Source organism: Giraffa tippelskirchi, chromosome 4 (assembly GCF_054371585.1).
Source record: "Giraffa tippelskirchi isolate mGirTip1 chromosome 4, T2T-mGirTip1v1.2.pri, whole genome shotgun sequence".
Lineage (NCBI taxonomy): Eukaryota > Metazoa > Chordata > Mammalia > Artiodactyla > Giraffidae > Giraffa > Giraffa tippelskirchi.
Genome location: NC_137278.1, coordinates 1,921,774 through 2,057,185, shown reverse-complemented (window position 1 = coordinate 2,057,185; position 135,412 = coordinate 1,921,774). Strand labels below are relative to the sequence as shown.

The 135,412-nt window shown below is 64.5% G+C and overlaps 2 protein-coding genes and 2 long non-coding RNA genes across 15 annotated transcripts; 2 read left to right on the top strand and 2 right to left on the bottom strand.

Moving 5' to 3' along the window:
- The first annotated feature begins 21,604 nt into the window (after positions 1–21,604).
- RXRA (retinoid X receptor alpha) lies at positions 21,605–113,714 on the top strand. Of its 11 annotated transcripts, none has more exons than XM_081483388.1 (11): positions 40,476–40,736; positions 64,459–64,583; positions 86,029–86,294; positions 92,348–92,498; positions 92,940–93,119; positions 100,157–100,326; positions 103,411–103,540; positions 105,009–105,141; positions 106,926–107,017; positions 108,594–108,699; positions 110,271–113,714. In XM_081483388.1, exons 3-11 carry the CDS (start codon positions 86,085–86,087, stop codon positions 110,416–110,418), a joined length of 1,320 nt encoding a protein of 439 aa, XP_081339514.1. In that variant the 5' UTR covers positions 40,476–40,736; positions 64,459–64,583; positions 86,029–86,084; the 3' UTR covers positions 110,419–113,714. The 11 variants fall into 11 exon arrangements, with proteins under 11 accessions (XP_081339510.1, XP_081339512.1, XP_081339517.1 ...); XM_081483389.1 differs by lacking the exon at positions 40,476–40,736 and adding an exon at positions 61,949–62,056; XM_081483384.1 differs by lacking the exons at positions 40,476–40,736; positions 64,459–64,583 and adding an exon at positions 21,605–21,803.
- LOC145544474 (uncharacterized) lies at positions 35,437–40,761 on the bottom strand. The gene is made up of 4 exons (XM_081587385.1): positions 40,615–40,761; positions 40,111–40,376; positions 39,538–39,683; positions 35,437–37,306 (listed from the first exon to the last, which is right to left on the bottom strand). Exons 1-4 carry the CDS (start codon positions 40,759–40,761, stop codon positions 36,525–36,527), a joined length of 1,341 nt encoding a protein of 446 aa, XP_081443511.1. The 3' UTR covers positions 35,437–36,524.
- Positions 113,715–123,333: 9,619 nt separating the features above from the next.
- Positions 123,334–125,872, bottom strand: LOC145503595 (uncharacterized). Of its 2 annotated transcripts, none has more exons than XR_014051582.1 (2): positions 125,695–125,872; positions 123,334–125,142 (listed from the first exon to the last, which is right to left on the bottom strand). It is a non-coding gene; the product is annotated as an uncharacterized LOC145503595 (long non-coding RNA). The 2 variants fall into 2 exon arrangements; XR_014051583.1 differs by having other exon boundaries at positions 123,334–125,137; positions 125,695–125,863.
- On the top strand, positions 124,976–126,179 carry LOC145503596 (uncharacterized). Its single transcript, XR_014051584.1, has 2 exons — positions 124,976–125,437; positions 125,958–126,179. It is a non-coding gene; the product is annotated as an uncharacterized LOC145503596 (long non-coding RNA).
- The last annotated feature ends 9,233 nt before the right edge of the window (positions 126,180–135,412 follow it).

Sequence of the window (135,412 nt, the reverse complement as noted above, 5' to 3'; positions counted from 1 at the left end):
TTCTTGGGCTCCAAAATCACTGCAGATGGTGACTGCAGCCATGAAATTAAAAGATGCTTGCTCCTTGGAAGAAAAGCTATGACCAACCTAGACGGCATATTAAAAATCGGAGACGTGACTTTTGCCAACAAGGTCTATCTAGTCAAGGCTATGGTTTTTCCATTGGTCATGTATGGATGTGAAAGTTGGACCATAGAGAAAGCTGAGTGCCAAAGAATTGATGCTTTTGAACTGTGGTGTTGGAGAAGACTCTTGAGAGTCCCTTGGACTGCAAGGAGATCCAACCAGTCCATCCTAGAGGAAATCAGTCCTGGATATTCATTAGAAGGACTGATGCTGAAACTGAAACTCCAGTACTTTGGCCCCCTGATTCAAAGAACTGACTCATTTGAAAAGACCCTGATGCTGGGAAAGATTGAAGGCAGGAGGAGAAGGGGATGACAGAGGATGAGATGGTTGGATGGCATCACTGACTCAATGGACATGAGTTTGGGTAAGCTCCAGGAGTTGGTGATGGACAGGGAGGCCTGGCGTGCTGCAGTCCATGGGGTCGCAAAGAGTTGGACACGACTGAGCGACTGAACTAAACTGATTCACAGAAAAAAAAAAAAAGACTCGTGGAAAATGCCAAAGTATTAATACTGATTATTTCTTCATGCTGGGATCATTGGTGTTTTAATTTTGTCTCTTACCCTTTAGCTTTCTACATTTTCCAGGCTTTCCCAAATGAATTAGTTTTTCATTTGTTTGTTTAGAAAGTGTTACGTTAATCACTCAGTCATGTCCGATTCTTTTGCAACCCCATGGACTGTAGCCCACCAGGCTCCCCTGTCCATGGAATCCTCCGGGTAAGAATACTGGAGTGGGTAGGCTGTTCCCTTCTCCTGGGGACCTTCCCAACCCAGGGATCGAACCCGGGTCTCCTGCACCGCAAGCAGATTCTTTACCATCTGAGTCACCAAGGAAACGACTTAAAATCGCACACCAAGAGGGACCAGTACAGACAGAAGTTGCGTGGGGCAGACTGCATCACGTGCCAGCATCTCACCCCTGTTGACGTGTGCACTGCACTCTGCAGTTTCCAGATGCCCCTCCCTGCATCATCCCTGGGGCGGCCCTGGGGGCTGTGGTCACAGCCGGCTCTGGCCCGTCTCTCTGTCAGCTATCTGTCCCCCGCTGACTGGTTCAGAACACGCCCCCCCCCCCCCCCCCGCCAGCCTGACGCCTTCCAAATGCTCTTCTTGTAAGCTCCGTTGCTCTGCAAGACAACACCGAGGTCTGCTCAAGACAAGGAAGTCACACCTCAGGGTCCTGAGTGCTGAGCTGAGCTGCCATTGGGGGGGAGCTGGTGGGACACTGGCGGAGCCGCAAGTCCCCAGGAAATGCACACTCACTGCGCACCTAAACCTTGGAAGATGGACGTCCCTGGTGGCACAGCGGTTAGGACTCTGCGCTTTCACTGCCGAGGGCGCCGGTTCTCTGGTCGGAAAGCTGAGATCCTGCAAGCCACATGGCGTGGCCTAAAAATCTCAAAAGACAAACCCCAAACCCCACAAAACAACAGCAACAAAAACCCCAACAGGTCACCGAGAGCCGAATCAAAATGAAGGAGCCGGGAGATGGATGGGCAGCAAAGGATGGCCCGAGATCCTGATAAGGTTAGGGTCAGCTAAGCCCGGTGATTGCAGTCGAGAGGGTTACAGGACGGAAGGAAAGGAAACGGGTTCTTAAGAGAAATCATGGGGCAACTGAAGGCGGCTCGATGCCAGGGGAGCGGCCGGGGGCTGAGGACGCTTGACCGTCACACCGGCAGGGTCTGCTCTCGAGGCCCTGGGCCCGGTTCTGGGTTTGCCTTCTTCAAGAGGCCTGCGATCTGTGCCTGCTTCCTGCCATGCAGATGGCAGGAAGCCTGTTTGAGACCCCGTGGAGGGTTCCCAGCTCATAGAGGGCAGAGGCGGCCCCTGGGCACCACCCCTCCGGCCCAGGGCTCACCCCTCTCTCCCTGTAGCAGGACTTGGGGAGTCTGGCCCGTTCTTTGGCCTCCCCGGCCCCCTCTTCCGGCTCCTTCAGCTAGAAACACGCTTCCTCTAAGACTTATCTTGCACCCCTTCCTTGGGAGCCCCCCAGAGTCCCCTGGGCGGATTAGGCCCAGGTGGTGCCCCACCCCCGGCCCACCACTCCCCTGCCCTTTCCTAACGCTCTCCCTGTTATCACCAGACCAGAACCCCCGCGGACAGGCTCTGCCCTGGTCACCCCTGTGTCCCCAGCACTGGGCTGGGTGCCCACTGCTCAGGAGATACTCAACACCTTCTTCCTAAGTAAACACCAGAGTCAAGGAAGGACTGGAAGCAGACCCTGGCCAATCCGTGTGGCCCTGACAGGCGCCTGGTGCAGGCCTCTGCAGCGCACACAGGGGTCCTGAGCGGGCAGTGTCCTTCCTGCCGGAGGGACCCTCAGCCCAGTCCTCCGGGCCCTTCTGTGCCGAGCGTCGTGGCCCGAGCGAGGCGTGGACTCTGCAGGAAGCCCGCGTCTTTCTCAGATCTGCCCCCAGCAGAGAGGGCTCCTCCTGCTCACCCAGCTGGCCCCTCTCGGCCCATTCGGGGATCTCCAGATAAAGCCCCCTCAAAGGCCGCCAGCCGCCGCAGGCTTGGCAGAGGGGTGCCGCTTCCCAGCGTCCCCCGCCGCCCCCGGCTCCTGGCTGTGGAGACCACGTCCCCCGGCACAGCCGAGCCCCGCGGCAGGTGGGCCTGCTTGTTTCCGTTGGCCCTGACATCGTCGGGAGCACCCTATTAAAAGTTGGACATGCATTTTCCTCCTGCCGATCTTTTTGCTTTTCATTTAGCAAACATTGATTCCCTCCTGCAGATGGAATAGAATGAAATCACACACGCCTCTTTGGGGCGATTCAGCTGTCAGAGCCGGAGGCGCTGGGTAGACGGTGGGGCTTCCCTTGTCACCTCATCCACGGTTGGCTTCGTGACCTCAGACAGTCGTTTAGCCTTTCCTGTCCACCAGCTCCTCCCCTCCGGCCCCACTGGCTGGAGAAGGAGCCCCTGGTGCCCCTGGCCTGCGGAGCAGGAGGCTTTATTCACCGGTCAGTGGGGCCTCCCGGAGAGGCTCCAAAGAAACCTTCTGTAAAAAAGCCAAGTTCAAGGTTGTGTCAACACCAAACACCATGAAGTGGCAATTATCCAATTAACTTGATTAGTGTAGACAGAACCGCCAATGTCTGCTCGGCATACCCACTTCCGCCCATTTCCTGAGCTTAGGCAGCTGCGGCAGAAGAGAGAGAATGTTGGGAGCAAGACACCGGGCCTCTCTGCACTCCGGCTGCCCTGACTCTAGTCTGGGGGTGACAGAGCTTCCCCCACAAGTCTGTGGTGAGGGCGTGTAGGCTGACCTTGGCGAGAGCTCTGGGTAGACGGGGGAGCTGGCTCTAAAGGCAGCGCGCGCGGGCGGGGGTAGTGCAGACCAACTTGCATCCTGGTGAGCTGCCTTTTCTTCACCCTCCACGACTTTAGGGGCTTGAAAAGTGTGTATTTTGTGGGGACTCCCTCCTGCCAGGGTCAGCGTGGGCAAGGTGCTCTGCGCCTGGCTGTCTCCATCTGTTGCACGGGAATTCTAACGGCCTAAGCCTTAGAGAGACATGAGCACAGGTTTGCAGAGTGATGGTGGTGTGATGGTGGTAAAGAGGAAGATGATGGTGATAGTGATGGTGGTAATCATGGTGACGACGGTGGCTGTGATGGTGGTGGTGGTGATAACGGCAAGTGTGGTGATGGTGATGGGGTAAAGAAGGTGATGACAGTGATAGCAGTCATGGTAAAGAAGATGATGGTGGTGGTGGTCATGGTGATGGTGGAATGGAGATGATAAAACACCATGCTTATGGGCTGACCACACAGCCAACCAAGGAAACATTCTTAACCACTTTCAAAGTAACCCCTCACCCACAGAAAGGTGGAATCAAACCCCCTTCTCTTGAATCGGGACCCTACAGCTTGCTTAACCAGGAGAGCGCTGGGGAAACGAGGCCATGTGACCTCCAAGTCTAGGCCAGATGACGTTTTGCAGCCCTCCCGCCCCGCAGACCTGTTAGGACACTCTGGGAGCCCTCAGCCACACGTAAGTCCAGTTACCCTGAGAGCACCGCACTGGGAAGGTGAAGTGGGTGACAGTCCTGGCTGAGCCCAGCTTTCCAGTCACGCAGGGAGGAGCCAGACTTGTGAATAAAGCCACGCAGACCAGCCTGGCTGTCAGATGACCACCACGTGACCCCGCCAGTGTTACATGGAGCAGGAGGGTTGCCCAGTTGAACCCCAAAGGGATTCCTGACCCACACAATCTTGAAATAGAACAAAGTAAATGTCACGAGCTACTCAATGTGGGGGCAGCATGTAAGGCAGCAGCAGCCATCTGGGACTGGCTGATTCTGGTTCTCAGCCACTGCCTGGATGAACATGTGTCTGCAGGCAGCTGCTCGGTTTGGCGCCACACATCTGAGTCCCTGCCGGGGCCTGGCCCTGCTACGGGGTCCACTTCAGACAAAGAACGGTCAGCTTTGCTCCAACTTCTCAACAAGGGGGAAGGCGGGTGTATTTTGAAGCTAGTGCTTACAGAGCTGTGAAAAGTCACAGACGGAAGGCCCTGGGTGGGCTGGAAAGAGCCTGGCACAGTGTGAGCCGAGAGCTCCCTGGTGTGGCTCCACCTGCGGCCCCAAGCCTGTCCACTCAAGGGCAGGACAGCCCTGAAGGCAAGATTGACTGGAGGGTGCCACCCAGGCAGCTCCCGGTGGGTCCCGTGCTGACCACGGCCTGGCACTTGCTCCCGCCAGGTCCTGTTTCTGGGGGACACACTGGGGGTCCTGGCCTGTTGACAGGCTGCCCTGAGGGAAAGAGGTGCAGGGAGCGGGGAGGGAGGGGGTAGGAGCTGCCAGAGAGTGGGCTGCCCCGGCCAGACCCCAGCCCGTCCCCAAGCTGGAGGGCAAGGGGTGCCAGCCTCCCTGTGTTCCGACTCTGGTTAGTTGTCAACTTCTATCAGAGACCTTAAAGAAATTTTGACTGGGATTGTGTCAAACCATCGCAGGGAAATATCTTATCCAATATTCTGCCTTACAATCCATGAACATGGTACATCCTTCTATTTATTTAGATCTTTATTTTCTCTCCTCAGCACTATTTTGTGATTTTTAATGTAGAAATCTTGGACAAATGTTGCTAGATTTATTCCTGAGCACTTTAATTTTTTGTGCTATCCTAAGCGGAATTTTTAAGACTTTGTTTTTCCATTATTTGCTGCTAACATGTGAGTATGATAGATTTTTTTATATTAACTTTGTATCCTATGACTTCACTAAATTCGTTTATTGGATCTCATGGTATTTTGTACATTCCTTGGCGTTTTCTACATAAATTATCATATCATCTGCATAGGCACAACTTTGCTTCCTTTCTGAGCTTCATGTCTTTTCTCTCTCTTATCTCGGCTTTTACAGCAACGTCTAGAACCACCAGTGCCGTGCTGAGCAGGAGTAGGAAGAGAACATCTTTGCTCCCAATGTTGGGGAAACAAGTCAGTTTTTCACTGCTGAAGGTGATGTTGACTGCAAGCGGTTTTTAGTAGATTCCCTCTATCGGTTGGAGGAAGTGTCCTATGATACCTAGTTTACTGAGAGTTTTTATAATGAATGAATAGTGAATTTTGTCAAGTGCTTTTTCTGAATTTTTTGAAATAATCATATTTTCTTTTGAAATAATATGATTTTCCTCCATTAGCCTGTTAATATCATGAATTCTATTGTTTTTCAAATGTTGAACCAACAACGTATTTCTGAGATAAGTCTCAGGGTTTGAGCTATTATCTCAATGAGGTAGTATCCCTTTTTAAATGTGGGTGGATTTAATTTGTTAACATTTTGATATTTTATTAAATCTTTGAAAAATATTTTTATTGAACATTTGATATAAGATTTGAATAATTGCTAGAATTCATCAATGAAACCATCTGGGCCTGGAGTTTTGGGGTTATTTCTGATAAATTGAATTTCTTTAGTAACTATAGAATTGATAAGATTTTCTGTTTCTTCTGTCAACTTTGGTATGTTGTCTTTTCTAAGAAATATGCCCATTTCACCTACACTGTCATATTTTTGGGTATCAAATTATATACACAGAATTCTCTTTTATCAATATTTGTGGGATCTGTAGTAATAACTCCCTTTTCATTCTGATACTGGTGATCTTTTTCAGTTCAGTTCAGTCACTCAGTCGTGTCCGACTCTTTGCGACCCTATGAACTGCAGCACGCCAGGCCTCCCTGTCTATCACCAAGTCCTGCAGTTTACCAAAACTCATGTCCATCGAGTTGGTGATGCCATCCAGCCATCTCATCCCCTGTTGTCCCCTTCTCCTCCCGCCTTCAGTCTTTCCCAGGATCAGGGTCTTTTCAAATGAGTCAACACTTCCCATGAGGTGGCCAAAGTATTGGAGTTTCAGCTTCAACATCAGTCCTTCCAATGAACACCCAGGACTGATTTCCTTTAGGATGGACTGGTTGGATCTCCTTGCGGTCCAAGTGACTCTCAGGAGTCTTCTCCAACACCACAGTTCAAAAGCATCAGTTCTTCGGCACTCAGCTTTCTTTATAGTACAACTTTCACATCCATACATGACTACTGGAACTAGACAGACCTTTGTTGGCAAAGTCATGTCTCTGCTTTTTAATATGCTATCTAGGTTGGTCATAACTTTCCTTCCAAGGAGTAAGCGTCTTTTAATTTCATGGCTGCAATCACCATCTGCAATGATTTCGGAACCCAAAAAATAAAGTCTGACACTGTTTCCACTGTTTCCCCATCTATTTCCCATGAAGTGATGGGACCAGTGCCATGATCTTAGTTTTCTGAATGTTGAGCTTTAAGCCAACTTTTTCACTCTCCTCTTTCACCTTCATCAAGAGGCTTTTTAGTTCTTCTTCGCTTTCTGTCATAAGGGTGGTGTCATCTGCATATCTGAGGTTATGGATATTTCTCCCGGCAGTCTTGATTCCAGCTTGTGCTTCTTCCAGCCCAGCGTTTCTCATGATGTACTCTGCATATAAGTTAAATAAGCAGGGTGACAATATACAGCCTTGACGTACTCCTTTTCCTATTTGGAACCAGTCTGTTGTTCCATGTCCAGTTCTAACTATTGTTTCCTGACCTGCATACAGGTTTCTCAAGAGGCAGGTCAGGTGGTCTGGTGTTCCCATCTCTTTCAGAATTTTCCAGTTTATTGTGATCCACACAGTCAAAGGCTTTGGCATAATCAATAAAGCAGAAATAGATGTTTTTCTGGAACGCTCTTGCTTTTTCGCTGATCCAGTGGATGTTGGCAATTTGATCTCTGGTTCCTCTGCCTTTTCTAAAACCAGCTTGAACATCTGGAAGTTCACAGTTCATGTATTGCTGAAGCCTGGCTTGGAGAATTTTGAGCATTACTTTACTAGTGTGTGAGATGAGTGCAATCGTGCGGTAGTTTGAGCATTCTTTGGCATTGCCTCTTTGGGACTGGAATGAAAACTGACCTTTTCCAGTCCTGTGGCCACTGCTGAGTGTTCCAAATTTGCTGGCATATTGAGTGCAACACTTTCACAGCATCATCTTTCAGGATTTGAAATAGCTCAACTGGAATTCCATCACCTCTACTAGCTTTGTTTGTAGTGATGCTTTCCAAGGCCCACTTGACTTCACATTCCAGGATGTCTGGCTCTAGGTGAGTGATCACACCATTGTGATTATCTGGGTTGTGAAGATCTTTTTTGTACAGTTCTTCTGTGTATTCTTGCCACCTCTTCTTAATATCTTCTGCTTCTGTTAGGTCCATACCATTTCTGTCCTTTATCATTCCCACCCTTGCATGAAATGTTCCCTTGGTATCTATAATTTTCTTGAGGAGATCTCTAGTCTTTCCCAATCTGTTGTTTTCCTCTATTTGTTTGCACTGATCGCTGAGGAAGGCTTTCTTATCTCTCCTTGCTATTCTTTGGAACTCTGCATTCAGATGGGAATATCTTTCCTTTTCTCCTTTGCTTTTCGCTTCTCTTCTTTTCACAGCTATTTCTAAGGCCTCCTCAGACAGCCATTTTGCTTTTTTACATTTCTTTTCCATGGGGATGGTCTTTTTAGTACTGGTTATTTTTGTGCTCTTTTTTCTTGATCATTCTAGGTAGGGGTTTGTCAGTTTGTTGATATTTTCAAAGACCCAGTTTTTGGCTTCGTCAGTTTTCTCTGTGCTTCATTTCTATTTTGTGATTTTCTGTTATTATCTTTCTTATATCCCTCATTCTACTTACTTTGGATTTAGTTTATCATCCTAAGGGGAAACCTTAGGTTACTGATTCTAGATCTTCCTTCTTTTCTAATATAATTATTTAAAGTCATGAATTCCTCTAAGAACTGCTTTAGTTGCATCCCATGAACTTTGATATGTGGGGTCACTGTTAGACAGCAGCTTTGTTCCCGATATTTGGAGAGAACAGGATGGATCCAGGAGTTAGACCGGTAATTTCATTTCTGGGCAAGAGGACAGAAATGGGTCCATGAGGCAGCAGACTCCTTGGCCTGTTGTGGAAAGGGCAGCGGGCCACCTGGACCCTCACGAGGGCTCCGCCGCCCTGCCCATCTCAGACTCACCGCTCTGCCTCTCCCAGCCATCCGCCTGCCTCTGCCGGGGCCGTCTGTCTGTCCCTGCTCTTGTGGTGACACCGCCTGCCTTGCGTTCCCTTGTGTCATCACTCCAGGTCCAGGTCAAACTGGCATCCATTCATCTCTCTGCACCTCCGTCTTCATGCTTGGCCCTCGTGGTTGCCAACAGTCCCTCCTTCCATGAACTTAGAAATCCGTCTCACTCCTTGTCTAGGCTGCGGGTCGCTGCTCGAAGCCTGGTAATCATGGCGACAGCCCAGCTTGCCATGCTCCCGTCTCCTCTCTGCCATCCCGGCAGAGACGGTTGCCCCATTAAGGATGGAAAGGAGGTTCAGGCATGCTGGGGCCTTGTCCAGGCTCCAGTCATGGGACTGATCTCGGGAGGTGCAGGAGATCCGGCCCAGGTCCCCCTGCTGCCCAGAGAGATGACGCAGCCCGGCCGGCTGCACGCGCTCCGGGCCGGCAGTGGTGCTGTGTCCTTGCGTTCCAGCCGGGAGTGCTGGCAGGGGTGGGGCTGGACCCCCTGCTTCAGCGGGGCCGCCTCCTCTTAAAAAGACCCCAGTGGAGAGGGCAGGCCAGCCAGATGGCGGAGGTGTTGCTCAGAAGTGTGGGCACACTGCTTACGGGAGAAGAGCCAGCTTCTTTCCCCAGCCGCGAGGATAGTTTGGGGAGTCTCTGGGAGTCTCCCTTCCTTCTTCCACAGTCAAGTTTTATTTATTTATTTTTAAAGCAGATGTATTCCCTGTTTGCTCTGTAAGTGCGCTCTGCCCATTCTTTGACCCTATGACCCCTCTGAGGGGGTAGGGTTGGTGCTCCTACTGGTTCCTGTTTTACAGCTGAGGAAACTGAGGCCCAGAGAACACAGTCAGAGCCCAGGTCTGTCAGTCCCCACGGGACATTGCGCAGGTCTTCCCGCCCCGCCCTGGAGTGTCCCCGGAGAACGCAGGCGACTGAGACCCTACGGTCACTCCTCTCGGGTTCCGTGAAGGAGGGGTGAAGCCATCAGCACCCTAAAGGGTGCTCCCCTGGGCCAGTCAAGGCTAGTGCAGCCTTGTTGGCCGTGCGGATGCTGACCCAGGACTGCTTGGCAGCCCCAGACAGACATCCTAGACTCCTCTGGAGGCAGTTCCAGTGGGTACCTTTCCTCATGGGACCCAGCAAACCCAGTGTCCATTAAAGGATCCACTAGAAAGAGACTCAGCTAATTAGCATCCTTCGGAGGCATCACGAGTCCAGTCACAGCAGGGACACTTAGCTTGTATCGTGCACCTACTACGGGCTGACACTCTGCATCTCTGACTCTTTCAAGGGCCTTCTAGGAAGGTTCTGGGGCCCTTACCTTAGTGAGGACGAAACAGGAACAGAGCAGTCCAGGTGCTGGGCCCCAAGGACGTGTGGGCTGTGAGAGCAGGGATCCAACCGCGGGCGGCTTCAAAGGCCCAGTTCTCTCTGAACACCCACCCCACAGGCTTCCAACAGCCGGGCAGAGGGCTGCCTGGCTCACAGGAGGGCTAGCTGTCTGTGCAGGGAGCTGGGCCCGCGGCGCCTGGTCAGAGAGGCCTGACATCCAGCTTAGCTCTGAGCTTGACTGGAAGATGCAGACGCACGGGGAGGTGCCCAGGGCTGGCAGTCTGGGTGGAGGGAGGGGAGTCAACACTAATTCGTCTTCAGATGGCCGAAGGGGGTAATCGCCGGAGTGACAGGGCTGAGAAATCCTGTTAGTCCTCCGCTCAGCTCCGCCTGTCACGCGGCGTCCAGACAAAGCCGCTCCTGGGGGCTGTGGGCATGATGAAGAGCTCACATTCAGGGAGGGCAGGCAGCAGGGACCCCAGAGGGGGGCTGATCCCTGAGGCTTGCTGGAGGGGGGCCGGGGGGAGGGCCGAGCCCCCGCAGCTCCAGGGCCTGCTGGAAGCGTCTGAGGGTCCAAGTCCTGGGAGCCGGCCTTGGGTGAGCCCCTCCCTTCTGCTGGGCCCCAGGGTCCCATGTGTAAAATTGCGGGAGGGGGAGAAGACCTCCCGGGGATCAGGGTGGTCTGGGGGCTTCCTGAATCCTGCCTGGAACATTTGACTTGCCAGACCTCTGGAAGGTGGTCGGGGCAGGGTGAGGCCACGGGCTGTCTTGCCACCAGGGCAGCGGGGGCCCTGCAGCTGGGCTGACCTGGGGTAGGATTGGGGGGAGGGGACCTGGGGTAGGTGGGGGGGGAGGGGACCTGGGGTAGGTGGGGGGGAGGGGACCTGGGGTGGGATGGGGGGAGGGGACCTGGGGTAGGTGGGGGTGGGAGTGTGCAATCTGCTCCACCAACCAGGTTGATCAGCTTCTCCCTCTTGGAATCGGGCTCCAGCTACAGACCAGCCTGGACCGCGGCTGGGCAGTGCCCCCGGGGAGCCGTGATGGAAAGCAAGTCACAGCTTCCTGACCTGGCTCCCCTGCAGAACAGGGCGCACCGCGGCGTTTGTCTCCGTGTGAGAATGAGTGTGCTCCTGGAGGAGCTCACAGTCAGGAGGGCGGCCCCCCAGGTCCAGAGCCCCCTCCCCGGGCTCCCACCCCCTCTGTCCACAGAGATGGGGGCCCTTTCAAACCCAGGCCACTCCGACTTGCTGGGGCAGAATCACTGCTCCCCACCAAGCATGCTGAGCCCCACCCACTAGCCCCTGTGGTTGCCCCACCCACCCACCCGACCTCCCCAACAGGAGGCTCTGCCCTCTCCTGTCTCCCCGGAACCGGCCCCACATCCAGGCCCCTCCAGACCCCGAGCCCTGACGCCCGGTCAGAGAGCCCGGGAGCCCCTACTGGCGCTCTGAGCCCTCAGCTGCGTTTCTCCCGGGGTTCCTGTCGCGTCCCCTCCCTGGTCTGAGTGTCTGGCCCACCTGAGTGTATGTTGCACCACGGTGCCACCTGCAGATGGAGGGAAGGGGGGCCTGGACCACCGGCTGTTCCCTTCCTCACTGCCAGTTCCCTTTGACTCTTGACCGCTGACTCCCGGGAGACACTGCTGAGCGAGGGTGGCGTTTGTGGGGTGCCGGGGCCCAGGGCCCCATCCTGCAGCTCAGGACGTCTTGGATGAAGCCAGCCGTTCAGCTGTGTTGGCAACAGACAGCCAGGAACAAAAGCCAAGGGGCTTCTGCGTCAGCCTCTGAAACCACTGAAACGGTCTCACTTGTCACTCTGTGGTCCAAATATTTTGCCCACTTAGACGCAGCCTTCTGTGCTTGTGAAATTAAGTGTGTTATTACTCTCACCTGGCCTGGTGACAAGGTGGGCGGGTCAGATGAATAACCTTGCAGCTGATCAGGCGAGTGGGAGCGTATCCTTATCGGCACAACATGGATGTGGCTGCTTCCGGCTGGGTGTGGGTGGAGGAGGGGCTGCCTGGGGTGTGGGGGAGCGGGGGGTCCCCCACAGTGAGGAGGGTGGGAGACAGGTGTGCTTAGAGAGGAGATGAGACCCCTGGCTTCCGGGGCTCAGGGGGCCGCACAGGGGTGTTCTGAGCTGGAGATGGGACCTGGCCCAGTGTCGCTGCAGCACCAGGAGTCAAGTTTCAGATGCATTCAGACAGGCTTTTGTTAACTCTATTTTTTTTTTCTTTCTGATTTTAAATGTGATAAAGGCTCATTATAGAAAAACAAAGAAAATTACAAAGGAGGGTGTGCAAGCTCCCAGCTCCCCACCAGCAGCAAACGGGGCGAGGGGTCTCTCTCCTGATTTTTCTGGACGCATTTGTAGTCAGAGTCTTCCCCCACTGCTAGCGTTTTGTTTCCAGCACGCCCATGGGTTCTGTCGAGGCCGATCCTGTATTATTTAAGAGACGATCGCCGGTGTCTGTCAAGGCTGCCCACCTTCTGAGTGGCCACGGGGCCTCCCCTTCCTCACTCCATCTCCTCTGAGTTTTGTTTCCTTAGGATGGAGCGCAGCCAGCTCCGCTCCGGGCACTGCAGAGGCACTGGCGGCCGGGGCATGCCCAGGGCAGGGCTCGGCATCACTCACCAGCGGGGTGCAGGAGGCAGGCTTATGTTACAGAGGAGGAAGCCGAGGCTGGGGAGAGGACGGCCAACTGGCACGGAGGATGAGCCGTCGGGGGCACACGAGTCTGAACCCCAGTGAGGGACATTGATCAGGCTATCAGGGTGACAGTGTCCCCAGGCAGCTAAAGTTTCTCTGAGCCCAGTGAGCTGAGAGGGCCAGCGGGCGGGCTGCTGCTTGCCAGGTACTCACGAGGCCAGCCCGGCCTGCTAGCTCCTGCAGATAGCCCGACACAGGCGCGGGCGGTGCTGCGTGGGGACCGCGGCTTCCCCAGGTGCCGTGACTCACCCTCTCTGCCCAGGGTGACGGCTGTGCGGCTGGTGAAGTGCGAGCTCACCTTTGCTGGTGTCCCTGGCAGCTCTGAGCAGCCCTGAGGGCCCGCTGGGAGGCCCTTCTGCCCTCCTGGATGAGCGCTTAAGTCCTGAGACGCAGGGGCCGAGCCAGCAGTGCATAGCTCGTGGGGACAGGCCCTCACCCAGCTCAGCTCCAAGGGCCCAGCTGTGGCCGACTCCCCAGCCGTGGGCACGGTGTTGGCAGACTTGGCTGAAACGGGCCTGTCCCCACCGAGAGGCCCAGTCCCCTGCAACAACAGAGACCTGCATAGCGACACTAGGACCATCTGGAAACGCCTGGCCACGAGGCTTAAACCAGGCAATGCTGGGACCTCGCCTGGCTGGAGCCCCTGGAGGGACCTGGGGTGTGAGATGGCCCAGGCGGTGACCCTGGGGGCTGGGCCAGGTGGGGCTTGATGACTGGATCTCCCAAGCGGTTTCCTCGCAGCTCGCCCAGGGCAGGTCCAGGGGGGCTCTGGGATGTGACCTCCTTCAGGCCGCCCTGGGCGCTGCAGGATCCGCCCTGTCTCTGCCCCCCGGTGGGGTACCCTCTTGACTCTGGGGTCTGTGACTCGGCAGAGTCGGCCGGCCTCTCAGGGGAAGGGGACTGAAGCAGGGCGCGGCCCCGCCCCCGTCTTGCCGCCCTGCCCTCCACAGCAAAGGCCTGAGAGGAAAGGGCCTTGCCGCTAAGCCCACACGCAGCCGCTGGACCCGGGCAGCTGTCCAGGCCGTGCAGGCGGCCCGTGACTGCCGGGTTTCCACCCCTTGTCCTGCGTCTCCTTCACCCCTGGGAAGGTGGGAACTCCACGCTCACATCCCAGGGGGAGGCGAGGGCAGCCCGCCGCATGCAGGGTCTGGGCACTCTGGGGGTGAGGTGGGGCGGTCCCAGACAAAGCAGAAACCCCTGTCCTGGGAACGTACTGGTGGAAGTCCCGGCAGTTCCCACATGTGGCCAGCACCGCCTGGAAGCGGGAGGCGGGGAAAGCGGCCAACAGGGGCCCACGAGGAGGTCCACGCCCGTGGCCGAGGAAAAACGCTATCTCCTCTGGCTCTTCCACAGTGCGTGGGGCTGGGACTCACCTTCCCGTCCTGCCTACGAGGGTGATGCTGCGCGTCCCGGGGAGGTGGGGTGCTGAGGCCGGGCCCCTGCGGCAGGTAAGTCTGAGCTCTCATCCTGGGCGCCCACCTTTCCAGGGCAGCCCCTTTTCTCCGGGCAGTTTTTTTTTCAGCTCTGAAGTGGCCCCTCTGGGGAGCGTGGACCCTCGTCAGTGGGAGAAACAAGAGCCGACAGTCATCATCAAGCTGAGGTCGGGGCTCCTTGGGGGGGCCTGGGGACTATCATCAACCTGAGGTCGGGGCTCCCTGGGGGGGCCTGGGGACTATCATCAAGCTGAGTTCGGGGCTCCCTGGGGGGGTCTGGGGACTATCATCAACCTGAGGTCGGGGCTCCCTGGGGGGGCCTGGGGACTATCATCAAGCTGAGGTCGGGGCTCCCTGGAGGGGCCTGGGGACTGGGGGCTGGTGGGCAGGGCCAGGAGGAAGGGAAGGTGGGGTGATGGAGGAGGGAGTTCAGACCCCTGGGGATTTTCTCAGGGCTGTCTCTGGGTTTTTCCCAAAGCAAACCCTGAAAGGCTTCCTCAGGGAACACACCTGACCCAGGGGCTGCAGACCCATTGAACTGATGGGCAAGCTGAGGCCCCGAAAGGGAAAGGGTGTTTTTCTAAGTACGAAAGTTCTGGGATGTAAATAGGGACGCTGAGAGCCCACCCCCAGGCTCGGGGAGGAACCCAGCCCCGTGAAAACACCACCATACTTCCTTCCTCGCCCCGCTCCTTGAGTATCTTGGTGTCCCACGTGGGGCAAGGGGAAGTTGGTAGCCCCACGCCCAGGTCCCCAGCCTCGACGGGCTCTTAGGCAGGTGGGAACATCCAGGAAACAGGCCTCCCAGAGGCACAGGGAGGGTGTGGGCTATTGATGGGGCAGAGGAGGCTCAGCCAGGCTTTGGGGCATGCGTGTCGGGAGCAGTCAGCCAGCTGCCCACAGGGGCCGCGGTGGGGCCGGGCCTTCGGTGGAATGTGGAGGGGCCGGTGTGGACAGCCGTCCAGAACTGCCGTCTGCCCGGGACCGGGCGGCTTTGTGGGCAGGGCTGGGTGCCGGCAGGAGGGAGATGACTCAGGGCAGGCAGGGAGGGCCTGGCCGGTTATCTTAGGAGTTTGGACTTTATCCCGAAGGTGATGGGGAGCAGGAAAGGGTTTTTAACCTGCCGGGCGGGGGGTGGCCACTTCCTCGGACCCCGAGCTGCAGCCAGGCCAGGCCCTCCTGGGATGGCTCTGGCCAAGGGCGGCAGAGCTGGGCAGCTGTGGCCCCGCTGGCGAGTGGTCTGGGAGTAAGTGGGGTGCGGGGCGGGGTTTCCTGGGACAGCTCCCCTGGACGCAAGCACGAGGAGCCCGAGGAGCCCCAGGCGAGCTCCGTCGCGGCACTCCCATCCCGCAGCACACTGCGACTCCCCTTCACGGCTGCCGTCAATAACCGCTCCCTTCTCCCGGCTGCTGCAGTGGCCACATATATAATATTTAAACCACATTGGTGGGTGACAGAGACGTACGGATATTTTTAATCCCAACAGGCTATTACGGTTCATATCATGTCTGTCAAATAAATATTATGAATCATTTCCCGTTATCTTTATGGGGGCAAGTTGACTACATCAGGGAGATTGCGCACGTCGGATCTGCCCTGCGTATTTATCCACCTCTTATGTATATGTATGTGTATAGAGGGAGATTTATGGAGCAATTGTCGATAATAAATGCTCTCGGTAAAACACATTATCTTCTTGCTCGGTGGGCGGCGTCTGGAGAGGGCATGAGGAAGAGGAGTCAGGGAGGGGCGTGCCATCTTCAGGGCCAGGCCAGGGACGGGGTCGGCAACCCAGGCTGTGCCTCTCGGCCTGAGCCCTTCTCTGCTCCCGGGATCTGTCAACACTGATTTCCCTGTTGATGTTCTCATTTCACGTAAAAATTAAAAAGTCTCTATGATGAGCTGGCTCTTTTCTTCCATCTTAAAGAAGAGACTGAGGTTCAGAGAGGGCCATGGGAGAGTCGGTGGCTGAGCCAGGCACAGCCTCCCCGCTCCTGGTACCTGCCCTAGCACCCAGGTTTCCATGTCTGCTGCCTGGCCCTTCTCTCCGCACCTGGTCTTAGCATCTGCACACCGGTGAGAAGCAGGGAGGTGGGGCAGTTCGCTGGAGGCCTGAGTGAGTGGTTGTCCCTGAGCAGGGGTGCAGCTCTGACCATCAACCCTTACTGTGAATCTGTTGGCCTTGGTGCTGGAGCCGCTGCGTGACCAGGGCCCAGTCACCCCTCCCCTGGGTTTTCATATCGCCTCCTGTGAAACGGGGAAGCAGGAATCTGTCTTTGGGGCTGGAGTTGGCAGACGGGGTGGCTGGCACTGTGTGGCCCCAGGAAACAGCAGCGTCCTCCTCTGCTGACTCAGGACTCTCCGGACCCCTGCGAGCTGCCCCTCACTACTCCTGGCCCCCTGCCCCGGCATCTGTGACTCCTTCCAAGTGGCCTTGGAGTTTGGAGGGACCATCTCTTTGGAGACCTCTGGAAGGATCCCGGGGCTTCCCGGGTGGCTCTAGCAGTAAAGAACCCGCCTGCCAATGCAGGAGATGTAGGAGACGCAGGTTTGATCCCCGGATCAGGAAGATCCCCCGGAGGAGGGCGCGGCAACACACTCCAGTCTTCTTGCCTGGAGAATCCCACGGACAGAGGAGCCTTGTGGGCTACGGTCCCTGGGGTTGCAGAGTTGGACATGACAGAAGTGACCTAGAACGGACGGATCCCGCCAGCCCTTGGCTGGAGCTGCCCCGAAACCCCCGTCTTTCTCCAAGAAGTTGGCCCTGTCCCCTTAGGCCTGTCTCACATGGACTGGTTTGGCCAAATTGCCTTTCAGCTCCCAGAGGTTTGGGACACGCTGGTCTGGCTGTGCAGGGCTGGCCGCTGCTGTTGACGTGAGCAGTCAACAGCCTGCAGGGCGACAGAGGCGTCACAGAAGGCGTCTCCTCCTCCACCGTGACACTCCACCCGGTCCGCTCGCTTCTCCCCGCTAAGCAGTACGGGCTGAGTGCAGACAGGCGGCTTTCCCGAGCTCCCGCACACGATGGAGAGACAGGGTGGGACTCGAACAGCTCTGTCCGCCTTGTTGGGTGAGCTCAGGTCCCCCTCTGCCCCTCTGGGCTTCCCCTCCACCTGCCAGCTTGAGTCAGCTGTCACCAGCAACAGAGAGGGTCGCCCCCAGAGGAGGTGAGAGTGCCCTCCAGGCTGGGGGATTTGAGAACAGGCTGGGGTGCCTGGGCCCCTGCTCTGTTTATGGGGGTCAGGGCCCCACCCGCTCTGTGAGATCCTGCTGGTCATCAGCCTGGGATTACACGGACCCTCCCTAGAGGGAAGGACCCGGAAGCAGCCAAGGTGCCCCAGGAACTGTCCGGAGCCGTCCACCCAGACGCCAGTCTCCGGGGCCCTGCCTGGCAGACAGCGGCCTTTAAAAATATTATTCACCAAGCGATTCCGGAGACTGTTTACAAGCCTGAGCTGAGACAGGCGCAGGGAATAGGCCAAAGTACCTTAAAAAGCATCCTTCAGGGAGAAAAAAAAAGAAAAAAAAAACCCAAACAAAAAACAAAACCCTCTCAGATCCCAGGTTGTAAATAGATGGATATTACTATAAAAATATTTTTGGCTGCAGAAGCACATGGCAGGAAGGCTGGGGGCGGTTTTTTCCATGGTTAGCTGGGACCTGGAGACTCCAAATGGGGCAGCCACCGTCCCGGGCGGGGCCCTGTGGGATCGTTTGCACCAGAGAGCCCCAGCTCGAGGGGGAGCGAGGAACAGAAATAACAGGCGGCAAGCACATTTTCCACCAAGGAGGCCGGGTGTTTGCCTCCCTCCGCAGCCTGCTCCCCTCCCCTCCCCAGCCAGCCAGCTCCTGCAGCACCGTTGCACCCCACCACCCCCGGCCCCCTGCCAAGGGCAAGGTGAGGCCGAGAGCAGCGTGGCACCTGTGGGCACCGGAGCCGGGCCTGAGACGTGCGCGCGCCACTGCCCCCGCGGCCTCCCGGGGGCTTGGCTGAGGCTGGGGCTTGGAGACACCGTCGGAGGTCTCTCCTGGGAAGAGAGGCTCCGAAGAACCCACGTGGAAGTTCGCCTGTGCCTGTCTCCCTGGGTCCAGGCGCCAAGAGTTCCAAACGGAGTCTCTGAGTTTTCTGGGGCAAGGGGCTGGGGGAGGACTGGGAAGCCCAGAGTGTCCACTGTCACAGGCAGGTGACTTCAGATGCTCCAACTCAGGCTTCGAGGCCTCTAGGACCAGCTTGCCTGTGAGTGCCCGGCGTGTTCCGACCTGCCTGCCAAGGCTGTTCCTTCAACAGGCTGGCTACCTCCCCGCCCCAGGAGAGAGCTTGTGCTGGTCCCTCTGCCTGGAAGTGCCCTCAGCCCTGTCTCAATCCGATGAAAACCTCCCTCCCTCAAACCTAGCCCAAGAAACAGTCGTGCCCAGAAGCTGCGGGCCCCTGGCCTGACACGTCCTGGCCCTTTGGTCACTGTCCTAACACTTCCGGTCTGTCCACCACTTCCCACCCTCTTGGGCGGGGGCTCCCAGAGGACCCACGTTATCATCTCATGATAATATCAATGACTGCAGTGGCAGGAACTCTCAGGACTGAGCTCCTCCTCCTGGGGCCAGACTCTCCCTCAGTTCAGTTCACTCGCTCAGTTGTGTCCAACTCTTTGAGACCGCAGCCCGCCAGGCCTCCCTGTCCATCACCAACTCCCAGAGCTTGCTCAAACTCATGTCCATTGAGTAGGTGATGCCATCCAACCATCTCATCCTCTGTTCATGGGGTTTTTAAGGCAAGAATACTGAAGCGGTTTGCCATTCCCTTCTCCAGTGGACCACATTTTGTTAGAATTCTCCACCATGACCTGTCCATCTTGGGTGGCCCTACATGGCATGGCTCATAGTTTCATTGAGTTAGGCAAAGCTGTGGTCCATGTGATCACATGACTCTTCCTGCCTCACCTCACTCAGTCTTCTCCATGACTCAGTGGCACAGGGTGGCCATGCCCACTCTGCAGACGAGGAGACTGAGGCACAGGGAAGGAGTGACATGCCCAAGTCACATGGCTGCTAAGAGAAAGAGCTGGGAGCCAGCCCGTGGCTGTTCACCTGGGCCCACACCTCTGCCTGAGCACACAGTCTGCCCCTTGGCAAGGGCTCAAGAGATGTTTGTTGAATGAATGACTGACCCATGGCAACGGACGCAGGGAGAGTTCACGTTTCTCTGGCACCCCACCCCCACTCAGCAGAGCATGGCTGGCTGTCCACACAGGACGTGGCAGTGCTGCCCCGCAGGGCACTAGGGGCCGGGGGCCTGTGCAGGCTCACACCCTCACTGGCCCAGAGGTTCCCAGGACAGGGCTGGGATTCAAACGCTGGCTTCACCCTCGCTGCAGAGTGACGGTGCTCCGGGGTGTCGTCTCTGCTGGCCTTGGCCGTCCTCCTCAGTCAGGTGGGCTAGCAGTGCCCACTGCCCGGGAGTTGTTGGGGGTGACCAGCCAAGCAGTGGGTGCCACGGTACTGGGTGGTCTCCTCCCCCGAGCGGCGAGGGCCTCTTCGTCTCCGGCGGCAGTGGCGAGGCCTGACGCAGGTCAGGAGGACAGGCTGGGAGGACGGAGTTCTGACGGGCCACTGATGGTGCACGCCGGGAAGGCTGTGCCAGGGGCACCAGAGACAGGCCCGAGAATGGGGGCTGGCACGCGGCATGCACCCCAGACGTGTCAGCACCCGTGCTCTCTCCTGCTCATCCTTTCCTGCATGCTTGCCCGCCCCCAGCCCTGGCGGGAGGAAACAAGCTTTAGAAGTGGGTGGCTGGCGGGGCGAAGGGGGGAGTGGGTTTGCTGGGATGACGGTGGTGAGGACCACTCTTACACCGGCCACGGCTGGAGGCAAGGGCAGATGGGCAGGGGTCTCAGGAGCCAGCAAAGGCCAGACTTTCTCAAGTAGGGGAGGAGGGCAGGCAGGGATCAGGCAGGAGCCAGGGGGACAGGGCAAGCCTGGGCCATGGCCTGTGGTTGTGCCGGGGGAGGGAGGGCTCCCCAACCAGCACTTACCCACCCCCCCAGCCCAGGATGCTCCCAGCGGCCCAAGGGCCTCACTCTGCGGCAGGACAGGTCTCAGTGGCCTGTGGGATCTAGCTCCTGGCTGTCCAGTGGGAGTAAGTCCTGTTGTGTGCCCATTCCACAGAGCGGAAAGTGAAGCCCAGAATGGGGGGTGGGTGGTGAGGCAGGCTGGAGGTCACACAGGTGGCAGTGGTGCCCCAGGCAGGAGGACCCCTCTCTTGTCCTGGGCTGTGTCTGTCTGTCCTTGAGCAGCCGGCCAGGCCCTCCCGTCAGCGCCCCGGCCCCGGGGCCACATGTGCGGCCCAGGTGAGGTGGGGAAGCGCCTCCGCGAGTAGACCTAGCAGGGCAGCAAGCCCGGGGTGCGGGCGGGGTCAGGAGGCCCAGGTCCACGCAGGTAACTCACGCAGGAGCCCCAACTCCAGCTGCCCCAGCTGTCAGGACGGCCGTCCATCCTTTCGCTTTTAAACAAACACGTCATGAATTTAAGTCAGGGCAGAGAACTGTCCAAGACGTAAAAATAGCCACCTGGCCACAGAGTCAGCACCCAGCTCGCCGCTCCTGGTCCCCAGCCTGGTGCTCCCAGAAGCCGGGCGCCCCCTCCGCCCTCCAGCCCCCCTTTCCGGGGGGTCCCCCCGCGGGCCGTCCGTGGAGGCGGGGCTGGGGGCGCCCGGAGTGTGGGAGTGGGGGCCGGATGGGGGCTCCAGAAAATGAACCCCCCCCACTAGACGCCGGAGCCGAGCCTGCGCCGCCCGGGGCCTCAGTTTCCCCGGGCGCCGGGCAGGGTCCGCGCGCCGCGCGGCCGGCCGCTTTGTGTGGCCGCCCAGACAATGGCCCGGCCGCTGTCCGCCTGCTCCGCCCGGTGGTTTTCTTTTGGGGGGGGCAGGCCGGGGAGGGAATTCTGCTCCCGCCCCGCCCGCGCCCCCCGCGCCCGCGCCGCCGCCCCCGAGCGACTCCCGGGAACCCCTGGCGGAGGAAAACTTGCAAGTTTGCACCGCGCTCGCTCGCCTGCAACTCGGCGGCGGGGCGGGCGGCGCGGGGGAGGGGGCGCGCTCCGGCGGCGGGAGGGGGGGCGCGGGGGGCGGTGGGGGGGCGGTGGGGGGGCGGAGAGGGGTGCGCTCCGGGCGGGCGGGGCTGGGCGCGCGCGCGGGGGGCGGGGGGCGCGCTCCGGACGGCGTGGGGGGGCCCGGAGGGGGTGCGCTCCGGGCGGGCGGGGGGCCGGCGGGGGGCGCGCTCAGGGCGGGCGGGGCTGGGCGCGCGCGCAGGCCGGGCGGGCGGGCGGCGGCGCTGCGCCGAGTCCGCGCCCGTCGCGGGCCCCCCGCCGCCCCCCCGCCGGCGCCGCCGCGGTCGGAGCGGGGCGCGGGCGCGCGCGGCGGGGGCGCGGGCGGGCGGGCGCGCGCGCGCGGCGGGGGCGCGCGGCACAAGTAGTTTACATTGTTGGGCGACTTTTGCAACAACTCGCCGCGCCGCGGCCTCCGCGCGCCGCCGCCGCCGCCGCCGCCGCCGGCTCCCGCCGCCCGGGCCCGGCCGGCCGCGCCGGGGGCCGCCGCGAGGTCGCCGCAGACATGGACACCAAACATTTCCTGCCGCTTGGTGAGTGATCGCGGGCGGCGGCGGGGCGCGTCCCCGGCGCGCGCGGGGGCCCCCGGCCGGCCCTGCCCGGCCCCGCGCCCCCCGGCCGGCCCGCGCGGAGTTGGGGCGCGGGGCCGGGAGCGGGTGGGCCGGGCAACTTTTCCCCGGGCCGGCCGGGCGCGGAGCGGGCGAGGGCGGCGGCAGCTCGCGGGCCGCGGCGGGCCGCCGACTTGGAGCGGGCAGCGGGCGCGCAGCGGGGCCGGAGGGGCGGCCGGTCGGCTAGACCGGGTAGGGTGGGACTCCCGGCCCCGCCCGGCGGCAGCTGGCGCCCCCCGCTCGGGCGCCCAGCTCCAGCGGGGCGGCGCAACTTGTGCGCTCCCAGCCTCCGGCCGCCCTGGCATCGGGACGGCCTCTGCGCCGCCGCCCGGGCTGCGGAGTCCAGCAGGCCGCCGGCCCTGGAACGCTCGGGACCCCTCCTCCCCCAGAGCCTCCCGGGCGTCAGTGGGCAGGGTCGCCGAAGGGCCTTAAGACCGGGACCATCAAACCCGGGGAGGCCCCCTTCCAGAAACGGGGACCCTCACTCCGGCGCATGCGAGTGTCCTCCTGGCGTTCTCTGGAGCTGGCCCTGCACTTGGGGTGGACACGCTGGAGGCACGGAGGGCCGGCGTTCCCGTCCGCCCGCTGCCATCGCGCCCAGTGGCTCCCTTGCCCTGGACCGCACTCCAGCTCCAGGTCTGGCCCCACAAAGGAGGAGGGGGCACGGCCAGGTGCCCCCAGCCCGCAGTCCTCCCGCGGGTTTGGGAACCAGTGAGAGGCAAGCAAGGGGGAGGGGGTGGGGAGACTTTATAAATGAGCCCGGGAAGGATATTAATTTGGCGGTGGGGCCGGCAGCCGGGCTGTCAGGCTGGGTGAAGGATTTGTGCTGAATGGAAATTAAAACAGCTGATTATGAATGAAACCCGCGGTCTGTTGCCGCTCCTGCCTGCCCACCCCCTTGCAGCCTGGGGTGCAGTTTGGCCACCCGGTTGGCCGCCAGAACGCAGCGCAGCTGCGGGGACATTTGTTGAGATGGGGAGGTGGAGGGGAGCCGCGTGGAGCCGGCCCTGCTTCCCGGATGGCTGGGTGAGGGTCTGAGCACTCCTGGCAGGCGCATAGAGGGACATGTGACAACGGTGACCGGGGTGGGCTTCCAAGTTCGTCAGGTCTAAGAAGACTCCTTCCGTGGTCTGCATGCTCCAGACCTCCGCAGGCTCCAGGCTGGGCGCTCTCCTTCCTCCGCAGAACCCCCAGGGCCGGCGCACACCTCCATTTTGCAGATGAGAAAAGTGGTTGAGACCACCCGCTACAAAGTGATGGTTTGGGGTTTGAAGCTCCAGCCCATGGTGGTGCCTGTGTGTACGGCTTGAAAGCCGAGTTGATTGTGACTCGCTGCTGCTGGGCCTGGCCAGGGGGGCCTTGTGTAGGCCAACAACCTCTCCTGTCGCCTGTTAAAGTCTTACACACTTGTGTACACACACACACACAGAAGCGCCCCCTGGAACGAGAATGCTCAACTCTGTCTCTGCTCTTCTCCCGGCCCCCCGATGAGGCAGGGCCCTGCCTGGGTGCGTGGAGCCGGGTGGGTCCCAGTCCCTGACGGGCTGGCAGTGTCCTAGGAGTGGGCCCGTGGAGGGTGTGCTGTGCTGGAGTCCCCACAGGGAGGAAAAGGTGTGTCCCAGGAACCTGGACGGGTGTCATGTTCCCCCCAGCCCTCCCGTCGCTGCAAGGAGGCTGTGGGGGGGCTTCTCTCTAACCCAGCCTGTGGCCTCCCAGGCAGCCCATGCCCCAGGCCTGAGCAGACAGTTCTGGACTCTGATTACACTTTATTTTTTTTCTAAGCTTGTGACCAGCTCTGAAGTCCAGTGGAGTTGAAGGTCCATTTAAGCGGCTACTTGCCTAAGCCCTTTTGTCAACACGGCCTAATCCCTCATGGGGGGTGAGTGTCGGTAGGCCCGGCTTGTCCAGGCGTGGCTGGCTGCCCAGGGCAGACCTGGAGCAGTTGAGCAGGCAGCATTGCCCCTTAACGGTTGTCTGTCCACTTTCGGGGCCTCGGGCAGAGGGCCTGGTTCTTCCAGCACCCACTGCCTGGGGCGTGGCAGGCCTGGGTCCTTGCTCTTACCTGCCCGGGAGTCTCCCAGCTGCTGAGCCTCCTCGTGAGGGCCCGGCAGGGACGAGCCCAGGGTACAGATCTGGGAGCCAAGGGACTTGTCCACAGCAGCCCCTGCTGCCCACGGCTGACCAGCGCCTGTGCCTGTTGAGAGAAGGCCTGCGCTGGCACCAGGCTGGACGGTGGGGCTGGAAGGCTGAGTGTGCGGTCTCGAGGTCTCAGACCCCGGACCCCTGGCTGCTTGTGGCCCATTTTCCTGGGGACAGGAGGGGGGGCAGTAGCAGAAAGGTAGGTCCACTGATCACCCTCCGGGCAGCTCTTGGGGACCTGGGAGAGCTTGGAGCCCGGGTGAGGGGCATCTGGTAACACCAGAGCCCTTGGGACCCAAAATAGAGCACATTCTCGGGCCTCCCGAAATAACAGGGTCACGTGACTCTGCGGAGGCCGGGCTTGGAGGCCGGCCTGCCGAGGCAGTCCCGTCTTGGCCCAGGCCCTGGGACTGTTGGGGCGTTTGTTTTGGTAAACTCTGGAGGGGGCTCTGTTTGTTGACGGGGGAAGTGTCGGGGTGAGAAAAACAGCCCTCAGATGGGCTTGGCCGTGGCCGTGGCCGTGGCCGTTGCCCTGCCGGCCTGGACTTGGATGCCTGTCCTCTGTGCCTGGGCCCAGTGCGTAGCCCTGACCCACTCTGCCTGGACGCGGTGGGACGTGCTGGGGACCCTCGGGAAGGGCCACGGGGGGCGGGCCAGGCGGCTCTGAGCTGGGGCTCGGCAGAGCTGAACGGGCAGCCGTGCGTGCACTGGGGTGGCCGCTGGGGGCCGGCTCCAGCTCTACCAGCTTTTCCAGCTGTGCCTGTCCTTCAGGGCCTGCGGGGAGCTGCGCCTCCGCCAGGAGGCCCTCCGCCTGCCCTCCCTGGCCTCGGCCCGCCCTCGTGTGGCTCTGGGGGCGGGTTTCCGTTGGCGGTCCTTGTCTGTCCTCCTGGGAGAGGAGGCCCCGGGGCTGGTTGTGGAATTACTGTGCATGTAGAATGGGGCGGGTGTGTGTGGCATCTGGCATCAGGAGGGGGCCCTCGGTGAGTTGGGGTGGAGCAGACTTAGGGGGTGGTGTGTGTGTGGGGGGTAAAGGCCCCAAAGGCCTACCCAGAGCCTGCGGAAGCCGCCTGCAGAGTTTCACCTTCTTGGCTCACCTGGGCTCTTTCCACGGTTGGCCTGTTTCCGCAGTGGGCGGTGGTCCTGAGCTCGGCGCATCCTGTAGGAGCAGAGGGCTCCTGGGCTTGACTTAGCCACTGTCCACAGGACAGGGAAGAGGCCCCTGAGCTGACCCAGGACAAGACCTGACCCTCCTTCCCTCTTCCCCCTGCTCCTAGTTTTGTCAGAGTTCACTGTAGCTGGCCCTGGTGGCCAGGGTCTTGAGGTGTCTGGTCTACTGCTCTGTTCCCGTGGGAGCCGGCTAACGGCAGGGTCAGGTATGGGCATGGGTCTGGACCCCCGAGGGCCCCGGGGGCTGGTGGGGCTGGTGTCCATCGGTGGATGCCCTTTGAGACCTTTGCCCTGGAGAGCACTGTGTGGGTCTGTATCGTGCGTGCTGTGGAAGGTCGGGGGGCAGGGTCGGCCCCCGCCCCTCTCCTCGCCTGCCCTGCTCGCGCTGGGACAGCTCCGTCCTCTTGTCCTTCTCCGCAGGCCCCTCTGTCCCTTGCTTCCCCCCACCTGCACTCCCTCTCGAGTGACCCGGTGTACCCCGGGGACCCTGGGGCTGCATCTTCCTGGGGGGCTCTGTCTTCTTGTGGGCTAGTGGCCAGGCCCCAGGGGATCGAGTCCTCCATCCTTGCCGCCTGTGTGTGTGCCCTGCCTGCTGGCCTATCGGAGCCTCAATTGTTCATCTCTAAAATGGATGCACGTGCCGGCCCTTCCTAGGTGCAGGGGAAGGCAGTCTATTGTGTCTCCCTGACGGCCTCCTTCAGAGGCAAGGCCTGTGGTCAGAGCCTCCCTGTGTCTGCTGTCTGGGTTAGCGGGGGGGCGTGGGGCCCGGGTGTCCATTGATAGACCAAAACAGGACCATGAAGCAGAGGCGTAACTACTTCTGTCACGGCTGTGTGGCAGACGCGGGAAAGAGGGCGGCCCCCACCCCGTCTTCTTGGAGTACCAACGCTGCGCCTGGTCTGGGCTCCCGCAGCCCGGCTGGGGGCCTGCTCCCTGGCCCCTGGAAGGGGGTGAGCGAGGCCTGGCTTGCATGCCCACCGAGCCTGGTGCGGGATGTTCGAGCAGTCGTGCCCCAGCGCCTCACAGACGGGGAAATTGCACCCTAGAGTTACAGAGCGATTGTCTAGCTCAGCAGTGGAATGAGCGTGAAATGGAGCAGAAAGCAGCTAAATAAAATTGGCCCGGGCCCACGCAGGGGAGAGTGGGGATGCACGCGCGCGCCCTGGCCCCGTGTGTGCGCTCCGGCCACCCGGCCCGCCCTCCGCTGGCTGTCTCGCGTCCCTCCTCCTACGTGTCTGCTCGTCCTGAGACCCGTGTCACCGAGCGAGCGGGGCGGGTGAGCCTGGTGCCTGCCCAGGGACCCCACATCCGTGGCCCCCGTCTGTCCCGTGTCTGAGTCTCTCCTACGACACGTCCAGGGCCCTGTGCTGCCCGACCGAGGAGGTGGCCCCATCCCCTGGGTGATGTCCTCACAGGGACGGGCCCGTGGAGCTGGGAGGCTGTTGGGCTGGGCTCACCTTGGGGCAGTTGTGCCTGCCTTTCCTCAGCTGCAGTCGGGCCCCGGGTCCTGCGATGGGCCCTGTCCTGCCTTCCTAAGAGCCTGTTAGGTGCCCTCGGGTGAGCGTTCTGTTCTGGGAGACCTGACAGGGGTTGAAGCTTCACTATCCTGGTTCTGTCCCGTTCGCCCTGGAAGGTCCTCCTCCAGGGTCGTCCCTGGCTGGGGGGCAGGGCCGAGGGTGGAGAACCACGGGTTGGGTCACAGCTAGAGGTGCAGCCTCAGGACCCCTGTGGCCTGGGGTCCCCAATGCTCAGCCCCCCAGGGCGGAGCTGGGAGGGCCCCGGGTGGGTGCTGTGGGGGGAACAGCCACACCTGGGCCCCAGGGCAGGGCGGGGCCTCGCTCTCCTCCGTGTTCCCCACCCCCAACACATGCACACACGTGCTCATGACTGCACGCCCCACACGTCCACGCACACAGGTGCACAGGCATGCACACACACGTGTGCGCAAACACGCACACACCCAGGCCTGGCCTTCCCAGCTGGTGTGAGCACAGTCCCCACGAGGTCTTCCTTAGGACTCGGGCCTGCGGGCTGGCTCCGGTCCTCTCAGTGCCTGGGAAGCACCTGCCAGGTGCTGGCCGGGCCCCGCTGCCCCACAGAGCTGGGCGTGAGCGGTGGGTGCGGCCAGGCTTCCTGCTGGAGCCGGTTCTGGCATGGACTCTGGCGGAGAGGCGGGCTTGCAACAGGTGTGGGGGAGGGCCCTGCGGAGCAGCATCAGCTGAGACTAGCGCCCAGAGGCCTGGCCCCTGGGCCTGTGTGGCCTGAGCTGGGAGAGGCACTACTGTGTGAGAGGCAGCTGGTTGACACTGGGCCGGGGAGGGGCCCCGGGGCCGTGGGGGTCGGAGTTAGGCCGCCAGCTCTGTGCAGAGGGTGAGCCGAAGGCAGGCGGGGGCTGGAGGGGGAGGGTCCTGGGTGGGCTTGGAGTCCGATGTGGCCGGTGCCCCTGTGAGTGGGCCCGAGCCAGGCCTCTGAGCCTGGCAGCCTGGGCCGGGGGTGGGGATCCCCCGTGGCTGCCTGGGGTCTCAAGCTGGGCCCCTGGGCTGGGGTTAGCTGTGCCTTCCTTGAGCACCGGGCCAGGAGAGGACCCAGCCCCCTCTTGTGGGCTTATTTGAGCTGCATGGTCTCTGGCCGGGCGCAGGGTGTGGGGCTGCTGTGACAGGTCCTCGTGGACATGGACGCTGCAGCTGTCCTGAGTCTGGATCCTCCGGCGCAGAAGGGAGGGGACAGAGAGGGGAGCGAGCTGGGCCTGGGCCAGCCGCGTGTAAATCCTGCAGCGGCCACGGATCCACCCCGCGGAGTTCAAAGCTGGCCCCGGGTGTGGCTGCTGGGCTGTAATGAGGTTACTGATTCAACCAGCTTCCTGGTGCTGCCGCCGGGACCCGAGGGAGGCCGGGAGCCCTGGGGAGGGATCTAAGTAGCCCGTAATTGACCAATTTAGCTTAAGTGTCCGAGCTGGCCCCGGGCAGAGGTCAGGTGGTGACAGCCCAGGTGGCCACAGTCGCTGTGCTCACGGGCCCCTGATGGACGGCTGCTCTCTGCCCAGCCCTCGGGAGTGGGCACCAGTTGGGCAGCTGGCCCCGAGCCCCCACCTGGGGGACCCTGTCCCAGTCTCCTCCTTGCCCGTCCCCGGGCCCGTGTCCTCCGGAAGCCGTGTGCTTTCCCTGGCCAGCTCCAGCCAGGCCGTCCCCAGTCACTCCCTTGCGTGGGTGTGTGCAGGACGCGGGGCGGCGGGCGCTCCGGACGGGGTGCTGGGCTTGGACGTGGGGTGACAGCGTGGCCTTGGAGAAACCGCGGAGGGCCGGCCGGGGAGCGCGCACGGCTCTGCGCCATCCAGGAAAGCGCCCGTGGTCGAGAGTGGGGTGGAGGTCACCCGCATCTGCTGTCGGTGGCAGCTCACCCCGCACCACGGAGGGCGCGCCCCGGGCCTCGTCCAGGGGCTGGTGGGCCTCTGTGGCCCCCGCTCTCCAGAAACTCCTGCCCTCGTGTCCAGAGCACCCACCTTGCCAGCCGTTTGGCCCTGAGAGGCCTGGCCGGGTGCTGGGGGCCCTGGGCAGCGGTGGTGACCTGGCTGAGCCGTCCCCCTCAAGTGGACAGGCCCTGAGGTCCACGTTTTGGGGACAGGGGTTTCAGTCTTGGGGAGCTTGAGGGACATGCCCAAGGTGGCCTGGCTGATGAGGGCCCAGAAGAAGGTTGACGCTGGGGTCTGAGTGGTGGTGGGCTCCCTTCCTGTAGACAGTGCCCACTGTGCACCCCCGTGGCCCAGCTTTGTCCGGAGCAGCTTTGGGGTGCCCTCAGCAGAGGCTGTCGCTTCCTGGAGACGTCTGTGTGATTGAGCTCTTGGGGGATCCCCTGAGCCCCTTGTGGTCGCCCCACCTGGGCGGTCAGGTGGTCACCTCTGTGGGTCAGGAGAGCCTGTGCCCCCCAGGGCTGCAGCCCAGGCCGGGTGGACAGTCCAGTTTGCTCTCTGGCCAGCTCGCTGCGTGTCCGGGCAGATCCCATCTCCCCTGCCGCGGTTTCCCTGGGGCCCTCTGGCTGTTGGAAGTGTCGGCCTCTTGCCCTTGGCCTCTTTCCCCTGAGCTGGGGGCGGCAGAGCTGGGGACCACTCCTCAGGGAATGGCCCTGTGTCCTCTCCCTGTTGAGGGGCAGACCCGGGGCTGTGGGAGCTGGGAAGTTCCCGGACGGTTGGTCCGGTGGGGCCGGCTGCCCACCTCTGGTTCTCACCTCGGGTGTTCTGGTGAGGCGGTTTGGGGGTGAACGGCGCGAGGAGGGGTCGTGAATGTTGCAGATGGAGGTTGGGCAGGGGCTCAGGTGCTGTCGTGCCAGCCACCCCCCGAGGCCAGTTCGTCCCGTTGCCGTGGGCCCTGACATCCCTGGGATTCTCCTTGGCTCCCCCCCGCCCCGGCGTGGCTCTCAGGCCTCTGCTCAGTACCGTGTGACCCTAACGCCCCTTCTCCTGCACGCAGCGCCGCTCACGCTGCTTTCTGGCTTTCTCGTGTTCGGAGCTGGTCGGTGAGAACAAGTGTCCGCTCTGAACGGGGAGGCCGTGTGTCCTTGGGCTGGCCAGTCACCTTTCTGGGTCTCAGTTGCCTCACCTCTCACTGCCTGGGGAAGTCAGGGAGGCTGCAAAGAGGAGGTGATGTTGTTAGACTTTAAGGGATAAACTAGAGTTTGCTGGGTGGGCGGTGGGTCAGGACGCACCCTGGGAGGTTTCAGAAGGATCCGACGGCACAGCCAGGCTCCTCCGCTGGCCTCTCGCTGGCAGGGTGGCCCGTCTGTGCTGGTAAGGCGCCAAGTGAGCATGGGGGTGTGGTCAGCTGCTCTAGGAATGATTAACCTTGGGAGGAGGGGAGGCCGGGAGTGGGCCTGGCTGGCACCTGGCGGCGCCCAGCCTGGCTGCAGGCGGCCCCTCTGGGCCCTTTCCCGCTGACCTGACGTCCCCTCTGCCTCCTGGGCCTGGGGCGTGCTGGTCTGGAACGTGACCGTGCTGGCTCCCCTTGTGAGCTTACAGCTCCGGCTCCCAGGGAAGGGGGTGGCCGGAGCTGGGCTCCTCGCCACGTGGAGCAGCTGGGGGTCCTTTCCTCCGTCGCCTGTCTGTCCCCCCATCCCCGGTCCATCGCTGAGGTGCCCCCGCCACTGGGCTTCGTGATGGCTCCTCACTCACCCCTCCTCGCCTGGATTGAGGAAAAAGAGCCCTGATTGGGGCCAGAGTCCACAGGAGGTGTTGGAGCCGCCCCGCCCCACCCCTGCTCCCGGACTTTCTGCCCAGGATCAAGGTCGGGGGTGGGGGGAGGGCAGGAGTGGGGGCCTTGGCGCTGAGTGCCAGACCGCTCTGGGCTCAGACGGAGGTGGGGTGGGCCACGACCTTCCAGGGTCCAGCTGGAGGGTCTCGGACACGGGGAGGGGAGCCAGGGCCTCCCCGCCTCCCTCGTCTGTGTTCCTGGACACAAGGTGGGTGCCCCCGACGGCCGGGGCCGGCTCAGAGCCCCTGGCCTGCCTGCCCCAGCCCTGCCGCGTGAACTTTGTGACTTGGAGCGCGTTCCTTCCTCCCCGTTTATCTCGGTTTCCTCATTCGTGAAATGGAAGGAAGGATGTTGGGCCACGTCGGAGGTGGAAGTACTGCTCCCCGCCGGGACTCTTGGCCGACACTGCCGGTCCGGCGGGCTCTTTCTCCCTGGGATGGGGGGACCCTGAGACCTCAGTGGGCTTGGCCGGAGGGCTCGTTTGCTGCTGAACGCAGAGCGGCAGGCGCCACTGCGGCCTCGGAAAGTGTCTGTGGGACGAGTTAGTGTTTTCTGAAGACACATCTCCCCGCTCCCTCCACTTGAGACTCAGAGTCGTCCTCACTGAATCCCCCTCTGGGGGTCCGTCCCGACTCCCAGGGGAGGGGAGTCCTGCCATGTGTCTGTCTACCCCAGGCCGATTCCTGGGCGTGGAGCAGCCCTCGAGGGAGCCTGAGGCCAGGGCCGGAGCGGTGTGTGTTCCCGTCCCCCCACGTCTGCTCTGCATGCTGCAGAGGCCGCCGCCTCCCGCTGCTGGACAGAACCCGGGTTTCCCTTGGACCCAGTGCCCGGATGCAGCGTGGGGGCCCTCAGCCTCAGGTGATGCCCTGTGTTGAGAGCTGGGTCCTTCCTCTGCAGCTGAGGCTGTCTTGTTGAAACCTGGCCAGTGGGGCAAGAGGCACAGAGCTAACCTCCCGCCCGCCCGCCGTCGTCCGTCCGTCCGTCCCTCCGTCCGTCTGACTGGCTGGCTGTTTGCAGACGCTCGGCTCCTGCTGGCTGCTGCCGTGGCAGGGTTGTGTGAGGCCCAGCCCCCGGGATGGTGAGTGGTGCTTGGGGTCAGAGGGACCGGGGTGGACCCCAGCACCATCATTAGTGTCACTGTAGACCAGAGTCTTACACGCCCCTCTGGACCTTCTCTGTAAAGTGGGGCTGATACAGCGTGGCAGGGTAGGTCACTCATGGTTGACAAGCGTGGTCACGCCTGCCTTTGCTGTCGGGGAGGGGGTGGTGTGAGTGTGGTGGTGGGAGGACTGCGGGAGGCAGAGGGGGCACAGGAGAAGAGTTACCGGTTTGCCCTGGTGTCAGTGGGTTGGGTTCTCTAAATTGGGTTGTGAAGGATGCATAGGAATTTGCCTGGGAGAAGTCAGTTTCTGCATCCTCAGATTTACGTGTTAGTTCTGCCTTACTAAGGTGTCTGAGGCCTCCCACCCAGAGGCTCTTGCATCTGCCGGTGTGGCTGGAGCTGAACCAGCGAGGGGGAAGGGTAGAAATGGAATCAGAGAGCCTAGAGAAGCCTCTGGAACTTTTGTCCCAGGGAGGTGGAGCCATTGGAGAGTCCTGGGCCAGGGAGGGTGGCGTCTGGCTTGTGTGTGAGGAGGGGCCGGCGGGCAGGGCAGGGGGCCTGGTAAACTAGGCAGAAGCTGTCCGGGGCTTTGGCCCTGAGTGTAAGAGGGCCTGGGGCTGTGCCTTTTACCCAGTAAGGAAGTCATAGCGGGGGCGGGTTTGGGGGCGTCAGGACTTCGGTGTGGGTGCAGCCTGGGACCTGGCCGCTGCTGCCTGGACGCAGGCAGCTGGGCGGTCTGGAGTACGCGCCGTGGGCCCAGCTCAGTTCCACCGGTGCAGATGGGCACCCAAGGGGACGGGCGATGCCGCAGGCCAGGTGCACCGCACAGCCTGGGGTGTCCAGGAGCGTCCAGGCCTCGCAGGCTTGAAGGGTGGGCAGGCAAGTCAGGCTCCCACGGGGCGTTTGGTGCCTGCCAACCTCTTCCCAGCTCTGTGGCTTGGGGTGCGGGCCTCCTCTGCCCAGGCGTGGTCTGGGTGCAGGACCACGGGCAGTTCTGGTTCTTGGTTGACCGGCTCCCAGTCCAGGTACTGCCCTTCCGACCCTGGCTGGCCCCCTTCCCGCCCACAGTCCCAGGGTCACGGGGCAAGGTCACACCTTCCAGGTCCTCACCGGCTGTGGTCCTTGGGAGAGAGGCCAGCTACCGCGTGTGCCTCCCTGGCGTGTCTCCCTGTTGCCCTGCCCGCAGCTCACTGCTGCGAGTTACCTGCTTGTGGACAGTCCCCGTGTCTCCCTATTGGGCAGCGGGGCACTCTCGCGGCCGGCTGATGGAGGGGGAGGGAATGGCTCTCGCACCCACGCTGGTCCTGGAAGGGGCTGATAAGCTACGGAGTCGTTATCACGGGGGCAGCCAGGGACCCCCAGGCCCCTGGGCCCGGACAGGTGCCAGGCAGATCGTGGCCTTGAGGGAGCGAGTGTGCCTCGTAGGGAGACCCTCCGGGGCTCTGGAGGTGGCCTGCCCTGGGCCTCCCTCCCCTGCTGACCCTCGGCCCTCCTGGTGCAGGCCCCGCACACACATCTGTGCGCCCACGTACCCCCTCCCCCGGTCTCTGAGATGATGCTGTCGCTGCCGTCGTGTCCCAGCCGTCTGGACGCCCTGCTCCGAGCTTGCTGGCCCTTGGCCCACGTGCCCGTGTTGGGCGGGTCCCTTGGACTCGGCCCTCAGGACCTAGAGGCCAGGGGGCCCAGGGTCTGCCCTGTCATCCTTGGTTGCCACTCGTGGGACCCCCGCCTCGCGTGCTTCGGCCGGCTCAGAGGGTCTGTGAGCCAGAGGCTGCTGGACAGAAAGGCCAGGACTGCGAGTGGGGTGTGTTTGGGCCCCCCTGTCCTCAGGGACCCCCATCCTGCCCAGACCCTCCTTGGGGACTTGGAGCCAGGACCCCGTGGGGGCGCAGAGGCGGGGTAGGGTCACCCCTGTGGCCGGGTTCCGGGGCCAGAGTGCCCATGTGAGCCTCTGTGTGCCTGAGTGGGTTGCGTGTGCCCCCACGGGCACATCCCGGCTGGAGGTGGACCCACAGTCCTTGCAGACCCTAAGGGCTGGGAGCCCGGCTGAGCGGCAGGCGTGGGCAGCGCCGGGGGTGTGTGTGGCGAGACGGGCCGGTCCGAGGGGCAGGGGGCCCGAGAGACGAGCACGCTGTGCAGGATACTGGGGTTTCCCCCAAGGGCTGGGGGGCGGGGGGGCCCCGACGGGGAGGACTGGGGGGTGGGGGGGCCGGGGGCAGACGTATGCTGGAGGAAGACCGCGGGCTGCTGTGCGGAGGGGGGTCTGGAGCCAGCAGGTCCTGGGTCAGACCGTTGATGATGTCACCCCCTGTCTCCCCGGCCAGTCCCCTGGAGCTCCCCCTGGTTCCAGGCCTGGGGGAAGGGCAGATGAATGTGAGACCCAGGGGTGGGGGTGGAAGGGGCCCCAGGAGGGACGAGGACGCTCTGAAAAGGCCCCCAGTGGGTGGGGGCTCCTCCGTGGCCCCTGTCCCGCTGCCCCGGGCCCACGCTGTGGCAACCGCACTCACGGTCGGCAGCGCTCATGCGCCCTTTCAGTGGGCGCCCTGGGCAGGCTCAGATGATCGATAGGCATTGGCCCAGCAAGGGAGGGCCTCCCTGGATGAGGTGGGTGGCAGAGGGTCCCTGCCCTGCCAGAGTTGGGGGGCGGTGAGATGAGGGGGCCCCAGCCCCCCTCTCGTGCCCTCTGGCTGGGCTGTCTTCTCTTCCGAGGGATCCCGCACCCTGGAAGAACGGGCCGGCCTCGAAGCCAGGGTCAGTCATGCACACTTTAGTGCGAATGAGCCTGACGCTAACCCTGCAGGTGCCCGCAGGGAAGGAGGGGACGGAAGGCCTCCTCACATCGTGTGCACGAGGACACAGGTCTGAGCCGCTCGGAGAGCCAGGCCGGCTCCCTCACAGTGGTCTGGTGCCCTCAGGTCCTGACCACCCGCCGTGGACAGAGTGTTCTGCTGATGGTGAGAGTCTCAGGTGGAGGAGACCTGGCCGAGGGAGGTGGTGGGCCGGAGCCACGGGCAGGGCGGGGGTCAGCCTCTGAGGCCCACAGGGCCTCAGCCCCTCTCCCAGGGTAACTCGGCCGGTCAGCGGCAGAGCTGAGATCTGAACCTGGCTCTCGGGACCCCCTCGAGCCATTCCTGCCCAGGGCGCACAGCTGGCCTCCTGGGGTGGCTGGAGGTTGGGTGGGGGGAGAAATTCCTCGTCTGGGAGGGGCCCAGCATGGAGCCCGCCCTGCTGGGCCCGGAGATGCCTTGTTTCCTACACAAACAACCACGGCCGGCTGGAGCAATTTTATTTTTATTTCCTATTTTTACTTCCCCGTTGGCTCTTTTTAGCAACTCTGGGTTAGATAGGCCCCCGCCCTCCAGTCTCCACCCGGCTTCCTGGCGCAGTCCTGGGGCCACGGGGAAGCCAACTGTGTGTGTGCGAGACCCGGGTTCAGCTGCGTGGCTTGCACACGCTGGTGGCGGGGAGCTCTCTTCCTGTCCCCGGGGGCCCGTTGTGCGGAGTGGGCGGTGGCCATGTGCGTCCCCAGCTCACAAGCCCGTGTCTTGACGCCCTGCCCTGGTTCTCTGCTGGAAGTTGAGGTTGAGGGTGGCCCTGACGGAGGAGGAAGGGTGATCAGTGTGGGCGTGTCTGCTGGGCGGAGTGGGCTGGGGACACGCAGGTGAACCGTGTGTCTGCCTCCGTCCTGGCTGGGCCGCGTGCGCCGAGGGCAGGCCTGGACTTGGCCCCCTTCAGACCGCATCTGCTGGGCCCAGGCCCGAGCCACTGAGGGAGCAGCCTGCTGAGCGGTGGCGGGGGAGGCGTTGGAGGGTCTGGGCAGCCGTGATCTTTCTGCGATGGTGTGGGGGACGTGGGAACCCCGGGTTGGGGGGCTTACCGCCCAGCCTGGGGCGAGGGGACCTTCACCTGCCTGCGTGGGTGCAGCTGGGCCTTGTGCTGGCATCTGGCATTCGGTGGTGGGTCCTGGCCTCCCGGGTCAGGACTGGGTGGGCCTGGGGCTCAGGTGGAGAGCCGGTGGGCTGCAGTCCAGCAGCTGGCCTGGTGCCGGCCTGTGCCCAGCCTCCTGCAACCCCTGTCTGAGGGTGCGGGCGAGCTCGGAGGCCCAGCAGACGCTTGAGGCCTCTCGGATTGCGGGTGTGGGGCTGCCAGTCCCGAGTGTTCTGCAGACCAGGAGACTGAGGTGCCCGGGGTGGGCACCCTGCATCGTGCTCTATGCCTCAGGCCTTCCGTGTGGAGGGGAGGGCGGGACAGGCTAGGGTGGCAGGGTTTATCCAGAGCTCACTGTGGGACTAGCAGGGGGCCGTGGGGTCGGAACAAAAGGCCTGTGTGGTCCTGCCATTGGGGAGTTGCTGGCCAGGACATGGACACAGAGGCACGTCCATCTCACCAGCCCTCCAGTGTCCACATCGGAGATGGACCAGCAAGTCTGGGCGAGACCCCGGTGTGCTGCGGGCGCCTGAGGACGCAGGGCGGAGTGGTCAGGAAGGGCTGTGAGTGGGGATTGTCGCAGGACACTTAGGGCTAGCCCTGTCCCGCCCCACGCCCGCTGCTCCATCTGTTGGCAGTAACTCAGGTGCCAAGCAGCTGGTTGAGCCTGGGTTCGGTTGTGCTGAGCCCACTCGTGCCCGGGACCTTCTGCCACTCCAGAGGTGCTGGGTGGGCTTCCCCGGCAGGCTTGGGCAGCAGTGCCCAGCTGGTAGGTCTGGGATTCTAACCCCGAGGGGCCTGTGGAGGGTCCCCAGGGAGGAACCGGCCTGGCCTCGTTCCTGGCCCGTTGTGCGCTGGCTGGCTCAGCTGGCCTCCGTGGTGGCTGTGGTCTTGCACGAGGTAGCCTCCCCTCCAGGCTGAAGGATGTGGCTGGCCCCGTCCAGGAGGTGCCCGCTGCTGCTGGCACGTGGGTGCCGAGACCGTGGGGCGTCCCTTCATCAGAGGCCAGAAAACCGGATCCTGTGGCCGAGGCGGGTGGGGGACACCTCCTCCTTGGGGATGACGGGATTTCTACGCATCCTGCCCTGCAGAGGCGGTGTGGGGAGAGGGCATCTGGCTGGTGGGCTGCCTTGTCATTGCTGGGAGGAGGGGCTCCTCCTGGGAGCCTGGGGAGCCACGTACAGGCTGGGTGGCCCTGCGGGACAGCCCTCCTGAGCCTGGTCTGGGTGCCCACTTGGCCCTTTGCATCTGGGTGACCTGGGGCAGCCTGTCCCTCTGAGCCTGGGCCTTGTCCTCTGTGGAGGAGCGGGTGACACTTCCGGGGTGGTCGTGGGGGTGGACCTTCAGTTCTTTCCCGGGAGCAGGGCAGAGTGGGAGCTGGGGGCCGCTCTGACCCTTGGAGTCTTGGTCTGCAGGTTGGGGAGCAGAGTCCTCACTGTGGTGCCCGGGGGCCTGTGGAGGCCCGCCCCTCAGTGCCTGCAGCAGCCAGCAGCGGGCCGGGCTGTAAGGGGGAGATGTGGGAATTCGCCCCCCTGGGAGGGAAGTTTCCCCGGAAGGGGTGGTTCCAGACTCTTCTTGGGCCCAGGAATCCCACAGGACAGGAAGGGAGCCCCCTTGCCAGGTGCCGCCTTGATGCCGACTTGGTGGGGGGCGCTGAGTGCCTTGTCCGGTCCACACTGGCCTTTCCCCTTCGCGGGCTGGGCGGGAGCGTGTGTTCAGGTGGGTGGCTCCCCGGTGGGCGGGCTTGGGGGACCAGCGCACCCGCCCTGACCCCCAGCGAGCATGGCCCCAGGCCGTGGAATGGTGTGATTCTGGGTGCTTCTCTTCCTTCAAGCAAAGAGGATCTTTCGAAACTGTGGGAAAGAGCATTTCCTCCCCAAACGCGGGTGGTGGTGGGGGGTGGACTTGGTCAGCAGATGTGACGTCCCTGGCGCCCTCTCGCCCTTCTGTACTCCCGCCCGTTGACACTCACGGGCTCGTTGCCAGCCCTCGTGGTCCCCCCACCAGAGAGGGGTGGGTGGGTGGTCAGGCCTGCTCAGGTCTGCCCCCGAGAACAGGCAGGCTCCCCCCAGCAGAGCGGAGCCCCGAGGGGTCCCTGCTGGGCCGTGTGCACTGTGCGTCTGCACCTCTGAGCCTTCGCTCTCGCCGTTCCCGCTCCCGGGCGGGCCTGCCCGCCCTCCGCCAGTTCTTCGTCCCTGCAGCCTGATTCCCGCGGCCCCCCCACCTCGAAACCGTTCTCAGACCCGAGCCCGCATCTGCTCCGTGCCCCAGGAGGGGGTCTGGCCAGCCAGGCATCCATCCGGCCTGTCCTGCCCCAGGCCTGGGTGTCTCCAGCCCCAGGTGGGTCCCTTCCTGTGCTGAGGGCGGAGAGGATGCTGTGGTCCCGTGGAGGGGGTGCTGGTCGTGCGGCCCGGCCGGGCTGGGCCGGGCCTGGGGGCGGGAGCTGGGCTTCAGCGAGCTCGCTTCCTGCCCACGCTGCTGGAAGGGGCTGTGATTTGCCCCCCCCCACCCCGCCCCGGCCTGATCTCCTGACTCAGCAGCCACAGAGTAGGGGGGAGACCGGATTTCTTGACAAAAAAACCCCAGCCCGGGGCACCCATGGCCCAGATTTCTTCTGCGAAGGTGGGAAGTCGAGCTTTGGGTTCCTGTCTGGGTTCCCAGCAGGAGGATGGGGTGGGGCCGACTCTGGGCCCTGGAGCCACGCGCTGCCCCCCTCCCTGCCCGGCCGGACGGCCCTTCCCCTGGGCACCACCCTCTCTGGTTCCCCAGTGCCCACAGGATGTGGTTCTCGCTGCCGCCTGGCCCGGCTCTCCTGTGACCCCCCCGCCCCGTGTCCCTTGGTCTTCAGGAGCCACGCCTGCCCCGTTCTCTGGGTCCTGCCCACCTTCCCACTCCGTCAGGTGTCTGCGTGTATGCATCCTCCTCCAGGAAGCCCCCCTGGGTTAGGTCCCCCCCCACAGCCGTGGTGCCAGTTTCCCATCCCCTGGAAGGAGTGACGGGCGTGGCCTCGGAGCCCCCCTCAGCATCAGTGCTGGCCGATGGTCAGACGGCGAGTGCGGGGTCGGGGCCACCTCCTGGGGCCCTGGGCCGAGCGGAGGGCTGGTGTCTAGTGTTCACGGAGCCTGTTGCTTCGGCTGCTTGAATGGGAGGGCCCTTTGCCTGGTGGAGTGTTCGGGGGCCCCTCTGCCTCGAAAATGGGGGGGTGGCCCCGGGGGCCATCGTGAGCGCCCAGTCTCAGGGCCTCAGGCAGCGTCTCCTTGCCTGTGGGGGGGACAGCCACTCCCCCTGGGGTGTCTCAGAGCCGATGTCGGCACGACCTGAGCGTGTGCCCAGGGAAGTGGCCAAGTCTGCAGATGGGGACTTCGTGTCCCCTGGGCCAGCAGCGGTGGGGCACCTGGTGGGCTCAGGGCCCTTCCTGCCCAGCCCTGGGGCCAGAATGGACGGAACTCTTTGGGGGGTTGGCTCCTGGGGTTGGGCAGCCACAGTCCTGGCCTCAGCGGCCTCCAGCAGCAGGGGCGTGGCCACGGGCTTGGGTGTGGCGGGGACCATCTCTGTCGCGCTGACATTGCGTTCCGGGCCTGGCCCTTCCTGGAGGTCTTAATCCAGAGTCCAATAACAGCCCTGGTGTCCCCCACCTCGGTGTCCCCCCACCCCGATGGTGCCACCAGCAGCCGCCTGCTTGGCCCCTTGAGGTGTTTGAGAAGCATCAGCTGGGAGGGGCTCTGCCCCCAGGGAGGGGGGCAGACGGGAACAGCTGACGAGTGCCAGGCCGGGAAGTAGAGAGGCATTGGAGGCTCGCTCCCAGCCCCGTTCATCCGTGACTAAATCTGGGTCACCTCCCGGCGCAGAGGCGGGCTGGCCGCCATACTGCTGCACCTGCTTGGGGGTTGGCGCCTGGACGCCCCTTCCTATGGGAAGCCCTCCTAGATGCCCCCCCTCTTGGGAGGGCCCCCTCCTCACCCACGGCCCTTGCCTTGTACGTCTGGCATGTCCCCCCCCCCGCCGCTGCCCGCCGCCGCCTGCGGCATAGGGACCCTGTGGGCATGGCTCACGAGGCTGATGCCTGCTTGCAGTGCTCACTCACCTGTCCCGGAACGCTGGACTGGGTCGTGCTGTTGTCCTGCGGTACCCCCCACACCGCGCCGTGGTGCTCGGGGTGAAGCCGCAGCCCCAGACCTGGCACGTGCCTGTGCTCCCGCGGGACCAGCCTTCCCGCTCTGCTTCCTGTTGCTAGAATGTTCGAGCGCGTACTGTGCCTGCCCTGAAACCTCCCTCCCTGATGGCCCTGCAGCCGCCTTGCGGCCCCTCCCCGCCCCGCGTGGGGTTCACCCCTGCGGACCCTGGCGGGCGCTGTGGCCCCAGCTCCCCCCACCGTCACCCTCGGCCCCCCGAGTCTGCCCTTCCTTCTGAGGCTCTGCGTCCATGGGGGTCCCAGTGGCTGTGGGCACCCACTGCCCCCCCGCAGGTCTTCACACAGGGAGTGCAGGAGGATCGTGGCTGGGGGCGGGGGTGGGCTGCCCCGGGCCGAGCCCCACTTCTGGGGGCTGCCACGCCCCTCCACGTCCTCCCCTGGGTGACCTTGGGGAGCTGGGGTGGCGGGAGCTCTCGGGGCCTCCTGTGTGGGCACGGGGTGGGTGGGGAGAAAGCTGGGCCTCACCGAGACCCCGGGTCACAGGAGGAGAGGACCTGGGCCTGGGGGAGGTGCTCTGCCTGACTCAGTGCCGGGGGGCGGAGGAGACGCCGCCCGTTGGCTGCACTGGCCGGAACCAGGGGCCCCGCAAGATGACCTTGGCTGTCAGGGAGGCCCTGTGCTTGGGGAGGACCCCTGTGGGCTGGGGGTGGGACCGGGGCCGGCCCCGGGAAGCCACGGGCAGGTGGAGCTGGGGTGGGGGCCAGGGTGTGCCCCCGGGACGGACTGCGCCGCTGCAGGGTGGCAAAGAGTTAAGGGCCGAGGGAAGTAATAATGTTTCTAATTTTCCCGTGTGATTTAATAAAAATGTAAATCGCCGGGCAGAGGACGCCTCGGCCGGCTGTGGTGTTTGTTGACCGAGGTGAACCGTGGGCTCGGGGTGGCCGGCCTGCCTTTGTCTGCACCCCCCGAGCAGAGCCTGGTGCCTCTGCCCTGATGGACAGGCACTGGGGGGCGGGGGGCGGCCCTCACGGTGTCGGGGTGTCCACCGAATGCGGGGCCCCCGGGGGAGCTGCTCGGAGCTGGGCTCCCCTCTGACTGCCCCACCTCCACGTCCAGAGGAGTGTCCTGCGGTGACGATGGCTGTGTCCTGGGTAAGCTGGGTAACGCTGGAGACATGCTGTAGGACGAGACGGGCGGCCAGGTGGCGCTGGGGGGGGCTCAGGGCAGCCCGTCCAGGGGCCCTGGGGTGGGGGCCAGGCCGGCCTGGGTTGACAGCGGTGCGGTGGGCGGGGGGGCAGAGGCGGGGGGCAGCTGTGGGAAGCCCTGCCGCTGGAGAGACGGGGCCCAGGGTCGGGGGGGTCCCGAGCCCCGCTTAGGGGTGGGGGCACGGCGGGGCTCGGCTGCGGTTAGAGCCATATCCCACAGGCCAGGACTGGGGGTGCTGGGAATCGGGTGCCCGCTGGGAATTGGGGTGCACTCTGGGAATCGGGGTGCACTCTGGGAATTGGGGGTCTCTGGGAATTGGGGTACCTGTGAGGTGTCGGTCTGAGAGGGGGTGCTGTTTGTGGGGTTGTGGTTGGGCGGAGGCTGGAGTCCTGGGCGGTCGGTTGGGCCGCACAGGGTCGCCTGGAGGCAGGAGGACCTGGGGACGCCCACGCTCGGGCCCGGGACGGAGCCTGGGAACCTGGGGCCTGCGGTCAGAGCATGGGGCATCCTCGGCGCGGCGTTCGGTCAGCACGACCCCGGAGCTCGAGAGGCCTCACTGCTGTCAGTGGGTCAGCCCGGCGCACTGGCTGATCCCCGGGGACCGCTGACCCCGTCTTGGCTGTGAGCCTGCCTTCCTGGGAGGGGGGGCCGCTCCTGCACGTCTAGACCCCCGCCCTGTCCCGAGGTCCATCCCTGGGAGGCGTCCTGCTGGGCCTGGATGCTTGACGGCCAGGGTGGGGGGCAGCCAGGACCTGGGTGGGGAGAGCAGAATCCCGAGAGTGGCCCCAAAACACCGGCCGACCCCTGACCTCGGGAACCTCAGCCCGGCTTCTCCCGGACTCCGGCTCCGGCAGCGTCTGGGGGAGCCGCCGCGTTGTGCCAGTGGGCAGAGCGGCTCCGGGCAGGGGGCCAGCATGTCGGCTGAGACCCAGTTCTGTCACGAGCAGTGCAGACAGTGCCCACGCTGAAGAGGGGGCTGACGTGTGGGTTCACGTTGGCCTTGGGCTCACAGCGGGGATGGGGGTCCGTTGAGCCCTGCCCCAGCCCAGGAGGGCCCGTGTGGAGGCTCTCCCGGGAGAGGGGCCTGGCTGGACCTGGGGCTGTCCCCCCTGCCGATGCTGCTGTGCCTGGACACCTGGGCAGGGTGGCTCTGGGCAGGGAGCGACCCTGCCTGGGGGAGGGCTCAGTGGGCTTGGGGCGGGGGTGCACGCCCGGTGGAGGAAGAGTGGGCGGACAGGGACTCGTGGCCTTCTGGGGGTGCTGGGGAGGGGGCTGTGCCGCTCTCCCACCCAGGAGGAGGGCGCTGAGGCTGGCTCAGGTGGGGGAGCGGGCGGGGACTCACACCAGCATCCTGCCCTGCAGGACCCCCACCGCCCTCCCCGGGCACATGCCTCTGTCCAGGGTATGCGCGGGCTCGGGGTCAGGAGGGGTGGGTGTCCAGATGGCCGGGCAGGCGCGCCTGCCCAGCGATACCAGGAGATGCTGTGCTGATCGTGGGCTGTGATTAAACGACCTGTCCGGGCTGGCTGGGCAGCTGGTCAGTGTCAGCTCGCACGGCAGGAAGTGTGGACGCTGCCCGCTGCGGCGGGGGTGGGGTGAGGGGGTGGATGGCGTGGGGAGAGCACGGGGCCCTGGGAGCCTCGGGGCGGGCACTGCTGGGTGGAGGTCAGACACGCTGCTGGGGTTAGAGACCCCCGCCCGGCCCCACCTGCCCACCCTGGGGTGCGGGGTCAGACACGCCGCTGGGGTCAGAGACGACCGTCCTGGGGTGCGGGGTCAGACACGCCGCTGGGGTCAGAGACGCCCGTCCTGGGGTGCGGGGTCAGACACGCCGCTGCCCCACCTGCCCGCCCTGGCCCTGGTCCCTGGCCCCTCCAAGCCTCAGTCCCCTCGTCTGTGGAGGCGGCTGCCCGTCCTGCTCTCGTGGCTGGTAGGTGGCCGGGGCCTCGGGGGGTCCTGCGCCTTGGAGGCCGATGTTTCCGTGCAGGGTCTTCCTTCTTGGAGGGCCCAGTGGGCACGCGGCCGACGGATGCTCCCAGACCTGCAGCTAGGGTCGCCGTGTGGGCGCCTGGCCGGCTGCGTGGGGGCCTCGTTCACTGTCCCTCCCACCCCAGGCGGCGGCTCATCCCAGATGCTTTCCTCCTGGGTCAGGAGGCAGGCAGGAGTGAGGTGGGCCAGGCTCCTCGCCTGCCCCACGGCACACGGGGCCGCGTTGCAGCGGGGCTGAGGGTCCCGGGTCCCCTCTGTCCTCATCTGTGTTCTCAGCTGGCCTTTCCCTGCTCCTCTGTTGGGGGGCAGACGCCCCGGGAGGGCCACCAGGGCCTCTCTGCCTCAGTGTCCCCGCCTGTAAAACGGGGGCAGCCGACACAGCGGTCAGGAGAAGTGTCTGCACCGTGAGGTCTGCTGAGCAGATGCTGGTGGCAGAGGCCAGTCCTCTGTGCCTCCCTTAGGAAGCAGTGGCTCCTGGGGGCGGGCCGGCCGCGGAGGTCCAGACAAGGCAGGACCGGAAACAGGAGGCCGGGCAAACTGCTGGTGGCCTTGGGTCCCTCGCTCGCCTCCGGGGGCTCACCCTCTGTTGGGGTCTGTGGGCCCAGGGCCGGATGCCGGGCAGGGAGACGCGCGTGGCCCAGGCGATGAGACGGTGCTGGCTCTGGGCGGGCAGGTGGCCAGCCCCCCCGCCCTGACCACGTGGCCCCAAACTCGGTGTCCTCCCAGCGCGAGAGCCCCTGGTGTGGCAGGGATCCAAAGTCCCGGGAAACGTGATCCCCTCCCTGGCCTGTGAATATTTCATCAGTGGATTAAAAATTGAAGCTGAACCATCGTCCCCCACCCTGGGAGGGTGGAGGAGGGGCGCTGGCTCTGTTTCAGGACCATTTGAATCTTTTTCTCGATAATGGAGCCTTGTCAATTAGAAAGTGACATTGCTGTTTAAAATGCCGTTGTGCAGCCCTCTTTAGTTAAGGCCGAGACGTAATAACCAATCTGCTGCCGTGAATGAATTTTTAACCATCCGAACGAGGGTTGGCCGGTGCCCAGCGGGGTTTGTCAGGGTGGGTGTGCCGGGGGGCCTCGGAGATTCCTGGGGGCTGTGGCGCTGGCCGGGCGGGGGGCATCTGGCGTGTGTTGGTGGTGGGGTGTGTGTGTTTGGCTTGTGTTGGTGGGGGATATGTGTGTTTGGTGCGTGTTGGTGGGGTGTGTGTCTGGTGAATGTTGATGGGGGTGTGTGTCTGGCGTGTGTTGGGGTGTGTGTCTGGCGTGTGTTGGTAGGGGAATGTGTGTTTGGTGTGTGTTTGTGGGGGGTGTGTGTGTCTAGTGTGTGTTGGGGTGTATGCCTGGTGTGTGTTGGTGGGGTGTGTGTGTGTCTAGCGTGTGTTGGGGGGGCTGTGTCTGGCGTGTGTTGGTGGGATGTGTGTGTGTCTAGCGTGTGTTGGGGTGTGTGCCTGGCGTGTGTTGGTGGGGTGTGTGTGCCTGGCGTGTGTTGGGGGGGCTGTGTCTGGCGTGTGTTGGTGGGATGTGTGTGTGTCTAGCATGTGTTGGGGTGTATGCCTGGCGTGTGTTGGTGGGGTGTGTGTGTCTGGTGTGTGTTGGTGGGGTGTGTGTGCCTGGCGTGTGTTGGTGGGGTGTGTGTGCCTGGCGTGTGTTGGTGGGGTGTGTGTGCCTGGCGTGTGTTGGGGGGGCTGTGTCTGGCGTGTGTTGGTGGGGTGTGTGTGTCTGGTGTGTGTTGGTGGGGTGTGTGTGCCTGGCGTGTGTTGGTGGGGTGTGTGTGTGTCTAGCGCGTGTTGGGGTGTATGTCTGGTGTGTGTTGGTGGGGTGTGTGTGTGTCTAGCGTGTGTTGGGGTGTATGCCTGGCGTGTGTTGGTGGGGTGTGTGTGCCTGGCGTGTGTTGGTGGGGTGTGTGTGCCTGGTGTGTGTTGGGGGGGCTGTGTCTGGCGTGTGTTGGTGGGGTGTGTGTGTGTCTGGCGTGTGTTGGTGGGGTGTGTGTGCCTGGTGTGTGTTGGGGGGGCTGTGTCTGGCGTGTGTTGGTGGGATGTGTGTGTGTCTAGCGTGTGTTGGGGTGTGTGCCTGGCGTGTGTTGGTGGGGTGTGTGTGCCTGGCGTGTGTTGGGGGGGCTGTGTCTGGCGTGTGTTGGTGGGGTGTGTGTGTGTCTGGCGTGTGTTGGGGATGTATGTCTGGTGTGTGTTGGTTGGGGCTGTGTGTCTAGCGTGTGTTGGGGTGTGTGCCTGGCGTGTGTTGGGGGGCTGTGTCTGGCGTGTGTTGGGGGGGTGTGTGTCTGGCGTGTGTTGGTTGGGGGTGTGTGCCTGGCGTGTGTTGGTGGGGGGTGTCTGTGTCTGGCGTGTGTTGGGGTGTGTGCCTGGTGTGTGTTGGTGGGGGGTGTGTGTCTGTGTGTCTGGCGTGTGCTGGCGGGGTTGGCCTGGCCTGTGTGTGGGGCTGGGAGGTGCAGACTTTGGCCTCCGTGTGTTTGCGGGTCAGGATGGGTGAGCCCGGGGCTGAGGACAGGAGGCCTGACATGGGGGGCGAGGGGGAGCCCTGGTGGTCCCGAGGCTCCCCTGAGTGATGCTGAGGGGCTTGAGGGCAGCGGGGGACAGCTCTGGGCTCCAGGGCCGCCTGGCTTGGGCCTGCCCAGGTGTGTGCTGGGTGCTTGGCGAGCTGGGGTCGGTGAGCCCCCAGGCCTCCTGGGCCGTCGGGGAGCCTGGCCGTGGGTAGACAGTGCTGCTCCGGGTGGGCAGGGCTGGGCTGCGGGGTCCAGCCAGGCCTGGTGTCGCTCGCCGGGACCCTCAGGTCTGCAGGGCTGCGTTGGGGCCCGCGGGTGTGTCTCGGGCCCCAGGTTGGGAGCAGGGGTCCCATCCAGGCCCGCGGATGGCGGCCCGGCGCTGGGCAGCGCTGTCCGTCTCCTCCCCGCCATGCCTGCCCAGCAGCGGGCAGAGGTGGCCGCCCGCCAGGAGCAGACCATGTGGGGCGGCGCGTCTGGACCACCCAGCCTCCAGCCTCCCTCCGCCGGGCCTCCGTGTTTTCCTTTGGCGGGGCTGGCACTGATCCCTGGCTGCTGGCGGGCTCTGGGCGCCGCGTGCCCTGGCCGCGTCCGGCAGCTCCTGCCCGGCTCAGCAGCGGTTTTCCCGGCGAGGCAGAGTTGGGGTGCTGGTGTCGTGGGGTCGACCGAGGGGCTGAGGGCAGGGCCGGCTCAGGGTGGCTCCCCGTCGGTCCTCAGCCTCCCCTGCATGCCGTGGGGGGTAGACAGGGCCCTCACGTCGGGCACAGTCCTCCTGGAGAGCAGGGTGCCCGCTGTCTTGGGGGATGTCCCTGGGTGGGTGGGCTTCATGGGCTGGGGGAGGAAGCAGGCTGCACCTGGAGTTTTGGGGCCCCAGGAAGCGAGCTTAGCTGGGGAGGAGCTGTGTTTATTTTCTTAGATGATTTAAAGGCCACTGGAATGGTGCTAGTGAATGTCCCCACAAGGTGGAATTTCTGACGGCCTTGGGTGTGGGAGGCTTGGGCCGGGTGGACCGAGCTGGAGGGGGCCCTGGCGGCCTGGGCCGCTTGTGTGTGTGTGCGCGCCTCTGGGCACGCACGGGGGCGTCAGGCTGGCGTCCGTTCACGTGGCTGCCTGGGGCACTGTCCGCCCTCAGGAAACCTTTCCCTGCGCGTGAAAGGGCTCTGACGGCTGGCGGGGAGCGTGCTCCGTTTGCTTCTTGGGAACTGTGTGCCCCAGTGCGTCTGTTTACCGGTCCTCCCGAAGGTGTGGGCTGCACACAGCCCGCCTCCTCCAGGCCAGACGGTCGTCTGCCCTGTCCTCCTCGCCCCTCCCCAGGGCAGGAGGGTTGTGGTGCCCTCCGTCCGGCAGTGATGCCTGGCCTCAGGCAGGGAAGGGCCTTTTCTCCCGGAAGCCTCCTGGGGCCTTCGAAGGGCGGTTGGTGTCCAGGTCTGGGTGAGCCGAGCCGTCTGTGACGTGGGCTTCCTGACATCTCCTTGGCGGTGCTGGCAGGACTCTGGCAGCGCCAGACACCGCTCCAAGCCCCTCCCGGGGCGCCCTGAGAAAGCCGTACCTGCAGCAGGCGACGGTCCCGAGGGGCCGCAGGGGGGCGGAGGTCTCGAGGCCCCACAGCAGGGACTCGGGCCTGGCCCTGCCCGCAGGCCCCCCTGGTCGGCCGGCCGTGGCTGCCTGGGGCCTCGGGAAGCTGCGGCCGTGGGGGGCAAGGGGGTCGTGGGGTGGAGGCGCGTGCCCGGCCATTCCGACCCGGGCTCTGCCGTTGTCCGCAGCTAGCGGAACTGAGCTCTGTCCCCAGGAGCTGAGTGACAAGGCCATGTCCCTTGTCACTGTAACTTCTGCAGAATTTGCAGCCAGATGCTGCCGCGGGTTGCTCTGCGTCTGCCCTCCTGAGCTGTCGGCCTGGCATGAGAAGGCCTGTGGGCTCGGTGAAGTGCGGGGCTGAGTTAGCTGTAGCTCTGACCCAGTTAAGGCGTTCCCCCCCAGCTGCCCGCCTTTCAAAGAGGGGAGCTTTCAGAACCGCGATGTCCGGACCACAGCCCAGACCAAGGAAGTCGGCAGTCTTGGAGCCGGGCTCCCGAGCAGCCCCGGGTGACGCTGACGTGCAGCTGGGCCAGGAGCTCCTGGTGCCCTTCCTGTAGCTGTGTGTGTGTGAGTGTGCGTACATGCGCGTGCGTGCGCATCTGTGTGCATGCGCGTGCATGTGCGCGTGCGTGTGTGTGTGGCGGGGGCGGGTGTGTGTGGTTCCCAGGAGATCTGAATCTTTGAGAGCTCTGCTGTTGCTGAAAGGCTCAGATCTGGGTCAGGCCACGCCCCGCACCCGGGGCCCTCCACACTCCTCAGGCGATGCTTATCTGAGTCCCTGATCTTGGCTCCTGTCGCCCAGGTCTGTGCACTCTGACTCCCCTGCCAGCGCCCGTGGGCCTTTCCATGCCAGCGGTGGGCATGGGCCTGCGGGACTGGGGCCACTAGGATGTGTCCGCTGGGAGTTGGGGGGCCTGCCCCAGCGCTGCAGGGTGTCAGACCAGGGGGACTCCCGGGGCTGGCTCCCCTGCCCTCAGGGAGCTCAAGAGCTGGGTCTCTGTTCCAAAAGTGCAGGGACCTGTGATTGCAGGAGGGGTCTGCGTCCTCTCTCAGCCTCAGGTTCAGGGTGGCTGGGGCCGCGCTTCCTGCAGGCAGGGCTCCCCCCACACACACACACTGTGCCTGGCTCCCCCCTGCCTGTCTCTGTCCTGGGGCTCGTCCTCACCTGGGGAACTGCAGGCCCAGGTCCCTGGGGGGCTATGGGTCCCCAGGGTCAGTGGGAGCAGTGGCTGGTGGGCTAGGCCAGGCGGGAGCTGGGAACCCTGTCAGCCGAATGGCAGACGATGGAGGCGAGTCGGACCCTTGCTGGGGGTCAGGGAGATGTCGGGCACCCACCACCTGTTTCCTGAGTTGGCCTTGGGAGGCGGGGAAGGTAAGGGGCTCTCGCGGTCAGCCGGCCACGGGCCCTGCTGCTTTTCAGCTTAGGTTTTGATCGCCGGCTTGTTGGGGCTTCACCTCTCTGGTGGGGTGGTGGGGGGAGGCCCCGAGTTCAGGGGCCAGCAGGGTCCGAGAGAGAAGGGACGGGGTGGTGGCTGCCCAGGGGGGTTTGCACAGGGTCCTCCGTGGCCAGGGCGAGTGCCCCGAGGTCGGGGAGACCTGGACCCCTGCCCACCGCCCAGGTGGGGGTGGTACCGCCTCCGCCCTCACCCTGTTCCCCAGCCTGAAGGGTGGCGGGTTCTTGCAACACAGCGGAGGCAGGTAGGGGCCTGGCCCGTTGTGCAACCTGCAGCTGTGCAGGGAATTCCTCCCGGCACCCTGCCTCTGCTCTGCTCTGGAGTCTGCATTTTTTGGAAAGCTTTGCGGGGATCTCGTCCCAGGGGGGCAGAGGCTGGGAGGGGTGGGCTGCTCCCAGGTGTCAGATAAGCCCTTGGGGGGCGTTGACCACAGTTAGGTTGGAGAGGGGGGCCGGTCTGGGATGGCCGCCGGGCTTTGATGTCCCTGAAGAGGGGCGTCATGTGTCCGCGGGGAGCCAGAGCGGGGTCTCCCAGAGCTCTCACTGGCTCAGGCCACGTCTCCCTTCCCCGCTGACAGGAAGCATAGACCCTCCTGGCTTTTGCCCCTTCCCTTGCCTCCCCCGGAGGGCCGGGGGCCTTCTCAGGAGGTGGCCTGCCTTCACCCAGCTTCTCCACCCCGGCTCTGTGGGGCTGGGCTTGTCCCGAGCTGAGGGTGGTGTCAGGCCTCTGTGGGTCACCCCACTCGGGAGCGGGGGGCCTGTGGGCGAGTTCCTTACCCCCCCCCCCAGCCCCTTGGTTCTCTGAGCGGCAGGGATCGGACAGACCTGCCTGGGGTCAGCCTGGCTCACGTGGGAAGACCTAGCGTGTGGCAGCAGGGCCTAGGGTCCCTGGACCCGGCCTTGGGCTGGACTCGCGGTGCTGGGCATAAGAAAGCTCCCTGAAAGTCGGTCCAAGGGGAGGCGAGGGTGCCGGGCACACAGCCCCGCCAAGGAGGGCGGGCCCTGTGCACAGTGGGGGCCTGGGGGGCGGGGTTGGGGCCTCCCTGCCCCCAAGTGAAGGCCCTGAGTGCCCGGCGCAGGGGCGCACGCTCCTGTTCCCTGGTTCTTGAACCAGACACCGTGGGGCTTCGGGCGGGAAGGGTGGAGTCTATCAGGGTCCTGCTGGGGCGTGGTTACAGCTTGGCTGGCCGCACCTGTGCCCACGCGGCTGGGAAAGGCCTCCCCTCGCGGGGCCCCCACTCGGCCCTGCCCTGCTGGAGGGCGTCTCCCGGGGCCCCTCACCTGCCTCCCTCCCCGCCCTGCAGGCGGCCCGAAACTCAGGCCTGAGCCTCGTGCAGGGCACCCCAGGAAGCCCCAGGGAGGGTTGGGGAGCGGAGAGGGTGCAGCAGGGGCAGAAACAAGACACAACAAAGGAAAGCAAAAGTCTGCCCCCAGCCCCCAGCCCGCACCCCCACGCCTCCTTATCTGGTCCCCGGGCCTGCCTGTTGCAATCACTCGCTCGGGGCTGGGTTGAGAAATGCGATGGAGAGATAGTCGTCTGTCCGGGGCGGTCAGACGGGTTTGGATCCTGCCCCCGCTGGAGGGCCTGCTCCCCCACAAGGAGAAACTGGCCTGCACCCTTCCGCCTGTGCCCCGGCCCTGTTCCGGGAAGAGGGGGTGTCTGGGTGCTGCGGGGGGAGCCTGCACAGGGAGGACCTCCCCTCCGCCCTCGTCTCGCAGCTGTGTGACGTCAGGACCCCCCCAGCCTCAGTCTCCTCCTCGGCCCCTGAGGTGGACCTGGGAGAGGGGGCGGTCTGTGTGCAGGGGTCGTGCAAGCCCCGGGTGGCGTCAGCCAGGCCCTACGAGCCCGGGGTGCTGCGGGGGACGCAGCCCTGAGCAGAGTGGAGGGAAGGAGTGCTCCTCCCCAGCAGAAGTCAGGTTTCTGTTGGCTGGGACCTTCCGGGAGGCAGACCTGTGCCAGAAATAAGCAGTGAGGGCCATGCTTGGGGCGGAGCGCGTGTTCCTAGAAAATGGAGCGAAACTGTGCTTTCTCTGTACAACGATCAGTTTTGCCCCTGCAGCCTGTGAGCTGTGTTATCAGAGGACGAGACCGTGGGGCTGCTAGGGGCAGGGAGTGGTCAGTGGGAGCCCGGGGCGGCACAGACATCCACAATACCGGGGAACATGGGGAGGCGGGTTGGGGTGGGTGGTCTGGAGTGTGGGGGGCATGGAATCCTTTGGGCGCGTGACGGGAGGGAGGTGTGACCCCCACGTGTGTTTGCGTGGACAGACCCTGGTCACCTGCCCACCCAAGGGTCGTGTCCTTCGGAGGGGTCCCCGTGGGAGGCCGTGTGTCACTTATAAGACCGCCGCGTTCTGTCCGGCCCAGCCTGCGTGTCCTCGCCTGTGAGTGTCCTGGCCTGCTGGGCAATGGGCCGGACAGGAGGCTCATCATGCTGTCAGCGGCTGCTTTCAGGCAGGAAGTCGGTGAGGGCTCAGGGTTAGTTTGGGGCGAGGGGCAGGACGTGGGCAGCTGCTGTCCAGGGTGAAAAGGCCTCCATCAGCCTGGGCTGGGGTGGAGCTTGGGGGAAGCCTTCCTGGAGGAGGCAGCAACCTGCAGGTCTAGATAAAGGAGTGGGTGGGGGCCGGGGGACAGCAGGCGCAGAGGCCAAGAGACGAAAGAGGAGTTCTGGGTTCTTGTGGGGAGGTCAGACTTGAGGGCACAGGGGGGGTGTCATGGCGGACCCCAGAGGGGCCTGCATGGAGTCTGGACGCGAGCCCCTGGGCGCCCTGGCTGTGCCATATGCAGGAGTCGGCGAGGTCCAGTGGCAGAGAATTTTGCAGGACCCGGCCTTTTAGGCGCTGTTTGCTGCTGTTGCACTGAGTCTCCCTGTCCCGCCATCCGCAGGTTGGGGCGGGGGGCGGCTGGGGCTGGGGTCTCTGCGAGGCCGCGGGCTGGCCTTGGGTGTGTCAGCACATCTGAGCTTGGTGTTCGTGTGAGTGTGCTGTGCACGTGGGCAGAGGACCAGGAGCCCCACTGCCGTGGGCTCAGGAGGTGGCCCCAGGATCCTTTGGAGCCCAGGAAGCCACCAGGGAAGAAGGGGTGCAGGGGGAGCCCCCAGGGGGCCACGCCGGGATGGCCGGGCGGCTCGCGCTGCAGCAGGTGGAGGCGTGGGTTCAGAGGGCGTGTGAGCACCCCCTGGTCAAGGAGAGGGTCCAGGTGAGGCCAGGAGGACGCAGGGTCAGCAGCAGAGACTGGGGCAGGGTGCCCCTGTCTGTCCTCGGAACAGGAAGGGAGGCCACGGCGTTGCTGTTGGGGCCGGGCTGGGGGTCCCCCGCCCTCCTGAGCGAGGGCGTCTTGGAACCGGACTTGGAAGCCTCCGTTCCCATTGTGCCCCTGCGGAAACTGAGGCCCGGAGGTGGTTGCCCGAGGCCGTTCAGAGCCCGGGAGCACTGCGGGCCCGGCAGCTTGGGTGGTCTCCCGTGTTGGGGTGCCCGTGGGCTTCGTGTTGGGAGGGCACTTCGTGCGCGGTGCCCACCAGCCAGCAGCTGATGGGCCGTGCGGGGCGGCTGCCTCCCCGGGCGCCCTTCTCCTCGGGCTTCACTCCCCCTCATCCCTGTTGGCTCCCTGGTGCTCCTGCCTGGCACCCACTCACCTGGCCCCGCCTCGCACACTCCTGGCCCCCGGCCCCCCGGCCCCGAGCCCCCCGGCCCCGTGGAAAATGACTTCCGTAAGTCTGCATCCTCATTCTCCTCCCGGCTCCACGCCTTCTCGGGGGACACAGTGCAGCTGTGTCTGGAGGGTGCCAGGCTGGGGAGGGTGGTCCCCTTCCCTGGCCCTCCCATCCCCATCAGTGGGCCTGGGTTTGAGTTTTCCTGAGGACTGGTTAAGACAGACCCCTCGCTCTCTCTGCTGTAAATAAATAATAGTGATAAACCCAGTCAGCATTTGTGACCGGAATCCCACGGAGGGGCAGGTACCTGTGGCTGGGGGCTGGACCAGCCGCGGCGGAGCCCTCGTGGGGGCCGGCGGCGGGCGGCCCCTCCTCTATGTCCAGCCGTCCAAACACACGGTCGAGGCTCGGGAGCTCCTTCGCCTGCCCTGGGGACCCCAGCCCACCTCCTGTCTGTTTCCCTCGTGGGCTGTCTCTGGCTGGTTGTCTTGCCAGGCAGGGCAGCCTGGGGGCTCTGGTGGGCCTGGCCTGCAAAGGGAAGGGGCTCACACACTGAGAAGCCTTGTTGCCCCACCAGGGGAGAGAGTGGAAGGTCTGGGGACCCTGGGATCCCAGGCTGGAGAGGGGCGAGGAGCCAGACCCGGCGGTGGAGCTGGGTGGGGGCGGGCGCCTGGCGGGGCCGTGTGCTGTGTCCTTCAGCCCCACCGTCTGGGCTGGTGTTACCATGGCTGCTTCGGAGCCCCCGGCTCTGACCCAAAGCCCCTTTGCTTTCGTGGTCCTGCCTGGGGGTGGTCCAGGGTTCCTGGGCTGGGCTGAGAGCCACTCGCTGCCTTCAGTGGCCTTGCCCAGGCCGTGGGGCGCGGGGTCGGCATCCGGGACGCTGCCTGAGCCAGTGACAGGCTGCAGACTCCCTGTCGTCGGGCCGGGGCGGAGTTGGCAGGAAGCAGCTGTTCCTTCCCCTCCCTGCCCGCAGTCATGGGACCGCGCTGTGACCGTGAGCCCGGCTCTGCCCTGTGGCCTTGCAGAAGTCCTAAGTTCAAGTCTGCATCCTTGCATCTGCTTCCTTCCCCAGAGGCCTGGCTGTGGGGACCGTGTGGGTGCAGCACCTGCCCCAGGCCCCCGGTCTGAGCCACTCTCAAGCCCACTGAGGGGTCTCTCTCGGCCCTGCAGACAGAGGCTCTCCAGCCACGGGGCTGCCTTGTCTGGGGGGCAGCCTGGGATCTGGGACCGCTCAGGGCGGGGGGAGTTCTGGCCAGCACCTCCTGGAAGGAAGAGCCCCATCCAAGGCCTGGGGATCCTGGGTGTGGGGGGCTGCCCCCCGGCCTGGCCAAGACCTGGGACCTCGGCCTGGGGGGACGGTGGTCACGTGGCACTGAGGTGGGCGCTGACTGCGCTGGGGGACGGGGTCCCGGGCTGGGAGTCTGGCCCGTCTCCAGGGGCTGTCAGAGCCCCAGGTGAGCCCCACGTTGGCCCTGGTCTGGGGCTGGGGAGACTCCTTGGTTGGGGGGGAGGTCTGGGAAGGCCTGCCTCCCTGCAGGCCTGCCGTGGCTGGTGTCTCTTGTCTGGGTTCTGCTGGGATTTTATCTGATGGGAGCCAGTGGCCTTGCGGTGCTGGACTTGACTTTCCCACATGCCTTGCGATCTGACTCATCAGGGTAACGTAGTGACCGTGTTGCTAATTCGTTCGACTAATTACTTCTGGAGCTTTCTCTGGGCCTGGCACCTGGTCTCGGAGCCAAGAGGGAACTTGGAGAGCTCAGTGACATGGCCTAGGAAAACGCAGGCCTCCCTCGAGGCGGGGTGGCTGCCCCCAGGCCCGTGACCCAGCTGGGCTGCAGGCCTCTGTGTGCTGAGGCCTGTTTCAGGGCCTGGCCCATGGCATCCGGCCCTGTGGTCCCTCCCCACATGGCCATCCACCGCCCCTCACTCTCCCCAGCCCGAGTCCGTCCCGGCGGGGCTGGGACAGCCGTGGCCACGGGGATGAAATGCTTCTAGCACACGCGATTCACTGGGAGCTTGGGAGCCCGCCGGGTCATGCGTCCGTCTTTCGGCGATGAGCTTTTAGTGCTGTAACTTGCGTCCCGCCCGGCATGCTCTGGTCCTTAGGGTTGCAAAGAGCTGGACGTGACTGAGCGACTGAGTTACTGAGCAAGTGCCTGATGGATCTGGTTAAAATCTGGGGGACGGCGGAGGTTCCTGGTTTGGGAGCAGACCTGTGGGCTCTCAGGGTTGATCCACCATCTGCCCACATGGCCAGGTGGAGATGGAAGGTTCCAGAACGAGCTTCCAGCCCGAGTGCCTTGGGCTTCCTCCTGGTCTGACCTGTGCAGGGGCCTCCCTGCCTCCCCGGCCCTGCCCGGCTGGGCTTGAGAGGGTGGCTGTGGAGCTGGCTGTGTCCTCACGGTGCGCCCAGCACCAGCTGGAGCTGGCCTCCGAGGGTACGCTGAGTGAGAGCCACCTTTTGTCCTTGGGGTGGCTGGTGGGGGGGGCCTGCACCAGCCCGGGTAGTGGGCTGAGCCTGGGGTCACATGAGTCATCCCCGAGCAGGAGAGATGGGAGGTCCCTAGGGGTGAGCCTCGGGGTCTGTGTTGAGCCTCTTGTCTCTGACATGGCTGTGGCTGGCTCCTGGGTTCCGAGCGGGAGGTGGGGGGGGTCTTCTCCTCCGCCAGCAGCCCTGCCCCCCGCTGCAGCCTGGCTCTCCCACACCGTGTTCGGGGGTCCCGAGGTGTCCATGTCTGGGAGCTGTCTTTAGAGGAGGAGGGGCGGCTGCAGAGCTGGCACCCCACCCCTTTCCCCATGGCAGGTTGGGGATGGATGGTCACCCCCGGGGGTGCTGGGCGCTTGTTTCCTGCAGGGCTCTCTGCAGATGGGGAGCCGGCTGGGGTCCTCGCGTCTGGTGAGGGATGCTCTGTGAGCGGTGGCTATGGGTGGACGGGCAGCAGGACCTCGCTGCCCCCTGTCCCTGAATAGCCTGGGGGCAGCAGGGCGACCTCAGAGGGGCCCCTCCTCCGGGAGACGGGTGGTGGGCCCAGCAGAGTCCGGCTTCGTCTGCCCACCCTCCTCCCCGCCGGAGGGGAGAGGTGGAAGGTGTCCACTTAGGCGACCTGCCAGTTTCACAGCTCACTGGTTTCCCATCTGGGCGCCGGCCCCAGGGGGCCTGGGCTGGGCCCCGCGGCCACTGTGCTGGGTGCTTGTCGCAGGCTCCTCGCTCCTCACCCTGTGGGGGCGCCTGTGTCCACGGTCTGGCTTCTGTGACTTGCTGCCACTGTGTCCAGGAAGACGCGGACGGTGCACGTGGACAGAGGGTCGTGTAGCGAGGCTGTGATGAGCGCATCTCTGGGAGCCCATGTCCTGGGCCGCGCCAGGCATGGTTCCGCTTGGCTGGGGGCATTCCCTGGTGGCTCAGCAGAAAGGAACCCGCCTACAACGCAGGAGGCGCGGGTTCGATCCCTGGTTTAGGAAGACACCCTGGAGAGGGGAATGGCAACCCGCCCCAGTGTTCTTGCCCTGAAGTCCCTTGGACAGAGGAGCCTGGCGGGCTGCAGTCCACAGGGCCGCAGAGTTGGCACAACCACGCGACTGGACAACAACGACGCCCAGCTAACTCGGCGGCAGCCCTTCGGCACAGCTCTCGGAGGCGTGAGGACGCTGGGTCCTCGGGGGCCCCTGGCCGCCTGGGCCGGGGCCACGCCCACTTCCAGCAGATGCGGGGGAGGGCAGTGCCCCGGCTTGCGGGCAGACGCAGGTGGTGTGAGTTTTGGGTAAACACAGTTATGCCTTAGTGGAAACTTCAGGCGGTGACGCTCTGTAACTTCCACTTACTTTAGCAGTTTAGGGGGAAAAGCTTTTCCTGAGAACCTGGCAGCCTGAGAGGAGGACGGCACATCCCCGGAAAGCGGGCAGGTGGCGAGGCGGGGGTGCTTGCCGCGTGCACCCCGGCCGCACCGGGTCTTCTCCGCCTCCTGCTTTTCTAGATTCTTCTACTGGGATGACATGACGGGTTTTTCTCCCTAAATCTCGAGCTGGGCTGGGTTTCCGAGGCCCACAGTGTCTTGTCCACTCGTCCCAGACCCGGGCGCGGACGCTGTGGCGCAGGAACCCGTGTGTCCTGGCGGGGCGGGAGGTCGGTGGGCGGCTCACCACCCCGGCTTTTGGACATTGTAGACGAGGCTCTCCGATTCCTTCCCCACCTTCCGCCCCTGCTCTTACGCAGGAGGAGGCTGAGACTGGAGAGGGCTCTGCCTGTCCGCGGTCACCCTGTTGGGGGCGGGCCGCCCTCAGCATCGGGAGGCACTTCCCGCTGTAAAGGCTGTGAGCATCGGGTGGGCCGTGTAGCCGGAGTCGGGGTGCAGAGAGGTAGGAGGCAGGGTGGCCCCGATGACCGAGCCAGCTGCACTCAGGCCTCGGGAAAGCCCCCCACCGCGCGTGTCATCTTCCAGCATCCTTTCCGGGACCCCCGGCTGTAAAGATGGGGCGGGGCACCTGGGCAGGTGACGGGCACGCGGGTCCCCGGCCCTGGGTGCGCTCAGGGCGTGGGCCGACCCTGTCGCTGAGGACGGGCTTTGGCCGGTGTGTTGACCCCAGGGTGAGGCCTGGCCTCCTGGCCTCTGCGGGCTTCACGCTGGCTCTGTGTGGACGGTGGGCGCTGTGCTGAGTGTGGCTGGGCCCTCTGCCCCTTGCCGGGGACTCTGCCGTGGGGGACACAGTGGTGGCTTTGCTGTACCTGTGGACGCGGGCCCTGCCATCCCTCAGAGGGCCTGGGGCGGGGCAGGTGGACAAGTTTCACACCTGCCCTTGGTGCTTCCTGGGTGGGGGCTCCGAGGGGCTGGCGGGGTCTGGGGAGGGGTCAGCAGGCTCCGTGGATGGAAGGGAAGGTGCTTAGGGGGGAACTCGCCGCTCCGTTCACAGGTCCCCCACCCATCCTGCCTGGGTCAGGCCCAAGCTGGAGGAGGCATCCCATGCCGGGGGTGGGTGGGGGGCTTGTCTGGTGGGGGAGGTGCACACAAACGCCCAGGCTTGATGAAGCTGGACCCTCTGCTTGAGCCTGAGGGGTGGCCTGGAGGTGGCGGGTCAGGGGTCAGAGGTCAGGTGAGCGACCCCTAGGAGCGTGGTTCCGTCTTGGCCTGAGTCTTAATGTCTGGGGTTTTGTCCGATCCGTCTGGTGCCTGCTTCCAGCACCCCTTCCTCTCTGGCGGGGGCAGCGGGCTGGCACTGGGTCAGCGTCTCTCGGGCCGGGCCTCGGGGACCGTGTGGTGCCCGGTCTCACAGGGAGACTGAGGCTGTGAGGTGCCAGGCCCCAGGGGGAGGTGGCCAGGGAGGGTCCATGGTCCTGGGGGGGGCTCTGGGTGGTCCGCCTGGGTGGTCCCCGGCGCACACCCGCGTGCACAGGGCGGGTGCTGCTCTCCTCTGCACGGCTGGCCGCCCCCCGGGTGCAGGGGCTTGGCTGGGGTGCAGAAATCCGCGTTATCTCAGGCTTCCTCAGCAGGCTGCCCCCGCCCCGGCCCATCTGGAACTCGTTACCCCTGGTGTCAGCAGCAGAGCAGCCCCTGCAGCAGGCTCCCGGGACGGGGATGCGGACCCTCCTCCAGCCTGAGCCCCCTCGGGCAGCACGAGGCCTGGGGCCTGCCTGGGGCCAGCATGGCAGGGCCCATTGTGGGGGGCCGTCGGGTCTCCACCGCAGGTGGGCTGGGCAGGGCTGGTCTTCCTGCTCCGGAATCAGCACCTGGAGATGCAGTCTTGGGGTCTGGAGAGCAGGGGCTCCCTGCGTGGATGCGGGGGTGCCTGAGGCTAGAGTGGAGTGTTGCTCGCCCAGCCCCGGACCAAGGGCTGCCCCTGCCTCGGGGCCCCGGAGGGGTGGCTGGATGGTGGTCTCGGGCGTCCGTGGTGGAGGGCTCAGAGCAGCCGGGGAGCCAGCTGCGTGTGGGCCACCAGGGAGCCGGGTGTGGTGGGCTTCCCCCGGCGGGCCTTCCCGGTGTGCCCTGGACTGCTGAGTTTGCCCAAGGGCAGTCTCCCAGGCCTCGGGTGCCCGCCTGCGTGGTGGGCCCGTGGGAGCCCGTGTGCCGCCTCTGACACCCCCTCGCACCTCCTCTCCCTCACCGGGTGTCACCCGGGGACTAGGCTCCCAGGCCCCGCGGGCCCTTCATGCTGACCCTGCAGGAGCTGCTGATTAAGCTAATGGTGCTCAAGCTCCCCAACATCACCCGCCCCGCTGGAGATACTCGGCGCAGAGCCTCCCCGCCGGCTCACTGTCTTCTGTCGGGCACCAGCCTGGCTTGCTCTCGCTGCGGAGGTGTCAGCGTGTGCGCTGGGCTCCAGGCCCGGGCCGCCTGAGCGCGGCTGCAGCAGGGGTGGACCGGGGTCTCCGCTGCCCTCGCGGGACTCTTCCTGCCGGCTGAAGGGCGGTGGGAGGGGCTTCGCTGGCCTGAGTCCCAGATTTGCGGTTGGAGGAAGCGGAGGCCTTCAGCCTGGGAGCAGCAGCCGTCTCTCACCTGGCTCTCAGTCCTGCGGTTAGGGAGGCTCCTTCCCCCTCGTCACTTCCAGCAGACGGTCAGCGGGGGGCTCGACAGAGGCATGACCAGGCTCCCAGAGGAGGCGAGGCCCCTTTGGGCACGGGGGGCACAGCTGTCCCTCTGTCCCAGGGCTCTGATGGGTTTGCCCACAAGGGCCAGGGGCTTCCCCCCTGAGGCCAGTCAGCCCCTGCCTGGGGGACCGCCCGGTACCAGGGTGCGGTAGACGTGCACCTCTCGGCCTCAGGGCCTGGCGGCAGAAGGTGTGGAGGGCTGGCTGTCTTACTGAATGAAACCATCCTATGGGCAGTGCACCCGTGTGGGCGCCTGACACACCTTGGTCTCTGGGGCCCCGTCGCCCTGGGAGGTCCCCACTCCCGCTGCCGAGCACCCCCTTACCCCTTGGGGGCTGCAGAGGTTTGGGGGCCCTGGGCCTGGCTCCGAAGTCCAGCCAGGGGCGGCTGAGTGACGTCGGGAAGTCCCGTCCCCTCTTGCGCTGGGCGGGCCCGGTCTCCTGCAGCCTCGCGGTTCAGAGTTGGGAAGGGAGACGGGGGCTAGGTGCGAGGCCCCCTCCTCCGAGCGCGAGGCCCATTTAACCTGGAGGCCTGCCCCTGCCTCTTAGAACAGTTGTGCATGCACACAGGCCTGTGCAGACAGCCATGTCTGCCCGTGCGGTGAGCGCAGTGTCCGCAGCGCTGCGTACTGCCAAGGATGGTGCATCTCTCGTCCCTCTCGGCTTCCGGATCCTGCTGGGCCTGAAGACCCAGCGGGGCGCTTGGTGGGGCTCCCGGGCACCTGGGGATGGCATCCCGGTCACCTCGCCTGGGGACAGGGAGGACAGACCTGACTGTCCCCGAGGGAACGTCTGCAGGGGCTTCCGAGGGCACGTGGGGTGATGTCCCTCCTCCGCGGGCCCTGGGCGAGCCTCGGGCCTGAGTGAGGCCTGGCCAGCCCTGCGCTCCTCGGCAGGAGAGCCCTCTGGCTGCTGTTCCCGCTGCTCGGGGTGTGGGGCCTCCTCTGGGCCTTGCCCGCCACCGCGTCCAGACCGGGCGTCCCTTGATTACTGTCCTCATTTCTGTGTGGGTTCGCGCTCCATCCCCCCAGTGGGTGCTCTGCCCTGACCCCCGATCTAGAACAGCACCCCGTGTTGAGAAGGCGCCTGGGCCCCTTCTGATGAGGGGCGCAGCGTTTGAAATTCTGTGTCCCTGTGGGTGCCACTGGCCACATTGAGCCTTTCAGGATTTCAGAGCCGCCATCCTTCCTTCCTGGTTGCCCCTGAGAGCCGGCTGGGCATCGTGCTGGCCACTGGTGGGGGCAGCTGGGTAGACATGCTGGCCCGCGGAGCACCCCTTGTGGCGAGTCTGCAGGGCGGGCGGAGTTGAGGCCCCGGAGGGCGTGCTGTGCAGACGGAGCCTGGCCGCTGCAAGGCCGCGTGTGCTGAGAGGCGATGCTGCCCGGGGGCACTGCCAGGCCGGGTGGCTGGGTGAGGGTGCAGTCACTGTGGGGGAAGCGCTGCCGTGTCCCCCCCTAAGTGGTCCTGGATGTGTCCCGAGGGCCCAGGGCGAGGCCGTGCCAGGCCTGCACCGTGCGTGGCTGTACTGGGACCCTTGGTCCCTGGTGCTGGGGGCCGGGCAGGCTCCTGGGGTCTGCAGGGGCTGGAGCCGTGGGCACATGGGCAGAGTGCCCACTCAGCCCTGGGGACACAGGGCACAGGGAGAGGGATTTCCCCCCGAGGCTGACCCCCACCCCAGGTCACAGCCTCCCCTCCCGCTGGCCCAGCGGGGACGGCCGGGCCTGGAGCCCGAGTGGGGTCCCTGCCGCCCTGCTCCTTCGGGTGAGGCCTTGGGCGGGTCCCTCGCCCTCGCTGGAAACTCCTCTGAGGTGGGCTCAGCGGGTCCCTTCTGGGCAGCAGGGGTGCCTTTGGGTGGCAGCTGCTGTCCTGGGCTTCTCTCATTTTCCCTGGACGTTCAGCCAAGGGACGTGGGCCGCACGCAGGCTAGGCTGTTCCCCTTGCTGACTGTGAGGCCTGAGTGGACCAGGCCGCGTCCTCCTGACCTGGCTCTGTGCCCCGGGACTGGTGGGGGGCCCCGGCCCCAGGGCATGCTCACTCTCTGGGACGGAGCACCGGGTGAGCGCCGGGTCCCTCGTGGCTGCACGAAGCTCGGGGCGGAGCAGGCCTGCGGGGGCCTGTGGCGGCCCAGGGCCGGGGCGGCGGCCTCTGCACCTTCCCGATGATGGCCCAGCCTGATGGCCCAGCCGGTCCATGCGCCCCGAGGACGAGCAGGCTGAGGCCCTCCCGGGAGCCGCTGCGTGTCGAAACCAGCCACTGACGTGGCCGCAGTGTCGAAAGAAGTGCCTGCGGGTTTCCCAACATCCTGCCGCCGTCACAGGACCGTATGTCAGGAGCCGGGTTCCAGGCCCAGCCGCGGCCTTTCTCTTGAGGTGCCCAGCTCCCCGTTCCCTCGCCAGGGAGACCAGGAGAGACCGCCGCTCCCCCATGTCCACCCAGGGCAGGGCAGAGGCCATGATCTCAGGGCCGGGGGACTTTAATCTGAGCCCTCGTCATCCTGGTAACCTGCCTGTTTTATGGAAGTCAGGTGGCGTTGGAGTGGATGGCAGGATTCGAACCCAGGCCTCGAGTCTGCGCTGAGGCTGTGGGCTGGGCAGGAGGTGGGGGCAGGGGCAGGGAGGAGCGGGCATCTGCCTGCCTGGGAGACACACGCCCGTCTGGTGGCAGAGGGTGGTGGCCAAGGGCCCAAGCCCCCGTGTCCCCCGAGAGACTGCCCCGGGTGGGGCCGTGGGCCCTTTACTGAGCCGCGCACCTCCAGGAGCGGGTGGGAGGGGGAGCCTTAGGTTGGGCCAGGTGGCCCCCCTCTTTCTTCTGCTGCCCTCGGGCCTGAGTCCTGGGCTGCCCTGTGTGGGGCAGACAGCGACCACGAGGGCCGCAGATTCATTGACCACCCGCTGTGCGGCAGGCAGTCCACTTCCGGGAGTCCGACCTCCCCGGGTGGGCTTTCTTACGCTCACTGCTCACGGAGAAAGCTGGGGCCCAGAGAGGCCAAGTGACCTGCTGGGGGTCACACAGCATTGGGCAGGGAGCTGGTGTCCAGGCTGCCCAATTTTTCTAGGATTCTGCTGGGTCCATCTAGGAGGAGATGGTACAGTGGGGAAGTCCACCCCCAGCCCAGCAGTGTGTCCCGGCCCTGCCGTGCTGAGCTGAGCAGCCTCGGGCGCACAGCCCAGGCTCTCGGATCCCCCGAGGGGACCCTGCAGGCTCTGGGTGAAGGGGAGGAGGAGAGGGTCTCGGGCCCGCCTTCCTGGCCGGGTGCCACTGCAGACCCCAGCCCTGTCCCCCCGCGGGGTGGGGCCTGGGGCTCTGGGAACCTGTGGTCAGGCCTCGCCCCGGCTGTGGTGTCGGCCTGTCGCAGGCCAGCAGGGGAGGGGCCCTGGAGACAAGTCTCTTTCGGATGAGGAAGTGGACGCTCAGAGAGGGTGAGGGCCCGAGCTTGGGCCACACAGCGAGGTGGGTGCTGAGCCAGGGGCCTGTGGAGAAGGGTCATCAGGAGACCCATGCCCGAGACCTTTCCTGGTAAGGTGGGAGTTTCAGAGGTGGGGGTGGAGAGGACCCTGTGGGCTCCGGCCCATGGCACTCAGCGCTTTCCCTGGGGCTGGGAGTGACAGTGACAGAGGCGTGGTGACCCCCCAGAGGGTGCCTGTTACCCAGTGCCTGCTGTGTCCCAGGAAGTGTGGTTGACGCCTACTCCACGCACCAGCACCGCGCTCAGCTCGGTGCATCTGTGTCCTGAGACAGCCCTGTCCAGACGGATCATTAGTCCATTTTGCAGATGAGAACGTTGGAGCCCAGAGTGACCGCGTGGTTTGCTGCGGCTTTTGGTTAGGAGGTGGGGTGGACTTGGCCCCTGGCTGCGTACCTCCTGGCACCAGGGGTCTGCTGTGTGAATCTGTAGCCCTCCCCAGGACTCTGACTGGGCTGGTGGTCCTCACGGTGGGTGTGCATGCAGGTCTGTCCCGTCCTCCCAGCTGTGCGTGGGGAGTCAGGGCTTGGTTTGGGTCGTGGGGTGGGAGTCTACTGTAATTTATAGCTGGAGGGAGGCAGGTGGTGCCTCCCACAGGAAGCCCTCCTTGATGCCTGTGCCCAGACAGTGCCCTCCCTCCCGCCACGTCACTGACCGACTAGGCCCTTTGGGCTCCGGGAGAGGCCTCTGACTGCGGCCTGGCTGTCCCTGGCAGGGCCTGTTCCCAGCACAGTGGAGGCTGTGAGGGGTAGGCCACCCACTTGGGAGGGCTCTGTGATACATACCCAGAGGGGGCCTTTCTGAGGACGAGGACGCTTAGACCCAGCGGGGTTGGGCCAGCTGTGAGTCGAGCAGTCAGGACTCAAGCCCAGGTCAGCAGGTTGCCTGCACACCTGCGCTCACCTCATCACCTGCGGGGTTGGCTGAGGACAGGCCAGCCTCGTGGTCATGGCCTCCTGGACACTTTCTTCTTATGTGACGTCTCTTTGCAGAAGAGAAAATGAAGGCTCAGAGAGGTCGTTCAGCCTGCTTGGGGTTGCACAGCTTGTTAGTACCTTATGGTCTCTTTGAAAGTTGGTCCTTACTCAGCTGGTTCTTAAGGACTACGGTGAATCCCACAGCCTGTATCAGCCTATTCCTAGCTTTCGCATCCCCACTCTGCTTATCCATTTAGTCTTTATCTGTGCCTGCTGTATGGCAGGGTAAGGCCCGGGCCCCAGGGCTGCCTGATGAGCCAGCCGGTTGTGGCACCTACCCGTGGACCTCCCAGACTTTGGCAGCCTCAGGCATGTGGGCTGGGGGCACCCTGTGGTGCGGTGAGTGCCCTGTTGAGGGTGTGTCGTAGAAGGCATACCTACCCCCCGACTGGGAGAAATCAGGAGGGCTTCCTGGAGGTGGTTTTTATTTAAACTGGTTGGAGCGAGCCGAGAGAGGTGCAGGGGAAGTTTCAGGCCCAGGGAACAGCAGGTCCTCGAGGCGAGAGAGCTGATGTGTTCCTGGAAATGACCTGGTTCCCACGCCTGGGGGTAGACTCAGATTGGGGCGGGCCAGGGCGCCCTGTGGGCTGGCAAGGAGCAGGACGAGAGATGGGTGCTGGGCGCCGGAAGAGAGTCCTTCTCCCGGATCACGGTGGTAGCCAGGGCTCGCCTGGCTCAGTCCTGATCTGGGAGGTGGCAGACTTCTTAAAGGGAGGCTGAGGGGTCCCCAGGCTCCCCAGGTGGCTCGGCAGTGAGGAATCCGCCTGCCAGTGCAGGGGCCCCAGGGATCTTGGGTTCAGTCCCTGGGTCAGGAAAATCCCCTGAAGGGAATGGCAACCCCCTGCAGTGTTCTTGCCTGGGAAATCCCACAGAGGAGCCTGGTGGGCTGCAGTCCATGGGGTCACGAAAGAGTCGGACACGACTGAGCGACCGAGCCTGAGTGTGGGGGTCCGCGGGTGGGACTCGGCCCTCTTGGAGCTCGGGGTTAGGGTGCTGGGGCGGGCTGACTCGAGGCGGCTGGGGGCCCGAGTGTGGGGGTCTGCGGGTGGGACTCGGCCCTCTTGGAGCTCAGGGTTAGGGTGCTGGGGCGGGCTGACTCGAGGTGGCTGGGGGCCCTTCAGGCAGGCCTTGGCCCAGAGGAAAGCCCGGTTCATCTCGGGGTCAGCCCGGGGACCGCCGGACGGGCTGGCGTTAGGGCTTGGGCCTGAGCGAGGCGGGTTGGCCTTCTCCTCTTTCAGCTCAGGACACAGCGGGACGGCAAGTGGGTGCGGGGCTGGGCAGGGAAGCCCCCTGCCCTCCCGGGCACCTTTAGCCCATGTGCGAGAGCCTCTGAAGGGCTCTGGGGCCGGTGGGGTTCTGAGAAAACAGAATCTGCGTTTGGCTTGGAGAGCGCTTTCGGTGGGAGAGTTTGTGCGTGTGCCTGATGAAGGGAACTGCTGAGACTCTGTAAAGCACCCCCACCCTCGGCCCCACCACAGAGAGAACAACATCTAGCTGCCCTGCAGCGCTGTTACCAAAGCCAAACGGAGAGCCGAAGCCAGCCACCGAGTCCCGCCGCCCAAGGTTAGCACGCTGGCCGCCTTTGCCCTGCGCCTGCAGACAGGTAACGGCTTATCTTGGCGTTTATTATTTTCTAAGTGAAAACGGAATACAGATTTTCAACGTCTATTGGAGTTAAGGCCTCTGGTGACGAGGAGGAGGAGGAGACCTTTGGTGGGGGCTGCCCTCCCACAACCGGTGGAGGAGACAGTAGTTTCTAGGAGATTCTGGACCCAGAACCCAGGGTTCTGCACCAGGCACAGCACCCTCCCCCCCTGACCAGCTGTGCCGACTGCCCTGAGGGCATTGCTGGGGGTCGGGGGGCGTTCAGGGGCTTCTGGGCCCCCAGTAGGGCGTGTGTCGGGGGTGTGTGAACATGCCTTGACGTGTGTGTGTGCGCTGACGCCCATCTCCATGTCTCCATCCCGTGGGACGGAGGATCCAACCTTCGCCCCTTGACCGTCCCCCTGCTGACCAGCTCCGCTCGCCTCCCTCACCCCCGTGCCTTGTTCCCGGGCAGCATCGGGCCCCCGTTTCCCCTGCGCTGACCAGTGGGTGGCCGCAGGCAGGTTGAACTTGGTGTCCAAGCCTTGCTTCCCCTTCTGTAAGAAGATAGTGATGCCTGTAGGGTTTCTGAACACGTGGGATGAGCCGCGTGTCCCGAAGTACACAGGGTAGGCTCCCGGGCACGGGGTGCTCAGGAAACACCGTCTGTGCCCCTGCCTAGTTGGCATTTACGGGTGGGCCGTGGGGGCCAGACAGCCGGGGGTCCCGGGCTCCCTGTGCTTGAGGCCAATGAGAGGTTTGGGCGCTGAGGACCCAGGGGGGCCTGGTGGGGGTGGGTGCAGGACGCATGCACCTCCCTGAGGCTGGCTGCTGGGTGGACAGCCATGTGGATCTCTGAGTTCAGGGCGGTTTGTGTGTCCTCGCCTCACACCCCCTGTCCACCCCAGGAAGGCTCTCTGCTGCTGTTCCTAAGCTGAACCGTGAGGTCCTGGTGGCGGCCCCGTGGCCCCTGGCCTGGGATGAGCCCTGTGAGCGGCAGGGGCCCGCCCTGACTTGACCTGGTTCAGGACAGAAGCCCAGGCTGCTGCTTCTGAGCTGTGGGACCAGGGAGTCCTGCCCCGTTCCTTGGGGCCCCGGGCAGGGTCAGCACTCAACTCTCCGCTGACCTGGGAGGTCAGTCACTGGGTCTCTGATGGGCTAACTGGCTGCTCTCCGTGTGATCCCCAGCGCGGGGGTCACGGCCTGTCCTGGAGACGCCTGGCCAGTGAGCAGGTGAAAACGGGGGTAGCCTAGCCCCACCGGTGGAGGCCCAGAGCGGGGCCGGGTCCCTGGTCAAGCCCCTCTGCGGAGCAGGGAGGCCCCGCTTGGAGCTTGCCCCAAGCTCCGGCTCCCGTGTGCTCTCAGTGAGACGCACGCATCGCCCTTGTTCAGGGGCCCAGAGTGAGAGCTCACTGAGCTGTGGGTGTGCAGGCGTGAGGAGCACCCCGTCCTCCGGAGATTTAAAATGCTCACCCCGGAGTCTGAGCCCTTCCTTTTTCCACTCCTCTGCGTGCGTGTCTTCAGGTTCACGGGGCCCGCTTCCCAGGGCCCCCCTATCCCAGCCCCTTGGTGGGGGTGGCGTGTTGGGGGGGTGCCATGTGCCTGGGCTGCCTCGGGGCTGCGGGGGCCCGGCCACCCGGGGCTTGAGGCCTGCGTTCCTCCCGCACGCCGCCCCCGCCCCGTAGCACGCGGCCCTCCCCCCACCCTACACGTGGCCTTGCAGCCACTGGGTGCTGAGCAGGCCTTACACCAACGGCGGGTTCGGAGCCGCTGGCAGGAAGCTGGCAGCTGCCACGCCTTCTGGGCGAGGCAGGGAGGGGCCGAGGGTGTGGGCAAGTGAGGCCCTCAGCTTGGGGGGCGGGCCCCCTGTGGCTGCTTCAGGGGTGCCTTCTGCACGGGCAGGGCCTGGGGTCGCACCGGGGAAGCCAGGCCACCCAGAGCTTGGCTGTGTGTGTAGGTGTCCTAGCCCCCAAGCAGTTTCTCTCTTGCCTGCTGAGGGGCTGCCCACTCCTGTCTCCAGAAGGTGGAGGATGGAGAAGAGGTGGCCCCCCCGGGGGACCCTGGCCGGGGGCACCGTGGCCGAGAGGGAGGGGTGACCGTGGTCAGGAGGGACCGTGGTCCAGGGGACCGTGGTCGGGGGGACTGTGGTTGGGAGGGAGGAGTGACCGTGGTCGGGAGGGACTGTGGTCCGGGGGCCCGTGGTCAGGGGGACTGTGGTTGGGAGGGAGGGGTGACCGTGGTCAGGAGGGACCGTGGCCGGGGGGACTGTGGTCGGGGGGACTGTGGTCGGGGGGACTGTGGTTGGGAGAGGGGTGACCATGGTCAGGACGGACCGTGGCCAGGGGGACCGTGGCCTGGGGGAGGACCATGGCTTGTGCTGGGACCGTGGCCTGGGGGTGGACTTTGGCCTGAGGGGACTGTGGCCGGGGGGACTGTGGCCTTGGGGGACCGTGGCCTTGAGGGACCGTGAGGGGACCGTGGCTGGGGGGACTGTGGCCAGGGGGTGACCATGGCCTGGGGGAGGACCGTGGCTTGTGCTGGGACTGTGGCCTGGTGGGGGACCATGGCGGGGGTGACCGTGGCCGGGGGGAGGACACACGAGGAGCCTTCCGGGGTAGGCAGTCTGTGCCCGCCAGACCGGGGCAGGTGGGCGGCATGGCTCTCCCTGTCTCCCCCGCGGGCTCAGCCGTGGTTCCTGGGGCCCGTGCAGAGCTGGGCTGCACCCAGAGGTGAGGTGCTCCGATCCCTCGTGCTCGCCCCGCTCTGCTCGGGGGGGAGGCCTGGAGCTGGCTTTGCTGAGGGAGGCGGGTTCCCGGCACACCCAGGGCTCTGGACCCCAGAGGGGCTGCAGCCTGACCGTGCATCCGTCAGCCCGCAGGTGTCCGTCCGGGCCCCGGCCATGCCACCCGGGGAGCTTGCTTGGGCCGAGTGCAGGGTGAGAGCCAGGCCTCCCCTGCCTGTGACCTTGTTTTGTTCCCTTGAGTCAGGTTGTCCAGCACCATCCTGTGCCCGGAAGTGGGTCTGCCTCTGCTGTGGGGTGGGGGCAGCCACGCCCCTCGCCTTCCCTCTGGCGGGGTCCGTGCTGACATCGCCCGTCCAGCCGTCGGTCAGCGAACGCGGGCACTGCCGGCCGCTGTCCCGCTGACGGCTCTAGGACTGGGTCCCGGGCCTCCCGCCCACCCCGCGCAGCAGGGCCCACTTCACATTGTCCCGTGGGCCTGCGAGTCCTGGCCACCGGGCCCTCCCTGATCCCTATGTCTCAGTGTCCCCTTCAGACCCCGTCCTGCTCACCTGCACTGCCGGGCCCTTGGCCTCCTGCTCTGCAGGAGTGCTGACCCTGGCCTGGGGGCCAGAGGGGCAAAGGCCACCTCGAGGTGGGCGCCCGGCCTGGTGGGCTCCTGAGGGGGTGTGGGGGTGCGGCAGGGGAGCCTGAGGGGGCCCTGCTGGGGTGATGGATGGATGGTGGGTGGGTATGGCCCTTCTGTGTCGGAGGCCTGCTCTGGCCCTGGCGGCTGCTGTGTGGCTGCTCCTCAGAGGCGTTTGCTGCGCTCCCCTGACGATTGGCAGGGCCTTGGCTCCCGTCTGTCACGGCCCCTTCTTGGCCCCTCTGGTTTCTGGGAGGTTACAGGACAGCCCTGACGGGTGTCTGAGACCCCGGGCCCAGCCTCAACAGAAGGAAGGCCCCAGCTCAGCAGCCCCTATGGATATGAGAGTTGGACCACAAAGAAGGCTGAGCGCCGAAGAATTGACGCTTTTGAGCTGCTGTTGGAGAAGACTCTTGAGAGTCCCTTGGTCAGCAAGGAGAGCAACCCAGTCCATCCTAAAGGAAATTAGTCCTGAATATTTATTGGAAGGACTGATGCTGAAGCTGAAACTCCAATACTTCGGCCACCTGACGCGAAGAGCAGACTCATTGGAAAAGACCCTGATGCTGGAAAAGATTGAAGGCAGGAGGAGAAGGGGACGACAGAGGGTGAGATGGTTGGATGGCATCACCGACTTGATGGGCAAGTTTGAGCAAGCCCTGGGAGATGGTGAAGGGCAGGGAGGCCTGGCATGCTGTAGTCCAAAGAGTCGGACGCGACTGAGCGACTGAACTGAAGCCCATCCTTGGGGTGGGCTTCCCCGAGTGGCACCTGCCAGAGCCTGAGATCTGTGGCCGTAGGGGCCCCTTGGCCTGCCCGGCCTCCGGGGTGACGCTTGGCCTCACGGAGGGAGGGCAGTGGTCTGGGCCTGGATTTGCAGGGCTCAGCGCCCTCCCTGGTCGGTCGGCACGCTGGCGTCGGGGCTGCTGACGTGGGGCGGGCAGGAGTGCAGCTCCCAGGCCCTTCCCTGAACCGCTCCCCTGGGCCCGTGGGGTCTCTGGGATCAGAGCTTGAGCGCGGCCTTCCTGGGCCCTCCTGGGGCACCCTTGTGGCCCAGAGCCCGGCCGGCCCCGCCCCCAGTTCCCAGGCCCACCCGCTGGCCTGCGGCATCAAGTCCGGACAGGTGTGTGTGTTCAGGGCGGCCGCCCGCGGGGGGGCCGGAGGCGGCGTGCCGGCCCCGTGAGTCACCCCGAGCCTGGGCGCGGGGGCGGCGGGGGCCGGGCTGCGGGCTGGCGTGACGGGGCACGCTGCTGGCCAGGCCTGGGAACTGGCCGCGGCCCTGGGGCGGTGGGGGGCTGGGGGCTGCATGTGGCCTCCCCGAGGAGCCGGGACAGGCCCAGGCCTGGGCGTGGGGTCTCCAAGTGCCTGGGGGGGTGGCGCTCTCCTGCCTGCCCTTGGGGGTGGGGGGCTCAGACCTGAGCTGGCATCCACAGGGCTGGGACCCTGTCCTGAATTCTCTGCACTGTCTAGCAGGTGTGAGGAGGGCTTCCAGGAGGGGGTGTCCCTGGTAGGAAGATGCGAGGGGAATAAATGACTGTGTCTACTCCGAGGGGCCTGTGTGGGGCAGGGTAGGTCTGTGAGAGGGAGGTGGGGCTGGGCTTGCTGGCCGTGACGGATGGAGACCTGTGGCGAATCTTTTCCAAAATAACTGTCAGCAGAGGGCTGGGGGCCCTGGTCAGGGCTGTGGGGGGTGGATCCCCTGTGGACCAGCCCCTGACTTCCTGGGTGTCCTGGGGTGCTTCCTGGGTGAGGGGACAGGAACTTGATCAAGTACTCCTGGGGGGTGGGGGGCACTGCAGGTGGAGGGACCCAGCCCCAGTGTGCCCGCCGCCGGGTGTGGCAGCTGGGCGTCCTCTGCCCCTGCCCCCCACCCCTGGCCCCCAGACTGGCCCCGGGGGGCCTTGGTCTCTGCGCTGCACCCCCGCGTGCCCTGCCCCCCCGCCAGGATGTGAACGAGAGGGAGGGGCCGCGGGCTGGGCCCGGGGCAGCGGGGGGGCTCCTGTGGCCCTGGTGGGGCCTCCTCCGCCCACCCCAGCCCTTGCCTGCTGTTCTCACCACTGGCCGTGCGGGGAGGAAGGAAGCTGAGGGTTGGGTGGTGTGTGTGTGTGTGTGTGTTTGTTTTTGCCTGGGCTCTGGGGGCCCTGGGTAGGGCCCGGCCTCCGACCGCCAGCGCCTTGACTGGCAAGGTGAGAGGCCTGGGAGAGGCAAGGGGCTGCAGTGGGGCTGGGAGGCCTCCTGGAGGCTGGGAGGTGGGCACCGAGGCAGGACGGCTCGGTGGAGCTGTGGGAGCGAGAGGCTGCCCCTGGGGTGAGCCCTGCACCACCGTCCTCACTGTTGCTGGACCAGCCGGGCGGCCCAGAAGTGAGGTCTGGACCGAGCCTCTGTGCTTGGAAGGAGCAGTAGGTCTCTGGGGGCGAGGGGACGGACATTTCAGGTCCCCTGCCAAGCCCCTCCAGCTACACCTGGGGGGATACCGAGGCCGTGCGGGGGGCAGCCTGGGGTTAGGGGCTGGGGGCCTGTGACCTGTGGCTTTCTCTGCTCTCTGTGGGGCAGACACTCGCGCCGTGGCCGGCCTAGGCTACCGATGTGACGCTGCTGAGCGCTGCTGGGGAAGAGATGTGAGCACCGTGGGCTGGTCCCGGCTGGTTCAGCCCCCGCAGGTCGGCTCCCCAGGGCCCCTCCTTTTCTGCCCACCCAGAGGTGCTGAAGCTCGGGGTTGTGCTCAGCCCTGGCACACTCTGGGTGCCTTTGGCCGGGCCTGCCCACGGACAGGGCCTGGTTGCTGGGACTCTGAAGGGGCAGGAGGCCCCTGGCAGTGCCCTACTTGGACTTGCAGGCCAAGGGGACCCACAGATGTGGCTTGTGTGTGCGCACGGAGGTGAGGTGGCCAGAGTTGAGCCCTCTGAACACCCAGTCCTGCGAGAGGCCCCCCTGAGTTGTCACTGCACAGGTGGGTCACGTGTCCAGGGTGCGTCACCCCCGAGGCCACCCAGCCAGCTGGGGCAGGGCTCCACTTGCTTTGAGGGTGCAGAGGGTGGATGGACCACGCTGGGGCAGGACAGGAGGAGGCACTGTCCACGGGGAGCTGATGCTGGGGGCCTGGGGCTGAGGGAGCGTGGCAGGGTGGAGCCAGCTGCCAGCCAGGTGGGTGCCCTGGGTCCAGCACTGCTGCTGGTGGGAGTGAGTCTGCAGTGACTCCGAGAGGCGGCCCCGCCTGCCACCTGTGGGGCTGAGTGCGAGCGGGCCTAGGGGTGGTGGCTAGAGGTAGCGTTCACGTGATGAGGCTTGTTGGCTGCAAACGAACTGAGTCAGTGGGGCGAGGGCCCTGGGGACCTCACGGGTGCCTCCCGGCCCTGTCCTGGGAGCCCAGGACCCCGGCAGCCCGGCCAGGCCCTCAGGCAGCTGGGGAGGAGCCGGGGGTCACGGTTGACCACCAGCTGCAGCTGAGTTGGCCTGGCCTCCCCCTCTGACTGGGCCGGGCTGGGGTCCTCCCCGTGGGCAGGCAGGCAGGCCCCTGCCACACCCCCGTCCATCGGGCAAGCTTAGCCAGCCCACTCCCGGGCCCAGAACCGGATGAGCAGGGAGCCGCGAGGAGGAGCGAAGCGGGGAATCCCGGCCTACGCGGAGGAGGGGCGGCCGCAGCCTTGGGCCCGTTGGGCCAGGATCCTGCTAATACCAGGCCTCCGCGGAGGCTGTTTGTGTCCTTGTTGTGAAAACCACACGACCTGCGCTTGGCAGACACCCGAGCCAAGCGAGGTGGGAAGTGACGCCCCACCTCCCACCCCAGAGGCGAGCGTCCTGGACTTGCCACTCGGCCGTGTGACCCCTGGGGAGTCCCGTCTTCCTCGCTGAGCCCCCACCTGGGTGGGTTCCGGCGAGCGTGGACCTTTTTGGGCAGGGTGGGGTGGGGTGGTGGTGGACCCCCTCACCTGCTGCTCGGGTCCCACAGTAGGTTGGGTTTCAGGTGGAGACTGTAGTGGGAGCTGGCGCGTGCCTAAGGGTACGAGGTGTGCGGGAGACGCCCAGGGGGCTGCTGCTGGGCCTGTCCGTCGGGTCAGCCTGGGCAGGGGGACTCCGGCCCTTCCGGAGGGGTCCTGGGAGAGGAGGGAGGCTGCCTGGGCCCTGCGTGGGCAGCAGGGTTTCCGGTTTCCACGTGCTCAAGGGCGGGCAGGGCTGCCAGCGTGCCTGCCGGCCGCCGTGGAGCAGGCAGTGTGCACGTAGCGTGTGCGGCCCAGAGCTGCCAGGCGGCTGGCCTGTGTGGCCGGATGTGGCCATCTGGCTGGACCTCAGGCCTCCGGGGGTGAGGGGCTGGGACCGAGGACCCTGCACTCGCCTGTGCAGGACCAGCAGGGCCGAGGGGCCCTGTGACGCAGCCCCCGCGCCCCAACCCCACTGCCGGTCCTAGGGCTGGGCCGCTGGCCGCTGGCCTACAAAAGGCATTCTGTGCCCCGGAAGAATGACCCCGTTGTGTGGCTGGAGGGTGGCCGGGAGCCACCACGGCTTCCTTCCTTCCCAACTTCCTGCTCGCCCCCTCTGGGGGGCAGAGCCCCCACCTGGGGCCCAGCTGGTCCTGCTTTCCTGGCCGGGGGCGCCTCGTGGCTCCGCCTGCCTCCCGGCAGTCAGAGCCCTGCTCTCCACCCGCCGCCCTCTCCAGGCCTGCAGCCCCGTCCTGGGCTCAGCCTGGGCCTCTGCTGTTCCTTCTGTAGGACCTTTGCTGCCGGCGTGTCAGGGCCAGGCTGCATCCTGCCGGTGAGCAGGGGCCAGGTGGAGACCTGAGGGTCGGTGGCCCCCACGAGGGCTGCGTCGGCTTGCTCCAGCCCCCCAGCTGGGTCAGTGCCCCTGGGGGGCTGAGTGTCCCGGGGGCGATGGCTGGCCCCGCATCGGGAGCCGTCGCCCCATCCCTGAGTGGGTTTGAATTGCCGTCTGGGCCTTGCCCTCGGCCTCTGCTGGCCCCTGGCTGGGCCTGGGTCCCGTGCGCAGCGCCGGCTGCAGGCCGAGGCCGAGCTCAGATTGAGGAAACAAGGCTGGGGTCCCCGTCCTCTTCTGAGCAGCCCTGGGCTTCGGCCAATGGGAGCCGCCTGTGGTCACAGGTGTCTGGGTGAGGGTGGGGGGCCGGGCGGTCCTGGGAAAGGGGAACTTGGCCGCTCTGGTGAGTTCCCAGCTGCCTGGCAGAGACGCTGGCCTCCTGGGGCCTCTTCCCAGGCTCCCGCGGCCGGCTCGCCCGCCACGCTGCAGCGCCAGGGGCCGCGGGATCCCGGGCCGGCCGGCCGGGGGCCGGTGGGGCCGCCCTCGTGGTGGGACCTCTCACCCGCCCTGGCCATGAGGCTGCACCTGCTGGCCTCTCTTTCGGGAGGTGGCCTGGCCTGGCGGGCGGGGCACCGCGGGTGGCTGGCAGGTAGGGCCGGGCCAGGGTGGGAAGGGGGAGCTGGGGGTGGGTGGCCTGGGAGGGGCCAGGGTCTCCCCTGCAGGCTGTGGCGCTCCCGGCGGGTGTGTGGGCTGGGCCGGGGCAGGTGAGGAGAGCTGGGCGGGGGCCAGGCGTGTCCCCGCAGCCCTGACCTTCCCAGGCCCCACGGTAGCCGCCCAGTGCTCACCAGGAGCCCGGCCGTGCCCGGGGCGTCTCGTCGGGGTCCTGGGTCTTGCCCCTGGTATCTGCGCAGCAGGTGTCAGGTGGGAGGGGAGGGGGACTGCCTCTTCCATCTGCCTGCCTTGAGGCTTCCTGGAGGAGGCTCCCTGGGGTCTGGCTCGGCCCTTCTTCACACTAGGAAACTGAGGCTGGGCCAGTGGGGCTCGTCTAGCTGCAGGAGGCTCTGCACCCGGTGAGGAAGCTCTGTGGGGTTCGGCTGCCCGGGGCCGGCCTGGGGTGGACAGCTGGCCCTGGGTCTCGGCTCCCGTGGGGCGGTCGGGGAGGAGACCTGGAGGAGGCTGGACTCCCAGGGGTCCCAGCCCTCGCATCGTGCCAGGGGTGGGGGAGCACTGTTCCCGCCTGGCCCAGCTCACGGCCACCTGCCTTTGTTTTGGTTGCAGGGCGCTCTGTTCCATCACGTTCACCTTGTCCAGGGCCTGCTAGGGTCACTCACCACGCTTTGCCAGTGCTCCCAGAAGGACACGCTTCTCTGTGCCCAGTTTTGAGGGGACGCTGGGGCCCAGTGACATGACGTGACTGTCACAGAGCCACACGGCGGTTCAGGGAAGGGGCTCCCATGAGACCTGGTGGCCCACACGGGAGCCAGGAGCCCTTTGCCAGTCCAGGCCTCCTGAGTCCTGCTGTTGTGATTGGTCAGGGCCCTGCCCCCACGTCTAGGGTGCCTCGCCGGCCTGTCCTTGGGGTGGGGGGCCTGGCCCGGCTTCCCTCCCGCCACGTGGATGGTGGTGGGCGCCAGGTGAGGCAGCTGCAGGCCGTCTCCGGGCAGCACGCGGTGTTGGAGCCGGGACCTGAAATGGGAGCGTGCTGCAGAGCGGGGCGCCGGGCCGCCTTGGCTGGGGGCTGCCCGCCCTGCCCTGCCCGCCCTGCCCTGCCCTTCACAAGCCTTGCCCATGCTCTGCTCAGTCAGGATTTCAGGGATGGGCACTCAGGCGTGCTGGGGCCGTGTACGCACCCTTGCTGAGTGACCGCGACGGCTGGCTCCAGGCCCGAGTCTCCGCGCCCAAGGCTTTTCGAAGGCCGCGTCCCCCTGCAGCGGAGAGCCCTGAACAGTGGGGGGCTCTACCTTCCTGATCCGGAGGCGTTGGTGGGGTCTGTGTCCACACCCGTCCAGCAGCTGTCCTTCGACGGCGCCGTGCAGCCGCACACGGGCCTGGACAGGCCTCTTCAGCTGTCGGTGTCCTCGTCTGTAAAGTCAGTGCCGGGAAAATTTTCCAGGTCGGTTCGTCTCTTGACATGACAGAACGTTCAAAGTCACGTGAAATGACCTTCACACAGAAAGTGTCCTGGGCTGGCCTGGCAGCTCTGTGGTCGTAGAGAGTGTGGGATGCGTTGGCCCTTAGTCCGGACTTCTTAGAAGCACTGTGTGTGTGTGGGGGCACTTTGGTTGTTGCAGCCCGCCTGTGACAAGGTGTCATCGTTCGGTGGCCGGGCCGGACATTCTGAGTATCCTGCAGGCACACTGCTCGTCTCCTTGGCGGAGGGGACCCTTGTTCAGGCCACACTCAGAAGAGTGCAAGGTTTTGGGATTTGTCAGCGTAGTACGTGCACCTGGCTGCTGGGTATTTGGTTGATTTTTGTTTTTTTATCCCCCATTGTCTCTTGCCTGGCTTCTCTTGGTCCCGCCTCTAGGTTTTTCCAGCCGCTCGTTGGCGGCGTGTTAGCATTGTGGGTAGCATCGAATCACTAGGCCCTGAGCAGGGACGGCTCCCTGAGTCAAACGCGGGCCGTGTCCGAGCGTCTGCAGTTGGCGGCTGCCGTCCCGAGGGCAGCAGGCCTTCCTGCTCATCTCCGGGGTCTTCCTGCACCTGCGTCTGCAGTCCGCTCGGCTCTGGGCAGGGGCGGGTGTCGTGCTGAAGGCCTCTGACGGAGTGAGGCTGTACTTTGCTGTCTTTCTGAAGGTTCGGGTGGCAAGGGTTCCCCAGAGGTCCAGCAGGCCGCGAGTTCCTGGGAGGGACTGAGCCCTGCTGCCCACGCAGCTCTGTGGACTGCCTGTGGGTTTGGGGCCTCGGGAGGCGTGGTTCTGGGTTCCCGCTGCTCTGTGTCACGTGCTGGGGGGCAGCCCACTCCCTCGGGCGGCCGTGAGAGCTGGAGACCCCTGTCTGGCTGGCTTGTGTCCCCCGGCCTTGGTGTGGCCCCGCCCGTGAAGCTGGGCCTCCTGGAGTCCAGCTCCCCTGGGCCAGGGTCTGGTCACTGCAGCCCCTCGGCGTGCTCCTGCCCTGGGGGTGCATGTCAGCCATCTGGCTGGATGGTGATAGGCAGCCCCGGCCCACACCTCCCGTCTGGAGCTGCCCAGGGCTCACAGTTCGCAGACGCTCTTTGCCGATGTCCCGAGGGCAGGCACCAGTGGTGGAAAGGTACTGTCCCCGGGTTCCCTCCCCCAACCGTCAACCCTGGCCTTGGCCCCTCCTGGAGGTTGTTTGTGGTTGTCGGCCAGGCTGAGAAGGCCAGGAAAAGGCACTGAGGCAGGGGGTGCAAGGTCAGAGGCCCCGGCCCCAGGGGCCCAGAGCAAGGCAGGGAGTGCTGGGGAGGCGAGGAGAGGGTGGGCTTTGGAATTGAGGGGCGTGATGGGGGTCATGGGAGGTTCTGGTGGTGACCGAGGGCATGGCGGTCCTGCTGCCAAGTGACCAGTGCGGGGGGCTGCCAGGGGGCGGGGAGGGCATGCTGAGCTGGCCGCTGTGGCCTGGCCGGGGCCAGATCCGAGCGTGGCCTCTCGAGGCTCCGTCTGTACAGAGGGGCTGCTGGGGCCTCACAGAGGTCACGGTCATCCGGGCCCGGGGAGGCTTCCCAGCTGTCAGCCGGCCCGTCCACTTCTGCTTGGAGGCCCGTGGGCTGGGTGGCCGGGCTGGATGCTACCGCGGGAGGTTGCCATGTGCCGTGTGGGCTCTCTGGGCAGGGCTTGTGGGGCGTGGACATGGCCTGTCTGGTCGCTTGTGCGTCCTCGCTGCCATGGCGTCAGCCGGCTTCTCCCCTCTGCTGTCGCGGCGGCCCCTGAAAAGTGCCCGCTGGGAGTGGCGGAGGGTCTTAGCCTCCTGGCTGCTGGCTCTCGAGGTGTGTCAGGAACGAGGCCTTAGGTCAGGGACCTGGGACTGTGGTTTGATGCTTGGTGAGAACGAGGTGGGGTTCTAGGGCCTCCCGGGCCTCGGTCTCCCAGTGCAGAATGGGACCCCCCCCCGCTCCTGTCCCTGCACTTGCTGGGGGCCTGGGGCGGGGAGAGGAGAAACAGCCTGGCAGGCAGCCGGTCCCCAAGGGGCGGCCGGGGGAGGAGGTCAGATCTCAGCCTGGAGACAGTCCTGCCAGCGCATGAGCCCGTAAGCCCGCAGGTGGGCTGGATCAGTGGGATGTAGCCCGAAGGGCTGCCGAGGTTCCGTCTGTGCGGGCCCGCCCCAGGCTTTCCAGCAGGGGTGAGGGGGGGACGAGCTGCACTGTGAGGGGGCCACCGTGCGGTCTGGGCGGGAGGCACCCCCGCCGGCGGAGACGGGGAAGCCCCGCTCCGGTTCTCGGTCTGTCTCACGGGAGCCGCCCCGCCTCCATCTGCAGAGGCCCGGCTGCCTGCGCCTCCACACACGACGGGCACCAGCCTGGTGACTCCGGCTGAGTCAGTGCGGGGGGTGGGGGTGAGTGAGCCTCTGCCCTGGGAGGACACTGAGGGGCCACGGCGGCGGCGGGGTCTCCAAAAGCCCCCCAGGAGACCCTCGGGTGCCCGGCCGGCTCTCTGCGACCCCGGTCTCAGGCTTGGCCCTGGCACACCCGTCACGTGGCTCTGGAGGTGCCGCGTGTCCGCGCCCACATCCGAGAAATGGCGATGCCTGAGAGTGGCGGGAGGGCTGGGGACGCCCCGGGAGAGGCCAGCCCACGTTGGGCCCCGAGGAGCTGCCCTGCTCCCTGACCGCCCGGCATCCTGGGGCGGGTGGGCCCCGGGGGTGGCTGCCCCCTCTCCAGCACAGGAGGCCAGAGCATCTGCCGGGCATCCCCGACGCCGCAGGGCTGTGGGAAGCGTAGAGCGGAGCAGCCAGGCTGGGGTGGAGGCGTCCGTGTTCCACGACAGAGCTGGGCGGCGGCCCCTGAGCCTGCGGAGCGGCGTGGCTCAAAATGAAACAAGCATCACTTCTTTTCCTGTTGAAGAGAAACCGCCTCAGCCAGCCCGCGGGCTCGGGGGGCCCCCTTGCCCCCAAGACAGCCGTGGGGCAGACGGGGTTTCATCAGGAATTCCCCCACTCCCCGCGTCCCCTCCTCTGCTGCCTGGGCCGGCGCCCCGGAGGTGCTGGGACGATTCAGGGGCGCTGTCTGAACGGGAGGCCGTGGTGCCCGGGAGCCCCCGCCGGGCCCTGGAGAGGTGAGCGTGCTCCTGGTTGCCCGCGCCTGTCATCCCCACGGTGGGCATTCCCACCGGCAGCAGGTCTGGCCTGGAACTTGGGGCCGGCCTCCCGGGCTGGCCCAGGGTCTCTGCGTGAGAGTGAGGGGTGCCGGGCATCCGGCAGAGAGCCGGCTCTGGTGCTGGTCGGGGGAGCACCCCGCCCTCCCAGCCCCTTCCTCACCTGCAGGTGGGACGATGGGCCGCTCAGAGTCCCCAGGCTCCCAAGGGGCAGGGCAGGGCTGTTCCCCAGACTCTAGCTTTGCCTCCAGGATGCTCTGATTTCATGCGGGGGTGGGGGTGGGGCGGCACAAGCCACCAGCTGCCAGCAGGCCCTGGGTTTGGGGATCTCCGTTTTGCAGAGGCCGTGCTGGTGACGGCGTCACACACAGGTTCAGTGGTGCTCGTGGTAAAGAAGCCACCTGCCAGAGCAGGAGATGCAAGAGACGCAGGTTTGGGTCCTGCACCAGGAAGATCCCCTGGAGAAGGAAATGGCAACTCTCTTCAGCATTCTTGTCCGGGAATCCCCATGGACAGAGGAGCCTGACGGGCTACAGTCCTCAGGGTTGCCAAGAGTCAGACAGACGGGGGGCTGAGCACAGCCTCAGCTGCCCTGTGGCCCCCTCCCTGTGGCCCCCCCACCCTCTTTCTGTGCCTCCTCCTGGGGATTCCAGCAGGCCTGGGTGTTTGGCCCCTCCCTGGCCTCCCCCCAGGGCAGCTCCTGTCTGGCCGCTGAGCAGGAGGCATGACCCTGGGGTGGGCGGGGGGCCCTGTCATTGAGGTCGCCTGAATCCTCGTTGTCCCCAGCTGTCTCTGGGGTGGGCAGAGGGGGGACCTCTTGGTGAAGTCATAAGCCTCGGAGCTCTCCTAAAAGGTCTGGCCTCGTGTTTGGGGGCCCCAGCTGGTGGCTCTGTGGCCTGCACCCTGGGGTGGGCACCCTGCTAGGTGGATGGAGAAATGGTACCCAGGTAGGAGCCCGGCCCTGGGGTGGGTCTCTGAATGCCATGGCTGCTGTCCAGTCATTGCCAGTCCTGACCCTAAACACCCCCAGCCCCCAACTTCCCCAAGGCCTCTGGGGACAGGCCCGTCTGCTAGGCTGACCTAGGGATTGGTCCGTCTGGGGTCACCTGGCTGAAGGACCGGCCGAGCCCTGAGGTCCAGGAGGCCCTGGAGTCATGGGGGCAGGGGACGGTAGGGCGGCGAGCTGGCATCTCGGGAGCCAGCCTTCGGGGCATCTGCGGTGTGCAGGGGCGGTATCTGTGCAGCAGGCCCCGTTATCCTGAGGCTGTACACGGCCTGTGTGTGGTGGTCTTAGCACCAGGCACGCTCTGGGTGTCCTGGCGGAGGGGGCGTCGTGCAGCCAGGGGCCTGGGCTGGAGCTGCAGGGCTCCGTCGTAGTCTGGCCCTGGCGTCCTGGGGGTCTGGCCGGAGGTGTTCCCCGCGCCCAGCTCCCCGAGCCGTGGAGAGTCAGGGCTGAGTGGGGCTCCAGGACTCAGGCCCCTTCTCTGTACTGGGGCGACCGGAGCTGTGCTCCCTCTGGCTTCAGCGTGCAGCTCAGCCCCTAGGGTGCCTGCAGGCAGTGCCCTCCATGGGCGTCTGTCCGGGTGCCACCGGCCTGGCGGGTCATGGAGGGTCTGCTGCAGGAATCGGGGTGGAGGTGGTGCAGACACGCTGGGTTGGCTCTCTCGCTTGGCCTGGTGTGCAGGCTGGAGCCCCAGCCCCCTGGGACCGTGAGCTTCTGGGGTGGGCCTGGGGGGCGGCCTCCTTCCAAGACCCCGGCGCAAGCGCCCCACCCAGGGCCTTGGCACCATTACACCCCAGCTCTTTTGTGGACCTGGAGGTCCAGGTGCCGGCCGGCCGGCCCCGGGAGCCCTGTCTGCCCCCCACCCCTGTCTCCCACTTGTGCTCCCCACCTTCACCACGGCGGCTGGGCTCCAGCCACACCTGCCACCACTGAGCCCAACCGCAGCACCCCCAGACTGTACCAGTGTGCCAGGCAAGGGCGGCCCCACCACTTCCCCTTCCTCCCCTGCCCCTCGCCAGCCCCGGCCGGCTCAGGACGGCCATCAGAACCCTGAAGCATCGTCCCTTTGTCACTCGTGGCAAAAGCCATCCAGGGTCACCATCCGCTGCCTCGGGGGACAGGGCAGGTGGTTCCTCGGGGGTGATGCTGATGGTGGTGCTGGCCTTGGTGATGGTAGTGATGATGGTGATGGTGACGGTGAGGGTGACGGTGGTGATGATGGTGGAGCTTCTGTCTGCCGGGTCCGCAGCCCCTGGTCCCTCTGGGCCGGGCATAGCCTTTGGCACCGGTGGAGTCGCGCTGTCTGCTCCTCACTCAGCAGCGTCCTGCTGGCCCCCGGCGTCCCCTCTGCCTGCCCTCTCCTCCTCCTCCCCCAGCTGTCACAGAGGCTGGGAAGGGCAGTGCTAGGAAGCAACAGCTGGCGGATGCCAGCCTTCCATGCGGCCTGCTAGGGTGGAGCCTGTTGCGTGTCCAGGGGTATCTGAGTGGTGGGCAAGGGGTGAAGGACACGCGTGTCTTGGGTCACTGTGTCCCCCGCTCCTGTCTCCTCTGGGGTCTGGAGGGTCTGGGCTGCCCTGGGCTCTGGAGTGGCCCCTGACGTCGACGGCCTCCTGGGCCTGGGACCCTTCCGGCCAGTGGCGAGGCCCCTCACTAGGGCCGCTGAGCCTGCCTGCCTGCTGGGCTCGACCTTCTTCTGAGGCCCCAGGGTGGGGGCTGAGCTGACCTGTGTCCTCCTCGCTGGGGGCTGAGGTTAGGGGCTGGGGGCGTTGTTGGGGAAGGGGCCAGGTTACCCAGGGAAGCTGCAGTCCAGGCCGCCTGAGCCCCCTGGGTGGAGGCCGGGGGCAGGCCGTGCTGCCTGGCCCACCCTCTGCAGGCCCCCGGCTAGGGCTGGGACCCCGCCCTGCAGGGGCTCGAGGGCCCCCTTCCTGGGTCTGCACAGCAGGCGCGCCCACTTACAGAGGGGGTGCTGCCCCCGTTCCCAAAGGCCCCGCCCTCGTGGGGCCTGTGGACCTCTCCGCCCCCGCGCCCCCACCCCCCGCCTCCCCCAAACCCCGGCGCGCCGTGGTCCGGCCGCAGGCCCCGCGGCTGCCACTTCTGCCTCCCGCGGGTGGCAGGGGAAGCAGTCCTTTCGGAAGGCGGGGGCTGGGGGTGGGCGTCCCAGGAAGCTCCGGAGGGCCTGCTGGCGCCCTGCTGTGGGGTTTCGGTTCCGGGGGGCCGGGGGAGGGTGGTCCCTGGGAGGGGTTGGGGAGTGGGCACTCGTGATCAGAGCCTGGCTTCGTCCTGGTAGGGGCGGGGGCTGGCTTCCCTGGGCCCTTCTCGCCCACGCTGTGTCCGTCTGCTCCTGACCCCTTGCCCAGCTCCGTGCTGTCCTGCCCGGGACCCCTCCCCACGCTCCCTCGCCTCTGCTGGGCTTCCCGCCTGGCCGGGCCTGGTGCCCTCCTGGCTCCCAGGACGTGCAGCCTGGGACCCGGACCCCAGCCTGGGGCCTGCTTGGACCCCGCCCTGCTGGGCCCTGCAGCTTCAGGAGAGCAGTGGAGCTTCCCTAGCTCTGCCTTCCGGGGGTCGGGGGTCCCCTGGCCAGGAGGCTGCGAGACTCGCCTTGGGCTGGCATTTCCTGTCGCCTCCCCCGCCTTCCCTGGCAGAGGCCGGAAGGGAGTTGGTGGGGGTTCCCCGGCTTCCTTCTGGGGGGCCCGAAGTGGGGATGGAGGCAGGAGGGCCCTGGTGGGCCTTCTGGAGGAGGGAGCCCGTGCAGTTTAGGGGCTGCTGGCTGGGGGAATGCCCCCCGCACCCCAGAGGGAGCTCAGGGCCTCCTGCTTGGCCATGCCCGAGCTTGCATACGGCTCCCATGGGGAACTCACCACCTCAAGAAACGGCCCATGCTTGTACCGTGGGAACGGTCTCTAAGTTTGCTGAGTGTACCTTTCACCCCCACCCGGGGCCCTACAGTCACTGCTGCCCTCTGGGCGCCGAGCCTTCCGGGGCATTGCGTCTCTGCTCCAAGCTTCCGTTTCTGGCCTCCAGGTGTTTGCGTTTAGAGTCAGTTTTATGGCCTGAAACGCTTTCTGTGCCAAGAAAGAGGTCTGTCCCTCACTCTGCCAGGCAGGCCTTCCTGACCTGAACCTGGCAGCTCTTGCAGTCGCTTTGCCCGGGTCGGGGCTGCCTGTCTCTTCTTGGAGGTCCCTGTGTACTCCCAGGCCACAGCCTCCTTCCGAGGCCTGGGCTCATGGGTTGCTGCTGGTCCTGAGGGGCCGGGAGGGTGTCAGCGGAGGACAGTCCTGGGCCCGGCCCAGGTTCTGGGCAGGGAGATTTGGGAGCTGGGCTTTGCCCCTTCCCTGGAGCCCCGTGGGTCCGTGTGGGTGGGGAGGGCTGAGTGTCAGCGGCTCCCGGGGTGGAGTCTGGGCCTGAGCCTTGAGCCCTGCAGCCCAGGGTCAGATAGGCATGTAGTGACCGCTGGTGGCTAGTCCCCTGCGAGTCCAAAGTATGACTTCAAGAAGAGTACCTCATCGTAGCCACTGCTTATCGGAGGGTGGGGACACGTCCTGGCCCGGAAGAAGCAGAGCCTGTGTGCACGTGGAGCAGGAGGTGTTCAGGCGCTTTTCTTCCTAATATTCCTGCCTGGCCAGGCTCCAGAAGGCTCCAGAAAATACACCCAGGGCATTGTCACCCGGACTCTGGGGAAGTGTCTACTGTGGGCATTGTGTGTCAACAGGAAGGGCCCCAAGTAGGGGCCTGGGGGCTGTGGGGGTCGCCAAGGCGGGCGTGGGCTGGGGTGGCCCCTCCCCGGGCCCCGTGGCCCCCTGGTCTGGAGTGGTTGGTGTACACGTGAGCCTGGGGGCCGGCCTAGGGAACCAGGCCCTCCCCTTCGCATCTGGGGGTGGGCTGTACCCAGGACCATTCCCCCCCATCTCCTCCTTATCCCAGCAGCCCTTTCCTGGCACCAGGCTCTCCCGCCCAGTTTTCCAGCGCCTGGCTCCCCCTCCTCGCGGTTCTCATACTTGGGGTGCCGCCTGGCAGCTGGCAGCTAAACAGGCCACTTCCCCACTTCCTTCCGGCCAGAGCTTTCTCCTGCCTCTCCCTCCCCTTCCTGCCAGGGAGCAGCAAACAAACAAATAAGCCAGAGGCGCAGGCCCAGCAGGCCCAGCTCAGACCCGTGAGTGTCTGCAGCTGTGGGAGCGGGGAGCTCTGTGGTCCTGGCCAGCAGCAGGGGCCGCAACGGGCTCCGGGTCCCCCGGCCCTGCTGGCTGCACTCTGCCCCTTACGGGGAGCCGCCTCCGAGAAGCCCCTTTGTCTTCTCCAATCTGAAACTTGGCAGTGCCCCAGGATGGCCAAGTGGAGGTGGGGAAACTGCAGGAACCCCGGAGTGACGTCTCCCTCTTGGCCACAGACCCCCATCTCGTTTCCAGGGGAGAACGGTGGGTGGCTCCCCTCAGGAGGCCAGGCCCTCGGGCTTCTGGATGCGGAGGTCGGAACGCTCACCTGATCTGTGGCCCTGGCAGTAGCCACTGTGCTCTCTGGGGATGATGCCTACAAAACGGACGTTGTAATGTCCATTTTGCTCTCCACCCCCCCGCCCTCCGGAGGTCAGAAAGGTGCTTCTCGGGACTCAGTGACGGGAAGGGGCCCGTGCTAGCCTGTAGCCTGCAGTGTGGGCTGAGGCAGGGTTCCTCATGCAGGGAGAGGGCGGCGAGGGCCAGTGAAGTGGGCATCCCAGGGGCCATGGGGAAGGAGCAGTGACTGTGGGCCTGGAGGCAGCTGCAGGTTTGGGGGAGCACGCCTGCTGAGCATTTCCTTGTCTGTCACAGGTGGGCGTACAAGGTCATAGGCCTTCACTGAGGTCAAGGACATGCAGCCAGACCTTGTGTCTGCTTCTCTTCCTGCAGCCTGCCTGCTCTCGCCAACCCCTGGGGAAGGCCTCTGGGCACACAGGTTGTAGGCATCCTCTTGTGGGTCATGTGTGAAAGTCTCTCTGTCATATCCGACTCTTTGCGACCCCATGGACTGTACAGTCCATGGAATTCTCCAGGCCGGGATACTGGAGTGGGTAGCCTATCCCTTATCCAGGGGATCTTCCCGACCTGGGAATCAAACCCAGGTCTCCCGCATCGTGGGCAGATTCTTTACCAGCTGAGCCACAAGGGAAGCCCAGGAATACTGGAGTGGGCAGCCTTTCCCTTCTCCAGCGGACCTTCCCGACCCAGGAATCGAAGCGTGGTCTCCCGCATGGCAGGTGGATTCTTTACCAGCTGAGCTGTCAGGGAAGACCCCTGATGTGGGTGCAGGAAGCTTAATGGCTTATAGGGCTGGGTTGCAGTTCCCATCTATGCCAGTAGGTGCCGCCATCTGGACCTGGACTCCATAAGCTCTTACTTTCAGTGAAACGGTTTATGCTCGTTTCTGTGACTGGCGAGGGTTTCAGATGAAGCTGTCTTGCTGCTGCAGTGACAGATGGGCCTCTACTCCCTGGCTTGCAATTCCAGGCCCCCTTGCCATGGCCCTCCTCCCTCAGAGGGCACGTGAGGGACGGGGTGCCCAGCAAGCTGGGGGCTGCAGGAATGAAATGGTAAGAGCTCCCAGAGAAGGGGGTCCCCAGGGTTGGCAGAGCCTCTCGTGGGCCTGGGGGGACCACTCCCCTCTGTGGGCTGCCCAGCACCTCCGTGGACAAGTTCAGAAGGCCCTGGGTGAGAGCTCGGCTCCGGCCAGAGTCGGGCCCGCCTGGCCTGCCTGTAGCGTGTCCCAAGGACTGTTGGTACTGGTGACCGATGTGGGGGGAGAGGGCTTGGGGGCGATGCCCAGACAAGGCTTCTTGCTCCGAGCCTGGTGCTCTGGGCATGGCTGCTGTCAGGTTCGGGCACACGAAATCCTCCTGGGGCTGTTGGGTGATCCAAGCAGGGTGTCCCCCCAACCTGGGGGTGCCTGCAGGGGGCCACTGCATTGCACCCCTGGCCTGCTCAACTTGTCAGAAGCTTGTGTGATCACCACAGGCCTGGCTGGAAGACCCGGAGACCATTTTGCAGATGGGAAGGCTGAGGCCTGGGTGGGGTGGGGGGTGGGGTTCTGGCGTGCTCAGGGCACCCTGCCAGACAGAGGCAGGGTTTGCTGTGGCCTGCAGCTCTGGCTCCAGCTGCCTTGTTTGGGCCTCTTTGAGGTCCCTTGGTCTGTTCAGGCCCTCGGGCGGCAGTTTCACCCAGGAGAGCCTCCCTCCTGTGGAAGCTTCTCGCTGAGCCCTCAGGGTGGGGAGGGGAGGCCCAATTAGTGCTTGACAGGACTTGGAAAACCCTGGGATGAAAGGCTGGTGTGTGGGAGGTCCGGGCCTCTCACCGCAGCCTCTGTAGGCTGCCTGTCTCCAGGCCTGGCACACACCCGGGCCCCTCCACCAGGCCCACTGGGAAGCTCCCCGCCCCTGGGCCACACGCCACCAGGCCCCGGGCACACAGAAAGCCATGCCTCTCCAGGGCCACATGTGTCAGAGGCCTGGGGTGTGCTGCGTCGGCCACCCCTGCTTGGGTCCCTGAGCAGGCCAGTGCAGTGTGCTGGGCCCACCCTGCCGTGGGTAGTTGAAAGGACGCAGAGCCTCAGTTCCCCGTCTGTAAAATGAGGTCGTGGAACCTGCCGTGTACCTCCCAACTTCGCTCGCTCATCCACGCTGAGGACGTGGACTGTTTCTGCTGCACGGTGGGTGTGGTGGAAACATCAGCCTTCAGGGTTTTTATTATCCTCAGACCTTCACCTTGACCCCCTGAGTAGATGGGCAGAGAGGCTGGCAACTCCTGGCCACCGTGCATCCCAGGTGGATGGGCCTGGGGAGCTGCGGGTTCGAGGGGCACCTCCCTGCCCAAGTAGGCTGTCAGCCTGCCCTTCCTACGTCTGCCTTGGGCCCAGCCTGAACCTTAGAGCTGGGCCAGGCGGGGCTGGTGCCCGGAGGGGAGCTCTGGGCGTGCCTGGCTGGGTCTCCCTGGCCGGCGGGGCCCTGCCCAGGGCAGTCCCTTGCCATTCCAGGCCTGGCGTGGTCGCCGTGGCCCAAGGGGTAGCGGCCAGCCGTGCGGGCTCCTGACCGGCCTCCTGGGGCTTCTTGTCTTGCAGACTTCTCCTCCCAGGTGAACTCCTCCTCCCTCAGCTCCCCCACGGCGCGCGGCTCCATGGCCGCCCCCTCGCTGCACCCCTCCCTGGGGCCCAGCATCGGCTCCTCGCTCGGCTCCCCGGGACAGCTGCACTCACCCATCAGCACCCTCAGCTCGCCCATCAACGGCATGGGCCCGCCCTTCTCAGTCATCAGCTCCCCCATGGGCCCGCACTCCATGTCGGTGCCCACCACACCCACCCTGGGCTTCGGCACCGGCAGCCCCCAGGTAAGTGCGGGCTGGGCCTGAACAGGGGCGGGGCCTGGACCAGGGGGCGGGGCCTGGACCGGGGTGGGGCCTGGACTGGGGGCGGGGCCTGGGCCAAAGGCGGGGCCTGGACCAGGGGGCGGGGCCTGGAGCAAGAGCCAGGGGCCTGGACCAACAGCGAGGGGCCTGGGCCGGGGGGCGGGGCTTGGGCCAAGGGGTCGCTCCCCGGACTAGGGGGCGGTGCCTGGCTTTACCTGTGCCTTCTGTGGCCCCTGGGAAGCAGGTGCCATCACTTCTACCTTCTGTCTCTGGAAGCGGTTTTAGAGAGCCGACTTCCTGGGCGTGGTGGTCTCCATGGTCGAGTTTGCTCAGATGCTTCTCGGAACTGTCTTTCGGGTTTGTGTCCGAATCAGGAGGCAGCTGTGCCTGGCAGACCTAACTCAGCCAGCTCTTGTCTGGGGGCCTCCTGAGGCCTGGTACACCGCCTACCCCTGCCAACCTGCCCAGTGTGGGTGCTTCTTGTCTGAACCCCGACAGAGCTGTCCGGGGTGCCCAGGACCCCAACTGCTCATCTCCTCTCCTGGCTCTGATGGTCTCCTGGTGGGATTTTTTGCTGAATGCCTGGGAGATCTGCTTGAATCCCAAGGGTCCTCCCTGTTTCTAGGGCTCACACTGTCCTTCCTGACAGCTGAGTTCCCCTTTGCTAAGTGTCATTCATGTCTGGGATTAGCTGTCATCCTGTGGAGGAAGATCCCAGTAGAGAAAGGCCCATCCCACAGAGGGAGACCCCCCTATAGATGGAGGCCCCTCATAGAGGGAGGCTCCCATAGAGAAAGCACCCCCCATAGAGGGAGGTCCCTGTAGAGGAAGGCCCCTCCCATCAAGGAGGCCTCAGTAGAGGAGGCCCCCATAGAGGAAGGCCCCCCTTCAAGGCGGCCTCAATAGAGGAAAGCCCCCCATAGAGGAAGGCCCCTGATCAAGGAGGCCCCGGTAGAGGAGGGCCCTGTGACAGGAGCTTTGGGAGCCGTCTCCCTGGGGGGCCAGGATAGCCAGCTTGAGAGGGACTCCAGCATAGGCACCCCTGCCCAGAGACATGTGGCTAACGGTGTCAGAGTGTCCCGCGGGCTCCCTGCTGCCTGGGAGCCACCCTGCCTCCAGGACTCCCCACTCCTGGAGAGCGGGGTGCCTTTGAGGTCTAGAGCCCGCCCCCTGCCCGTCAGCTGGGCCTGTCTGGAGCTGGTCTTGGTGGAGCACCCCTCTGGCTAATCCGGGCCCCTCGTCAGTCCCTTTGTTCTTGGGGGGCCCGTGCTCCCTCGTGTCCCCTGGCCTTCCAGAAGCAGACAGAAGGCTGGAGAGTTGGCACAAGGGGCCTCAGCTGCCTTCCTGGGCCTGGCCGTGTTCTTTGTAGCATAGCCACCGCACTCCGATCCTCTCTGGCTGCAGAGTGCCTGCTACTCAGCGAGAGGCAGATGAGGCCTGGCTTGCACCTGTCCCCTGGGAACCGGGCCAGAGGCAGCACCTGCTGGTTCTCTGGCCTGCAAAGCTCCTTGCTGCCCCCGGGCCTGGTGCCTGCCCTGCACACCCCGAGGGCTCACGTGCAGAGGAGCCTGGGTGTGAGTCTGGAGTGGGAGCTGTGCGGAGCAGGGCCCTGAGGGTGGCAGTGATGCCCCCCAAGCCTTGGGGGAGCCTGCTGCCCCTTGGCACTGTTAGCCTGTCTAGGGGGAGAGGTGGGGAGGTGCTGGGCGGTGGGGGGTTTGGGGCCTCGTCCATCCTAGTCTGTGTTGCTCCCGGCACACAGCGAGGCTCCCGGCACGCGAGGGGTGCTTGTTGAGTGCAGGTGCTTGTGAGCAACGGGCCGCAGGTCCCCTGAGGCTGATGCTGGGGCGCAGGGAGTGGAGGGGTGCGGGTGTGTCCCCGACGTTCACCGCCGACCTGCGGCTCAGCTGTCCGCCTGTCCTTCTGTAGGTTGGTTGGGCTGCAGGTGGTTTAGCAGTGGTCTGGGCCCTGGGCTCAGCCTCTGGCCACCGTTCTTGGGAAGGCCTCAGTCCCCACCACCTTGCCCCCAATAACTCCTTCCTCGTGAGCCGAGTTCAGCTTCTAGGCTTCAGCAGTTTGTCTTAGAAACTTGGGGTTCCCCATATTCATGGAAGTGTGGGTGGAGTTTGGGGGGGCATCCCCCCACCTCCTCCTCAAAACCACAACCGCGAAGTCATGGGGCCGGAACCAGTGAGGCGGTCTGACTCCTGCTGTTGTCGGGGACGGCCCCCCCACTCTACTGCGCCCTGTGGGGAAGTGGATGCTGGTGGGGCTGGGGGGTCTGGGCAGAACCAGGCCGGGCTGCGGGCACCGTGGCCTGAGTTGCCCCACCTCTCCCCTGGTTTGGGGGCTCAATCAGCCCAGGGAGTGTTCCCCACCTCAGCCCAGAGCTCGCCTACAGTGCCTGGCACGTGTGGGCACCTTGGTGCCCTGGCCTCACCACCCTGGCGAGCCTCCCTGGGCAGGACCCGAGAGGGCCCTGCCTGTCCTTGCTGTGGGCACCGTGGCCGTGAGGCTCCGTCCACCAGGCCACGTGTGCTTCGTAGGGTTTTCCCCCGACCTCGATGGGCAGGCAGAGGCCAATGGGGTCCAGGGGCCTCCCACCTTGTGCTGATGTGGGTGATCGGCCTCACCAGCGATGGCTGGAAAGGAAGGGTGTGGTGGGTGTAGAAGAGGGGCGGCCTGAGACAGGAGGAGACCTGGGGCCCTGATGGAGCTGGGTGGGTATCTCAGTGAGTCCCGAGGGCTCCGCGGGAACTGAAATGAATGCCAAAGACATGAAAGGGGAAATGGGATGGGCCCCACCCTGGGCACGCCGCGGAGCCACCCCTGACGCTGACCGTGCCTGAGGTCTCCGTCCTCGGGGCTGAGGCCTGCCTCAGGTTACGGAGGGCAGATGCCAGTCCCGAGGGCCTGCTTGTGGGGGCCTGGGGGACAGGATAGGTGGCCCCTACCCACCCTGCATGGTTTGGACAGCCACAGAGGAAGTGCCCAAGTTCCTTTCCGGGGTGCCTCCCAGTGGATCCAGCTGCAGAGTCGCGGCCGGGCTCCCACAGCCCACGGGAGGCCTCGTGCCCAGCCTCCAGCCCACATCTGTGTCCTCAGGGCCCCTCAGGACCTCCCGTGGCCTCTCTGCTGACTGGCCCCCCTGGCCACACCGGTCTCCTGCCCTTTTCCCAGTAGTCCTCTGGTGTGTCCTCCTCCAAGCGCGTGCTTGGCGGCCCCTCTGCCTGGATGCTGTCTTCCGTTGTCTGCGGCTCAGCCGGCCTGGGGGCGGCTCCCGGAGGCCCCACTGCTCGTGTGGAGACTGCCTGCTGTGCTCTGAACTGGGTTCACGAGCTCTGCCGTCAGCGCTGCCCTCAAATCGCTCCATCATCCTGACGGCGCCCCTCGGACGGAGGCGCTCGTGTTTCTCTGGTTTTTACACGAGAAGTGTCAGGCCCAGGGTGGTTAGATAATTCCCCCAAAGTCACTCAGGGAACAGAGGAGGCAGAGCCCCCATGGTCAGCTGTGGCTGCCCCCCCACCTCCCAGCGAGCCCCGCGGGCCGGGCAGGGGGTGTTCTCCGTGGCCTTAGGCGCCTGGCTGGGTGCTTGGTGGATGGTCTTCTGGATAGGGCCACCTCGCAGCTCTGGGCTGGCCTGTTCCCGGGGCCCTGGACACCCTTTCTGCAGACTGCGGGGGGCCCCTCAGAGCTGTGGCTCCCAGAGGCCCGAGCTCACACCTGCGTGACCCTTAAAGCCTTGTGCCCCTGGCTGGCTGCTGCATCTACTCTGGAGGGGGGCGGGCGGCTCTCCCCGGTCAGTCGGGGCTTTCCATGGGGCACAGCCCGGCACGGTGGCACTTGGCAAATAGCCGGGACCCCCGCTGAGTTGACTGTCTTCTGGGAGATGCTCCTGAAGCCTGCAGACTCTGCGGGGGTGCGGGGGGCATTCTTGGAGGCAGTGGGGTCCTCTGGACACCCTTTGCCCCTTCCCTTGCATCCTGACAGCTCCATGTGGCCAGAGCTGGCCTCCCGGCCTCCCTGCAGCCCCCCGAGTCCCGTGGGCTTCAGCGTCCTCACGGAACCAGGTGGCCACCTGGGCAGGCGAGCCCAGACGTCCAGGGCTGGAAGAGTCCCTGCAGGTGCTCGGCGTGTGCTCACTGAGCACCAGCTCCTCCTGTCCTGGGGGGAGGGAGACGGGAGTCGGGGCCCACAGGGAAGGAAGGGAGTGAGGCTCCCGTGTGCAGGAGGAGCCCAGCCTGGGGCGCCCAGGGGCAGCGCAGTGGCTGCTGTCCGTCCAGAGGCGCTGCGGGACCTGACTTCCGCCTCGGTCAGGGCTTTGCAGAAGTGAGGGTGCTGGGGGGCTGCGGCTGGCGCCTGTGGGGCGCGGCTGCTCGCAGGGTGCGGTGGGAAGCACCCCTGGGCCCTGGGCGCTGACGGGGGAGCTGGGGTGGGCGCAGCGGAACCAGAACTGCTGAGTCACTGCCGGCAGCTGTTGCCACGGTGACCGTGAGTTTCCCACGCTTCCTCCTGGCACAGCGTCAGGATGGCGGGAGGGGCGGAGGGGGTGTGTGTGCGTGGGTGAGGATGTGTGTGTGGGTGAGGATTGTGTGTGTGTGAGGGGTGTGTGTGTGAGGATGTGTGTGTGTGAGGATGTGTGTGTGTGAGGATGTGTACGTGTCTGTGTGTGTGTCTGTCTGTCTGTGGAGGGGTGCTGTCTCCTCCCTCTCTCCTCGTGTTGCAGGTTCCAAGACCCGCATCATGTCGTGTATGTGTGTGTATGTGTGCGTGTGCGCGTGTGTGTATAGGGGTGCTGTCTCCTCTCTCTCTCCTTGGGTTGCAGGATCTGAGATTCCTACCATGCTGTGTGTGTGTCTGTGTGTGTGTGTGTCTGTGTCTGTGTGTCTGTGTCTGTGTATCTGTGTGTGTGTGTCTGTGTGTCTGTGTGTGTCTGTGTCTGTGTGTATCTGTGTGTGTGTCTGTCTGTGTGTGTGTCTGTGTCTGTATGTATCTGTGTGTGTCTGTGTGTGTGTCTGTGTCTGTGTGTGTCTGTGTGTGTCTGTCTATGTATCTGTGTGTGTCTGTGTGTGTCTGTGTCTGTATGTATCTGTGTGTGTGCGTCTGTGTATGTGTGTGTGTCTGTGTGTGTGTCTGTGTCTGTCTGTATCTGTATGTGTCTGTGTGTGTCTGTGTGTGTCTGTCTATGTATCTGTGTGTGTCTGTGTGTGTCTGTGTCTGTATGTATCTGTGTGCGTGCGTCTGTGTATGTGTGTGTGTCTGTGTGTGTCTGTGTGTGTGTCTGTGTGTGTGTGTGGTCTGTGTGTGTGTGGTCTGTGTGTGTGTGTGTGTGTCTGTGTGTGTGTGGTCTGTGTGTGTGTGTGTGTGTGGTCTGTGTGTGTGTGGTCTGTGTGTGTGTGTGTGGTCTGTGTGTGTGTGTCTGTGTGTGTGGTCTGTGTGTGTGTCTGTGTGTGTGGTCTGTGTGTATGTGTGTGTGTCTGTGTATGTGTGTGTGTGTCTGTGTGTGTGTGTCTGTGTGTGTGTGGTCTCTGTGTGTGTGTGTGTGTTTGTGTGTGTGTGTGTGTGTATGTGTTGTGGAGGGGTGCTGTCTCCTCCCTGTCCCCTCCCTCCTTGCAGGGGTCAGGCTTCACTGCCCATCTACGGGTTGGGGTCCCCACAGCGCCGGCCACACCAGCGGGTCCCAGAGCTCTGGCTGGCCGCTCAGGGCAGCGCCAGGGAGTGGCAGGCAGTTCTCACTTAGGTGGAGGAGGGGCAGGGGTGTACGCCGGGACCTCGTGGGTCCTCCTTCGAGCCTGGGGTTCCGTGGGAGCTGGGCCCCTGGGGGCAGGACGGCCTCCTCTGGCCTGGGCCGAGCCTACGGGGCGGACATCCTGCCGGGCTCCGCGGGGCTGGGCCTGCCGCGCCACGTGGCCGGGGGTGGGCGAGGCCCCCTCTGAGCCCCCGTGTCTCTCTCCGTGGAGGGGGGCGTGGCAGCGCCTTCCTTGCCCCGCGGCCGCCCTGCGGCGCCTGCCCGGGCCGACCCCACTTTCCCTCCACAGCTCGGCTCGCCCATGAACCCCGTCAGCAGCAGCGAGGACATCAAGCCCCCGCTGGGCCTCAATGGTGTCCTCAAAGTGCCGGCCCACCCCTCAGGGAACATGGCGTCCTTCACCAAGCACATCTGTGCCATCTGTGGGGACCGCTCCTCAGGTGAGCTGCCGAGGGCGGGGCAGGGGGCAGGACCCCCGGGCGGGTGCGGGGGGGCAGGGGCGGGGCGGGGGGCAGGATCCCCGGGAGGAGCGGGGCGGAGGGCAGGACCCCTGGGCGGGGGCAGGGCGCAGGATCCCGGCCCCGCCAGCGAGGGGCCTGCGGAGCTCCGAGCCGCTCACCCTGGACCTTCTAGCACTTCCAAGTCCAGGAGGTGGTGAGGGGGGGTTGGCTCCGGTGGAGACACCGGCAAGGGGGCCGTTGGGCTGTGCCCGGGGCCAAGGGCCTCTCGCACGCCCCCCGAGCCCAGCAGCCCCCGCTGGCAGGCCGGCTGAGCCCTTCCGGGGCGCCAGCCCGGACGTGGAGAGGACGCGGGCCCTGGTGTCCGGGTCCGCGCGCCCCGCGTCCCAGGCTGCGTGGCGCTCACGGCTGCCCCACCCGCAGGCAAGCACTACGGGGTGTACAGCTGCGAGGGCTGCAAGGGCTTCTTCAAGCGGACGGTGCGCAAGGATCTGACCTACACCTGCCGGGACAACAAGGACTGCCTGATTGACAAGCGGCAGCGGAACCGCTGCCAGTACTGCCGCTACCAGAAGTGCCTGGCCATGGGCATGAAGCGCGAAGGTAGGCGGGGCGGGGCGCGGCCCTCCCTGCTCGGAGCTCCTTTGCATACCTCTGATGACGGGGCTCTCGCTCCCTCTGGAGGCCTCCGCTGCTGCTGCTGCTGCGTTGGCAGACATCCCTGGGGGCCGGGGTCTCACTCCCTGACTCCTGTCTGAGCACCAGCTTCGCGCCAGGCTCTGGGGTTACAGGAGGGACACGCTTGGTCCTGCCTGCGGGCGGCTCCCAGCCCCGCTGGGAACAGGCACCGATTAGAACCTCTCTGGATACTGGTGGGCCCTGCCGAGCGCGGGGGGCTGCGGTGGGAGGTGGGGCTCCACCTGGAGCGAGCCCCAGAGAGTGTACAGGCGGAGCGAGCCCCAGAGAGTGTACAGGTGGGTCCTGGGGCCTGCTTGTCACTGCTCAGTAGGCGGTCCAGGAAGCCCGGAGCTGGGGCAGCACTGACTCCAGGCCGGGGTGGGCAGGGAGCTATGGAGACCATCAGGACGACCCCAGCATGCTGGGCGCCTGATCGTCCTGGGCTCTGCTTCCTCCTGCAGACGGGGCGGGGGTGCTTTGCGACCCAGGTCCTCACAGTAGAGAGACTTGGGCTGCCAGCCTCTCGGCCTTGGGACCGGGGCCGGGTTTCGCTGACAGCAGGTGTGTGTCGGGGCGGTGGGGCAGGGAGTATGGAAGGCTGCTCCCCCAGGGTCACTGAAACCTCCCCGCTGTCCTGCCGGCTGGGCGCTGAGCCTGGGGTGGGCTCCTCATGGCCCCTTGCCGTCTGGGGGCCTCGGTTTCCCTGGCCCGGGTTTGGGGGCTGCTGGTTGGGGTCAGGGTCTGGGTGTCGCTCCTGCTCCATGTCTGCCCCACAGGCCGGTGTGTGCACCTCCTCCCCCCATCCTGTGGGGGGCGGGTCGGCTATCTCGTCGCCGGGGACTGCCCTCTTGTGGGGGCTGCAATCCATCTCATTCCTTTATCTCCTGGGCCCCAGTCGTCTTGCTGACAACCCGAGACCTCAGCTGGGCCAGTGGTCCTGCAGGATCTGTGCCTTGAGGCTGACAGGCAGTGATGGAACGGGGAGCTCGACGCTGGCGAGGGGCAGTGTGCCCGTGGACCCGACAGAGGGGCACCTCCTGAGCTCCAGCGTGAGCTGGGAGGCCGGCCCGGACCATGGGTTTGCCCGCCCAGCCTTCCTGATTGGGGCGCATGTTCCACAGAGACATTGGCCCACCCTTCTGTGTGCAGGTGGAGAAGCTGAGGCCCAGAGGGTCCGGGGCTCATCCGTGGTCACATGCTGGGCTGGAACTGGGCCCTGGCTTCCAGTGCAGACCTTATTCCTCAAGGCCAGCAAGAGGGCAGAGGAAGCGTGTGCCTAGTGGGGAGAGGTGTGTGCCCGGCCCCACTTCCTCTGGCTGCCCCATGTAGTCAGGGTGGGCTTCCTGGAGGTGGTGAGTGCAGTGTTGTTGCTGAAGGATGAAAACTTGGGCAGGGGCAAGCAGGTGGTGGGCAGCGGATCAGTCTGCACCTAGGTGTGAGTCCTGGCCAGCTGCGGGAGGTGGGGCCCTGACCTGCAGCATGAGGCCCGAGTCTCCCTTGGACCTCATGGCACAGAGTGAGGTCATTAACTCGCTGAGCTGACCACCCTTGTGTCTGGTACCATACCTGGCACTGGGCACACAGCAGTGAGCTGTGGGCATCTGTCCATTGGAAGTTTTACTGTCACACAGTCAGGCAGGGCCCCCTGGGAGTGGTCAGTGCTGCCTTTGGGGAAGCCCGGGGCCTGTGGGAACCCAGAGGGCATTGGGCTGTGGGCATCGGGCAGCGCTTGCTGGACAGGTGTCCAGCTGACCCCTGAAGAGTGGAGGGGTGTTCAGCAGACCACGTGTCTGGATGGAGGGGACAGCACGTGCAGAGGCGAGACCCCCAGTGGATGTGGCCCCCTGCGGGCCCCAGAGTGACCGGACACAGGTCCCCAGGACCGTCTAGTCCAGTAAACGCTGACTGTCTCCTTAGGGCCTCTCAAACCTGGGGGAGACCCCAGTGGTCGGTTCCCCCAAGGTCTGGGGAGAGTGGAGGCAGCGTCTCCCATCCCAGTGGAGCTGCAGTCTCAGGTCTGGGGTGTCACCGGGTCTGACCTCGCTGCCCTTGCCCACTGGTGGCTGTTAGGGCGCCTGCTGTGCCTGGAGCCTCTTTGGGGACCCTGCCTGGTCACACACACTCACCCACCTGTGGTGCCGTGACTGTCCGTGCACGCCCCAGGTGGAGGGAGCCTTGGGCAGGGAGGGGACCTCGGGGGCAGGGAGGAGGCCTGGGGGTCCGCGCCTGCAGGGCTGTGCGCCCACGCTCTCTGATGCATAAATCTGGAGCTTTGGGCATCGTCCTGAGGCACTGTGGCCCTCGAGGCCTGATTTATGGGCCATTAGATAAATACCTGATTCCATCAGGACCTACCTCCTCTCGCCTCCCGCTGGATTTATAAGTCGCCAGCAGGCAGTAAAAACCCTCCTACACGGCTCTCTCCCGCTCCCAACACCACATTAAAGTCCTCGCCGGCCCGGAGGGCGGCTCTGTGCGCCTGAGAGCCGCGAGGTAGCGGGAGGCAGCTCCGTCCGCCGGTGGGTGCAGCCGTCTGGCTCCCCGCTGTTGCGGGGGCAGGACCACCTTGCCCTCCAGAGGGGTGAGCGGTGGACCCGGCGTGGCCGCGGTGCCGGCCCTGCAGAGGGCTCTGTGGGCCAGCAAGGTGCACGCCAGGCACCTTCCTCTCTGACCCCACCCTGGGGTCTGAGCCCTGCCAGGAAGGCTCCCCGGCGGGGGCAGGGCTTTGGTGGCATGAGTGGGGGCAGTGTGGTGCCCGGCGACGGGGACCCGGCGTGCCACCCCAGCCCTGTCCAGGAGCGTGTAGGCTATAGGCCCCCAGGGCCAGCCCGAGCCCTCCTAGGTGCGGCCCCATGGCAGGCAGCCATGCCGGCCGGCCCTGCATGCCACAACCCACGTGAGAGGCTTCTGGGCGCACCTGCTGGCAGGCGGGGACGCAGGCTGGGGGCTGGCACCTGGGCTGGCTGACCGCAGGGAGGGCTGGCTATCGAGGGACACAGCAGGTGACGGCTTTGTGTCGGATGACGGCGCTCACGCGGCCCATTTGCCCGAGGCCCCGGGTGGGAAGTGCCCGCGGGCCAGGCCTCCCCCGGCTGGGCCGGGCCTGTCCGCTGGGCGTGCGGCCGCACTCGGGGCCTGTCGGCGCTCCCATCTGATGAGGGAGGCCGGCCGGCGTGCAGGGCTTCCCGGTCTGATGGGGGAGACCTGGCCCCCGTCTGGGGTGACAGCACCAGGCTGGAGGGGTCACCCCACTGTCCTGCTTCTCTGCTTCGCCCTTCCTCCTGCAGGAAGGCCTCTCCCTGCTTCCTTCCTGTGCTCCATCTGCTGGCTCTGGGCAATGGGTGTGGAGACGGTGCCTGGTGTGTGTGTGTGTGTGTGCATGTGTGTTTACATCTGTGTGTGAGCCTGTGTGCATGTGTGTGTGTGCATGCATCTCTGTGTGTGTGCCTGTGTGCATATGTGGATGCATGTGTGAGTGTGTGTGCATGTGAGTGTGTGTGTGTGAGTGCTGGCATGTGTGTGTGCAAGCCTGTGTGTTCATGTCTGTGCATCTGTGTGTGAGCTTGTGTGCACGTGTGTGTGTGTGCATCTCTGTGTGTGTGCCTGTGTGCGTGTGTGGATGCATGTGTGAGTGTGTGTGCATCTGTGTGTGTGCATGTGAGTGTGTGTGTGAGCGCTGGCATGCGTGTGTGCAAGCCTGTGTGTTCATGTCTGTGCATCTGTGTGTGAGCTTGTGTGCACGTGTGTGTGTGCATGTGAGTCTGTGTGAGTGCTGGTGTGCATGTGTGGGTGCATGGGTACGAGCCTGTGTGCGTGTGTGAGCACATGTGCACGTGTGTGACTGTGCACGTGACCATTCTCGTGTGCAGACCGAGGGGAAGGAGAGCCGGGTCCTCTGAGCTGGAGGCATCTAACTTGCCCTGTGGCCTCTGGCAGGGACGCCCCCTCCACCCTTGAGAAGGGGCATCCGGGCCAGAGCCGCTGGTGAGATCCTGTCCTGCCTGCCTCTCAGGCCCTGCAGGGGACAGGAGAAGTGCCCAAAGCAAAGGAGGCAGCGGGCCTGGGTTCCCCCACCTGGACGCCCCCTCCCACCTCTCAGCTCCCTGCCCGGCTCCCCAGGAGGCCAGCAGCGCGCACCGTGGCAGAGAGGGCTCCCACTCTGGCCGTCCGCTGACTCTGGGGACCCTGGCTGGGTTGGGGTGTTTAGCACCCCTCCAGGCACTGGCTCAGCTGCTGGGGAGGGTTGGCCCTGGGGTTTTTCCTAGGGATCCTGGCGGGGGGCCCGCCAACTCTACTCTCCTGGCAGCGCCCCGTGCAGCCCCCTACCCCAGCCCCGGGCTGGGAGGAGAGCAAGGCCCTGTCTTGGCCGCCCCTCCTGCCTGAGGCCTCCCTCTGGCTGGACATCAGTCACACACGACCACGTGTAAACAATGGCTAATCTGGTCCAGCATGAATCCCGGGCCCCCTCTCCCCCACCGTCTATAAATAAAACCATAATATTTATAGTGAGAGTACGCACAGAGCTTAATTCTGCACCCCCGCCCCACACCCAGGGCCCCCTGATGGGCACCCCTGCGCCCAGGGCTGTCTCAAGTGCAGGGCACCCCCGTAACTGGGCCACAGCGTGGGGGGCGTGGGGGCGAGAGTTGAGAGCAGACAGAGGACAGTGGATCCTCGGGAGGTGGGTGCCGTCAGTCTCACTGTGGTGGGGGCTGTGCTGGGGCCCGGAGAGGCTTGGGGCTCACCCAGGGCAGAGCAGGTCTGACTCCTGAGCTGCCTGCTCTGCTGAGAGCTCAGCCATGAGGGGTGCTCTGGGCCTCAATTTCCCCACTTGGTAAAACGCGCCTCTCAGCTCTGTCCAGAGCACAGACCTCATGGACCCCACCCCCAGGGTCTCAGGGACACTGCCTGCCAGGGTTGTGAGTTCCCTTCACTTGGCTGTGGTCCAGATGGGCCCGTGTTGCTGCCTCGCGCTGGGTCCACCCTTCTGGCCTGTGACCCAGTCCCTTGCACAGATGGTGACCTGAGGAGGTGCCCGGCCCAGCCCAGCATCCGCTGTGGGGGTGTAGGGGCCAAGCCAGCCAGCTTGAGCTTCCCACCCAGCCACACCAGCTGTCAGACTTTGCAGAAGCACCAGGCTTGCAAAAGCTCTGGCCCGAGGCCTCCTGCCTGGCTCTGTGGCCCAGCTGGTCTGGTCCGCAGCGTCAGCCGGCCCCTGTCCGGAGCCCGGCTGCACGAACGGAAAGTCCCTCGCTTGAGTCAGCATTTGGTCTTGGACAGTGAAGCCCCTGGCAGGGGGCAGCTGTGAGCAGCCGTTTGAGGAGGCAGGAAGGAGGTTGGGCTGGCCCTCAGGACGCCCACGGCCCGGAGAAGGGCACCGACACGTCCCGGCGTCTCCGAACGGTCGTCGGTGGGGCTGGCGTGGTGGAGAGGGGTCGACATGGGCTGTTACGGAGCTGTGTGGGGCTGGGGACCCCAGGGAGCCCCAGAGAGGAGCCCTCACACCCCCAGGCTCGGAGAATGGAGGTTCCCCCGGCCCTTGGGGGTGAGGGGCTGCTAGCAGGCCCTTCTGCACAGTGCGGCAGCCGTGTGCATGCTGAGGCCCTTGGGGAGTGGGCTCGCACAAGCTCCTGCTCTGTGCTGGGGCCTCCAGGGGCCCCGCGAAGCCCTGTGTGAGGTGGGCGCTGAGGGCACTCTGGGGTGTTGAGGGGATGCCTGGACCCGCTCTGGCTCAGCAGGGCAGGACCACAGAGGGTGGGCTCGGGGCGCTTGGCAGGCTGGGGGGGACTGCCCCATCCTGGTGCTGCTGCTGTCACTCAGGGGTGTCTGGGCGTCCGCGGGTCTCCGCCCGATAGGCCTGGGGCTCTGCTGTGAGGGTGCCAGGCTCTGCGGCAGCCCCTCCGGCCTTGGACTAGGCTTCTTCCCGCTGCGGACTCCCCCAGCCACTCTAGTCCAGGGTCCTTGCTGTCCCCAGCAGAGGGGGGCGGTGGGGTCAGCCCAGGATGCTGCAGGAGCCCCTTGGGGCTTTGTGGGGCTCTGGCTCAGCCTCCCCTTGGCCTGTGGGGTAACCTCAGGGAGGTCGAGCCCCTCTTGGGAGAGGGTGGCCTGAGCTACACGGGCTCTGAGATCGAGGGTCTGTGAGCGTCCAGCATGGGGTGCCCGGTCCCCTCGGCCTTCTCCACGTGGGTGTTCTCGGGGCATGTTGAAATAAACCCTTCCCTCTCTTCTGGGCTCCCAGAGACTAGGCTGCCCCCATCTGCCCAGTCCTCCAGCCTCATGCTGGACGCCCCCTCTGCCCACCCTGTCCCCCACCTGCCTGTCCCTGACGTCGCTGCTCATGCCTGGGTTTGTGTCCTCCCCCGGCCCCTCTCCTCCCCGCAGCAGGCGTGGACCTTCAGAGGTCTGCATCCCACCCTCTCCCTCTCCTGGGACCCTTGCACCCTGTCCGGGAGCCTGGCCCGCTCTGATCTCTCACTGACACGAGAGGCCCTTGCAGCAGCATCTCTGCTCTGGCCCTCGGCCTTGGCGCGTGCCCCCTCCCCTGCCTGAATTGCCATTCCTGTCTTTGTGTTCCTTCAACTTTGTTGCCGCTTCTTCCGGGAAGCCTTCCTGGCTTTGCCTGCGTCCATAGCCCATCAAAGCCATTCTCGCTCCACCTCGGGATCCCCGCTGAACCGTTGGCTTCCTGAGAACGGGGCCTCGTCTGCCCTGGCCCTGGGAGGTCCTGATGTGAGCCGTGGTTGAATGAATTAGCGAGAGGCAGCATGCGCTGTTCTCAGAGGGCACAGCCCCCCGGGAGCGGGAGGCCGGGCTTGGGGCAGAGACAGGGCTGCGGTCTGGCTAGCTCCGAGCAGCCTCACTCTCCCTGGCCCTGGCCGGCTGGCGGGCGCACTGCTTGGGCCCCAGGAGCAGCAGCTGCCATGGGAGCTGCGGGCTGACAGGTGCCCCCACCCCCGCCTCAGCTGTGCAGGAGGAGCGTCAGCGGGGCAAGGACCGGGGCGAGAGCGAGGTGGAGTCCACCAGCAGTGCCAACGAGGACATGCCGGTGGAGAAGATCCTGGAGGCCGAGCTGGCCGTTGAGCCCAAGACCGAGACCTACGTGGAGGCGAACGTGGGGCTGAACCCCAGCTCGGTGAGCGCCCCCACCCACATCTGTCTGCCCTGCTCTGGGGACAGGGGCCCTGGGAGCACGCCTGGAGGGGGACCCCGTCACCCCCTCCCCTGCACCTCCATGAGGCTCTGCTGCCAGTCAGGTGGGCGAGTTTTTGGTTGTTGGGCTCAAAGCCCAGGACTTTATGGCTCCCTTCCAGCTTCCTGTTATCTCTGGCCCATCGTGCAGCCAGGCCTGTGGGCAGCATTGGGTCTCAGCATCGTCTGTGTCTCCCGTGTGAGTTCAGGGCTGCTCTGAGGTCCCCCTGGCCTCTGCCCCTCCGTTGTGTCCCTGCCTCTCGGTGGCCCGGACGCCCTGCCCACCCCGCTGCCCCAGCCCCAGGGCCCTTGCTCATGCGGCTTCAGCCTTAGAAAGCGTCCCTTCCTCGGGGAGCCCTTTCCCTCTCGACCCCCTTGTGCCCCGTCACGGGGGCTCGGCGCCCCTGCCGCTGTGCGGGTCACGCCACGGCGAGTACAGGGGTTCGTTCTCCATCCTCGCCGTCGGACCATCCCCCATGCCCAGCTGCGGTCAGAGACAGGACCCTGCCGTGCCCCCGCCCAGTCTCAGGGCGTGGGGGGTCCCGCCGTGTCTGCGGTTTCAGGACACGCTGCTTCCTTGTCCTCTTGCGATGGGGTGCCCCAGGCTGCAGCCTCTCTCAGACCCCCACTCTGGCTGCCCCGCCAGGGGAGGCAGGCCCCCTCCCTCTGCGGATGTTCCCTCTTGTGTGCAGTGACCCCTCCCTCGGTTTGACCCTTGACAGTCCTTCTGCTCTGTGGTCCGACCCCACCCAGCAGCCCCTCTCCAGTCCCACTGAGGGGCGAGGGCGGCTGCGAGGGCTTCACGGCTGAGCAGAAACCCTGAAAGAAAAGTCAGGGATCGACAGCGGTCTGCCAGGTTTTAATTTTGTCCGGTGAGGATATTGTCTGGGAGAAAACAAGTCTGCCCTCTGCGCACTCTGGGAATGCAGAACAGGCGGGCGATTTAGGGGACAGGCCGGTGGGCTGCAGCGGGGGCTCTGTGTGGCTCCTGGCGGATTGGCCTCGGTCCCTGTCTGGGGCTGGCTCTTTGGGCCCCTCCCCCCAGACCAGGGACACCTGTCTGCCCTGGGGGAGCCTCAGGTCCCAGCCTGAGGGCCCCGCGGTCCCCTCCTAGGACAGTGAAGGCCCCTCCCTCTCCAGCACGGGGCCAGAGCTCGTGAAACTGCTGTTGAATGAGGCCTGTTTTGTCTTTTTGTGGGAATCAGGCTCAGAGAAGTTAAGTACCTGCTGGAGGCCACCCTGCAGGATGGAGCAGGGTGGAGTTCGAGCTCCTCCCCCAGGGGAACCCCCTCGCTCTGGGCCTGGTCCCGCACCTCTGGTGCAGGTAAACTTTGTGCTCAGCTCTAGGTATGACCTGGCATCTGCCTCCAAGGCCCTGGCCTACTCCACCGAGCCTGCTCTGGGCCCCTTGGGTGCTCAGAGGGGGCTCCTGCTAGTGACCAGAGAAGGCCCGGCCTCTGGGGCTTCAGCCCGGGACTGGTCTAGCTAGCTCTGCCCGTGGCTGTGGTCATCCAGCGGACGGGATGGGTGTGTGATGCCCGGAGGGTGTCCTGGGCTTGGGCATGGGGTGTCTGGGCACTGCGAGTGCTGGGCTTCTCGCCAGTGCTCCTGGGTGGAGGCGGGAATGCTGTGTAGGCCAGCCCCCTGGGGTGAGGGGCTTCTGTGTGATGGTGATTTTGGGGGAGGGTCTAGGCGCTGGCGCCTGTCCACCCCTTTCCCCTGACTAGCCGTGCACCCTGGAAGCTGCTTCTCCTGCAGCCCCAGGTCCTCTTTCAGCACGCCGGTCCCCGTCCACCCTGCTGGCCTTGGTGCCCATCTGTCACAGGCCTCCCACAAGAGCCCTCAGCAGGCCCTTCATGGGCCGGATTGTTTAGACTGCGCACCGCGGGAGGGCACATGGTTTCTATCAGGGAAGCTTCTCCAGGCCTCCCCACCCCGTCGGGGGATGCCTGGCCCACGTGGTTCCTGGAATGAGGCGCTTCCGCATCTGCTGCCAGGTCCCCACCCCCAAGGTCCGGCGGGTTCTCCATCCGAGCCCCATGGGCCGGAGCCTGGAGCCACTGAGGCTGCCCGGGTTCCCCCCGTTTGTGAGAATGACTGGGGCGTCCCCTTCTGGCTAGGGGCTTCCCAGGTGGCTCAGTGGTAATGAATGCGCTTGCAGTGCAGAAGACACGGGTTCGATCCCTGGGTCAGAAAGATGCCCTGGAGGAGGAAATGGCAACCCACTCCAGTGTTCTCGCCTGGAGAATCCCATGGACAGAGGAGTCTGCCGGGCTGCAGCCCATGGGGTCTCAAGAGTCAGACACGACTGAGTGACTGAGCACACACGTGTACCCCTTCTGACCAGAACTTTCCGGAAGGGCCTCTGATGCACCCTTTGTGCGCCACCTCCAAGTCTGGGGGAAGCACCACCACCAGAGGGGCTGGCACTGCCCATTCCCCCCAAGCCTGTTCTGCAACACGAGATCACCCGGCTTCGGCCCAAGGGCTGCGGTGGGGGCCGAGCGGGTCATAACACGGTGACCTTTCTGTGGCTGTTGGACAAGTGACCGCAAACCGCGTGCCTAGAACAACACAGATTTTACTACCTTACACTTCTCTAGGCCCGAAGTCTGAGATCTGTGTCCCTGGGCCAATCAGGGCAGGGCTGGCCCTCCAGGGGGTCAGCTGCACACCAGCCTCCACCTCTGGAGGCGCCCATGGGCCCCGGCTCCAGCCCTTCTTCCACTTCGGGGCGGCAGCTCTTCCCTCCTTGACCTTGGCCTCCGTCCTCCCTGCAGTCTGACCTACCCACCCACCCCCAGCAGGGGCTCTGTGACTGCCAGGCCCACCCAACACCTTCCAGGGTAACCTCCCCTCACAACCCTTCACTCGGCCGTGTCTGCCGAGTCCTTTGTTTTGGGGTTCGGGGGCTGAGGTCGTGGGGGTCGTGGGGGTGCTGGTCAGCCCCCGCCGCCCGGTCGGGCGTGTAGGGGCCGGGTTGGGGCCCTGTTCTGTGCACAGTGCTCACCACCGTGCGCCTCCCCAGCCCAACGACCCCGTCACCAACATCTGCCAAGCGGCTGACAAGCAGCTCTTCACGCTGGTGGAGTGGGCCAAGCGGATCCCGCACTTCTCCGAGCTGCCCCTGGACGACCAGGTCATCCTGCTGCGGGCAGGTGAGCGGTGGGCCTGGTGGGGGCGGGGGCGGGGCCTTGTGAGGGGGCGGGGCGAGGGGTCGGGGCCCTGCTGCTCCGTCGGGGGTCCTAGAGGCATGGGCACGGGGCACAGGGAGGGGGCTGAGGGGGCGCTGCTGGGGAGAAGGCCTGGGGACACAGGGCTGGGGCAGGGGCCTCAGAGAAGGGCAGTCTTGCCGAGGGCCCGGTTCTGCCGCTTGACGAGGTCTCATCCTCAGCCCCCTGGGCCCTGGTGTTTGGCCAGCGGGCGTCTCTCCACAATGGGCCCAGGGGTGGCGGAGACAGTCCCTGGAAGAGCTTTCACTCTGGGGCACAGACCCCAACCCCAGAGCCGACAGGAAAAGATGCAGACCTGCGGGGTGGGGCGGGGCCCTGGGTCCTGAGCTGAGCAGGCAGCCTCTGTCTCCCGGCTCTCAGTTTTCCTCTGTGTAAAGTGGGGCCGATACTAGCTTCGTGGGGTTGAGTCATGACTGAGCAGGATCACCCCTGTGACACGGTCACGGCCACCAGCCCGGAACCTTTGGGGCAGCGGTGACGGTCACAGACACCGCCGCCAAGTGCTCCGTGGGCTCCGGGCTGGGCTCTGAGACGGTCTCGCTAGTGACGCTCCGGAGGCAGCTCGCACGTCCGGTTTGCAGGAGCGCATGCGCACAGGGTGTTTTCTCTGCCCTCCCCCAGCCCTGCGCCCACGCCGCGTGTGCCAGGGACTCTCGGAGAGAGGGTGGCTGTCCCCCTTTGGCTCCGACACTCCTCGGTTCCATCATTTACTGTTTTGTGGCACCCTCAGAACGTCAGCTCTGGAAGTCTGCGGTGGGGGCCGCCCGAGAGGGTCCAGGGGGCTCCCTCGCGCTCCGTGGCACCCGCGTCTGGCACGTACGGAGAGGGGCTTCCCGGGCACCTGGGTGTGGAGGGCTCGGGGTAAGCAGCTGCAGGAGCTGCTCTGTGCGGGACTCCTCAGGCCCTCTCCTGTGCCAGGCGGCACGCGAAAGGGTCAGTGCTCAGGAACCGCCCTTCTGGGGGGTCATGGGCTCGGGGTTCCACGGAGGCCCTGCCTCGAGAGGGTGCGAGCTGCCTCCGGGGGGCCTGGTGGGGGCCGGGGCGGGGCGGGGCCGAGGGGGCGGCGCCCCGGATCCCTGCAGATGGGACGAGTCCCTGCTCCTGCTCAGTGGGGGGGGCCGAGGGGCGAAGGGCCGGGCCGGGGCGGGGCCCCGGACCCCTGCAGATGGGACGAGTCCCTGCTCCTGCTCAGTAGGGGGGGGCCTAGGGGCGAAGGGGCAGGGCGGGGCCTAGGGGCGGGGCCTGGTGGGGGCCGAGGGGGTGGCGCCCCGGACCCCTGCAGATGGGACGAGTCCCTGCTCCTGCTCAGTGGGGGGGGTCCTAGGGGCGAAGGGCCGGGGCAGGGCGGTCCAGGGCCTGGAGACCACGGTGACCCTGCGCCCTTCCCCCGCAGGCTGGAACGAGCTGCTCATCGCCTCCTTCTCGCACCGCTCCATAGCCGTGAAGGACGGCATCCTCTTGGCCACGGGGCTGCACGTGCATCGCAACAGCGCCCACAGCGCGGGCGTGGGCGCCATCTTCGACAGGTGGGGCCCCGCCGCGGCTGCGCGGCCTCTGCCGTGCACGGAGGCTACACTGCAGAGACAGCAGAAAAGCCCGAGGACTAAGTCCCGGGCGGCTCAGAGGGTAAAGCGTCCGCCTGCAGTGCGGGCGACCTGGGTTCGATCCCTGGGTCCGGAAGATCCCGTGGAGAAGGGAATGGCAACCCACTCCAGTACTCTTGCCTGGAGAACCCCATGGACGGAGGAACCTGGTGGGCTACAGTCCATGGGGTCGCTAAGAGTCGGACACGACTGAGCAACTTCCTAAGATTAAAATTCCCCTGAGCCTGCGTGCGGCCCTGGCCCCAGCGCTGCTCCGGGCCTGTCCCGGCCGGGACGCCGCTCTCTGCTCCCGCCCCTCTCCGCAGGCACCCAGGCAGCCAGTGCTGGGCGGTGGTCAGGCGACTCCGTTCTCAGCCTCTGAAATCACAACCCCTCTGTCTCCGCCAGGGGGGGTTACTGGGATGCCTGTTCCTGTCCCTGGCTGGCTTTGCCTGTGAGCCCAGAGCACCTGGGCCTTCTGGGGGCCGGGGCGTCAGCTCAGCCAGCAAGAGCTGGAGGGGCTGGGGAGAGGCTTGCGGGGGGGTCTCTCGGGTGGGGTCGTGCAGCACCGGGTGAGTGGACCCCGGGGGAGGGGAGGCGATGGGCGGGGTCCTAGGTGAGCCCCTGAGTGAGGTGAAAGTCGCTTAGTCGTGTCCGACTCTGCGACTCCATGAACTATACAGTCCATGGGATTCTCCAGGCCAGAATACTGGAGTGGGTCGCCTTTCCCTTCTCCAGGGATCTTCCTAGCCCAGGGATCGAACCCAGGTCTCCCACACTGCAGGCGGATTCTTTCCCAGCTGAGCCACCAGGGAAGCCCGAGCCCCTGAGTACAAGAGCCTTAAAGTGGGGGGAGGGAGCAGCAGAGACCCCTACTGTACCCCCCAGGGATAAATGCGGGAGTGTGCTGCCACGTGGGACAGCTCAGGAAGAACAGGGGGGCGACTCCTGAGCACTCCACCCCACCCACGTGCCCCAGGCACCGTGGGCAGGCACTGGTTTAGACAGTGTAGGGCGTGTCTTTGCCACAGGACATTCCAGGGCCTTTTACAAACTCGAAGAGGGGGCTGTGGGATGCTGGGTTTATTGCTTATGTACTTACTCGCTCAGTCATGTCTGACTCTTTCCAACTCCATGGACTGTAGCCCGCCAGGCTCCCCTGTCTATGGGATTCTCCAGGCAAGAGTATTGGAGTGGGGTTGCCATTTTCTTCTCCAGGGGTTCGTATTGCTCACAGATGGCTTCTTTAGCAAGCCCGTCCCTCCAAGGGCACGTATAGAAATGCCTCCCCGGCTGTTGCCCCGCTGACAGCTCCGGGGGCCCAGGTGCTCGGAAGGTGCCTTCCCGCAGACGTCAGGAGCGTCAGGGATGTGCATCCGGGCCTTGGCCTGGTCTGCCGCCGGGCGGGGACATGTGCTGGTGGACTTCGCCCCTGATGTCCAGGACCCTGGCTCACCCTGCTGTCACGAGGTCCCCCTCTAGTCTCCAGGTTCCTGGAATAAAATCCCACAATGCTGAGCTCCTGGAGCTGGAAGAGAGGCGTCCCCCCTGCCCCCTCAGGGGAGGGGACCGGCTGGGCGCAGGGGCTGTCCTACCCTGTCTGAATCTCCTTACCCTCACTCAGTTGCCCTCCAGGCCTACACGGAGTCCTTCGGGGGTGTTTCTGGGGGGCCCCGGGAGGGGCACGGTCTGGCTTGGACATTGATGTTTGCCGGCCCCCCCCACAGGGTGCTGACGGAGCTGGTGTCTAAGATGCGGGACATGCAGATGGACAAGACGGAGCTGGGCTGCCTGCGCGCCATCGTCCTCTTCAACCCCGGTACTGCCTGCCGTCCAGGCCCGGCGTCCGCCCCCCGAGGGGCCCAGGCGGCAGGGCGCCCACCGCAGCCCCACAGCCACTGATACAGCGGTGTCGGCCCCCTGCCCCTCCTCTGAACCTGCCTGTCTCTCTCGCGATGGGTTCTGCTGCCAGGGTTTTGCTGCCAGAGTTCTGGAGCCTGGCTCATCTGAGGGTGCTGGGGGGCATGGGGGCGGGGCAGGGGCTCTGAGGGCTTCTCGGGGAAGTGCAGGGCACTGACCCGGAGGTGGGAGGGCGGGGCAGCTCCAGGGCTTGTGAGCCCTGAGTCCTTATTCTCTGTTGGCTCCAGCGCTGAGGGTCAGGCCAGGGTGAAGATGGGGTCCCCTAGTGGGGACAGCCTGTTTCCAGGGGCATTTGTCCACAGGCCTGTGTGTGAGCCCACGACCCTGCCAACACAGCCCTGCCCAGTGGGGTCCCCGCTGAAGTCGAGTGTGGCTTGGCTGCTGGCACTGGTTTGCCTGCTGGGGTCCAGACCTGGGGTTGTCAGGGGCAGAAGGGAGGTGGCCAGGGCTGGCACAGACCCAGGTGTGGGGGGAAGGGCACCCAGCTGCAGAGGAGTCTGCATTTCTCGAGGTGCCCGGGACCCCAGGTCACCATGGCATTGACGCTGGGCATGGTGCCCCTGCTGGGATGTCAGACAGCCAGGTGGGAGTCCCTGGCCTGGGGCTCAGAGGCCACACAATATAGGCCTGTCCCCAGGGCTGCACTGGCTTCAGATGGGCAGCAATGGGGCTCCAGCCTCTGCCCCCTAAGCCATCAGGATGGACCATGCCTATCTGGGGCCGCACTCAGCCTCTGCCCCCTAAGCCATCAGGATGGACCGTGCCTATCTGGGGCCGCACTCAGCCTCTGCCCCCTAAGCCATCTGGATGGACCATGCCTATCTGGGGCCGCACTCAGGGCGGTGAGCCTGAGTCCCAGTGCCCAGAGGGGGCTGCTTTGGGGGTCAGTGGAGAGAGGCTTGTCGGGTGTTGTCTTGCGGGGTGACCTCGGAGACAAAGGAGCAGAGAGGGGCTTAGCTTTGCCCGACTAGGGAGCTCTCACTGCTTCAGGGAGGCCTGTGACCTCTGCCCAGATGACCCAGGGTGGCCCGTGCACCTCGGTCCTCACCCCTGGGCCCTGGAGTTTTGGTGGCCCTGGTCCCAGGCATCTGTCCACAGGCAGAGCCCCTTCCAGACCAGGCTTCTGCTGCCAGGATCCCAGGGCTCAGGGTGGCTTCGGCCCCCACAGCGTGGGTTTTGCTGTTTCAGACAGAGAAGGTTTGGAGCCTACATTTGGCTCAGAGGGGCTGAGACCCAAGGCACCGAGGCCTCTGGAGGTGCCCTGGTTGCCATGGTAACCAGGAGTGGTGGAAGCAGGCCCATCCCACTTTCCTGATGGGGTAGTGGACAGGCGGGAGGTCAAGGGACTGGCCCAAGGTCGAGTGGCCAGCACGCAGCAGGCAGGGCGTGAGCGCGGGGCCGCCTCATCCGGGTGGGGGCTCTGGGTCCCCGCTTCCCAGGGCCGGGCTCTGACCTGTGGCCCCTCTCCCTCGCAGACTCCAAGGGGCTCTCAAACCCAGCTGAGGTGGAGGCGCTTCGCGAGAAGGTCTACGCGTCCCTGGAGGCATACTGCAAACACAAGTACCCCGAGCAGCCAGGAAGGTGAGCCTCGGCCGGAGCCCCTGCCCGACGGGCCTCGGGGCCTGGGGCAGGCCTGCCCCCGCCCTCCAGACACTCCTGTGGGCTGGAAGGCAGCTGCCCTCCTCCACCCAGGGCAGCTGGGGACCTAGGTGCTCTTCCGCACCAGCAGGTACGCGCTCACCGTTCCCTGCAGCCCCCCCGGACAGACAGGCCCAGTGCTGGCACACAGTAGGCATGCGTGGCAGTAGAGCGCGTAAACCAAGGCGGCGCTTTCCTCTGCCGCCAGAGGAAACAGCTCGAGGCAGGGCCCTGGGGTGTTCGCCCTGGCAGGGACAGACTCCAGCACACAGTAGGTGCTTTACAAACATGTTCTGAGCACAGAGCCTGCCCGTCACTCTCCCTGCCGACCATGGGCCCTGGAGGGCTGGACTTGTCTCCCTGCTGGGTCCACTGAGCCGGGCGTGCAGTGGGTTTCTGGGAGAAGGTGGCCGCAGGTTCCTCCCTCCTCTCTTCGACCGGCCTCTGTTTCCGGGAGGGGCTGGGGCCCCGGGGCCCCAGGCCTGGCTCTGTGCTCGCCCGCCCGGCCAGCCGGCACACACACGGTTAAGTGTCCGACCAGCCTCATCTGGTTTAAAGTGAAACTTCCCGGCGGAGGGGTGGCAGGCCCGCCTGTTTTTCCTGGCTCCCCGCCCCGGCCCATCTCGCCAGCTCAGCAGAAAACAGCGCGTTCTCTGGCCCGGCTCCAGCCTCCGAGCTGCGTTTTTGCCTTTGAAACGTGGGTTGTGTTGCAGCCAAGCCCGGGGCTTTCCCCCTGAAATAAGACATTGTTAATAATCAGTGAGGTCCCAGGGTCCCCGGAGGGTCATGTGGAGAAGGCCTGGAAGCACTTGGGGTGGGGACTGGGGTACGGGGTCGGGGTAGGTGTGGACATCGGGGGTGGGTGGCATCGGGCCCTGTCCCCACACGGCAGCTGTCCTTGGCACAGAGCGCAGGAGCCTGGCGTCCCTTCTCCGGGCAGCCCCCCCAAGTCTCCTCTGCCCCTCCACCGTCCAGCGTCCTCCCCAGAAGCTCTGCAGCGGGGCAGGCGCAGCCCGCGGAGCCTCCTCCCCTCCCTGCACCTGCCCTGGCCGATGTCAGGCTGCCCTGCTGCCGCTCTTTCTGGGCAAGGTGGGTGCTGCCACGAGCCCCCTGTGGAGGCTTGTTGGAGCTCAGACCTGCCCCCCAACTCAGGAGTGGCTTCACCCCGAGAGGGGGGCGCCCGGCGGCCAGGGGCTTCGCTGGTGCTCAGATCTGTTGTCAGAGCCCTTCTTCCCGTGTAAAATCCTGCTGTGATTCCTGCTGCCCTTGGAGAAAGCCCGCGTGCCTTTAACTCCCCGACGAAGCCCTGTTCAGCCCGCCCCAGCCTGGCCACTGGCCCTTCATCCCGAGTCTCTGCCCCGGGGCTGTCCTCTTGGGGTCTCCTGCCCCTGGGCCCTGGCCCCCTCTGTGTCCGTCCTCTGCCCGAGAGACCCTTGCCCGGCCAAGGCCCGGCTCCAGCCGCCGGGGCAGCCCCGGGGCCGGGTGGGCGGGCGCTCACGCGGCTCCACCCGCAGGTTCGCCAAGCTGCTGCTGCGCCTGCCCGCCCTGCGCTCCATCGGCCTCAAATGCCTGGAGCATCTCTTCTTCTTCAAGCTCATCGGGGACACGCCCATTGACACCTTCCTCATGGAGATGCTGGAGGCCCCGCACCAGATGACTTAGGCCCGCCGGCCCCGCCCGCCCCGCCCTCTGCCCGCGGACCTGGGGGCGTGGCCCGTCACCCCGAGCCTGCGCTGCCCGCCCGCCCTCCTGGTTTTCCACACGACTCGTCTGGACCAGGCAGCGGGCATCCTGGGGCGGCAGCCGGAGCGGCAGGAGCTGGTGTGAGCCCCGGGAGAACCCGGGCAGGCTCAGGGGGTACACGCCACCGTCCCCGGAGCCGCAGCGGTCAGAGGGCGGCTGGGCTCCGTCACATTCTGTTGCTGGGTTTGGAAATCTCCTGTGCGGGGTCCTGTGTTTGCCAGGATCCCTCTGCCTCCTGTGTTGGCTGGCACCCTGCCCACCCAGCTTCACCCGCGATCGGGGGGAGGGGACAGGCGGAGGGGTGCCAAAGACCCCCACCCGCCTCCCGGGAGGACGGGAGGGGCTCTGGTCCCTCAGAGTGAAGGGTGAGCAACCCCTTTTTCCAAAGATGACTTTCAACCTGCTCCCCAAGCCGGTCAGATTAGGAGCCGACCTCTGTGCTGGGTTGGGGGTCACCTCAGACTGCAGGGACATCCGCGCACCCCATCCCACCTCCGTGCTCCCTGCGTTGTCCTGGTTTCAGCTTCTGGTCCCATGTGGTCCTGTCCAGCCCACCCCCAAACCTTTCCAGCCTGTGCAGAGGGCCGAGGCTGGTCCCCAATCCTGCAGGGCGAGCCCGATCTCTACTGGACTGGAGGGCTGCTGACCTCTCAGAGGCAGAGGTCACCACCCAGGAGGCCCATGGGGATGGGAGGCGAGGAGGGTGGCGTGTCCCTGGAGGGTCCTCGGTCAGCCACGCACGCTGAGGGAGGCCAGCGGCTTCCAGAGCTGGAGGGACCTGTGGGCACTCAGCTGCGGGGAGGGGACAGCTGGCCAGGGCCTGGAGCCCTCTGGACAGAGCGGCCCCTTGGCTGGCTGGCATTTCGAGGCCCCTGGGGTGGGGAGCAGCCGAGCGCCAGCTCCCTTGGGGGGGGGGCTCCCAGAGACAGGCTGTCGTTGTGTCCCCGTCCGCACCCACTCTGGTCTGGGGCCCGCCCGGCCCAGCAGGCCCTGCCTTCTGGGCCGGGTCTCTCAGGGTGAAGGCCTCTTTGCACGGTCACGCTTTCCCTCCGGTCCGTTTTTACGTCTCACAGCCCGGAACCCGGCGTTTGTAGGCTGTGGGGGCCTGAACTGGGTGCACGGGCTCCTGCCGCCGCCGCCAGAGGCCCCTGAGCAGGAATGGGGGTAGGCATGGTGGCTGCTCCTCCCCCGGAGCCTGCCTCGCTGGGGGGCGTGGGGGTGCCCCCGAGGCTGGGTGGGGACAGGCCGGCCTCGGGGAGGAGGGTGCCGTTCTTTGCCCTCCAGGGTCCAGCCCAGGCTGAGCGTGGGGCACCTGGGCCGACCGTGTGGAGGACGCCACAGACACCTCCTTTCTCCAGGGCCCCCCCATTCCCGCCCCTAGGAGACGCGGCAGTCCGCCCTCTGCGGCAGAGGCGGGCCGAGCCGGGGCCTGCCCAGCCCCCGGAAGTCTCGGCCGCCCTTGGGGGCTTGGCTGTGTCAGCAGTGACGCAGGCACCCTGGGGGTCCTCCCCCGGGGCCCCCCCAGCGGTGGGTTTGTAGGGCTGCCCCCGCCCAACACCCAGTGCCTTCTGCAGCTGGACACCCCCTGTCCATGCCCGGCCTGCCCCGCTCCCCAGGACCGCTCTGGAGCCCAGGATGGGGCCCTGCAGGGGCTGGCCTCCGGGGCCGGCTGCCCGATAGCACTGAGGCCCTCAGGCCGCCCCTCCCCCCCTCCCCGGGCCCGCGGCGTCCTGGGGCTCAGCCCCCTCGTCTTCTCCTCGGGCGCTGTCATCGTAACGTCGTTGCTGTGTTTGAAAAGGTGATGGTGGGGAAATGGCACGTTACTCAGTAGATAGAATTTTTCTTTAACCAGACCTTCAGTAGACCAATCTGGTTCAATTAAGGTGATTTTTTGGTAATTATTATTTTGGTGGGACAGTCTTTAATTTTCTAAAGATAGCACTAATGTCAGCTCATTAGCCATCCTGTGCGCATCCCCACTTGCTGGATGCTTCTGGCACGACGCCCTCGCACCCCCCTCTACCAACCGCTGTCAGCATCACCTCCCGCCCGGTCATCAGGCGGGGCTCCCGCGGCCGAGGAATGAAGACGACCGCGTCTCAGGTTCGGAAGGTGTCGGCCAGGCCAGCCTCTGGCTTGTCCCCCACCAGGCGTTTCCTTGGAAGCTGGCCTGCCCGGGGACATCTGTGCAGAGGGCACCCGTGTCAGCCGCTGGCCCTCATCCCCCCGGGGGAGGACGGCCCCCTGCCTGGGCGTCCCAGGACGATTTGGGCTGGCAGACCCGGGGCAAGTGCTGGAGACCACGCCACGCTCCCTCCTCTGCGGAGGCCCTGGTTGGGCCCAGCCGGAACGTCCAGCCGGAGCGTAACAGGCTGATGTTGCTCCCGCCGTGGAATTCAACCCCTGCCCACGCAGGTGTGTGTGGACAACACCCATGCTGTAGAGACCCCGCGTGCACAGACCTGCTCGCCATCCACAGACACACAGACCAGTTACCAGCGTTTTCTGTTTATTTTTAATCAAGATTCCCCCCGACCCCATTTTCCTATAAATTTGCTTGTTGTAAGCAAGTATGTAAGGACCCCTTCTTTGGTGAAATCTGGGTTCGAATGAATACCTTGAGGCAAGGAGACGCATCTATTTTAAGATGCTTTGGAGCAAACAGCTTTAGCCGTTGCCAGTCCTTAGCAATGCCTTAGCCGGGACGCGTAGCTCACAGAGAGGATGACATACACAGAAAAAGAGAAGACGTCTAAAGCATCGGGAAAGGTAGAAAAAAAAATCTATTTTTGTACAAATGTAATTTTATCCCTCATGTGTAACTTGGAGGATGTGCCAGGAGGGGGACTTGTTTTGTTTCTGCTTCTAGAGGTGGAGGCTTTCTGAGTCAACGTCGGGAAGCGAGGTGGATCCGACGGGGCGCGCAGGCCTCGGACGACACTGCTGCGTGGCGATGTTTCCCCTCTGGGCGGGAAGGTGGGCCTGGAACTCGCGAGGGTTTTCCTCCCCTTCCGAGTAACTTCAAGCCTCGCTCGGCGCTCTCCCCGCGGCCAGCTGGCCTTCCTGCGACTGACTGTGAAATTACTTCCCCCCACGGGACTGTTCTCGCAAACACCGCGGCCGCGGGTGCCGGGCAGACGGTGGTGTCAGAATCGTGGAAAAGAAACTCAGAGCAAAACGTGAGAAACAAACAAAACATGAGCGTTTAAAACGCCCCCACTCGGCTTGCCTTTGTTCCGGGGGGGCGTTCCTGTCCGAGGCTGGGAGCCGCCGCCCTGGAGGGGGAGGGCCTGCCGCCTTCACCCCGACCCGAGGGCCGCGGCAGGGGCCCCAGCTGCCCTCCGACGGGGGTGGCGGCCAGTCCGCAGCAGCAAGACCCTGCCCCCCCCGCCCCCCGTCAGGCCCTTCCTCCTCCCGGGTCTGCTCTGCATCTCAGGGCTCTGGGGTGACCCCCTCGGGGCCTGGGCCCCGTCCAGAGGGTCGCCCTCAGCACCCTCGGGGCTGAGCGTGGGCTGAGCGTGGGCCGAGCCCGGCCCTTGCGTCTGCATCAGCCCGGACGGGCGGGAGGTTCGCACGGCCCCAGGATGAGTGATGTCATCCGGCTGCCCCATTAACGAGCAGGTAGTGGCGCCCACCTGCTCCCACTCGTCTCCACGCCGTCTGGGGGCTGGGCAGGGCCCGGCTGTAGCGTGCCCGCGGCACCCGAACCCTCTCCTGCACCTCTGTCCACCTGGGACCCTCCAGGGGGCCCGGGGCGTCTTGAGGCTGGAAGCCCTGAGGCCCAGAGACCTGCCCGGTGGTGCTGGACACGTCGTAACGAGGGCAGAGGTGGCTCCCGGGGGGAGGGCGTGAACCTGATGATGAGGCCTGAGGCCTGAGAGCCAGGCCCCCCCAGTGACTCCCCAGAGGACTCGCTGTACGTGGACGTACAGTACACACGGGGACTTCCGTGTTCACATACATACAAACACGCTCCTGCATGTGTGACACACAGGGCCTCACCAGAACTCAGCTGTCCCGGCCTCGGCTGGCTGCAGGCGGTGCCTACGAGGTTCCGGCTGCCAGGGGTGCTGACGCCCAGCCGCCACGGCCCACTGCCTGCGACAGCCTCCCGGGAGTCAGGCGTGGCTTTGCCTACGAAGCTCAGCCTGGACCTCCTGGAAGGGTGAACGCAGGAGGCAGCCCCCCACGAGCCTCTGCTACCAGCCCACTCTGGTTTTCTGTCATAAAAATTCAAACATAACTACCGTGGGGACCCCTTCCTGGTCTAGGAAGTGTGTCACCCCCAGGGGCCTGGAGATCCAGAGGGTTGCCTTGCCACTGAGGGACCCTGGCCCTGCTTTCCGCATGCCCAGGCCCAGGGGCTCCCTGGCCATTGACCCCGGCCTCAGCAGGCCCTGGCCCAGCTCTGGACATGGTCTCCACGGGCGGACCCTGCAGGGGCGTCTGGCAGGTGTTAAGTGGACCCCGAGGAGAGCTGGCTCTGACAGCTGCAGGGCCTGAGGGGCCGTCGGAGTCTCTGGGGATGACCAGGGCGAGGACGGTCCCTCGTGGGCTCACAGGCCAGGGCAGGGCTGTGGCCGAGAGGACCTCCCCAAGCTAAGGGTCCCCGCACGTTGTCCAGGATGTGGGCCCAAGGGTCCAGGATGTGGGCCCAAGGGGGCACCCCTGGGCTGGAGCGCCGATCCTGGAAGAGCAGCGTGGCGGGGCCAGTGGGCAGGGGCCCGAGCGGAGGAAGAGCCCAGGGCGCGGGGCTCACACCCGAATTCTTGCCGAGCGCCGTGCCCCTGGGGGGCCCCCAGCCACGCGGAGACCCTGGGCCGCCTACGGCCATGCCGGGCAACCTGACTTCTGGCTTCCCTGCTGCCTCCAGTTGCCATGGTGACCCCGGCCCAGGACAGTCCCCCTGGACCACAGATGCTGGGCTTGATAAGTTTATCTGCCTCAGGATCCAGTGGTGACGAGCTGAGGGAGCAGGGCTGGGGAACCTCAGAGGCGAGGGTGAGGCCTTTGGACGGGACTGTGCTGGGCACCCCTGTATGGCAGGTTCCGAGCTGGGTGCCGGAGCCCAGTGACAGGAGAGAGCGGGCCTGCCATCGCTAGGCGAGCGGTGTGGTTGGAGAAAGGGCCTGTGTGGGAAATGGAGGGGGTCCTAGGAAGATGGAGTGAGCCCCCAGAGACACCCAGCAGGGAACGTAGAAGACAGAAGCAGGGGGTCATCACTGGGCCTGAGCGCGGCAGCAGCAAGTGACGAGAACCGAACAGAGGCAGCCAGCGGGGCTGAGGCCTCAGGCAGGAGGGGTCGGAGCATGGAGGGCGTCAGGAAAATGGAACACGCGGCGATTCTCGTCCTCAGCCTCCTAACAGCCACGCGGTCCCCTCTGCCTCCGCGCTTGGGGCTCAGCAGTGCTGAGGCCTGACCCCCAGCTGAGATGGGCTGCTGCCCCAGTGCCCGCCAGCCTGGCTGGGCCCCTCGGCGCGGACTTCCCATCCCTCCTGTCCCTGGGCGGGGGCGATCTCGAGTACTCAGGGAGTCGGACTGGCCTGGCCATTTCACCCAGCCGCCCTCCAGCCTCAGAAGCCATCTGGGAAGGGCTGGGGACCCCAGAGGGGCCGCACCCCCGGGGAGGAGTCCCAAGACGGATGGACGGGAGGGCCCAGAGCAGGAGCCCAGCGCCCTGACCGACCCCCGTTTCGAGGAGCTCGGAGAACAGACGCGTCCGCGCCAGGTGGCCCCCGTGCGAGGCAGCACTGCCCCCTGCTGGACGCGCGGCTCCTTCCCTACCGGCAGGTGCCCGCTCCCGGCCCTGGAATCGCTGGGAGCCTCGGGACTCTGCGATTCAGGCCGCACCCCCGTCCGATTAGGTAGAGGGTCAGGATTGGGGCCACCCCAGCTGGGCAGCAGGGCCTACTGCACACTCAGCCCGGACTGGGAGTGGGCGGGCCCTGTCCCCCTGGACCTCAGTTTCCCCGTCCCCCCAGCGCAGACAGACGCCTCCACCTCCCAGGGCTGTTGTGCCGAGGTGGGCGAGACCTCAGTCATCCAGAAAACATCCTGAGGTCGCCACTTCCGGTTCATTTTCCTGGGACGAGGCTGTCGCCCAGGCACAGGTCTGGAGGAGGCCGGTGCTGTGGGCCGGTTCCAGGCCAGGGGACCAGGAGGGCCAGCGCCGTCACACCCTTGAAGGTGAAAGTCCCAGGGCAGGTCAGAGCCGCCCGTGGGGGTGGGCCTTCGGAAACCCCGGGCTGTGGGGGCCTTTGTTCCTCTCATTCACGCGCTCACGGACCACACGTACAGGCCAGGGCCCCTCTATCCCACCAGGGCCCCTGGGCCTGAATCCATGAGTGCCGGGACCTCCCGGCCCTGCCCTCCGCCCGCCAGTGACCTGCACAGCTGCCCCAAGCCTGAGGCTCAGCCCTGCCGGGACCCCTGGGCCCTGACCTGACCTGGGGGCTGGCTGCAGATGCTGCCTCAGAGCCTGTGCAACGGCGCTCGGCGCCCAGTGATCGAGGCTGAGAAAGAACCTGCTCCCGCTAGCGGGGTGCTGCTGGTTCTCATGCTTCCGAGACAGACGTCCGTCAGGAGCGTCTAGGGAATCTAGGCCCACGGCCCAGAGGGGCTCGTGGCGGAGGCAGGGGCAGGATCACCGTGGCTGCCCTTCCCCGGGGGGTGGGCCCCAGGTGGGTCCCACCTAGCTTCAGAAGCCCGCTCTGCCAGGGGTGAGGTCTCAGAACCGCCCCCCAGGTCCACCTCTGTCCTGTTCCTCTCCCTCCCGCGGCTGCCGGGGCCGTCTGGGAGACCCGAGGTTCAGGAGGCCAGGCCTGGGGTCCACCCCCAGCTGGACGTGGGTGGACAGAACGTTTGCCTCCTGGGCCCCAGCCTCCCCTCTGCGGACGGGGGACAACCGCAGTGAGTCTGTGCCGTGCAGGCGCGGAGCAGAGCCGTGATCAGCGAAGATGAGCAGCCCCATTGTTCGGGGAGGAAATGGGCCGGGAGGAGAGGTGGCCGCCCGCCTTCAGCTCCAGCAGTGGGACCCAGGCCCCCAGTGTCCGGGCGGCGCTCCTGCCTGAGCTGGCCCAGGTGCCTGCCGGGGAGGGCCAGGTGTGAGCCGCCCGGCCGCCTGCTTGGAGCCCAGGCTGCCCGGTAGGACAGGTGGGGCCCCAGGGCATGGTGGGGACTGGCGGAGGTGCCTGTGGACTTCCTTCCACGCGCTGCCAAGCCCTCAGGAGGCAGGGTAGGGGCCGGGCTGGGCGAGGGGCCCACGCTCTTCTCTTAGCTGCCCAAGGCCCTTGGAGAGCGCAGAAAGGAGAGAGGCTGCCGCGGCAGGGCTCTCGATGGGGGGGTCCTCCCTCGCACCCTGAGAGCAGAGGTTGCCTGCTCTGGGAACCAGTTTCTTAACAAAGTTCAGCATCATCTGGTGACCGCAGCCCTAGGTGTTTATACAACCGATTTGAAAACGTATGTCCACCCCCAACCTGGCACACAGACCTTTACAGCAGCTTTATTCGTAACTGCTGACAACGGGAAGCAACCAAGACGTCCTTCAGTAACGGAATGGATAAGCAGACTGAGGTTCCTCCAGACAGTGGAACACTCTTAGCAATAAAAAGAAATGAGCTGTCAACCACAAAAAGACACGGATGAATCATAAATGCATATTGCTGAGTGAAAAAGCCTAAGAAAGAGAAACTACACGATTCCATTTAGGCAACGTTCTGGAAAAGGCATCACTCTGGAGACGGTAAACAGATCAGGGGTTTCCAGGGGTTCCAGTGGGGTGCGAGTAGGGGAGATGAAAGATTTTAGGGCAGTGAAACTCTTCTGGCGGGCACCTGACCCTTTGCTGGTCCAAAGCACATGACTTCTGCACAGTGAGCCTTACTGTATGCAAAGAGAGTTACTTTGGAGGTCAGGAGAACCCCAGGATGGTGTGCAGACTGTGACAGGGCGACCTCCCTGAAGGAGTGGAGGCAACAGCGGCTGAGCTAGCAGCTTTGGGGTCTGCAAAATTAGCCGTGAAGGGTGCCGCCGTGGAGCCTGCTCTCGGGGCGGCGAGGCTGTTTCTGGGCTGCAGGCTGACAGCTCTGTCCCCTGGTGCTGCTCTCTCGTCTACACTGACACGACCACGCAGCTGGGTTGGGGGCGCTGGCTTCCGCTGCTGGCGTGAGAGGGCCAGACAAGCAGGGGAGGCACTCGAATGACCCACGTGGGGGTGGGTGAGAGCTGGAGACCCAGCAGGCGCTCAGGGTTAGCTTCGTGCAGACGGCTGCATGCAGACACACCTGTGATGACATGTGACAGCCCAGCGTAGCACACACACAGTTTCCTTCTCTGCCAGCTGAGAGGCACTGCGAGTGCCGGACTGTTCCCCGAGCACCCCGGCACCCAGGTCTTGGTTTCTAACCCCATTTTCCAAGACAAGGACCAGGGGTCCTGTGGGAGACCATGGCAGGGCTGGGCAGGAAACGGCCGGAATGAGCCAGGAGCATCTGCTTGTGCTAGAAAGTGAAAGGAAAGGGATGCAGGAACCACAGAACCGTGACAGCGGGTTGTCAGGGGGCACAGGATGTGACCAGCATGGTCCCCGCGGGCCAGGCTGGGACAGCCGGGGCTGGGACAGAACAAATAAAGTTGGATTGGATTATGACTCAGATGACAACATGAATATCCGTGAGCCTGTTCTCGTATAAATACACAACTGAATAAATAAACGCGTGGTAGACGAGAGACGGATCTCCCTGCAGAAGAATTCCAGAGGGTTTATGTGAGTGCTCCCCCTCCACGAGCTGGAACCCGATCCCTCATCCCCGAGTGCAAGCTGTGCCCAGTGACCTCCTTAGAAAGAAGGCTGCCGGGGGAGGGAGACAAAGAGGAACGGTCCAGGGGAGGGTGGGGAACCCGGCAAGCCCCCCGTCAGCCAGTGATCAAGGTCAATGCCAGTGGTGGTGAGTCCCGGTGCCAGCCTGCACCCCTGACACACTGGCATGAATAGGGTACCTCCCTCAGGGTCTTCCTCCCAACCTCCCCATCAAGGCCACCATGGGAAAACCACCGGAGAAATGCCAGCTGAAGGACCTTCCACAGAATCCCTGAGCAACCCTCCTCAGAACTGTCAAGGTCATCAAAGTACAGAAAGTCTGAGAAGCGGTGCAGCCCAGAGGAGCCCAAGGAGACGTGACGACTCAAGGTCGGTGGGGTCCCGGGTCAGAGGAGGGCGTCGCAGGAAAAGCAACAGTGAAATCAACTCTGGGCTTCCCTGGTGACTCAGATGGTAGAGACTCTGCCTGCAATGCAGGAGACCTGGGCTGGATCCCTGAGTCAGGAAGATCCCCTGGAGGAGGAAATGGCAACCCACGCCAGTATTCTTGCCTGGAGAATCCCATGGACAGAGGAGCCTGGAGGGCTGCAGTCCATAGGTCCGCAAAGAGTCGGACACGACTGAGCGACGGACACATTCACTTTCCCTTCACGGACACACACGCGGGCAGAGCCCACTGTATCCCAGCTTCTCTTTGTTGCAGAAGCTGTGCTTCTTCCAACTGAAGCTCAGTGGCAACCCCAAGTCAAGCGAATCTGTTGGTTCCGTTTTCCCAAGAGTGTCTGCGCATTTTCTCTGTGTTGCGTTTTAGGCATTTTCCCAGTGTTGCAAACACTTTCATTATTGTTCAGTCTGTTCTGCTGACCTGTGACCTTCGGTGTTCCTGTTGTCATTATTTGAGAAAGCGTGAGCTGCACCCACGTAAGCCAGCGAACTGGACGGACAGACGTGCGTGTTCTGACAGCTGCACCAGCTGGCCGTTCCCCCGCCTCTCTCCCTCTCATCCAGCCTCCCTTTTCCCTGAGACGCAACAATAGTGACACTTGGCTGATTAAGAACCTTCCCTGACCTCCAAGTGTTCAAGGGAAGAGTCGCTCGTCTCTCACTTTAAATCAAAGCTAGAAATGATGGAGCTCAGTGAGGAAGGCGTGTCAGAAGCTGAGGCAGGCCTAGAGCTAGGCCTCTTGCGCCAAACAGTTAACCAAGGTGTGAAGGCAAAGAGAGTTCTTGAAGGAAATTAAAAGTGCTGCTGCAGGGATCACGCGAATGATAAGAGACAGCCTTCCTGCTGGTACAGAGAAAGTTCGGGTGGTCCGGGTAGAAGATCAAGCCAGCCCAACATTCCCTGAAGCCAAAGCCTCATGCAGAGCAAGACCCTAATCTCTTCAGTTCTGTGGAGGCTGAGCAGGGTGAGGAGGCTGCAGAAGAAAATTCTGAACTTAGCAGGGTTGGCTCGTGAGGGCTGGGAGAGAAGCTGTCTCATAACGGATAAGCGCGCGTGAAGTGGCAAATGCTGACGCAGGAGCTGCAGCAAGTCATCGAGAAGACCCCGCTCAGATCATTCACGGGGGAGGCTGCGCTAAAGAGCAGACGCTCAGTGTAGAGGAGACAGCCTCCCCGGAAGAAGATGCCATCCAGGCCTTTCATAGCCAGAGAGGAGAAGTCAATGCCTGGCTTCAAAGCTTCAAAGGACAGGCTGACTCTCTCGTTAGGGGCTAACGCAGCTGGGGGGCTTGAAGCTGAAGCCAGTGCTCACGCACCCCCCCACCTTTATTAAATTTCTCTGACAATTAGCGATGTTGAGCATCTCTTCATGGGCTTTTTGGCCGTCAAAAGTGTTTTCTTGAGATGGACCCTACTCCTGGTGAAGAAGCGGTGAAAGTTGTTGAAATGACAGCAAAAGATTGAGAATATTACATACGCTTAGTTCACGAAGCAGTGGCAGGCTATGGGGAGACTGATTCCGATTTTTGAAGAAGTTCCACTGTGGGTAAAATGCTCTTGAACAACACTGTGTGCTCCGGAGAAACTGGCCATGAAAGCACGAGTCGGCAGGTGCGACCAACTTTGTTGTCGCCTTCTTTAGAGTCACAGCCGCCACCCTGATCACGCAGCAGCCATCAGCATCCAGGTCAGACCCTCCACCAGCAAAGAAATCACAGCTTCCCAATGGCTCAGATGGTGGTTAGCATTTTTTAGCAATGACATGTTTTAAATTGAGATTTGTACATTGTTTTCTTAGACATAACGGTATTGTAGCCACCAGGGAAGCCCCAATAGACCATAGTGCAGTGTGAATATAACCATTATTGCACTGGGAAACCAAAACACTCCTGTGATACGTACTGCAGTGGCCTGGAGCCGAACCTGCTGTACCTCTGAACTGTTGCCTTTAATAATGACGTCTTGATACTGGTTCCTTAGTCACGACACGTGTTCCAGATGAATGTAAGATGTTAGCATTGGGAAGAGCTGGGTGAGGGGTCGGTGGGAACTCCTTGTGCTGTCTTTGCAAATCTGGTAAATCTAATGCAATTCTAAAATAAAAGACTCTATGGAGAAAATTAAAGCAGTATGGATATGTAAAAAACAAAACGTCACAAGCTGTGGCCTGAACACCGACTTACGGAAGCCAGCGTGTTTACTGAAGGCTTCTTGTGAGATGGCCCAGCTGTGGTGAATAAGGAAGTTCTTTTCTAAAGAGATTCCATATGCAGCCTGTATGTAATATCCCGTACTCAGGAGAGCTGGAGAGAGGGAGGGCGGGAGACAGAGGGGAGAAGAGCGTGAGGGGCGCTGGGGGTCGGGGATGGGCGCCGAAGGGCTGGCACCTCTCTCCCCACGCCCGCCCCGCCAAGCTCTCTCACTGGGGCCCCTGTTGTATTGCCTGAGCCCTTCCCCAGGAAAGAGAGCCCCCCAGGGACGGGCCTGACCCCAGTTACAGAACCTCATGGGCAAGTTTTCGTCCGGTAGCTCAGCTGTTGTATTTTGGTTAAAAAGGTCCCAAACCCAGCCTACAGAGGAGCAGCCTGGGGACCCTGGGTGAGGGCGGGGCTGCTGGGGGAGGCGGGACCCTGGGGGAGGGCGGGGCTGCTGGGGGAGGCGGGACCCTGGGTGGGGGCGGGGCTGCTGGGGGAGGCGGGACCCTGGGTGGGGGCGGGGCTGCTGGGGGAGGCGGGACCCTGGGTGGGGGCGGGGCTGCTGGGGGAGGCGGGACCCTGGGGGAGGGCGGGGCTGCTGGGGGAGGCGGGACCCTGGGGGAGGGCGGGGCTGCTGGGGGAGGCGGGACCCTGGGTGGGGGCGGGGCTGCTGGGGGAGGCAAATCTCCTCTGGTCGCTGGTACTCGCCGGGCAGACCGGCAGCCTGGCTTCCGGGCCTGGCGCTTGTGAACACACGAGGGATGGCAGGGTGCTCAGTTTGGCACCCCCAGGCCCCACCGTGTGTTACCCTATGTGGGCTGAACTCCTGGCTTCCAGTAGATCACCCCCAGCCCTCCCCGGCAAGTTCTGGGTCCGCAGGACCCAGGCTGGAGGCCTCAGCACCAGGGACTTTTCCAATAGGCGAGGTTTCCTGATATGTCTGGGGCTGGATGGGGCTGGGTATGAGAGGGGAGCTTAGACCATCCTTTTGGAACCCACAGTGGGGTCTTCAGAGCCTCTATCATAGTCTCAGCGTGGGGCTGGGGGCCAGAAGAGCGGCGCCCTGCTTCTGGAACTCAGTCTTGGGTCTCAGCCCCCCTGCTGCCCCTGAGAATACAAGTCTGGGCCCTGGAGTCACACACATCAGCTCCCCACGCCCCCGGAGCAGAATGTCCCAGGGAGGGCATGGAAGGTGGGGCCCCTCCCGGGCTGCAGGTGGCCGTCCAGGGTGTAGAAGTCCAGGATATCGGGGTTTCTGGAGGAGCCTGAGGTCTTAGAGGGCCTTGGGTAGGACAGGTTGAAGGAAAAGGTCTAGGAATTTGCCAGTGAGCACAAACTCAGTGAACTCCGGGTACAAGAAATAAGTGACACTTTGATTAAAAGAAAAAGAAATTTACAAAAAATCCCAAGATAAAATTGAAAATGAATTTAGAGCAAATAGAGTGTTGATTGAGGGTCGGTTCTGAGCTGTCCCTCACCAGGGCCAGCTGTGTGTCCGTTCCAGCCAGTAGTGGATGCTCCCCGGGGCGTGTGTTGAGAAGGATTCAGAGGCCTGAAGGGTTGGTTCTGCCGCGGATTTAGGAGCCTGGAGCCCATGCAGTCATCAGCCTGATAGAACCGCCTCTGTGTGGTTGCATCAGTGGGTCAGTGGAGTATGTGTGAGTGGGCTGGCTGGGTTCACCTGCTCTCCCTCTGCCGTTGGTGGTTTCTTTCTGTTGGACCCACCAGGACCTCTTAGGACTCCAGAAATCCCACCAGTTCCTGGAGACCCTCTCTTACTCCTCGAGTCACTCCCTGCCCAACACCTGGCCCTTCTGTTTGAAGAGTTACAACAGCTTGTGAAGCTGGGTTGCAATTCTCTGGGTCAGCAGTGGGTGGCACTCTATTCCAGGTGGTGGTTGTTCAGTCGCTAAGTTGTGACCAACTCTTTGCGACCCCATGGACTGCAGTGCACCAGGCTTCCCTGTCTTTCCCTTTCTCCTGGAGCTTGCTCAAACTCACGTCCATTGAGTCGGTGATGCCATCCAACCATCTCACCCTCTGTCACCCCCTTCTCCTGCCTTCAATCTTTCCCAGCATCAGGATCTTTTCCAATGAGTCAGTTCTTCGCATCAGGTGGCCAAAGTATTGGAGCTTCAGCTTCAGCATCAGTCCTTCCAGTGAATACTCAGAGTTAATTTTCTTTAGGATGGACTGGTTTGCTCTCCTTGGAGTCCAAGGGACTCTCTTGAGTCTTCTCCAGCACCACAGTTCAAAAGCATCAATTCTTTGGTGCTCAGCCTTCTTTATAGTACAACTCTCACATCCATACATGACCACTGGAAAAACCACAGCTTTGACTATGCGGATCTTTGTTGGCAAAATGATGTCTCTGCTTTTTAATATGCTGTCTAGGTTAGTCATAGCTTTCCTTCCAAGGAGCAAGCGTCTTTTAATTCCATGGCTGCAGTCGCCGTCTGCAGCGATTTTGGAAACTTCCTCGATTCTGCAACTTTAGCATTTATCAAACCAATGACTTACTGATTGATCAAGTTCAATAAAGCCTTTCTTTGTGCACAGAACTTTGTGGATTGCAACTTCGAATTAAATCAAGATCAAGGAAAGATGCATTTCATGGTCCATTACCTGCCAGTAGCTTTCCTTGGCTTGTGGGGCAGCAAGTGAGGCTGACTCCAACAAAAAGTAACCTCCTTGAAGTACAGGATGGTTGTGAAACTCGTCACAACGGGAGGCATTCGGCCCCCTGCCCCAGAGAAGCACATGCCTGCCTGGGTGTCTTTCATGTGCCTGGAACGAAGGGGAAACATCTCTGGGTTGATGGCACCAGGCTTGATGGCAGAGACGCGGCCGGGCCATCCACTCCCCCGTCCACCACCAGAGGGCAGTGTTGCCCCACCGAGCGCCCTCCACCGCCAAGCCTGATGGCCGGGGCTGATTGGCTAAGCCCTGCCGTCTCCCTGACAACCGTCTCCAGCCCTCCCTCGTCCGGCGCCCATCCAGCGGCCCGCGCTGCTCTGTGACGGACAGGGGCTGCCCCTCTGCTCTCTGTCCCTGTGCCTGGGCCCGCGGAGCTGCCCGAATGGACTGTGCTGGACGCAGCCGGGGCCCCGTAACAGCATCTCTGATTTCTTCTTGGCCGAGGGGCCCTTCTTTCCCCCAAATGCTTGTCTTCCCCACCTCCTGTTCTGGAAAGGGAGAGGGAACTTTCAGAGCAAGGTGCAAAGGCACCAATCCCCTCACACCCCTTGGAGGGGAGTGGGCTGGGGAGGGGGCGCCGGCTGCCGAGGAGTGGGGGTGCAGAGTGCAGGGACCCCGGGCAGAAGCCCACGGGTGTTTGGGACCCCAACTGCTTCCGGACCTTGTCCAGTGGGAGCCCCTCTGTGGCCAGACTGTGCAGTGGGAAGTGATGATGAATTTTGACCACCTTGGACCCCAGCGTGACACCCCAGGCTCGTCCCCGAGGCCTGTAGAAAGGCTCAGGTGGGCACCTTCCCGGTTCAGAGTGAGTGACGGGGAGAAGGGAGGCCACGGATACGCAGGAGCCGTACACGGGGGCGAGCGCCTACACCTGGGTGGGAGCCGGGGCCATCGGCCTCAGCCAACTCTGCGGAGTCAGGGTGAGGGGCGGGTGGGGAGCCTCTCTGGACGGCGCAGTCAGGGCGGACTGCGGTGAGAAGTCAGGGAAGGACAGCCCGGCCTCCCGCTTCCTTGCCCAGCTTGGCCTGGCCAACGCTCACCCCGGGCAGGAGGCGGGCACCCAGCCTTCCCTGTGCCTGCACGGCCCGCTGTGCTGCCTGTGAGAATGGCGGAGGGCGAGCTTGCAGACCTCAGATGGGCCCTACTCCCTGGAGTGCCCCCTCTTCTGCCTGGGTTGCCCCCAGGGCCCCAGCACAGGGCCAGGTGCCCAGTGGGGCCGGTCACATGACACGGGGTTGGGTGCCAACTCCAGAGAGGGGAACTGTGATGCAGTAACCTTCTCACAGTGTCTGTATTTTGACAGGATGGTCATGGGTCATGCTGGACGAGTCTGAGACTCCAGGGCAAAGGCAATGACGGTCAGCCCTGAGTACCCATCCATCTGTTCATTTGCTCAGCAGTTGCTGCCTTGGGCTGGCTTGGGGAGGGCAGTGTTTGCTCCGTAGACTGTAACACGGGCTGGAAATTTTCTAGTAGCCACATTAAGAACTATGTGAATTTTATTAATATATTTCATTTAACCCAATGTGTCATTCCATTATCATTTCAACATGCGAGCCATCTAAAAATTGTTAATGAGCTATCTCACACTCATTTGGGGTACCAAGTCTGAGATTTGGTAGGTATTTTACACTTTCAACACTTCCCCACTTGTATAAGTCAGACTTCAAGCTTTCAAAAGCGGCCAGGGCTGGCATATTGGAGAGTGAAAGTCCAGAACATGCTCCTGGGGCTGCATGCAGGCAGCCAGTGTGGGCTGATCTGTGCCAGGAGGGGACCGCAGAACTAGGGGATTCAGAGGAAGGAACAGCCAATGGGGAGGGGCTTGGAGGACTCCCAGGAGGAGGAGGCATTGGAGCTGGGCATGGAAGGGTAAAGAGGAGTTCTTCGGGTACAAAGTAGGGGAAAGAAAACCTTCTAATTTTGTCCCTGGTTCCCAAGTTAGGGTCTGAAGAAATCAAGGACTTTTAATGACTTCCCACCAGGTTCTCCTAAGGAACCACTGATTTAAATCCTCTTATTTCAGGACTTTCCTGGTGGCCCAGTGGTTAAGGCTCCCTGTTCCCAGTGAGGGCACCAGATTCAGTCCCTCATCAGGGAGCTAAGACCCTGCACAGTGCAACTAGGAGCCAAATGAACAAATCCACCTTTAAAAATCCGCCTCTTTCTGCCCCTGGGCCAGCGCTAATATTTTTCCATATTCTAGTAACAAACCCTGAGGGCTGGAGGTTCAGCTACTAATAGGCATATGTGCTCAGTCGTGTCTGACTCTTTGCGACCCCATAGATTGTAGCCCACCAGGCTCCTCCGTCTATGGAATTTTCCAGGCAAGAGTATTGGAGTGGGTTCCCCCTTACTCCTCCAGGGGATCTTTCCCACCCAGGGATCGAACCCGTGTCTCCTGCACTGGCAGGCGGATTCTTCACTACTGCGTCACCTGGGAAGCCCGGGTGGGTAATAGGCAAGACATAAATCTTATCTAGGTCTTAGACGGCAGTGGCCACCGAGACGGGGTTACCCGGCGCTACCTCTGCCTTATGAAGCCATGATGTGTGTGCCTGTTGCTTCACGCAGGGAAGGAGGTGCAGGCGGGGATTCCCGAAACTTGTCTGTAACCAGGTGTCATCCCTGGGTCCCACTTGGTCAGTCTTGCTTAGGTCTAACTGAAATCTCTCGTGCTGCTGTTAGGGCCCCAGGCGAGGCTGCTTTGCAGGACTGCTCTGACGCCGTTTCTCCCGTGGCTGTCCCCAGGGACCAGCCTGCAGAGCTGCCGTGTTCGTGAAAACCTTTAGAAGTGAATCTTCCAAATGTGTCTGCAAAGAGTGAAAAGGTTGCGCCTTCATGGAGGTATCTCTGGAGAGGTGACCGGTGTGGGGCGGCTGAGGGCCGGGGCAGCTCTCTGGGAGCAGAGCCACATTCCCCCTTCTCTCCTTCCTGTAAGGGAGGGGGTCTACTGGGGTGACGGGGCCAGCAAGAAGGCCCCCACCTCCTGAAGCCTCCCTCCTGTGTGGTCTGGAACTGAGCTTCCGGGCTTCGTTCTGGGGCATTTGAGCATCACCCTTTGCCCTTACAGATGCTCACTGCAGTTCCGGCACTGAAGCGGTCCCTGTCGTTCTCCTCGGGGGTCCTGGAGGGGTTGGGGCAGGGACCACCGTGAAGGGTGCTCGTGGCACGAGAAGTTGGGGGAAGAACCTGTGGGTGATCAACCCTGGCCTCTTACGTGGTCCCCGAGACGTGGGCCTGGCTCCTCCACTGAGAGGTGGGCTGCGTGGGAGCCTGAGTTTGCCTCTGTCCTGTCATCTGAGTGGCTCAGACGGTAAAGCGTCTGCCTGCAGTGTGGGAGACCTGGGTTCGATCTCTGGGTTGGGAAGATCCCCTGGAGAAGGAAATGGCAACCCACTCCAGTACTCTTGCCTGGGAAATTCCATGGATGGAGGAGCCTGGTGGGCTACAGTCCATGGAATCGCAAAGAGTTGGACACGACTGAATGACTTCACTGGTTCACTGTCGCCCTAGAGAAGGAGGTTTCAGCGGCACAGCCTTGCCCTCACGCCTGCCGTGTGTCTGGTGGGTTTTCTTCCCTTTCTGCCTCCTCAGCTTGGGCTTGTTTGGGCACACGGCCTCCCAGTGTGGCACATGATGGGTCACGGTCACGGTCACTGTGCCGTAAAGAGTTAACTCAGCAGACTCGGGTTGCCCACACCCTGCTCTGCACGCCCAAGGAAGGTCAGGCCCTGGCTCAGCTCCCAGGAGGGACCTCTGGACACTGGGGGCGTCCTGCTGATAAAAGCATCTTCGTCTACCTGCTCCAGGCCAAGCCAGGGAGGCTGTGAAATGATGGGGTTTATGGGGGGTGCCTCAGGGTCTCTGGTATCAACTGGACCTCGGCAGGGGCTGGAAGCTAAAGTCACCTACATGGGCAGCCAGGCTTGTCTTCGTGACCCACATCCAAGGAGATCCAGGGCACCAAAGCTCAGGGGGCCTTCCCTGGCCGGCACCCCTCCCGTGATGTCACACGTCCCCCAGGAGGGGCTGGTGCCTGGTGTCCCTGGACCTGCCCCACGCGGACCCTCCCTGGGCTGCTTTTTATCTGTCCTTTTCGACTAATAACCCTTAGCTGTGAGCAGGGCAGCTTGGCTGAGTTCTGCGAGTCCCTCCAGCGGATCCTGGGAGCCTAGGGTAGTCTGGAGCTCCGGGGGGCAGAGTCAGCCTCCCTGTTGACAGCCCCTGAGGCAGGTGGGGGCCCCTGTCCCTTCTGTGTCACATGGGCAGTCTTGTGTCCAGAGGCCCCTGTCAGACGTCTTCAGGCGCTGGGACAGTTCGAGGGGGCTCTCTTTGACTCTGACTCCTCTCTCCCATCCATGTTCTCAACTCTGCCCACTGGGCATCCACGTGGCATCCCACATTCCCTGGGGGAACCGAACAGTTTCTGGTGGCGGGGGATCCTCCCTGAGTGGGGCTCCTGCTGACCGAGGTAGGAGCACAGCCTTGGCCCCCCGACCCCATTCTGAGCTTGGAGGCACCTAGGACGAGGGTTGGGCTGCTGAGAAGACGGGGCTCTGTGTGTGTGTGGGTGTGTGCGCACGCACGTGTGTGCGGGTTCTGCCTTGCCTGGGGCGGGGGCTGGGCGGGCTGCAGGGCCTCTGGGTCTCCGCCCCAGCTCAGAGGAAGCTCCAAGCTGCCTGTGCTAAGGCTCTGGTGGTGTCCAGGGGATCGGGGAGGCCAGGCCTTCCCTCCAGGGGTCCCTGTGTGCCAGTTCCCTGAGACGGGCCTTGGGCCCCGAATCTGGGTCCATCCAGGCCGCTGCTCCTATGCCTTTTGGCCTCTGCCTCCATCCGGGACGGACCCTGGCCCTCCTTCTGGGCCCTGCCACCTGCCCCTGTGGGCCTGTGCGCCTGCGTTCAGGTGAGCTGGTCCAGGTGTGGCCGGCACTGGTGCCAGCCCTGGGAGAGGCTGCTGGGCATGAAGGTCCCAAGCGCCGTGGAGACGTGGAGCTGGGAGCCCCACGGGGGTGAGCCACGGAGCTGGGAGCGCCCGGGGGCCAGCCTGCGCCAGAGCCTGGTCTTAGCGCCCTGCCCTGCTCTTTCCCAGGCGGAGGCCCGCACTTGGCCCCACATCCGGGGATGGGAGCTGCCCCTGGTGCCCTGTGGGCTCCTGGCTGTGTGTCCGGACCCGGGGCCTGGCTGGAGCCTGACGGCTCCCCCCCCGCCCCCCGGGCCTGCAGCCCTGGCCGCTGCCCCCGCCCTGCCACGTCGCCGCTTCCACCCGAGCGGCAGGAAGCCGAGCGCGCGCGCTCTTTCTGTAACGTTTTGGAGGGCTGCTGTTGCAGGAAACATCTGGCCGCAGTCCAAGGAACATAATAAAAGAGAGAGAGGGCGAGAAGGAGGCAGGGAGGAGGCAGGGGCTGGGGAAGTTTGGAAAAACCATCTGATTCCACTTTGCAAAGACAACTGCAGTTATGTCTCTGAGGGTTTCGAAGTCACTTCGGATTCAAACCGTGCCGGGTGACGTCAGTGGGAAAAAATGAAGCTCGCCCTGGTTCTGGGACACACACCACATGAAGTCGGTCCCAGCGACCTCCCGGCCTGTGAGCCAGGACAGCGGATGGCCGCGGGGTCTTGGCAGAAAGACAGGAGCAGCGGGGGCAGGGGCCAGGGTCCCCTGCTCTGGGCGTCCCAGACTGTCCGGCATCGGCTCCGTGGCCTGACCCAGGGTGGGGGGCGGGAGGGGAGCAGGAGGTGGGCAGAGTTGAGAACATGGATGGCAGGGAAGTCAAGGTCAAAGGGAGCCCCACGCAAAGTGTCCTGCATCTGAAGACATCCAACAGGGGCCTCTGCACACAGGACTGCCTATGTGACACGGCCCTGGGGCCCCTTCAGAACAGTTCAGTGTCTTTCACCCCTGCCGAGAGTCGAGGGCCACTGGCCCCGCGATGGAGAGACATCCTGGCGTTGCTGGGCCTGCAGCCTTGTCATCGGGAGGGTCCCCTGGGCTACGGGGAGTCCCGGGCCTCAGGGCCCCCCCGCCCAGAGCACGCTCAGGTCCCCGCACTTTGCAAAGTCAGCCTTGCAGCTTGGGGCTGATGTCTGGGACCCTACCGCCATCTGTCCCCCGCTCCCAGCTACCGTGGGCCCTGGAGGGGGAGTGAGGAGGACCTTCCCTGCCCCCATCCCTCCTGCCCTGGGGCTGCTCTGGTCAGGACCCTGCTTGTCCCAGCACCTCCGGATGGGGTCTCCATGGGTCCTGGAACACGGCCGGAGCTGGCGTGGCCCTGGCTGCACAGAAGAGGGTACGAGGCCCCCTTCTGCAAAATTCCAGGGGCTCCGCAGACACCGCCACCCGCAACCCAGACAGAGCCCGGGCCTCAGGACCTCAGAGCCCTCGGTCGCTAGAGGTAGGGCCCTCGGGGAAGGAAGCGCCTCCCGCCACTTACAGAGCCCCGAGGGGGGCACACTCTGAGCCCTGAGGAGCCCCGCTGGGGGTCTGCACAGGCGGCCTGGCTGGGTTGTCATCTCCGCGTCCCAAATGTGCTTTGAAAGAAAACCTAGCAGAGAAGCCTGGTGACAGCGAGGCTGGGCGGGCGCCGGCCTGGAGGAAGCCAGGTTCCAATCGCCCCGCCAGGCCTGAGGGCAAGGGCCCAGGGCCTGGGGCCAGCCTCCAGGGTCGCCCCCGAGCAGCCCCGCTCTGAGGGGCCCACTTTGCAGGGAGGAGGTGGGCGTCCTGGGGTCGGGGGGGCTTGCAGGGGGCGCCGGGGCTGGGCGGGCTGGAGGGTCAGGGGCCACAGTGCCCGGGGTGGGCTCAGCCTGGAGGGGGGTCCGTGCTGTGACTGGAACGGGGCAAGGCCTGGCTCAGGACGGGCTGGGGGGCGGGGGCGGGGCCGCCTGTCTGGGAAGCGGTTCAGCCGTGGTGCAGCAGAGCCTTGACTCATGGGCTGGGGCCTCCCGGCCTCTGGGGGTCTGAAGACATTTTTTCCATGGAAAGTAGCCGCTGGCGCTCTGCTGAGCGGGGAGCTCTCTGCCCCCTCCCGCCGCCGGCCGGGCCTTTGGCAGCGGGCTGTCCTCTCGTCAGGCCGAGCCTCTGCCGTACTTTCCGCGGGCCTGGGCTGGGGTGGGAGCGCCGGGCAGCGGTCAGTCGGGCAGTCCTGGTGCTTGGTCAGCCCCCAGAAAGCACTGCCCTGTGCGTCCTTGGGTCTGGTGGGGGGACGAGACAGTGAACGTCAAGGTCAGGCTGCAGGGTGACAGACCTGACTCCTTCGCTGGCTCTTTGGGGGAAGCTGGGGTGGGGGTAGGGAGGCACAGGAAGTGAACTGTCCTCTTGGTGGGGGGCAGCTGAAGTGGCAGATGCTAGAGTATTTACTGAAGCTCCTGCTCTTGGGGGCGGGTACCCCGAAACCTCTCCGTGGCACTGGTGGTGGGGCGCCTCTCTGCCTGGGTGGTCACCAGGGGCTGGCTCGCCCCTGGGCGACACAGGAGGCCAAGTGGTTAATCAGAAACGCTCCTCGGAGCCCCCTGAAGGACTCGTCGCCCTGCGGGAAATACAGGCACCCTGGGAGCCCAAGAACCACGCACCAACAGAGGGGCCTGCGCCGTGGGCCGGAGGGTCCACCGGGTTGGTGAAAGCTCGGCGCGCCCGGCCTGAGGCTGACTCGGGACAAAGGTCTGTCTGCAGCTCGGTGGGAGGGGCAGGGCCGTCTGGGGCAGCAGGCCTCCAGCCTGCCTGGGGGGCCTCCTGGCTGGATGTGAGTGCAGCCTGGGGTAGACCCCAACTGCATTATCCCCAAGTGGCCTCAGCAACATGGCCGAGGGCTTCCACAGGGAGCACTCTGAGGCCATTCCCGACCCTACCCTCTCCTCCAGGAAGCCCTCCTGGGCTTCTTGCTACTTTGACTCTGCTGGGTTCGGCACATGGACCCCACAGTCTGACCTTCGTGTCCTCTGCCATTTTACAAACAGAAGTCTTGTCTCTTGGGAGAGCCAGGGGCAGGGCCCAGGCCTAAGGCTTGGCTAGTGCAGGGCTCTCCACACACGCTGGTTGTGTTGACCAAGGGGAGGTGGTGCCAGGCCTGGGGGCCCCCAGAGGGCACCTGCTTTTCAGGTGGAGCTGCCTGGGTGTGACTCCCAGCTACGCCACCCACGACCTCAGGGGCCCTGCGCAGGCCTCCCATAGCTCTGAGCCTCAGTCTTCCCTTCTGTGAAATGGGATCTTAGCAGCACTGGCCTCCTCGGGTTACTGGAAGGATCTAAGGGCCTGACAGACGTGAGCTCCCAGCCCAAGGTCTGGCACCTGGAGAGGTCGGGAGCCCCCAGGGTCGACCAGGCTGAGGGGACCCTGGACTCAGAACTCACAGACCACGTGCCTTCCTCTCCAGCTGAGCATCTCCGCCTGAGCCTCCTCTAGGAGGCCCTCCAGGGCTGCCCAACCCCAGCCCGTCATCTAAGTTCTGGGAACTCCAGGCAGCTCACGCTGGTGGGGTTTTTTTTTCCACCCCAGCTATGATAGCTACAAATGTCTCCAGCCATTGCCAGATGTCCCCTAGGGGGGACAAAATGCCCCCGGCTGAGAACCCCTGGCTTAGAGAAAGAAGCCCCGTCCTGAGTCACGTGGGGTTGGGACCAGCTCGGGTGTGGCCTCCTCCAGGAAGCTCGCCCTGGTTCTCCGCAGTACTCTCTCATCAAGCATTTCTGCTCCTCTCTGGTGTGAGTGTCCATCTGGTGGGGCGTTGAGAGGATTCTGTGAGGCCTGCCTGAGCGCTCTGAATGTGGGCCTGCCCCTGGGCCACTGCTGTGACGGGCCCTTCCCTCCCGACTCTGCAGTCCTCACCGCTGGAGGCCTGGCCCTTGCGGTCCTGGCCTGGGGAACCGGGGCCAGGTGGGCTCCTGCTGCAGGAGCTTTGACACCGGCTCCTGGGGGCCTGGCTCCATGAGGCCTGCTGGGCACCAAAGGGGACACTGAGGCCCAGAGGAGGGCAGGTGTCAGCCGCAGCTCTGTCCGCTGGTCTGTGGCCAGGACCGGGGCATTTGTGTCTTGATACCTGCATGGACAGGTGCGTGCACATGGGGGGAAGAACCTTCCAGAGCTCAGTGAGGGATGACGTCTCTAGCCGTGCTCACCCTCCAGAAGGTTCTGGGGTCTGGCCGCAGACACACCCCACTGCCGTCCTGGACATCCTGTGCCCAGCTGCCTGCTTCCTCACGGGCCCCCTGCACTCTGCCTGGTGGGTATTTGGGTTGTTCCTGGCTGGGGACCCCACTGGCCAATACCGCAAGTACCCCAGGCCTCCTAGATGGCTCTCAGAAGTGCAGGGGCCGCGGCCAGAGCTTCCCCTCACATCCTCACATTGATAGGACTCAGAGAGTGTCCCGGTCACCTGAAGGTCAAGTGCCGGCATTCAGAGTCCTGCCGGGGAGACGCAGGTGGCCGACTTCCCAGCACATGTGACTGTGGCCGGGGCCACGTGCTCACTCCACAGTGTCCTCCTGGTCACCAGGCCCCCGCGGGGCCCCTCGGCTCACCCAGGCCCCAGCCCTGGGCCTTTTCCGCGAGGGCCCTCAGGGCACTGTCCTGAGGTCGCTTTCCTCATGCGCCCGGCCCTTCTCCTCGATGGGAGCCCGTGTCTGATATGCAGGACGGGTTCTGTTTGTGTCTGAGCTGAGCCGGGACCCAGGTCTCCCTGTCTGAGCTAAACAGACTCTGGGGGCCTGCGCGGGCTGCTTATGTGTGTTCAGAGAGAGGGACGTGTCTTTCACCTCTGGCTGCCTGACCTCAGGTGTGTCCTTGGGCTTCCCGGCCTTAATGTCTTCGTCTGTCAAATGGCGATAAAAGAGGAGCCCCCTCCTCCGGCATAAAGGTTTTGGCTTAGCACATGGCCAAGAGCCAAGGCAGGGTGACCAAGGCTGACCCAGCAGCGGTGTCCCCAGAGCTGGGCGGAGCGCCGCGTCCATCCGCTGGGCGTCCACCTCCGGAGGGCTCTGCTGGGCCGGGTCCGCTGGTGGAGCAGGGTGAAGAGGGGAGGAGGCTGCGGTCAGTGGCTACGGCCGAGGGAAGCTGGGGAAGAGGTGGGCCTGCAGTCATGATGCCAGGGTATCCCGGGGCTTGGCTGGAGGAGAGTCAGCATCTGGCTCTGCGGGGGGGGGGGTGGGGGGGGGTGTGAGCCTTTGGAAAGGGGCAGCAGTGGGCGGAGCGGCGAGGCCGCAGTCCCAGGGTAAGTAAGTGTTGTCGGTCAGTCGTGTCCGACTCTGTGTGACCCCCTGGACTGTAGCCGGCCAGGCTCCTCTGTCCGTAGGATTTCCCAGGCAAGAAGACCAGAGTGGGTAGCCATGCCCTCCTCCAGGGGTTCTTCCTGACCCAGGGATCGAACCCAGGTCTCCTGCACTGCAGGCAGATTCTTTACAGTCTGAGCCGCCAGGGAAGCCAGGGCACGTGCTTTAGAAGCACACAGCTCCTGTGTTTCCCGCGTCTCCTGCCTCTATTGTCGCAGCTGAGCTCCTGCGACTTCTCCTCGGGGAGACAAACAGGCAGCCACAGAGCCGCCCCCCGCCGCCTGCCCCCAGGCGCATCGCTCTGCCTGAAGCCCGTCTGGAGGGCGGGACCATCAATTTTGCAGGAGCAACGGAGGAAAAGAAACCTTTACAACAACTCGGCAATAAAAACCCCAGCCAACAAAACGCCGGCTGGGCCGGAGGCTGGCCGCTGAGACGGGGCGGCCTCTGCTGTCCTGGCCTCTGGTGCCCGCCCTCGGGTGTGTGGCCCTGGCCCCAC

Excerpts from the sequence above, each read along its gene's own strand:
- RXRA (XM_081483380.1), top strand. The coding sequence starts at position 77,663 with ATGAAACAAGCATCACTTCTTTTCCTGTTGAAGAGAAACCGCCTCAGC. Across the intron at positions 103,541-105,008 it reads GGTCATCCTGCTGCGGGCAG|GCTGGAACGAGCTGCTCATC; the intron begins GTGAGCGGTGGG and ends CTTCCCCCGCAG. Across the intron at positions 108,700-110,270 it reads TACCCCGAGCAGCCAGGAAG|GTTCGCCAAGCTGCTGCTGC; the intron begins GTGAGCCTCGGC and ends CTCCACCCGCAG.
- LOC145544474 (XM_081587385.1), bottom strand. The coding sequence starts at position 40,761 with ATGTCTCCAGCGTTACCCAGCTTACCCAGGACACAGCCATCGTCACCG. Across the intron at positions 40,377-40,614 it reads TCGGTGGACACCCCGACACC|CGGCGCAGTCCGTCCCGGGG; the intron begins GTGAGGGCCGCC and ends GCCACCCTGCAG. Across the intron at positions 37,307-39,537 it reads AGTCCAGCGTTCCGGGACAG|TTTCGAAAGATCCTCTTTGC; the intron begins GTGAGTGAGCAC and ends TCTTTCCCACAG.